Source organism: Myiozetetes cayanensis, unplaced genomic scaffold (assembly GCF_022539395.1).
Source record: "Myiozetetes cayanensis isolate MyiCay16 unplaced genomic scaffold, myiCay2020 scf9, whole genome shotgun sequence".
NCBI classification, from domain to species: domain Eukaryota; kingdom Metazoa; phylum Chordata; class Aves; order Passeriformes; family Tyrannidae; genus Myiozetetes; species Myiozetetes cayanensis.
Window position 1 is genome coordinate 18,205,363 of NW_026088185.1, and position 144,179 is coordinate 18,349,541.

General features: G+C 39.1%; 3 protein-coding genes across 4 annotated transcripts in view; 1 reads left to right on the top strand and 2 right to left on the bottom strand.

The window, feature by feature from the left end:
• Nucleotides 1-1,050: 1,050 nt before the first annotated feature.
• TLK1 (tousled like kinase 1) lies at nucleotides 1,051-70,065 on the top strand. 2 transcript variants are annotated; one of them, XM_050340321.1, is made up of 21 exons: nucleotides 1,051-1,208; nucleotides 27,150-27,268; nucleotides 30,838-30,909; nucleotides 36,465-36,540; nucleotides 39,043-39,089; nucleotides 39,436-39,522; nucleotides 40,615-40,704; nucleotides 41,545-41,637; nucleotides 42,836-42,946; nucleotides 44,643-44,779; nucleotides 46,022-46,210; nucleotides 52,963-53,029; nucleotides 56,633-56,730; nucleotides 59,828-59,909; nucleotides 60,178-60,269; nucleotides 60,356-60,445; nucleotides 60,960-61,129; nucleotides 62,261-62,396; nucleotides 64,883-64,994; nucleotides 65,272-65,379; nucleotides 68,309-70,065. In XM_050340321.1, the coding sequence occupies exons 2-21, from the start codon at nucleotides 27,155-27,157 to the stop codon at nucleotides 68,483-68,485; spliced, it is 2,148 nt and encodes a 715-aa protein (XP_050196278.1). In that variant the 5' UTR covers nucleotides 1,051-1,208; nucleotides 27,150-27,154; the 3' UTR covers nucleotides 68,486-70,065. The 2 variants fall into 2 exon arrangements, with proteins under 2 accessions (XP_050196278.1, XP_050196277.1); XM_050340320.1 differs by lacking the exon at nucleotides 1,051-1,208 and adding an exon at nucleotides 1,594-1,939.
• A 20,540-nt stretch (nucleotides 70,066-90,605) lies between these two features.
• GORASP2 (golgi reassembly stacking protein 2) lies at nucleotides 90,606-105,314 on the bottom strand. The gene is made up of 10 exons (XM_050340323.1): nucleotides 105,186-105,314; nucleotides 97,592-97,672; nucleotides 96,599-96,802; nucleotides 96,173-96,259; nucleotides 95,896-96,026; nucleotides 95,178-95,310; nucleotides 94,930-95,053; nucleotides 94,522-94,608; nucleotides 92,458-92,553; nucleotides 90,606-91,649 (listed from the first exon to the last, which is right to left on the bottom strand). Exons 1-10 carry the CDS (start codon nucleotides 105,246-105,248, stop codon nucleotides 91,330-91,332), a joined length of 1,326 nt encoding a protein of 441 aa, XP_050196280.1. The 5' UTR covers nucleotides 105,249-105,314; the 3' UTR covers nucleotides 90,606-91,329.
• A 14,691-nt stretch (nucleotides 105,315-120,005) lies between these two features.
• Nucleotides 120,006-144,179, bottom strand: part of GAD1 (glutamate decarboxylase 1) — a 34,211-nt gene continuing 10,037 nt past the window's right edge. The window contains exons 6-17 of the mRNA XM_050340322.1: nucleotides 141,568-141,658; nucleotides 136,890-137,002; nucleotides 135,375-135,490; nucleotides 135,193-135,272; nucleotides 134,934-134,988; nucleotides 133,723-133,839; nucleotides 133,499-133,563; nucleotides 129,790-129,868; nucleotides 128,004-128,153; nucleotides 127,653-127,760; nucleotides 126,859-126,948; nucleotides 120,006-125,249 (exon numbers count right to left, since the gene is read on the bottom strand). Of these exons, the coding sequence (XP_050196279.1) occupies nucleotides 125,076-125,249; nucleotides 126,859-126,948; nucleotides 127,653-127,760; nucleotides 128,004-128,153; nucleotides 129,790-129,868; nucleotides 133,499-133,563; nucleotides 133,723-133,839; nucleotides 134,934-134,988; nucleotides 135,193-135,272; nucleotides 135,375-135,490; nucleotides 136,890-137,002; nucleotides 141,568-141,658 (1,238 nt within the window). The 3' untranslated portion in view covers nucleotides 120,006-125,075. The remainder of the gene's footprint in view (nucleotides 125,250-126,858; nucleotides 126,949-127,652; nucleotides 127,761-128,003; nucleotides 128,154-129,789; nucleotides 129,869-133,498; nucleotides 133,564-133,722; nucleotides 133,840-134,933; nucleotides 134,989-135,192; nucleotides 135,273-135,374; nucleotides 135,491-136,889; nucleotides 137,003-141,567; nucleotides 141,659-144,179) is intronic.

A 144,179-nucleotide genomic window follows, 5' to 3' on the forward strand; every position in this document is an offset into this window, starting at 1 on the left:
AAAAAAAAAATGTATAGCTGTTACTAAATATATGTCCTGGAACAGACTTGTTTAACAAGAAAACAAAATAATTTTTACTTCAAGTTAATACCAAATTGCAAAGAAACTTGCAGTTATGCTGTATACTTGTGGGAGGTGAAGATCTTAGATAATTTGACAGATGTCACTTTAAAAAGAAGAGACAGAATTAGTAATATGTGTGTTGTGCACAGAACTGCAATCCAGCATTAGTAATCTATTCCTGTCATTCTCAAATAGAGGGGAAAGTAGGTTAGTAGATGGCCAGGATGTCTCCACACAGCAACCACAAAATGAGTGCCAAGGCCTTATTCATGAATATATTCTTCATCTATGCAAAATGCAATATATCTGCAAGCCGTTATTTTTTCTAAATAATCAAAAGTTATTGTTATACCTAAATTGCATTGGTAAATTATTAAAAATTACTTTCCATATATCTCATATTCTCAGTGATGACTATGTTAGTTTTAAGGAAGGAAAAACTGAAAAATTTGTTTACATTCAACTAAGTTTTCACTTTAAACTCAAGGCAGAGAGGAACGTTCTCAAAGATGCCGAGGTCTGGGTTGGTGCCCAGCTGGTGGGTGAGGCGGGTGAGTGGTTGTGGGCCTGGCACATGGCTCCTGCCCGACTTCCAGTTCATCTGATGGGAGCTCCTGCTCTAGAAGGCTGGCAAGCAAAGCCGTCTCCTTCGGGACATCAGCTTCTCCCGGGTCCCCCCGACTCTCCGCCGCCACACCATCCTGTCCGGGAAAAGAAAAGCACTGGGATGCGGCAGCCGCCTGACAGCCCGCGGAGGAGATGCTGCCGAATGACCGTTCACCTGGACCGCGGCGGGAAGCGCCGGTCGAGCGCCGGCGCTGCCGCCCGCGCTCCCCGCGGCCGCGGGCTGGGCTGGGCTGGCCCCGCACGGCCGCACGCCGGGGAGGTGCCGGGCGGCGCGGCCCCGGCCCCGGCAGCCGCGCGTACCGGCTCCGGCCCCGCCGCCGCTCCCGCCTCCGCCGCCCCGCCCCGCCACCACCATGGCCGTGGCGGCGGGGCGCGGGGGAAGGTGCGGCGGCCGGCGCGGGGGCTCGGGCGGGCCGTGCCGCCGAGGAAACCCGGACGGAGGGGAGCGCCGCGGCCTCGGGGGAGCCGCCTCCGGCTGGGCCGTGACGGCCGGCGGAGCGCTGCCCGCGGCGCGGAAGGTGCGCGCCGGGCCGGGGGGAGGTACCGCCGCGGGACGGGCGTGCGCTGGGAGCGGGGGTCAGCCGGGGGCCGGCTGAGGGCCGGCCGGGGCAGGAGCGGGTGCAGGGGCCGCGGGCGCGCTGGGGCCGCGCCGCTCGGCGGGGCCGGGGGCAGGTGCGTGCGCGGCGGGCGCCGCTCCTCCCGCCGCCCCTGGGCGGCTCCGGCTCGGCGGGGCTCGGCTGGGCGCCGGCGGAGCGCGGCGCTCGCTCGGCTCGCGATCGTGTTTGCGCATGACCCCTCCCCGCCTGCGCCCTCCCCTCCCCTCCCCGGCGGCAGCGGCGGCGGCGGGGAAGGTTGGCCTCAGACACAGGCGGCTGCTCGGCGGCGGCGGCGACGCAGTGCAGAGGTGCGGGCAGGTTGAGCTGGCCCCGCGCCCCGTCTCTCCCGCGCCCCGCCTGCCTCCGGAGCTCGCTCCCTGCCGGCGGCCTCCCCGCGCCGGTGTCGGGCCGGCCCCCCGGCCATGAGCGCGGCGCTGGGTGTCCCCCCGCCGCGCCGCCTCCCCCGCCGCCCCCGGCGGCTGCCGGGCTCCAGGAAAGTAGCTTGATGAGTGTCCAAAGTAGCAGTGGAAGTTTGGAGGGGCCGCCATCTTGGTCCCGGCTCTCCACGTCCCCACCGAGCCTGCAGGGCTGCTCCGCGGCAGCGGCGGCCTCCCAGCTGCACGGCGCGCCGCCCGGCAAGGCGCCCAAGGAAGGTAACGAGCGCGCCGCGGGGCCGCGCGGGGGGCCCGGCCCTCGGGGAGGGGCCCGGTGGCCGCCGCCGGAGGTCGGTCCCGGGCTGGCGGGGAGCGGCGGCGGGAGAGGTCGGTACCCCTGGTGGCGGTGCGGGGTCAGCGCTGGGCCCGGCGGCGGTGAGCGGAGCCTCGGGCGCTGGGCGAGGGGGCCCCGCCGTCCCCGCCCGCTCGTCAGCGCGGCGGCGCCTCGTTGTTCCCCCCCGCGCCGGGCCGCGCAGCGGGACCGGCCGCGCTTCCCTCCGTCCCCGGGCCGGCCGCCGCCGCTCCCGGCTCGGGCGGCCGCTCGCCGCGTCCTCCCCGAAATAGGCTCCCCTCCGCCAGCGGCCAAGTAGAAGTGCTGCGCCGGAGGATGCGGCTGTCGTTGCTGGAGGGAGTCGGGCACTTTTGGCATCATGGAGGTGGGAAGGAGAGAGGGGCCGACACCGGAGGTTCGTCCCCGTGGGGAAGTCGCCCTCGGGGGCGGCCGGTTTTGCGGCCAGAAGTGACAGGGCGCCTTGCGGCCGCCACGAAATGACTGCAACTTTCTCCTGTCCTCCATCACGCCTTCGATGATAATATTTTTCTCCTCCCTCCCCTGCTCCTCCCCTCTTGTGTTACACCGACAGCGACAGCAGGGTGTTGTGGGTGTTTGCAGGGAATATCTGTATGAAGGTTATGAGCAAACAAGTCCCTTCGCTGTTCCCTTTCGGGTATTGTCTGCTTTTCCTCCTTGTGTTGAAATGTGTTGCCACAAGATGTAGCAGTTATACAGCTAGTGAATTCCTCGGCGCTTTTAGCTAAAATAACTACTTGCTGAACGCCGGTTAGTGGCGGAGGAGAACTTTTATGCACAGATATTTGCATACCGAGCAGTTGTATAATTTTACTTGATTTGCCCCAGTTTAATGACTACCGTGTAGCGTTTCTTGCAGCATCTGCAAAACGTCATTGCCCAAGCAGGAAACTTACTAACTTAAAATAGAAATAATAGTGAAGACGGGGAGTCTTTGTTTTTCAGGTCTTCCTGTAGCTGCTTGCTTGCTTCCTTGCTTTTTGGGTTTTGTTGGGGGTTTTTTTGGTTGATAAGCGATGTAAGGACGTGGTAACAGGGATTCGATATCCTGAAAACATATAATGCAGTCCGGTTTCTCCCATTTTCCACGCCAGTAGTTGTCAGACTTGTATCACTCTGTGTCACTTTTGCACACGCTCCTGCAGGTAGATTGACATGAAATGCTCTAGAAAATACCTGGGAAGGAATTATGGTATATGTTAAAGATGCTGAGTAAAGTGGCAGGCATTTTGTGCTCGTCTTCTCTGGGAAACTGAAGCTCTTAGAAAAACGACAACCACCAGCCAAATTCGTAGTTTTAAGTTTATTGAGAGTAGGTTTCTTCGATGTTTTGCAACTCTTGTTATGAATATACATGCATATAATACGTATATGTAGGATATTTTTCGATGTGTTTCAAATACCTGCTGTACAAGCTTGAAATTACTATTGCAGGATAAATTACATATCTGTTTATTTCAACAAAAAATGGTGATCTGTGAGTACCTCTATTTAGACAAGGAAAAATATTTTTTGTGAAATTAATTTTTAACGTGATGATGATGATGCTTTTTATAGTTTTCTTTCTTATGACTCATGCTCTTGGACTTTTCTGGGTGCTGTAATTTACATCCTCTAATACAGATTCAGGGGTTACAGAGTAATTAAAACCTTGGTGTTTGCTTGGTACTATAATGTACTGTATTTGCATGGTATTCCTGGGTCGCATTACTTGTGTGTTCTCACTAGGTAGCTCTGTTTGAAAATCAGCATAAGCTGCCAGCCATGGTTGGGTTTATGTTTTGCGTTCGTGCTCGTGGGATGTTATCAGCACAGCTTACTTTCTGTATGTACATTTTACAATTAAGTTTCTTGCCTGAAAGCAGTAGGCCCTGCAATATAAACATGTCAGTACGTTCATAGACAGAGGCTGGTGTATGTGATTGAATGTTACTGGATCAAACTAATAAACATGCAAAATTTGCAGTGCAGTGTGTTTATAGGAGCCTGTGCCGTCATCAATTCTGAACTTGTGACACCTTGTGATGTTAGTGGAGGTGATGAGTTTTGGAGCAGTGCGCAGGGCTGCCAGCCCATACTGGATCAGCTGCATCACTGCTAATGCCTCAAAACCTGGGCCCGTTTTGAGTGGGTAATATTTACGGATACAGCACGCTTGGCGCTTGGGCAGAGCTTGTCATCCAGCCTGGCCTTCTCGTTTGTGAATTCAAATCCCTTTGGTTAGCTATTGTGAGAGTTATGTTCATATTGCCCTCAGATATGCAGGCCTTCACTGAGTGTATCACGTGTGCTGAGGTTAATTTGACCTCACCTGTGATCCACTATGAAGGTTTGGTATGAACTCACATGGGTCATATGGACATTTAAAGGATTTGGTTTATTAAGAACAGAAACCCCCAGCACCCTGATTTAGGACGTCCTAAAATATTCTCTGAATATGTCATAAGAAAAAAGCAAAAAGAAAAGCTCTCTCATATGTAATTATTGCACTAAGTTATTTGAGAAAAATAATTGCAGTGCTGTGTCAGTATCAAAAGAGACTACTTGGAAAACACAGGTGAAATTAGAGAAAATAACATTTTAAAAATATTTCAGTCCTTTAAAATGCGCTGCAACATTGCAGCAACGTTTTCTCTTGGATGTTACCTTCTGTATCTTGACTTAGAGTGGCATCATTGCTTAGCTATACTGATTTGAATATATGTTTTAAGGTTTTAAAATGAAAGGACTGCGGTGGACTTGAATACAATAGTATCTGCACACTTTTATTGTATAAGAACTGTCTCTTGTTTGCATTTTAGCATAGCTTCTAAATGCCTGTCATTCTGTCAATTGTTTTACATGCCTATGACTTATTTGTGGTATATGTGGTCACTTGTTCAAGAGTGTGCAATAGATGCTATCAGGAATTTAGGAGGACTGTTATGCAGTATTATTTTACATACTGTATGTGTGATCGTGTAGATAAATCTTGTGCCATAGCTCACGTAACTGCAGTCGCACAACTTCCTGTTTGAAGTTTCTTGACTTTTGTATGCTTTATGTGTGTAACTAAAACCACCAAAGCACATAGCTGGAAAATACTGTTTCGTAATGGGGAATGTTCAGGCCGTTGCTGACAAGGCAGAGTCACAAGAGATCTCATAGATTGGTTTGGGCTTCAAGGGACTGTAAAGGTCACCTAGTTCCAACCCCACTGCCATGGGCAGGGACACCTTCCACTAGACCAGGTTGCTCAAAGCCCCATCCAGCATGGCCTTGAACACTTCAGAGAGGGGGCAGCCGTAGTTGTTAGAAAGTCAACCCGTTCCAGAGTCTCACCACCCTCACAGTAAATAATTTCTTCCTAATATCTAATCTAAACCTACTCTCAGTTTAAAGCCATTGTCCCTTGTCCTGTCCCTCCATGCCCTTGTAAAATGTCTCTGTCCAGCTTTCTTGTTGGCCCCTTAAGCTCCTGGAGGGCTGATCGAAGGTGCCTGCAGAGCTTTTTCTTCTCCAGGTTGAACAACCCCAACTCTTTCAAGCCTGTCTTCATAGTAGGGGTGCTCCAGCCCTCTAATCATCTCTGTGGCCTTCCTTGGGACTCCTACAGCAGGTCCACATCCTTATGTTGAGGCCCCTGAGCTGAACATAGTTCTCCAGGTAGAATCTCAACAGAGTGGAGCAGAGTGGCAGAATCACTTCCTTCAATCTGTTGGCCATGCTGCTTTTGATGCAGCCCAGGACATGGTTGGCTCACTGGGCAGTGCTATAGTATCTGGCAATCAAGCATAGTGCTTTGTAAATCACTTTTTGTGTGTGCTGTTGGCTTTCAGCACTTCGCTAAAAGCAAAATAGAATGCCAAATAGAACTTTGAATTACCACAACAGGAATGCTTATTTCAGTTTTCAAATTTGAGCCCAAATTAATATATGATGGCAAAGTGGTAAATAAACTTATAACATGTAGTTGACAGTCTTAGAAGAACTAATGCTGTAGGTATAGCTGATTTTGTTGCTAACGTTTTTTTCTCTAAAGTTTGATAAATGTCTCATATTTGTATTTATTGTTACCTAAAATGGGATGGTGGTTGTCTATCTGAGCATAAAGGTACAGTTTATTTCCTCCTTACGTTTTCAGTCTAGAAAATGTTTCTAGGTGCCAGGTTGCCTATGCTATGTACAATGTATGTACATATGCCTATGCTATGTACAACCCATGAACATGAAAGCTACGTGAATCTTATTAAAACTTACAGGGTTGTTGTTTTCTGTTGTTTGCTTGTAGTAAAAAACCTCAGCTGCTTTATTTGCTTTACCAGTAAGTTCTTACTAAGTTTAATTGTTTTTTATCATTCAACTGTAGATTGAACATCTTATGAATTTGGCCAGTTTATATGGGAGCAGACAAGAATGGGAACGGTGGTATATTTTTACTCAGAATGAGCCAAGCAATCATAAAAGGTTATTTAGGCTGGCTGTAGCACGTAGCATGTTGTGTGAGACTTAATGTTGTGCTGCTAGTGATACAAAGAAATTCTAGCTTCTGGTTTTCTTGAAGATGAGTTTCTCATGGTAAGCTGATGCTTATGCCAGATTCTTAAAAGATCTTGTAGCATGTCCAAATGAGAAATGGGAAAAGATGACCTTTTTTAATATGGATCCTTATTTGAATCTGCTTTTCTATAATTCAGTGCTGTAGCGAATAGAGCAAATTAGTACTTGGCTGATTGTTTTGTTTTAATTCTGTTTTAAGCTGCCTAGAATGGAATTTCCCATTAACCTATTTCATTTTAAATGGAGAGAGAATTGATATCTTTAAGGACAGGCTGTATTTATTTATTATTATCTCCATTCAAATAAAAAGCATGTTATTTCTCTCATTCTTTTTTCCCTATATTTTTTCTTCTTGTTTGCTTTTTCTTTCAGCAAGTAATTTTTTTTCTTAATCAAGCTGAAGTAAACTTGTTTATTAGTAATAACTATGGTCTGCAATTAGTCTTTAGTCTTGACATTTCTTTGGATTATTTTAGAGCCTGGTGATCCTTTATGGTTGCAAAATACTACTAGGACTCCTGGGAAAGACTACTTTATATATATGCATCATATATGTATTCTAGAATATATATATAGAATATAGAATTTTGCTACCTTAAGAATTGAGATTATGGAAATATGACAAGCTTAAATAATCCTTTATGCTTTTTGTGTTCTTGGTATAAGGTTGTGTTTTGAAGTAGTACTTGCAGTTTACTCCCATACTAAATTTTGTGCTTCCATGCTGAGATTTTTACACAAGAAAAAACGTTGAAGTTGGTAAATTGTGTTTATGCAGTAGAGTATTTCCTGAACTGTAGCTAAAAAGCATAAAAGCACATAAGTGGGAGGAAGAAAAGCTTTGTATTTATGAACTTCCTTCTGTTTGGCTTGGTGTGTTTCAGCTGTAAAATAGGAAAAGGGAAATTTGGTTTGCCAGGTTGCTCTGAGGGGATGTTAAGGTGGGTAGAGGAAGAAGAGTGGTCAGGGTTTCTGTTGAGAATGCCAGTACTTCAGTTGTGATCGTTGGAGAGCAGTTAAACAGAAGCTGGCTGCCATAATAGAACCTGTTTTTTTCATGTGGACTTGCAAGTGGAAAACTCCTAATAGTAGCTGGAGATAACAAGGAGCGACTACTGCACCTTATCACTTTAAGTTCAGTACTTAATGATCAAGTTCTGTAGCAGTTGGGAAGTGTTAGTGAGTATCAGAAGGTATTTTGGATCCTACATTTCCTATTATCTTGACTCCATCCTTATTGAAATACTCCATTTGGGGTAGGAAGTAAGGGTCTGCTTCCTTCCCAGTCACCCTCTCTCTGGAGGTCTTACTCCTTTCTTTCATTCCTGAGCAGAATGCTGGATTATGCCAACAGAAAAATCCTGGGAACTGGCCTTTCCTTGGTGAGAATGTGGTAGGTGGCAGGAACATTAAAGCTTGTAAGCTTTAATCCACCTCAGTCCAACTTAGTCCCAGAAAATGGATCAGAAGGTCCTAAATGAGGTTGGACGTGCTGAAGATGCTGGGAAAGGCTGGGACTGTGCAAGTCTTTGGGGTCAGTCCATGCTGGAGGGATTGACTGAAATCAGAGTGACTATATTACTAATTTTAATCATGACTTAAATCAGTGAGCAGGAAACCCTGATTAAATAATTGTTTTTAATTTTATTTTACATTTGTGCTTAATTATTTTTCCTAAAGAAAAGTTGATTCTAATTGGTCTAATTTGATCATACCTCTTGCTAAGTGGGAGGATACACATCTATATGCATTTATTTAGGTAGTTATGCAGCTTAGATTCTTAATGTTTAAGAAACATAATTCCCCATGCTTTAGACAGCTTTTAGCATACTTTGTTAGCTAAATAAAATGAATCCTAATTGTGCTACATACATAGAAGAAACAAATATATCCAAATGTGTTTTGCATTTAAACCAGATTAAGTAGAATTGTCTGTTGTTTGTAAAATGAGTCATTTTTTTTCTGGTCACTGTGCCTTGCGAGATTTTGGAGTTAATAGATCAAATCCAGTCACCCTTCCTTCTTGTTCATCATTTGGAAAAGAAAGCCAACCTTTCCTCCTTTAGGAGTTGTCAGTTGCTCTTTAGCAGTTGTGAGTGAACCAATTGTTGAAATGGTTGAACAAATGAAAATGGCAGAAGTGGTTGTTGGTGAAAGCTGATGGAGCGCTTCAGAACTCTGATTCAGGCAGCTCACCAGCAGCTTCCCGTGATGCGATGGTTTGACTGCCAGCAGAGCATTAAAGTTTATAACATTTGGATGTGTTTTTCCCTTGTATGAATTTAATAGATCATAAACTTTAAACCTCACTGTAGATTCTTATCTCTCCAAGCTTAACTTAAACATTTAATGCTGGGGCGTATTTTTAAAATACTCAAATAAGAAACATTATCTGCCCTGTGCTCAGTAGCTTTAGCTGGAGAGGCTCTGAGGCTGACAGTGGCCTCCAAGGATTTAGAGGGAAAGCTGGGCGTTGCTGAGTGGCTACACAACTGTGATGGGAATCTGGTCGCTATAGAGTGGGAAAGTTAATTTACTGGAGGTTTTACGTGAAACCTCACAGAGGAGGCTGGTATTCCCTAGGACCACCTCTGCTCGCTGAGAGGTGGCAGCAGGAGCATTAGGCAGTGTATCTTGCCTGACCATATCTGCACAGTTTTAGGTAGGTGGAATCTTAAAGGCTGCAGTGCTTTCTTTATAACGTCCTTAAGAACAAAGCACTCTGTACTTCAGATTTTAAAGAGATGAGGGTGGTGGTAAGAAACTCCAGAGTGCCTTTTGCAGGAAATAAAGCCTGGCCATAATTACTTGGGGAATTGGCAAGTACTAGATTCCCTTTCTATGGACTTCTAATAGATCTATACTTGTAAGAGAAAAGTTAGAAAAAAATACTTTTTTGGGGGGAATAACAAGAAATCCTGATGCTTTTAGAAAAATCTGTTGTATGATGTCACGTACAACCAACCTTTTAGCTATTTAATTTTCAACTGTACCTTGAGCTGAAAGCATATAGATGCTTCAATCACTGTGTCTTGCAGCTGTAGCTTTTGGTGGATTGCAAATTTTTTTTTCTTTTTTTTAAGTAATAGAACTTCTAAACTATATGCTTAAGGGCAACAAATGGGAAAGTAATGCTACAAATAAATATATAAGTTACTTTTCATAAGTCCTGAAGGTATGAAAGAATATAATTTTAGATGCTGATCTCCACTCTCTTGAGTCTCTGATGCCCTTGGGATCGTGTAGATTTAACAGCAGAGGTATTTCCTATTTCTGTTCTCCACTATGGAACTCGTTGGCCTCTTGATGGAGACAGATTCAGATGATGCTACAAGTAGGATTTGTGATACTTCTTTTTTCACTCCTATAGCTTAAAAGAATCAGACCTGTACACTGCATAGCTGTATTTGGTAAATATTGGGTTTTGTAGTTAATGCTGTGTTCTCACATAGGTTCCACAGTTTTGTCCTAAATTTTGCAGCAGTACTTTAGCCAATTTTTTAATGTGTGTGCATTAATGCCCTCTTCCTAGCTAGTTTTGTCCTCGGGGACATTATAGCCTTTGTTATTTCTTAGGTTATTCCTAGTAAAAGTGATCAGAAAAGCAGTGTCCTTTAATAAGTTGATATTTTCATTATAAAGCAATTGAAAATAAAATCCACACATTATCAATAATATTCACTTCAACATCAGGAGAATATCCAAGAATGATGATATCTAGAGGTGTGATTATCTTCATAAAGTGATTTTTTAAACTATGATAGTGGTGATTATAAAGAGTAGTTTTGTCAGTATTACTAGATTTTTTTGTTTGGTGTTTTTTTGTTTTGTTTTGTTGGGGTTTTTTTGCAAATCAGTTATTCCTTGAACTGGTGGCTGTTTGGGAGTGGTTGTTCCCAAACATGTGTCTTTGATACATGTTTTAGAAACTTTTTGATTATTAACGTTGCATTTTAGTTTCAGTAGTTTTATTCACAGTACTGAACTATGGTAAGAGACTCTCTTGTAAGTTTTCTACAAGCTTTAACTTTGAATAATGTAGAGAATTGTTGTTATAGTACCTTTTTTCTTGGTATTATGAAGGGTTATTATGAGGAGTGGGATTTTAGGATTTCAGAGTTACCATAGGATTCAAATAGAAGTAGTTCCTGGAGATGAAGGTTTAAAATTTTTAAATGAGATTTTAAAAACACACTTGCTGTGCATGGTATTGCCTCTGTACGTGATTGCTTTTTTGAAGTTCATTACTTATTTGAATTACTTATCAGGTTACATATTGCCTCTTTATAATTAAGGTGTATTGTTAAGTGACTGTGATACAAATAATGCTTAAGAGGAGTTACACCAGTATTCAAACTAGGAAAGGCAAGTATCATGTTGGTCCTCCTTGTTAGATGGTATTTTGTATTCTGCATCTGTAGATGATATTTTTTTCAGTTTCTTGTTTGATACATGCTTACATGTCCAGAACATGCAAGTAGTTAGTATTAGGGAAGAGGCAATTTTACATGTCCTGCATGCAGACACTTTTATATATACAGAAAATGTTGTCTTGACGAGCTGTTTTTTATTAGGAATACTAATGTTGTGGTTAGGACCCTGCATTCCCCATAGCAGTCTCTTAAACAAGCTAAGCTTACACAAAGATTTCAACTGCTTGTTAGTAAAAATGTTCTAATTTTCTGTTGTTTCTTATTACATACTTCTAAAAAACTTGTTTCATTTTTTCAAATTTTTAATTTTGTTAAACCTAATGACTACTGCAGATGGTACAATATTTGGCAGCTGGATTAATCATGCCAGTTTTACCATATCATGAATTTTAGCTTTTTGTATTGCAGTTCGCTATTAAACAGATGAACAGAAACATATAGAGTTTACAACAGCCTAGATGTGTATTAGATTATGTATTAATACTGTATTTTACCTCTGTTATACTTACAACATATATCATAAATTTGGTATGAAATATTGAAGCAACGACAGTGAAATAATTTCCAGTAAATGACCTTAATAGCAATGGGTTTTGGTTTTTTCCCCCTCTATATTGTGTGATTGAAAGTTGACCTGATTTGTTCTCCTGGCTAAATCACAATGTGCTGTTCTTTCTGAGCCTTTCACTTGTTTTTTTCCTTCTAGAGAAGTGCAAACAACAGGCACCAGTCTCTACCAGTGTCTGACACTACCTTCCTGATGTTTTAAACCTTAAATCTTTTTCTTCAAGTTTGTTAAAAGGAAAGAACCCGCTATTTCTACTTTTTTGTTGTTGTTCTTGTGGTTTTGGAATTCCATCTTTCTAAGGGAAGCAAGTGATGAGGCAGCAGCACCAGTGACTATCAGAAGTTTCAGAGTTTGGCAGTGTGCCTCCATGCCTGCTGTCTCTGGGTGGGGTGTGTGCTCTCTCCTGGACCAGGTCACTCAGCCTGCCTCCTCCCACTGCCAGTTTCCCTTCCTGACTGATGCTGGGCCGCAGGGGTGACCTCCAGTCTCATCCTGCTCCTCTGCTTCCCCTTTGCTTCTCTAAACAGTGGTGCCCCTGCTCAGCTTTCATTTGTGCATGCTGCTGATATTGCTGCAGGGAGGGCAGTTTTAGATAAAGGGAATGGGTCGATGTGGTAGGAGCAGGAACCTGTCGGATGTTTGACCTCCCACACCAGCTGGAGGTGTGCTCAGTGACACACTTGTTCAAGGATTTGCCTGGGAGTCTCTCCAGGATCCCATGGCACATAACCATGCGGGAGCTCTCCCGCCATAGTGCTGACTGCAGGGGTGAGTGCTTCAAGCACTTAGGAGTTCACAACCACAGGTGCCTGTGTCTGGAAAGACTGGAGAGGGATGTTGGGTCATCTCAAGTGTCAAAATTCTGAAATCTAGTTTTAAGGTTGTTGTGGGTAATGGTCCAAGTTTGGGGGAAATAACAGATTTTGTTAGTATTTTACTCAGTCTTCAGTAATGGAAATTCCTCATGCTTTTTAGGTTTAAGTCAGGATGGGTTATTACAAATGCTTTGAGTCATTGAATCTATTGAGTTGTTGTGTCAGTGATCCAAGGTAGGGAGTGATAGAGTTTATTTCTGGAAAAATAAGGCATTTTTAATAGGAGTTTTTTCATTTGGTAAATAATCATGTTAGCATGTAGTACTTGCAGAACAATATTTTGTTATGTGAAAGCAGTGAATTAGTGTTTCAAGTAACTACTGGTGTGACTAGCTATTAGGGATATAAAGGGTTTCATTAGAGACTAAACTGATTTTATTTTAATAGTTACACCAAAACTTGCATGGTGTACTCAGTTGACATTTGCTACCTCGTATTTAGAAGTTTTCCTATGTGTAGACTTTACTGTGTGTCCCTATTTCCCTGTGGCAGTGCAATAGCCACAAGGATGTGGCTGCCACCTCTGCAGGTGCAAGGTGTGTGTCAGCCCTACCAGGCAGGATGAGGAGGGTAGCCTCCAACTCAGCCTGCATGTTCTTTTGGGGAACTGCTGTTAGTGAAACTTCCTCCTTACTGAGGTGTTTTTATTCAGTTGCTTTGATCAGTGCTTAAATTTCAGTTGTGTTTTTGTCACTAAAGCAGCAGGCTGAGGTGGGCATGTGGTGCGTGTGTCAGGTACCCCCATGCACCTGGAGACTCATCAGGGCCTTTGCCATGTCTGATTGTACAGGCCTTGGTCTCATTTGGACTATTTACCGTTTCTAACTTGATGGTGGTAAGCCTGGTTTGGTTCTGAGTCCTTTATTAAGTCCATCATAGGTTTGGTGATAGATGTATTCAGTTCTGTAACATTTTCCATGTGGTTAATAGTTACCCTAAAGTCAGGAGCGTGGATCAGTCGTGTTAAATGTGCATCCCGATGTGTCAGCTGTTACTAAGGTGTGCTGCTGCCTCCTGGTAACAGGGTCTGTTCTGTCTCAAATCAGCTGCAGGAAGTAGGCTCCATGAAACTCACTTTAACCATCCAAGGAATTTCATGGTCCTTCCCTGCCTCTGGTGTGAGCTGTTTTAAGGAGAAATCTTGTTTTATCATCCTGGGGAGGCGATGTTGAATCACACTTGTTTTTGCTTAAATTATGCCTGCAGTGGTGCACAGAAGGCAGTGTAACAGCCTTGTCCTTTAAGAAGGAAAGGACAGTAAGTACTAGGAGTGCTCAGGTGCTTCTACATGGTGCATGATGTTAATGACATAGAAATATTTTTACTGGTGTCTTGAAGTATGTTTTGAATATATACCTGAAAATATTATTTTGTTTTTCAATTTGCAATATCAAAGGCTTATAACTGCTCTTTCCTATTTCTGGTTGCCCTCAGGGCTTTAACTGCATTTATGTTACGAAATTTTATTCACGTGATTGCAGACTTTGTTCCATGAGGTTCTCTTAGCCAGCAAGGTGGGCACTTCTTAGGAAGGGACAGTGTTGAAAGGAGTGAGAATTCCTTCAGTTTTTTTCTAAAACTTGAATGAAAGTGATAGTATAGCAGAAAAGAAAGCTGGTTTAAAATTAGGCAATGAACGCTGGATAGGAGAAACGCCTGTAATGCAAATTTCTTTAATGATAATGCTGAGCAACACTAAAACTGAATTTCTGACGAAAGATTACATAGGATGTTTCTTTGTGTGTGAACTGGGCTGGTTCTGAGTTTTTAAAAATGTTCAGTACTCAAAGTGGCAACTAAATTCAATGTATGCTCCTAGTATCAACAGGCTTTGTAGCTGTGCTGTAGGAAGAATGAGTAAAAAGCTTGAAATATTTCCCCCCGTAGCCTTAAATTTGATTTTTTGCTGATTCATGTGTCTTTCGTACAAGTCTCAGTTTTTCTCTATCTGTAGAATGGAAGCAATGCTGCAAGGTCCCAGGAAAATGTAGGTGTAGTCATTAGCAAGTCAGCTTTGTGTGTGTGTAATTTGTCTAGTCATATTCTGAGAGGCTCCTCCCTGTAAGAGACTTGGAAGAAATGGAATTTCTTCCCCTATGCAGTGAAACTTGGATTGTCTTGTCAGTTCAGAGGCTACTGTTTGAGTTGTAAATAAAATAAATTAAAAAAAAAAAACCAAACCCAAAAACCAACAGCCCACAAAAACCTAAGGAACAGTATCTAGGTGCCTGGTTCTTTGAGCACCACCTAGGCAGGGTGCCTCCAAGAGGAAACCATCTCACAGACACATGGCCTGCTCAGCACAGGGGACAGGATCCCTGATGCATGAGCTGTCTGGTGGTGTGGTGGTTTCTGGTGGATCTTGTGATTCTGGAGTCTAAATCTCTTAGCTAAGTTATTTCTGTTCCAGTTTTTTGTAGTTTCTGTGCTATGCTATGTGTGAGCATATGCTATATGTGAGCCATACAGGTATTTGAAAGGAGGAAATTGATGGTGTTATTTGAGGTTAATATCTTTTCCTTAAAATAGTTAAAAAATAGTTCAAAAGCCAGAATATGTAATGAGTCTTATGATTACAATTAGTGGTGAATTTACTGTTCCAGTTTTTTAAAGGCGTAATGAGCTTTTTTGCATGTTTGATGTTAAAACTATATGGAGGTTGACATTTAAGTTGATCACAATGTAGTGAGTGAAATAGATTAATTTATTTGTAAAGACTGTGGATTTTTTTTTGTTTAATTTGTTATTTGTAACATGTTCCTTGCCATGTAATGGCAAGAACAATATAGGTTAAGATTTATCTACCTGGCCAGTACATTTCTGTCCTGTGTGCTTTGGGGAGCAGAGCACTTGCCTCGAGGGTCAGTGTGCTGGCTGTGCTTGGGAGATTTTGAAGATCATGGGGGTAGAAATGGCAGAAGTAAGGAGATTAGGAAGTTCAGGGAATTAACAACTGAAACACACTTCTATTGACACAAATACAGCTTTCAAATACTAAATGTCTGGTGTTGTAACTCAGAAAAATTAGATAAATTTATTCTATTAATTTTTTGAGTGGGTTTGGCCTACCTTTCTACTGTATGGATAACTTAAAAAAATTTACTTGGGGAAAAGTTGCACAACTTATATTTCTTCCTTCATAGTTTACTTTTTCTGAGGAGCAAGGGTGAGAACCAAAAGCCCCGTGGTAGGAGACATTGCTTGCTCTTTTCCTGCTCTATAGGTGACCTCTGCTTTTAACTTCCTTTCCACTCCTTCCTCAGATATCAGAAACTACTGTTTATTTTTGATACGTGCAAAAGGCCTGTGCCATTTTAAATTCTTGCAGAACAGCCATTTCGTGGACTCAGGCGTTGAGAGCTCTCAGTTTGTTTCCTTATAACTGAATGCAGCAAATGAAATTTGCTGTACTTTCTGGTATCTCTCTGTGTAGCTCTTCTTCAGGACTGCTCCTGGCTTTTAGTCCTTTTCATCATGGAAATGAATGGAGGGATGGAATGTAGCAAGCTTTTGTTCAGCGTGGGATGCACTTTTTGAGACTATCGCAAAACTGGTGTTATCTTGTGACCTGTTAGTCTGCATCGCCAACAAGTGACCCATGAGCTTACACTGCGCTTCTCCCTGCTTGCTGCCTCTTCCCCAAGGGGACAGGGAGCATCTGGTTTTGCAGCTGAAATGGGCAAATTCTGCTGTTCTCTTTCTGTTTGGATACCTTTTACAGAGCTGTCTGGAAGCAACAGTAATTGCTGCAGATTTCCCTATATAGATGAAGAGGAAGCTGGTAGAGATAGGCAGGCAGCACGTCACCTGCATATGTGCAGCCCAGGCTGTTAATTTTTATCTCTCTTGACATAATGTTGTGTTCAAGGCAGATGTTTGCTACCTAGACAGGCAGTCTTTTAGTGTTCTGCCACAGATGTCTTGTGTAACTTTGTCCAAGATGATAGGTACTTTCTGTAAAATATAAATAGGCTTTTCTTACCTTGTAAGCATAAAGTCGTCTGTGTATTGTGTATTTGTTTATTGATCAGAGTGGGAGTAGTACAGTGGTAATACATCAACACTGATACTGCTCTATGGGACACTAGCAAGGACTTTTTTATTTTTGAGTGACAAAGGCAAACCAAAGGGGTGCCCTCATATTTCTTTTAACCTTTCTTCTAACTTGGTAGTATATGGTCATAGAATAATGCATTTACTGTTTTTTTTTCTTAACCAGAACGTTATTTTTAACTCTGAAGAAAGAAAACTTACTGCTTTTGACCTTACAACTATGTAATAAATCTTTCCTTTCCAGAAGAAAGCTCCATGGGACCTAGATATGATTGTTTAAGGCTTTTTGGGAGACTTTAGAGAGATTAGTATGATATTCATGCATGCACGGACTATATTGGTCAGAGATGACAAGAAACATGAGGAGGATGTGTTAGTTGGCTGTCCAGTTGCTGCCAAAACTGACAGTTGTCTGGAACAAAACTTTATTAAAAGCACTTTAAAAGAGGGCTTTGTATCTCTGATTATTCCGTCACTGTAGCAGATGTTCAAATCAGATGCTGTCATTAAAAATGAGTTTTACTGAAGATGCATTTGTTCTGTAGTATGTGTTCTAAATAGACTAAATGCTTAGAACAGTACTTTAGACAGTGAGAGACAACTAGTCAATAAACCTGGTCTCCAGTATCAACTGTCTTCAGCCACGAAGAGTGCGATACTGTCAGTCAGAGCCATGTTAACAAACCTACTAGTTTCTTTGAAACACTGGCTCTGAGAGTTTGCTATTAAATGGTTGATGTTGATGGTGTTGAAAGGCTCCAGAATCCTTCTGCCAAATCAGAACCTGCTCTTGGCTTGCTCTTTGCGAGTTCAGAATAACCTAGAGAACAGTTGCAAGTGAGGAATCCAGGCCTTTAGAAAAAGAAGGTAAATGTGACACTTGGGATTACATAGCAATAAGTTTCAAAGGAAAGGATACCATTCCTTGTAATGATCATGTTCAGGATATCACCTGTGTGGTTTGTACATGTTTAGTGTTGACTTCTTTGTCAGGTTTGTTCTGCGTATGGTATTGTAGCCAGCAACTTGAGATACCTGGTTTTAGCAAAGTCTTTATTATTTAAGCTCCTAGCTGTGTGAGTTCAGAGTAAGTCTTTTGAATTAGGACATTTCTAAAAGGGGTATTATTCAGTGTTGCTGCTTTTCTGTAGTGTACTTCTTGTAGTGATTTTTCTGTTTTATTGATATAGGAGGGATCTCATGATGGGGAAAGATCTTGCAGTTTGTGATTTTGACATAGGCAGTACACTCTGATCTTACCTAATATTGTTTTTAAGAGATTAGAAGGGAGAGGGATTTTGGATGTGGGGAATTCTTCTAAGTGTTCTGTTCTGCAGTGGAGCACAGCAGAGGTTTCTGTTACAGTGCCCGTGAACTGATCTGTTAGTAGTTAAGGTCTGCAGAGGAGAGGAGAAAATACAGTGATAGCAGTCTTCAAAATGTAGCCTCTTCACTGCTCTTGAGGCAACTCCAAGATAAACGGCATTTGAGATATTAGTACTAGAGATTCATAGAATCATTAAGGTTGGAAGAGAACTGCAAGATCATCCAGTCCGACCATCAACCCGGCACTATCACTGTAACCCCTAAACCATATGACCCAGATTCAGACATCTCTTAAACACCTCAAGGGAGACTCTACCACCTCCCTGGCTGATGAGGTCCCCCCAGAATCCTCTTCTCCAGACTAAAGAAACCCAGTTGCCTCAGCTGTTCCTCATAAGACTTGTTTTCTAGACCTTTCTTGAGCCCTGTTGCCCGTTGCTGGACATGCTCCAGCCCTCAATGTCCTTTTTAGTGAGGGGCCCAGAGCTGAACACAGTATTCCAGGTGCAGCCTCACCACTGCTCAGTACAGGGGGAAATACACGGCATGTTCTTTCAGTTGTCCTTTTCCCCTTCATTCCCTTATTTTCCCTTCATTCATCACATTAAGCATTATTCAACAGACTCAGGAAGGACCTTGTCGTGGTTCTGTTGCTCATAGCAGTATTTGCTATGCTAACGCTTCCTGTACACAGTGCACATGGAGTTATGTTAAAAGTTTGGGAAATGGATAGGTAGATGCCATGTTGAATGTTCTGTGCTATATCTTCTCTTGATTAATTATTCCATACTTGCCAACTCCTATCACTAATATGAAAAAAAAAAAACCACTACAGAAATAAGGCCATAATAATTTCTGGGGCAAGATGAGGAAAATTTGACTGGTGAAGAATCCCTTCAGCAAAAGCTAGCATAAAGAAAAATTTGGCTAAAAACTGACCTGTTGTATGTTTTCACATACCAAATAAAACTATATGGTGACTAATTTTCTGAATAATGAACAAGATTGAAATGAGACACACCATCTCATTGTTGCAAAAGAACTTCAGTAGCTTTCAGACCCATCAGCACCATTAATTGTTAGACTTCAGTCTTGAAAGCTGTCATAGATGTGCATGTTATCATTTTTTAAGTTTGGAACATAATTTTTAGTGGGGCTCAATCAGTTTGTTGTTTGGTTTTTTTTTTCCTTTTCAAGTCTTTCTATTGCCTGTGTTAGTGGTTGCACGTTGTCTTTCTTGGGTACTGTGGTACACCTCAGATAGGTTGTATTTACACCTGTGCAGTTGTTGTCTGTGGTGTTGAAGGAAAGGGCAGTTCCTTGTATGCATTACGTAGGGGAAATGCTGTCAGTCAGAAATACCTGAGTTCTTCCCTGCTTCAGGAGGCCCATGCATTGCTCTTTAGCCATGTGTGGCTTTCAGCAATTGAGCCGTACTTCCAGCCAGTAGGATTGGTAGAGGGCCTAGTCAGAAATGAGACATCACTGGATATTGCCTTGGACATAGCTGCATGCCTGGTTTAGCCCCAGTTACAACAGAATAGACCCTGGGGAGCTGTTGTGTTCTCAGTTGTATGAATCGCTCCCTGAGCTCTCAATGGGCCACTCTGAGTGCCACACCATCCTTGTGACATATACCCACTCGCACGACAATATGTTGTTGGTTTGTGGCCACATCAGGGCATTGGTAGGCAACTTTTAAGTTCATCTCTGCCTCTGCTTCCTACAGCCATCTGATGAGACACATAATCCTCAAGAGATCCTTAGAATACAGTGCCCAGCTGAAAGGCAGGGAGAATTAAACATTCTTAAACTGTTACCCACAAATGTTCCCTAGCTGATCTGGAGATGGCCCAAGTGGCTTATTCATAAGTCTTTCTTAAAGGTGTTAGCAGAGGTTCACTCAGGAACATATTTCTCTGTAATTTCCTTTTCCAGGTTGTTGGCCAGAAAATTGAAATCCAAAAACTGGCAGCACAGACATGAGGTCTAAAGATCATTACAATCTTTTTTAGCGTTAAAGAATTGATTTCTGTTGTAGAATGATTTGCAGGAAATTATGTATCTATCCAGCAGCCAAAGTTTTCTTTGTTTTAGATCAAATTTCTGGACTGCTGAACTGTTGGGAAAAGTGAAATAAACAATGTTCAAACAGCATTTTAAAGAAGTAAACTACAGTAATTTTAAAAAGACTCGCATAACAAAACAGACTGCTGCATCTTGGGGAGAGAAGGGACACAGGAAATATTTCAACATCAGAAGAATTAATTTTGAATGATAGAGTCCAGGTAACCCAACAGCCTGTCCAAAATGCACTTCCTTGTCAACTCTTTACATCATGGGGATTAGGTCAGAAGTTTACTGTGTTTGGAGTTTTTTTTTCTCTCCCCATCAGAAAAATGTTATATTCTCTGCTTTGTATTTTAATAAGTTTACATCCAACAATTATCAAACTGTAATCAGCAGGTATTAATTTATAACATTTGTCCAAAACTACTGTCCTCTTATGTTCATAGAGATTGTTTTTTTCTTATACTTTGTTAAATTTACCATAGTTGTGCTTTTCAGGCCAAAATTTTCCAGTTAGATTTTTTTATCCCACAGATTTTATGTAGACTAAATCCTGATCTGTCTGCTAATTATCCTGCTTTTCCCCACTTTCTTTTACTCTACTGTCAGCAGTAGTCACCTTTCGCGTACCCGCTTTTCTCTGCCTGTTCTTGTGGACACAGTCTTTCTCATTTTAAAAGGATGAGTTAGTGGAATAAAAACTCTGTTTAGATTAGTAAGAAAAGCATGTTAAGTTCACCTAGGCACCTTAGCAGTGGTAGAAGGTGTCCTTGTTAGGAAACAGAAGTGTCTGCTGTGTTACTTGCTTCAGTGTTCTCAACTGTTGAGAAATGTTGTATTTTCACTGTTCTTTAAAATGACTCTTGATTAATTAAATGGATTCTGTTCTTTCTGACCCTGGGCTTAGATATGTCTCTCATTAGGATTTTCTGATCTCTTATGATTTTTTCAAACATTTAGTTTCACTTGAACATGAGGATATATTTTTACCCTTTTCTGTTTCATCAACTGCCACTGTTTGCTTCGGCTACAGTGAAGGTTTTCAACTTGATCGTAGTACCCTGAACTTTTTCATGTTACCTGTTGTTTGGAGGTTATAGTAGCTATATAGGCCTCTGTAAAAGAAGTTAATCCTGTTCATTGCAAAGTCAGTCATTTTAAGTGTTTCTGAATTTCCAAGTTTAGCTTTGGGGATCTGTAGCTGTTAGTTAAGTATTTTGGAAGAGCTGGACACTGGGGTGTTGGTAAGCAATGTCCTCTAGGCTTTGGTTATGTAGCTATTGTTAGGACGTAAATATAGTTTTGGGATTTTTTTTTTGTTTGTTTGTTTTACTTTAAATCTCAGAGATTGTCTCTTGCTGTCTGCCCTTCTGATTGCTGATATTGGTTGAGTGGGACCTTCTTGACTTCTGAGGCAGTGGTACTAAATGGCTTTGGGTGGTGATGTACTTCAAAACCTTCTGCGAAGGATGGACTGTGTTTTTGCTGTTACCTTGAAATGGAACTCTTATCAAATTAAAACTGCTTGGCTTTATGCCGTCATACTAACATCTCAACTTGTTTTCTTAGCAAATTAGTAGTTTTTAAGGCTGTTTCCAGTTCTGTTTTCTGTGACTCCCCAAAAAGCTGTGGAAGAGAGACTATTCAAGACATGGTTTAGCAACACAGGTCAACTTTTTGTGTTTTGGTTTTTTTTTATTATTATTATTTTCTCAGTCTCACAGCCCAAATGTTCTGCTTTAAATTGCACAGGTGTCATTTGTTCCAATATACAGGTCATGATTTGCATTCACTCCATACAGTTTGATGTTGTAATATATTTTGGTTTGTCATGCTTTTTCACTTGATTAGGTTTGTATTTTAGTGCTCCCTCTGTTCCTTCACTGACAACTTGTTCTGGGTTGCTTTATTCTCCATTTACACACTCCATTTACAAGGTACTGAAGCATATGTAAAAGTCTAATCTGGAAGAGACCTGGATAAACATGATAGTGACTTGCTAACATTTACGTAACTACATAATACCCAAATAGTTTGTTTTCTTGGAGGCAGAAATATTAGCTTCATTGTCTTACTTTCCTGGAAACGAAAAAGTCCTTCCTGGTTGGTTCTGCAATAAGGAAAGTCCAGAGTTTCAGAAAGATAACAAGGAAGAATGAAGTTGAGTGCACAGTTTGGTTTTGGTCTGGGTCGGGTTTTTTTTCCAAAATGAAACAAGAGAATAGCTGAATTAAAAGGAAATGCACGTGGATGCAGAGGCAACATGCATCTCCATGCTGATGAATGAAGAAAAGCAGTTGTGTGGCCTCTTTTATAAGGGACTGTTTAAGGTTTTAAAAATGTGTGTTTAGTAATTTTCTGTAGTCCGTTTTGTGTTTGATACTTTAAAGCTTTCCTTTTACCTGCTGATACACATGTATTCTAGAATGGCAAGAGCTGTCATACTCAATTGTTACGAAATTAAATTATTAGAGCATAAACATAATGAGATAATGCAATTTAGGATATTCCAAATTGAAATAAACAGTTACTTAAGGACTTTAAGGATTGCATTGCAGTGCTGTTAACCAGTGGTTTCTGTACTTGGAATGGTTACGAAGCTTTAAGTCTGGTTTGATACATTTAAGTGAATCTTGATTTTTTTTTTTAAAGGAGGGGGGGAGGCTGCTTTCCAGACTGCTTTTCCATCTATTTGAAATATGTACATCTCCATCCCTGACCCTTTCTTTTCTCACCCCTTGCCCTTTTAGCTGGATATTAATTAGAATTACTGATCTAAAGTATGCTACCGTCAGTGAAGAGATGACATGGTGGCAATATTATCAATGTTAATGTGAAGTGTTCCTAAAAATACATTGAGCATAACTTTTCATACTGTGTGTGTTACCATAAAATCTGAGTGCCTAATAGGAACAGGTCAGGAAATTCAATTTACATTTGGGCTATTGTTGAACTATTTCTATTAAACAGATAGGTCTCTGTGTTGAAGTATTTTGCTTTGGCATTAAAAGCTATGTGCATATAAATGCGTTAAAGAAACCAGACCAAACCAGTATGGCTTTCGCTTAAGTGAAAGGTGGTTTGTGCTGGCCTTGAATTCAGGAGAAGGGGGCCTCAATCTAATCTGGAGAGTTGTTCTAAGAAGAATCTGGCTTCTGCATAATGAACTTTATCTTCATTGTAGAAAGCTGACAATGTGTGAAGCTGTTGATCTTTCTTCAACTCAAAGCTGTAACTGATTGCCAGATAACAAGAGTCAGTTCAGGGTAATAAGAGAGTCAAAGATAAACACTGAGTCGTGGAGCTTGATTCCATATTTAGTGGAAAAGAAAAATATGTCTGATGTGTCAAGCCTTTGTGTTTGGATCTGCAGCACTGCTCCGTGTAGTCAAGCCGTGCTCAAGACAGAGCCCATAATACAAGAGTATTACAGAAGATGCAGATTTAGAAGGTGAAGATTTGCAGTTGCAACTCTCTGCTAAACTTTTTCTCCTAAAATGTCAGTTTTACTGAGATGTGAGCAAGTATTTGGTTAAATAAGTGGATTTCTTGCAAGTATTGTCTGTTTGGGAGTGGGGTGCCTTGGGGTACAGGTGTAGTTACCCTTCATTGTTTTCTGGTCACTGGTTCTGAAAAAATCAAACTACCATGGAGAATCCTCTGAATCCTGACATTTGTTTTGCTAAGGTAGAATTCAGTATAATTGATTATACCGAATGCCATGAAAAAGCTTGCAAGTTGCTTCTCTGATCTATAACTTTGGCTTTTGACATCCCTCATTGCTTAACAAATTCTCAGAGGAATTTGGAGTTCTTTTCAAAAGAGTTCTTGATAAAAGTGTACTTTTCAGGACAAGATATCTGAATATTTTATATTACTTTTTAGAGGAGAGGCTGTGCAAGGTTCTGATAAATTAATATGGAGGATACCACCAATCCCCAAAACCACAACAGCTAGAAAGTGTTGGTAATCTAAAAAAACCAAAAAAAACTATGAGACAAAGCATTCAAAAATCTGTAGTTTTTTTAGGGCTCTTCTATGAGTTTCAGTTAATCTTCCAAGTGCCTTTAGAAGATGGTACAAGTTTGAATGGCAGTGGGTGGGGTAGCAATAGCAGTGTTTTCTTGAGCATCATGGTGTGAATAATGCTAGAAGTACTTGTGTGATGCGATTGCACGTCCTTTGAGTTAGTGAGTTGGCTTTCAGGTGTAGGAATGAAATTAGTTCAAGTAAGAAGTCTGAGTATGTTTTCAAAACTGTAAGTTTGTTAGTCTTGCGGGCAGCAAGGCATTCTGGGAGCAAGAGAATTTATAAAATCTGGTATTGGAAAAAATTATATGTCACGTATAATATATAATTTCAATAATATAGGAAAATTTTTTTGTCCCTTACATGAAGTGCCTTAGAGCTGACAGTACCTTTAAAAGTAGGTAACTTGTGCTGAGAACTGAAGGATTGTACAGAACTGCATGGTTGTGGAAAAATAGCTGTGTCAGGGAGTAATTTTAAATTACAACATGAATAAGGAAGGCAGTTCCTGGGATTCTTCCTGGGAAGGTTGGAATCCAGCTTTTCTGTCTTGTCTTTCAAATCAAATCAAATCACAAAGATGGCAGAGTATATGTTGCTGTTTTCTTCTGGATATTTAACAATAGCAAAACCCAAACCAAAATAAACCCCCCAAACATAACAGCAAAAAAACACTCCAGCAGAAATAGTGAAGAGAATATAGTGCATTTGTTAGTGTACCTAGGTTCCAACATCTGGGCAGGAAAAAAATGGGGGATTGTATGTCATCTGTGCTGTGGATTGCCCCTCTACCTTTTACATCACCGTTCTGACCAGTGAGTTAACCCAGAGGTGCTGATCTGTTTAGTGCATTAATATCTACACACAATACATGAGACCTACAGGAGCCATTTTATTCTGCAGTACTTCAAATGAGCCTTAGCAATCCACAGTGATTTTTACTTTCCCATATTTCATAAAATAAACAATATAGAGTATGGTAGTATCTGTTTCTGTAATGTACACATGGTTTTGTAATTGCTGGAGTTACGTCAGTAATTTTAAGTAAGCTCTCAACTTCTTCAGGTGTTGATTATCAAACAGACTAATAAATCAAAATATTGCTAGATCTGTTTCATTAAATGGTTTACTTTGGTAAACAAAAATTGGCTTTTTTTCACAGTGGCATGCACTTAAACACTTACTGTTATGAAGCAAACTAATAATCATTTAAACTTGCCTGATAGATCTGGTGTGATTAGTTTCTTACAGTTTTTCAGAGCAATACTTTCCCTTTAAGGTGGAGATTACATACATATTAGAAAAGGTATGCTGTACACATCTGCTTTAAAAAAAAAATCCTTGCTGCACAGTCCATTTTTGTGTGTATGAGAAATGTACAATTTGTAATAGAAACCCTTGAAAGCACATTTTAGGAAGCAGGAGTTTAAAGAGAATTGCTGATTGTTCTGCACTCAGCATACACATAGTAAAACAGTTTTTAAGCCGGAGACTTTACAATCTAAAGTATGTAGAAATGGAGGAATTTTTACTAAGCAAGTTCAGAAGCAGCATTAAAACTGCAGATAAGCCAGCTGCAGTTTTAAACTGTGTAATTCCCCTGCATTGCTGGAAGAGTCCTCCTGCTCTGTATATGGCTGTGTTTGGGTGAACTCCCCATGTCTAGAAACAAAATGTGGTATCCTCAACCTGCCACTTGCGGTTTGATTTTTTTCAAAAGAAGGCTCTGTCACCAACACATTTCCTGAATGTCTCCCTACTGACTGTTTTTGTCTTGGTGTGGTTTTCTTCCATCAGAGGAGGTCTGTTGGCAGACCTCGTGATAAAGGAGCGCTGACACCACACTCACCATCATCTGCCTTCCCACAGGAACAAGGGCAACTTGAATTAGCCAAGTAGCAGAACCGCTGCTTTCCCTACTGGGGGAAGGCGGAGTCAGGGAGTGGGAACGGGAGAGGAGTGGTTTGCTAGTGGCCAGGAGGGGCCACAGTGTCTGGTACAGAAAGATCTGTCTAATTCTTGAAGGCTAAAGATTTTGAGATACCCAAGAGCCATATAAGAAAGTGTGGGAAAAGCTACATTGATGCCTTGGTTGTCAGAATGGTTAGCTGATGGGTAGACATTCATAGTAGCACTTAAACTCATGAAAACAGAATTCCAAAAGCTTTTTTCATAGCACCATTCCTTCCTGAACTGCTGTGTTGTCCTGTGGGATGAAAACCACCAACCTATTGTGTCTTAGTTAAAAAATTTGAGACTATATCATTAGGTGGTATTTGAGGCATATACTATTAAAATAGTGCATAAAGACTTTAACATTAAGTATCTTATTTAAAATAAAGCAACTGAAATGTTTCCAATTGAAGATAAACTGAATGTTCAAGTAGCTGAAGAGATAAAAACAAAGAATGCAGTTTGTGTAAATACGGAAGACTATTTGTCTGGATCATCTTTCAGACTCATTAAACAGCCGTAAGTGATTTAAATACAAATTAGAAAGCTGCACATCATGTTGCAGCTTACTCATGTAGGCTGAGCTCATCAGAAACTCCTTTTGTTCCTCCATTTCCTTCCACCTTACTCTCCCTGCTGATTCCAGCAGCACTGCTTTACCCCATTTAACAGGGCTCTGTCAAAGCCACCACTTGCACAAGGGTCTCTGTTACTCTTGGCTCCTTTTTTATTGCTGATCCTGCTCCATCCTGTTCTGCCCTTCAAACCTCCATATAACACTACGTTCCCTTGCATGTGTTCAGGACTGTGATCTGCCTTCTGACTTTCTTTTTATCCTATGATTCCTACTTGTCGATTTTGAACATTGATAGTCTTACCAATTTAAATATATGGAAAACAAGAGCATTGCAGAATGCATTGCAGAATTGGGAGGTTTTGTGCTGGAAAATATTTTGCTCCTGTCAGCTAGTTTTTAATCTATAAATAATTGCCTGGTTGGCGTGTTGCATGCTGCAGACTCTATGTCTCTTACACGCCTCTAACAGGTTCTGGTTTTCACCAGAATTGACAGGGCTATTCTGATGCATAGAACTTTCCACAAATTTTCTGTAATTAATTGAGTGCATTGGTTATTAGGTAACAGATAGTGAGTCATTGTCAAGTTGAGGATATAAATCCTTTCTTTGCATAGGCCTGTGGTATGTTTGACTTGTTTGTAAAATACTCCACTTCAAATATTAGGAAATATGATGCATTTATGTATCTTTTTTAGGAGCAATGGATGAGCTTCATAGCCTGGACCCAAGAAGACAAGAATTGTTAGAGGCAAGATTTACAGGAGTAGTAAGTGGCAGCACTGGGAGTACTGGAAGTTGCAGTGTTGGAGCTAAAGTAAGTCCTGAGAACAGTCATTCAGATCTGCCATCTTTGAAATACTTACTTGTCTCACACAGTCTCACTTGCATATTGTCCATGTGATTTACTTGAAAAGCACTGGATTGGAAGAGGCTCTCAGAAAAATCCTTTTTAGTCTGTTATTTTGCTTTGAGATAGGATTGTTTAATCTGAACCTTTCTATGACATGGCTGTGGAATTGTTCTTAATAACACCAAAGAAAGAGCTTATCCAGGCTCTTTTGTGGTTTCACTTTAGTGCAAATGGGATCAGAGATGGAAGATTTTCCCAGTATTTAAGGGGAGCTGTCCCTTCTATAGTGGGCCATCTACTTATTGGTCAGCTTGAAACAGACACAGGGAATCTGGTGTGACCTCTGGTTTTAAGATTAAATGTTTTTAATAATTAATACTTCTAGATTAACAAATTATTTCAGCATTTCCAGACATTTGTATACTTTCATTGTAGACTTTCTGCAGTCTGTCCATTAGTATCTAAGCCAGGATACACCACCTGAGGAAGAACCTTATGAACATTGAATAGCAATTACTTTCCATATGTTGTATATTTACCCTTCAGTTGATACATCTACAAAATAAGTTTGCCTTTATTGCAAATTCTGTTCAAGTTACTAGCTTCAGCTTCCAAGACTGATTTCTGCAATACTGTTGCCTAACCAGAGGTACTCCATTTTGTATTTGTGCATTTGAATGTTCTTCATCAAGTGTAATACTTAATAAACTGATAATAAAAAGATGTAATTCTTATTTTTAGGCACATCTTCCTCATGACCAAAGTACTTCTGAATTGTGTTTCCAAAGTGTTTGCAGTGTCCTCATATTTGAAGTATTTTACACAAACTTGAAGTATTTTTCACATCCTATGCTGTATTGTAGTTACCAACACAGATTACAGAACAAAATAGTTCCTGATAGCAGACAGTGATGAAATTTCTGGAGACATTAATGACTGTTAACAAGCTATAAAGAATTAAAATTATTGTATAGTGGTCTTGCATTATATCTTCTTAATTTGTTTTTGAGAGTGACATGAAGGTAACTATCACAAAACTGTAAAAAAGTAGCATATCACTTGTTAGTGCCATCTTAACCAAGAAATGAGTTCAATAGTTAGGGAAAGGAAAGAGGTTGGATTGACACAGTGAGCTTGATGCACTGTTTAATTGCCTTCTCATTATGACTGCAAAAGTGTATACTTACCATATCTTATGATTAAAATTAGATAGAGACAAACACAGTAATTCTGGCCCATCTTTGCTTACTTATTGCTTCGGTTCTCTAGTACTGCTTACTCCTTTAATTAATTAGCTCATTATAATAGCTCAGGTAGTTGCTCATAATTCAAATTATTATTTATCCTTTTTCATTGCTAGATCTGTACCTTTTTTTAGCTTCATTTAACTTGTAGTTTTTGATACAGCTGCTTTGGTCCCTGGCCTTGTTGCCAGTTTCCCCTCCTCATAATCTGTCTACTGCTCTGTGTGTAATAAATTTTCTTTAAAAGACATTATCAAGTTTCTTGGTGTTCCTCTTCTTTAAACGTTGATCCCTGTGAGTCACTGCTTACATTTCCATAAATCTGTTCAAGTCTTTTTTTGTTGTCTTTTGTTCAGCTGATTTCGCTGTTAGCCAAATTGCATTCCAGTTTCACATTATCAGTTTGTTCATCCAAATTAGCCAGGAAAAAAAAAATAACTAATTTCCTTTTTCACTCTGCCATATAAAACATAATTTTCTTGTCCCCGATGCATTCCAAGATCTGTATGTCATTCAGTTGGTTTCCAAATTGATATCTAGATAAAATGGTTTTAATACTATCAAGTGCTTTGATAAATATTTGCTGAAGATACTACTACTGGTATTTTCTGATAGATGCAGATCCTCATCTAAGACACTGTTGTTCTTACCTCCTAGTCCTGTGATTTATTACACCATCAGTAAAATGACAATTATATCAGTTTTGTTTTTATTTCTTTTATTTGTGACCATTCAGTGTATCCATGCAGATAAAATGAAGTGTAATAGCTCATCTGGGCTGTGTTTGGAAAATGCTTTTTCTTTTAAACAGTCTTTAGTCTTGGTGGGGGATGTTCAGAGGGTTATCTGATTTTTATTGAAAAACCTGATAAAACCTTTTTGAACTGATGTGCAGAGGTAACTGGGGAAATGTGATGTATAAATACGATATCCCTTGGTCTGCTTTCGCTTTGAAGGCCAAAATGAGAAAACAACTTGTTTGTATACAAACCCAAATCCACACGTACCAAATTCTCGTTTTCCTAACCTAGCAAGGCAATACAGAGCTTGCAACTGCACTTACTTGTTATTTTTTGAAATATTCTAGGTCATTATATTCTTCTAGTAATTAAATTGAGATGGACTCTTATTTATGAACACTACTGTTTTGAAAGCCTACCCTTATCTGTGTTTTGCTGAGGAGCTTTGGAGTTGTTGGGGGGAAAAAGCCCATCACCTTCACGCTTTTTCAGTGAGCAAGGCTGGAAATATGAGTATAGGTTTGATTGTTGTCTTAGCTGACTCCAGTGGCCAGATGCTGAGAGACTGCAAGGCAGAACTACATACAGGCATTTCTGTACTAGAGAACTCCCCATGGGGGGAACCATACATGGAAGTTTTGTGGGTTTAGTTAACATTTCTCCAGTAATTTTAATTCAGAGATGATCTCGTTGTTCAGAAGATGGCTGTGCTCTCCTGCAAACTGATGCAGTGCTGGAATTTAATGCTTTGACGCAAACGGTTTGCCTTGGAACTGGTTGTTTCACTTCTAAGTATTTGTTCTGCCTTACTCTATGGAGGAAAACAATCCAGCAGTGTAAGAGAGGGCTTTTTCTTGTAATAAAAGACACTCAACTGATGATGACTCTTTCATTAAAATGCCCTTGTTGCCATGCTGTGTTCAAAAGGTCTCTGAATAAATCAACCTTAGTAAATTTCTAAACAAACATTGTAATTTGGGACTATTTCACTATTGGGGGCTGCTTTTTTTTTTTTTCCTTCCCTCACTAGTGTGAATTTATTACTTTGGGGGAAATAATTTGTTTTAAGAATGTAGAGTGATATTGTCAATATGTTTTAATTTTCTGTCACTGAATGGATTAAAAAAATAATCTCTGCAATAGCCTACTATCTGTCTTAGAGAAAATTAAACCCTTTTTTTTTGAAAGTGAAAAAATTTTAGTAGTCTCCAACACTTTCAGCAATATTGGCTTTTTAAACCCATTCTGTGCAATCATTTGCTGTGGTTTTTCATTGGATATTTTGCTATTCTCAAGTAAAACTGAAATGGTTTTGAATATTCTGGGGTTTTATTTGGCTTAAAAGAAGTCAAAATTCAGAATTTATTGTACCCTCCCAAAATATCCACCTGTCAAACTTCTTATTCCTCTTGCAAGTCACAAGTGCTCTGTAGTTAACCAATTTTTCTATGCAAGTGTGAAATGGCTGTTACTTGTTGTAAGTGAGAATGGTGGATTAGCTGTTCTATTAATCTGTATATAATGTTGACTATCTTATTTGTTTTGGTAGGCCTCAACAAATAACGAGAGTTCAAATCACAGCTTTGGAAGTTTGGGATCTTTAAGTGATAAAGAATCAGAGGTAAGTATGTGGTGTAAATACATTATTACCTCAGAATTTTAATGCTAACAAGCCATAATTTTGTATTCTGTTTCGCCTTATTTTGTATAGAAGTTTTTAAAATAAAATGCAAACTACTCAACTAGATAGAAAAAAAGCAAAAATTGCTAAAAGACACTTATCTTTTGGAGGAGGAAGCGTGACTGGAAAAAGCCAGTTTCGTTGGGTTTTTGGTCATGAAACAAGCTGCTTGTGCTTCTTTATTGTCTGTCCTCATGCTGTGAGGATACATGCAGCTCTTAGAGCTGAAAATGCTTAAACAGTTTACTGTCTTTCATTTCATAAGTAATAAGTGTTTCATCCGCACAGATATAAACTTTGATTAGTCTTTGGGCTGAATCTTAGAAAATACTCTGAAAACTAGTCTATGTTTTCTTTTAAAATATGGATTTATTCCAAGGACAGACAGTAGCCATCACCTGCATTTGTAAAAGCCACAGTTGTCACTGCGTATTTTCTTACCTAAGACCATTTTGTAATGCAAAAAAGAATTCATACTTTTATTAAGTTTTAATGTGCAGAGCCCAGACTTCCCTTGTGTAGAAGATCTTCCTCAGTGGTGAGCATCGATATCATTGCAGTACTGCAGCTCTTGGGATTCACCTGTTTTGGGGTCGGTGCGCCCCCCTGACAGTTTGGGGGGACATCACACATTGCACAGACGAGGTTCTGCCCACTCTAACCAAGAGCATATTTCTAGCCTAGGCCAGACCTGTGTTTGAGTGTGTGTCGTGCTGGAGGGAGAGTTGTTTGGAATGTGCTGTTGATGTTGTTTTCACATGGCAAAGCTTTACTTTGGGGCTTAATTGTTCATTTGCTCAGTTGCTGCGAGACAGTGTCTGATGTTTGCTTTGATACTGGTCTGCCCAGTAGTGAATTTAGTTTGTTCCCAAAACTGATACCTTATTTATAGAAGTTTTGTGTGTGTGATTTGTTTTCCTCATTGGAAAAGTCTCTGCTGTGTTTTTTTTTCCCCTCACCTTTCCCAGCTGGATTATGCATTCAGCTGCATAGACTATTTTCTTAACCAGAAGATTCTGTCTGCCTGTTGTTTTTATTCATGGATCTTCCTAGAAATACTTTGGGCAGTGATGCAGTTCTGATGTAGGTGTGGGAATGGAAATGGGCTGCAGTAGCCTGAAGGCTATGATGCATTATTGCAATTCCTTGATAGAAAAACTTGTCCATGAGTATTTCGGGGACCTCAGAACACTGACTATAAGTGTAATAACTTTTTGGTGTAGGAAAATGTTATTTTACAGTTGTATACATGAGATGCAAAGGCAAGGTTTTTCTGAGGCATGTAAATTTGAAAGTCTCTGCACAGCATTTTAACCTCAGGAGAGGTTTGTGCTTCTGGGTAGGGATAAGATTTTGGTTTTTTAAATATTCTAAAACTTGTGTTCTAAAATAGAAATAGACCTCTTTTTCTAAAATGTCCCTGCATAGAAGTCCAGTGCTCCATTGCACAGTGAAAGATGAATCTTAACGACATTGAGTAGTGAAATATGATTTCTTGATTTTTTTCAGAAATTGTTAGTCGTAGACACTTAAATTTTAATTGTAATAGCAAATATGTTTGTAAGTTTTTATGGTTTTGCTCTTAAAATTACATCTGGCTACTGAAATGCTGTAATACTGTAAAAAGTAAACTGTAGTTCTTCATTGTGGGATTTTTTTTTTTGTTTGTTTTAATGGTGTGACCTTGATGCTTTCACAATAACGGTGGTAGTGTGAAAATACAAAGACCTGCTCATTCGGGAAGCAGTGCCATCATTTGATGTTGAGAGAGCACTGTTGTATTACAGTAAGTTTGGGGAGAAAAGAAAAAAGGTAGAAATGCAAATCTCAGAGTCATTGAAATTAATTTCTAGCAAGAATGTCAGTATCTGATCAAATTGTGATGGTACATTCTTGTCATTATTCTGTGCTTTCATCATGAAGTGGCACGTTAAGAGAGTGACTGAGTCTTTCACACTTAGTTTTTAAAACAAGGAAGGCTTCCCACACAACTTTTTGTTTCTCTGGTGTGATTTTTTTTTTTCTGTCTGATGGGTGTATGAAGATGAACAGATTCCTTGAATAATAGTTTTAATAGAGGTAAATTTTGATCTGCAAAATAACTTGAAACCAGGCTTTATTCTGGATTCAGGTCAGCATTTTGAGCAGTAAACATTAGCAGAATTTTTGATTTTTATATCCAGACCAGTACTCCAGTTTCTTTTTAAAGGTATACATTATTTTTATTTTATTAAATGCTTTGTTGCTGTGATGCATAGGTCTTAATCTGAGTGTTTATTATCTACTTGTAGTTAAGATACTAATCCTAAATTGGCTACCTCAAGTTGTGAACAAGTGCCCTCTGGTAGTCTTCCAGTATTTTGGACTTGCCCAACCATTCCTCATGAAAATAGACTGCTCCTCCTTGTTTTGATTGCAAATACATTCTTTTATTTATAACTAGTATTTTCTGTTCTCTGTAGGTAATGAATTATTTAAGAGAGGATATCTTTGTCTGTGGCTTGATTTGTCCAGTTTGATTAGTTATTTAAATGTTTTGCTCAGCTTGCTTGTCACTGTTTAGTTGCTACAGATTCCAATAGTACTGAACCCTCATTATAAATGTAATTTCAGAAGTAAAGTTTTGATCTAATTAGAATTTAAAATGTGTTGCAGAGGAAAACAGCACTCCTGTATTTGTTTGCTGTAGTTGTAAAGCTTTGGGGGAGGGTAGGATTTAGGAAAAAATGGTAGTGGAAAACTAGGGACTCATTCATTATGCATATGAAAAAATCTTAACAACTAAAACATCATAGCTATTAAGCATACTAAAGATTTAAGTGTTGAGATACAAAAAAAAATTAAAAGTTTGATTTTATTCCACATTATTTTAATTTTTCCCTTCTACAAAAATAACCTCCTGAATTATGTTGTTAACACTGCTACAATAATGGTAAAGAATATTTAACTATATATAAAATACATAAAAATACTTATTTGAGTGTTTCTTAAAAGAAGATCAACTAGTTCATAATTGGTTCTTAGAAATGTTTATTTTTTAAAAGAGGATGTGGGAACCCAAGATTTAAAGTTATAAATGTGAAAAGAAGACTCAGGGAAGCACAGTGAAATTGAGGGGAAAACCAGGATCAAGACTGCTGTGTGTGAAGCTCTGCTGAAATGCCCAGCTGTGTGACTGGAACAGAACTTTACAGTCTAGCACTGGATAACCTCAAAACTGTTTTGTCTTGCTTATGAAATAGTAGGGGGTTAATCTAAGTCTTAGTTATATATAAACACTTCTGAAGTGACAGAAAGCAGCTTCATTTATTAGGAGAATACTCTCTGGCTTCATTAGTCTTCAATTTCTTGTAATTCATATGATTCCACTCATTAGGAAGGATTTTGGAGAATATTTTCTAGTGATTGATGTATGCTGTACATTACCATGTGAATTTTGTGCTTAGAAAAGGTGAACGTGACCTTGTTGGGTAACCTCATTAATAACCTCATTAGTGTGCTAATACTTTCTAGTTTGGAAGGTTAAATTAAACACTGAAAGAAATCAGAAGAGCTTAAGGAAATAGACAGTTATGAATTATTTGAGTTTTAAAACTATAAACCTCTTTAAATATCTGCTTTTTCAGTACGAGTCACAGCAGTTGGGAACTAATTTTGGTGGGGGAAATCTTAAATGTTTTGTCATTAATTAGCTTTTAAACAGTTGTTTGGGGTTTTTTTTTGCTTGCTATGGTAGGTAAAACTGACTACATTAGAATGTAACTGCAAAATTAAAAGATGGAAGATAAGAATAACATCAAAATTCTTGGTCAGGTAGTTTCAGTTTTGTTAGTGGAAAAATTGCTTAATATTACCTGTTTACCTGGCAGTAATTGCAAATTATTAAAGTAATATTTCTAAGCTATGCATTCTGCTTTTAGAATCATAGAGTCTTGAGATAACTTAATTTCCAGGAATCTGTGTTGTATAGTTTGCTAATGTATGATAGCACTGCAAAAGATACAGATGCCAGTTGGACAAGCTTATTTAAAATAAAATATATTTAATTTGAACTTAATTCGTAGCCTGATAACACAATTATAATATAACGCAATTATAATTGTAAAACTTCCAAAGGTGTTTTTATGAAGCTATCCACATAACTCTCATAACTTAAATACAGAGTATAGGTAAGAAGATCTTTCTTGTTCTGCTGGTTCTTTTATAGACTCGTAATTTTCTATAGATCACTGATAGCTTTTAGTGGTTCTTGCCAAAATAAATACTTCAGGTTTTTTGTAGTAAATTTTATATTTGGAGATATCCATGTGAAGATTTTGGAAATGAAATGTCCTTGAAATGCTTTTAGTGCTGGTTGAAATTTGAATTGTGATATAATTTGCTGTGTTGAGAAAGCATACTTGCAGCACGAAGTGACAGATACAATAAAATGGTAAAATGATCATATAGTGAAAAAATGAAGTATCTTATTACTAATCTCAAATTTAGTCTAAAATATTAGGGACCTTTGATTTATTGATGTTAAAATAGTTCATGTAATGGCTCCTATGCTTTCTCCAGTTACACATGAAGCACCATGAAGACTGAATACACACACACAGAGCTGCAGTACGTTCTCCTTGAACCAAAGCAGCTTTTATCATTTAACTTAAATTGGGGAGACTAACTGGTTTGGATCCTTAGATGAAAGAAGAGCAAATATAATTTAGAGATGCTTCTGATCACAGCCCTTTCATGTTATCTGTGTTGTACATTCTGATTGTAATTTGTAGGCAACTGTATATAAAAATTTAGAATTATTAACAGATTTGTATTTTTTCACTTATCATTGATGGTTTTCTTTCACTTTCTTGAGATAAAAGTATAATGGGGAGGGGAGGATGACACTTAAAAGTGCATAGATATTAAATTTTTGAGGCATTGCTCTCTATTTTTTCCTCTTTTTCTTCCTTTTCAATCCTGAGCAGATTCTAGAAATCTATACAGTTTTTATTAGTTTGGAGATGTTCTCTACACTTCTGAAAATGTGTGACATTATTGGCTTCCTGTTGAAGCACTAGAACTTCGTGTTTATGCTACAGCAATGTGTATAAAACAGCGTCAAGAATCAGATTATTTCACTTAAGTATTAGGGTTTAAAACACCCACAATAAAATATGGAGATCTTGATAAAATGTAGCCATAAATGAAACAAAATTGGGTGTTCATAAACCCTGGAATGGATGAAAAGGTATAATTGCTTAAAAGTTAATATGTGGAATTACCTTTTGGGAAATAATTTAAGAATTATTTCGCTCTTTCTTAAATATCTCTTCTAGCTTGTAATTACCTGATTGACCAAAGATGAGATTATCTGCTTTAACTATGATCTGAAATTACATGCCTGCTGAATTGTGAAATCATGTTTTATGAATGAGGATTTATTTTGCAATAATATAGCAATAATATAAATAAATAGAAATGCTGTTGCATCATTTTCTTTTTGTTGTTTGTAGACTCCAGAGAAGAAACAGTCAGAACCTTCCAGAGGAAGAAAAAGAAAAGCAGACACTCAAAGTGAAAGCAGCCAAGGTAAACTAAATTGTAAATTAATTAGATAGTGATTGCATGTAACAAAGTTTTGACTGTTAGCCTTAAAAATTCTGTATTTTTGCTTGCATAAGACAGGTGTTAGGTTTTGGATGATAAATTACTTACTCTCCTCCCCCTCCCGTTTGTCACTGGAAGGAGTGGGCAAGTAAAATGTGAATTGAACTGGTAATAACCCAAAAGAATCATGAGCTACTGCGTGTATAACTTGCAGCTGTGATACAACTCTGTGTTCTTTTTAAGAATTATAGCAGCTTTTCTCATGCAAAATACCTTTGTGGTTTGTATTTCTTTTGAGTAGGTAAGGGAAAAAAGGGATTACAGGTTACAATACCTGATTGGTTTTTTACAGGTATATAAAAAAACTGAGATTTATTCTTCCTTTTCTGTGGAACACTGGTTGTCTGGAGGGATGGGGAAATAGGGATGAGACTGATTTCTAATTTAATATTTACAAAGTTTATTTTTTGTCGTTCCTCTCTGTAGTGTGAATTTTGGGGGAGGAATGGTGGAAATTTAACCTCAAGACAAAAATTAATCGGAGGGGAGAGGAAATAGTTCTGATAACATCAGTATTAGCTTTTTGTTTTATTCTAACTGAGCTAGAAAATGTCACTTCAGATAGATATCAATGGACTCCATATCTGAAAGTCTTCATGATGAAACATGATATTATCAGAAGAATTGTATAGTTTGACAAAAATTGATTACTTTGTGTTACTTTGTAGACACCTGCTTTGTTCAAAGAACCTCAATGAAATTTCTTATTTCCATTGTTATAATAACCTATCCTTCCTGTTACTAATGAGGATTGAAATTAAAGATGATGGAAATTTCAGGAACTTTTTAACTTAGAAAATGTGATGATAATGTCTTATAATTACTATTTTACTGTCAACAGCAGTGAAACTAAATAGTCTGCACTGCCATGTTCTCAAGGAACTGGCCTAAGAAACTGCAGCCTGTTGGAGTTGTACAGTACAGTTGAGGCACAGCAATACTGCTATTGTGTTGAAAAAAAGAGACAAGAGATCAGTCTCTTTTGTATTGATAGCCAGGACATTGACTTTGTAATATGTAAAATAATCCATAAATGTTGAAGAAAAATATTGTTTGGAAGATGGAGGTAATTGGTATGTGGGATAAAATCAGTGTAAATCTATTCATAATTGGCTGTGCCAAAATAATTTGATGTATTTCTTCAGTACAGAGTTCTGTTACATTACGTCACATAGATTTTTCTGTACTGGAAAGGATTGCAGTCTGTCTCATTTATCTGCGTGAAAGCAAATTTTAATTTGATAAAGTGATATATGAGAATTAAGCACAAAGACAGGAATCACCAGCAGAATTACAGGGCAGGTAAAGAACTGGCTGGAGGGAAGTAGCAGTGGTACATACACCAGCTGAGTAACTACTGAAGAGGTTAGCTGTGTGCTGTTTAGGTCTTGGAATTAGTTTATCTAATTTTTTCTGTTAAAAGTCTTTACACAAACAGGACTAACAAATGCTTCTGTTTCATCATGTTATTTCTTAGTGACACAGCTTTATGCACAGTGCCAATATAGAGTCACACTGGAGTAGAATTCATCAGGGCTGGAACAGTAGAAAAGCTTGGAAATCTTTGCTAAAAGGTTCAGAATTACATTTTTGGATCTGTGGGCAATGATCTCCTAATTTATCACAAAAATTTATTTCTATAAAGCAAAAAGTTTGAACAATAGTCCATTTCCATGATGTCTCCTAACAGGTAGTCTGGCCTGTACAAGAGACAAATACAGTCTTGAGATTTATCGGTCATCGTAGGGTCAGATAATAGAAAGCCTTTGTGCATCAGGTAAGGTGTAGGAATGCCACATATGGGTCAGGTCCTCAAGTTGAAGAGAGATAATTCAAATTACTGCTCCTGAAGTCTCAAAACATTTAAGATAAAATAAATTCTGATCTCATTCTCTGGTGTTTATTTCCCTAGTTAACCCTGTGAGTTACCTGGTTCTTAATCAGGTTAAGAGGACTGGAAATACTTGTCATCGTCCATGCCCACACTGTTATTGGCACTTAGGGGAATCCTTGGGCAGAACATTTGGGCATAATAACTCACGTGGTTAATTCAGTAATTTGGAAGTGGGTGAACTTTGAGATAGTGCTTGAAAAGGGGAGGGAGTTAGAGCTAAAGGTTTGATCTGTAGGATAAGAAAGGAGTTTCCTGTTATCTGGAAGAGGTCTAGAGTTACTGCTAAGTCTACACTAAGGTGGTGTAGGAATTGAAGTGTGACTTAATATCTGATTTCTCAATGAATGGAATATGCAAATCCCTTTATTGTGGCCAATCCTTTAATTACCTACATAGGAACATCACATATTATCACATCAAAGAAAACCAATTAACAAGTGGTAAGATTTTACTATAATTACTTTATATGTAAAAATGTAAGACACCTCTATAAGTAATTTATTTAATCCATTCTAATGTATTTGTTGCAGGAAAGAATATTGGGGGACGTGGTCACAAGATTAGTGACTATTTTGAGGTAAGGATTTTATGTATTCGTAAAATTTACTTTGGTTTTAAAATTTACTTTTAGCTGGTTCTGGATGCTACTGAATTTTGTTTGTACTGAACAGGTCACTTGAGAGATTACGCTTTTTATGTAAGCTTCTTGAGTATTAAACCTTGAAGTAGAGAGGGAGTCATCTCGGTGCAGCCTGAACTAAAAAAACATTTTCTTTCACACTTTTCTTTAAATGAAGGCTACACTAATAAAAGTGATACAGTCTGATTTACAGATTCTGTGTACAGATGAGCTGTATCATTTAGTAGATGTATAATGTATTTTGATAAGATTGACTAATTGGAGGGCCATATCTGCTCTACAGTACCAAGGTGGAAACGGCTCTAGTCCAGTGCGAGGTGTTCCTCCTGCAATCCGATCTCCTCAGAATTCACATTCCGCTCCTTCTTCTGTAAGTTCGTGAACTTCATAACTGCTGGACATAATTTTATAGTCTAAAAATAGGATAATTGAAAATAGTATGTATTCGTAGGAAGAGTTTTCAAAGGAAGGAGTCCTTGGAAAAAGTTCATTCTGTAAACAGTAAAAAAAAAAAAGGATCAAATTACGTATTAAAACTAAATTTTTGTGTTAACACGGAGACTTTGTTTTTATAAAACATCTTTTTTAAATACAAAGTAATTATGTAAAATGTTGAATAAATGGTAGATATTGTAATGGCATCTATTCGTAAGTCTCAAACAAAAAAGGGGAGGTTTTGTCTTACTTGTGAGGAAACTGAACCCCTAACTTGGGACTTCAAAATTTCAGGTTTTGATAAATCATAATTTTTTAAAAATTGTTGAATGCCTAATTTACCTTTCAAATTCTCTTTGTTGATCATGCTAACTCATTTTTTTCCCTTCTCATAAGCATGATTTCAGTGCTCAGCACACCCACGTGCGGCCACCTAAATGGCCGTACAAATTTTGCCAGTTGCAGAAAAGATTTGTTTTCTCTGATGGTAGACATCAGCTTTTATTCCATGTATTCCTCTTGTTCTTGCCAACAGTATAGAGTGTAATATAGATTGTGGAATTTGGCTTGTAAAAAGTCTTGTTCACACAAACTATGTTCATTAACAGGATTTGTGTTCTGATCTGCACTAGCTTCCCCTTTCTGGTTCTCCCACGGGAAATAACCACTCCAAAAATAACTCACATTTATTCTTGAGTTGTGAAAGCTCAAAATCAGGAAAATAAGTCTGTGTAAGACTGACATCACCTTATGTCAGTCTTGTATTGTCTTAAATCTTTCACTCTGTTTCCCAAAAGTGACAATCCTAATTTTCTCAGTGAATATATTGCTTCCTTTCTGAACTGCAAGTGATACATATCAGCATAGCAGTAGCTCTCAATGCAGTGCTGCAAGTAGTAGCTTGTGTAATGCAGATAGCCTTGTTACAACTCATGGCAGAAAAAACCTGGAAGAATAGAGAAACAAGGTATGTTCATAATTAAATATTACAGTTGTATCTAAAATACTTTGCTTTCATGCCTTTCAGGTTCGACAGAATAGTCCTTCTCCTACTTCATTAGCTTTTGGGGACCACCCTATCACACAACCAAAGCAGTTATCTATTAAAATTACTCAGGTAACTTTTTGAGTAGAGCTATCTTGTATCACTTCAGACCACAGAAAAGGTAGTTATGTTTATTTCATTATCTTTCAACTTCTATACTCTTAAAAGCTTTCAAAAGCTTTGCTTTTTACAATCGCTGAAGCATTTTTCTAATAAGTTCAGCAGCTCATAATTTAAATCTCTCTGATTTGTTTTGTATTCTGTATTCTGCACTTGCTTGGCTTCCAGCATTGCACTTCATGTGTACTGAAATGACCATGTCATTTGGTAGATTTTAGCTGTTGTGTGATCTTAGAAGTAGAGGCTGCTCTTTCAGGCACTGTTTGAATTGACAGCTGCCATTGTCATATTGCATTTACATTTTGACACTGAAGAAGAAAAATGAGGTGGTAATCAAAATGATCAAGACAGAGTTCTGACGTGACTTTCAAAAGCTGAAAGCAACTGTTTCATCCTCTCTGCCATTTCTGACATGATCTGTTCTATCTTTCACATGTTAGTCAGAACAAGGTTACTTTACCTGTTGACCCAGTATAGAGAATTTAAAGTAATTAGTTGACGTTTACGTTCTTGCCCCGTTTTATATGCTTTTTTAATGAACATTAACTTCTCAGTGATGAAATCTGTTGATACTGTTAGTGGTTTGTCCCAGCTGTTCACAGTGGCCCTCACGAAGAGGGAAAGCAGTTTTGAATAAGAACCTTCCATGACGCTTCCAAAACGCATAAAAATAAGATGTGCTGGTCTTGTTGAATGTTTTAAACTAGTTTATTTTTCTGCCTAACAAACATGAGAAAAATAATGCTGTAGTTGTTAAAGGAAAGGATAAATATTTGAAAATGTTCTTTTTAGACTGATCTCACAATGCTGAAATTAGCTGCACTAGAAAGTAATAAAAATCAAGACTTGGAAAAGAAAGAAGGTCGTATAGATGACTTACTCAGGGTAAGTGTTAGACATGGGGTAAAGGTTATTTATGCAGAACAACAGACAGTGAATATGAGGCAAATATTTTAAATTTTTTAAAAGTTACCTAAATTAAAAGGTGTTACAAGTTTTAATTTCTGTACATTTTTTTTCTTAAATCTAAGAAGTCTATATAATGAAATGTATAAGGTGTTTTTTCTGCTTCTGTGCTATGACTTGTTAATGAGTAAATATGTTTATAGACTTCCTGAAGGTACAAAGAAAGCTGATGCAGTTAGCAAGCAGTTGATTAATTCCTTGAGTTCATACTATAATTTCACCTAACAGTTGTTTTTTGGTTGTTCTAATTATGAATAGCAGTTACGGTGGAACAACTGTTGGCAGTTTCAGAATGGAAATGATTGTGATGCAAATTCTTACAGGCAATAAATAACTACTTTTTATAAGAAAACCATGCTATAATGTGCTCTAATATTTTAGGGGAAAAATCTTAACACTCTTGAAAGAAGTGTTGAAGAGGTGATTTATAGAAATATGAAATATGAAATGAACCTGTGTTTACAAGTTGTAGTCTGCATAGGGTTTATATGTGTACATATGTATGTTCAATGCATAAAAATATTAATGCATGCAATCAGATATGAAATGGTACATGCAGACTGTTTGAACACATATTCAACAGTATGGGATATACAACCCTTAACTCTTTTCGAAACTTTCTTTTAATCAAAATAATACTGTTGTGGGATTTTTAAGGCAATAAGTTAAATATAATTGGAACAAGGGAACTTGTTAAACTTCCTGCTCAGATGATTGAAACTTTTATCATTGTAAAGTTTTTGTTTCCTTTTAAATTAAAAATGTTAGGATTTTGTATGACTTCAGCAATCAGATATAAAGGATCTGGAGCTAAAATTAAACTTACAGTTTAACACTGGAGAGCTGGAAAAGAGATAGCTTCAGAGCTTTTATATATTATTTATATGCTGAATGCTTCGTAATACAGAATGCAAGACAGTGTACAGGAAATAAAAAAGGAAGCAAAGCATCCTTCTACAGATTGGAATAGACCTGTGAAATGAAATTTTTGTAGATAGGTGTTTATGCATGTTCCTTACTTTAGTCACATGAAGGTGGATACCTTTATTTTCTATGAGAGCTGATTTAAAAAATAGCATTTCAATATATCTTTTCATATTTTATTTACATCTATTAGGCTAACTGTGATCTTAGAAGACAAATAGATGAACAACAAAAGCTACTTGAAAAATATAAAGAAAGGTTGAACAAATGTATTTCAATGAGCAAGAAGCTTCTAATTGAAAAGGTAAGCTTACTGCTTTTAAAATCTACGTGATAAAAACTGGGAGATTGCTCTAGGACTTCATTATGATTCCTTCATTTTCACTTCAGCCTTTTCACATTAGTCTCTTGAGAATGAAACTATCCATGGGTCTCTATCTGGCAGTGATTTTATAAACCTGGAGAGGCAAAATAAAATGCTCAGCTTTTTTCAGATCATGGAAAATGTGCCTTTTTTAATTTAAGGATTTTCCCACCGTAAGTAATTCAGCTATTGCAAAGCACGACAGATAAGAATTTAGCATGTGTCGTATTTTCATGAACAAACTGTAAGATCACAGATGAAGGAATTTCTGAACATAATCTGTTACGGAGAGGAGACGAGACACTTAAGTGGCTGAGATAATTTATAATTTAAAATGCCATGTTAGCTCAGAATTAACAGAAACAAGGAAATGAAGGTGACTGTTCACCTTTATACTACTATGAAAGAAATATGTACTTGAAATTTAATGCTAATTCTATTTAAACTAGCAGCAATTTCTTAAAAGACAAGCATACCTTGTTTCTCTCCCTCTTCTTTAAAATAGCCTTATTTAAAAAAAAAAAATAAAAAGAAACATTAAGAAGAAGTGAATAGAAAATCAGCTTATTACAAATTAGGATACAAAAATGTTTTAAGATAAACAGTCAGGTCTCTTCCCTAATGCTGGATGCTGCAGTCAGGTACAAGGACACAAACTGAGCCATTGGAGGATTAGGAAGAGTTTCCTCACTAGTGTGTCACAAATAAATTACTGCAGTTCTTTTAAGTTCCAGCGTGAGGGGAATGCAAGGAAAAGATGCGTCAGATCTGTTTGGTGTGATGGTAGGTGGGTACCTTCAGACTGAGAATATCACAAGGGCTGTTTCTTGTGAAAGGCTGTGCAGGCCTTTCCTCATTCTAGGAGTCTGCACAAAGATCCTTCTTTCTGTCAACTCACTTTTTTTGTGGGTGTGTGTGATTTTATCCCATAGAAATTTCTTTTGAAGCAAGTGTTTGTAATAATTAGTTTCCTTCCATCCAGTGCTTCTGCTGAAGGAGACTAGGCAGATTCAGTTGTTTGTCACATCCCAAGGATTCTTGTGGTAGCTGTGACTGGTTCTGAGAAGGGCATCTGCTTCTCTTCCTGCAAGTGAATATCTAATGGCAGTTAAGCCTACCCACAGTGCATTCCCACATAGAGGTCCCTGGCCCAAGTCAGTTTGGTACAAGCAGTAACATAGATGCTCTGTCAAGGAAGTTTCCAGGCTCAGTGTAGTAGGTGCACTCCTTCTGATAGATATCTAAGTTGGCTCGGTTTTTATAATAGACACGTGCAGACGGAATCTTAATTATATGCCTCTGTGATGGTGATGCTCTATCAGTTTTGCTGTATTTACAAATAAACTGTTTTGTTAATTATGAAGAGCAGTGAACTTTATAGGAAAAGTGAGCCAAGCTCAGATTTATTTATTTTTTGTGCATAAATCGTCCTTAGTACTGATTCTGACAACTGCAGAGTTTGAGTTCTGTAGAAATTAAAGTAAATGGAGTAAAGTACTACAAGATATTTTCATTTACTCTCCTTTTATCCCTGCCTTAGAAGGCTGTTGGAGGAAAAAAACCTGAGTGTTTTATTGACTTTGTGAACACTGTACTGTTACTAAATATGAATTTGTTGTTGTTGTTGTTTTCTTAGAGCACACAGGAGAAGCTGGCAAGCAGAGAGAAGAGCATGCAGGACAGATTACGCCTGGGGCATTTTACAACAGTTCGTCATGGTGCTTCATTTACTGAACAGTGGACAGATGGCTTCGCATTTCAAAATCTTGTGAAGTTAGTCAATGCTATGTTCTTAAAATTCTCGCTAATTGTTAGTTCCCTCTAGTGGATTTTTTTATTACCAGTGTTCTAGGATTGGAGCAGCTTTTCCTATGTTGTGTTTTGCTTTGCCTTATGAAGACTGAGAATACAGTACAGAACTCCATTAATCAGCTGAGGGAATACTAAGGCTGAGTGTCTTTGAAAGACAGTTTGTTTTCATTTAGTTTTAACTATCCTTAGAAAAGTGTGAATGTAGTAAATAAGCAGGATGTAATTATTCAACTCCTGTGATAGAAAGAGCTATAAAACTAAATCAGTGATTTTTCAAGAAGCTAACCATGTATCGCTGGTGGTCATCGGGCAGAGGAGGTCTGTGAAGTCCTCATTGGTCACTTACATGTGCTACATCATCACAGTAGCAGCTTTTTTAGGCATCCTGCTCCTCAGTGCCATGAAGGAGGAGTGACAAATCTGGCAGCCTCAGATAGGGTTTAGTGCAAGTGGATGGGGGAGAGCAACCACCTGGAAAAGAGCTGCTGTAGCAGGTATTTCAGCAGAGATAGGGCCAGGGGAAAGGACAGTTGGAGATGGTGGTAAAATAGTTACACGGTACTTCAGAAGGTGTTATTTGGTAATGAGTTTGATTCAATCTTTGGAGGTATAGATAAATATAGAGAGAAGTATTTTAAAAGGTAATTCACCAAGATTTTAGTTTTTGAAGGGCAGTATGTAGTCTTAGCACTACATGATTGCTTAGGGTATTGTTTTTCTAAAACAGTCTTTAAAACAGAGACTGTAGGTGCATTTTGCATAAAAGGTGTAATTGCCATACAACATAAGCGATAACTTCTATGGCAACAGTCAGATCAAATTCAGCATTTGGCCTATAAAAATCAGATGTAGTCTCTGTTGATTCTGTTATGGGGTTTTTTGATGGTATAAAAGAAGGTATCCACTAGCTCAGATAGATTTTCTTTTTTCTATTACTAGTGCAGAACTGATGCGTAACACTTTCAAAAGCACAACAAAACAACCCCAAAACAAACCACCACATATTTAAAAAGTAAATTTTGCCATAACTTTGGCAAAATGTTTCTACTTCATGAAGAACACCGGTGTTCTTTTTCCTAGGAAACATTTTCACACATACAGTAAGTTTTCTAAAATTTCTAAATGCCTTATCAGTAAAAAAGATAGTTCTTTAAAAAATGCAAATGGATCAAACTTTAATAAAGCTTTTTTTGGGATTTACAGGCAGCAAGAATGGGTGAATCAACAAAGGGAAGACATTGAAAGGCAAAGAAAGCTCCTGGCCAAGCGAAAGCCTCCAACTACAAATAATTCTCAGGCACCATCTGCCAATTCTGAACCCAAGCAGAGGAAAAATAAAGCTGTGAATGGGGCAGAAAACGATCCCTTTGTTAGACCCAATTTACCACAGCTGTAAGTTTAACATTTCAATCAGTCTTTTACATAAATTCTCAGATATTGTCTGTGTGTGTTCTATTCAAAAAACAGCATAAAAAGACACTCAGTATATTCAGCAGCTATATTCTCACTGAGGACTTGCTGATGTTAGGGAAATTTGCACCACTGTCTATGAAGTTGTACAATTGCACAATTTATTTTTGGTAAAGTCACCAGAGAAAGGACCATTCTGTGTTTATGCAACATACCTTGTGTTTTCCAGATCTAGAAGTGTCCTTATCCTGGCTTCCTTCTGTTGTAATGTCACTGATACCTATTGAACTTTTCCTCTTCACGTTGATTTAAGAGCTTCTCCTTTAGTTAGAGATCATTTTTTCCCATGTAATGGTATTTAGTTGACAAGAAAAGCTTTTTTTGGCCTTCAGTATTTGAAGATGTGTCTAAAAACATATGGAAAACCCACTTTTTTCCCCCTTCAGAATGCTAGATCCTGAGACCAACTATCAGAAGTTACTGATCCCATTTCACATATTGACAGAGTTAACATTTTTTTGTCATTGAAACATAAAAATTGAGAGTTATTAGAGAACTCTCTTTTTTCAAGGGATGTTTTTTCCTGCAGGCAGAAATAGTATAATTCAAGGCACAGAGAGATGTGTTCTTGACATTTAATTTGAATATTTTATGAAGTTGCTGCTTGAAGATACTTGTTATTGCCCTGATGCTAAGAGGCTGCAGCTGATAAGTGTATCTTTTCCTAGTTTATTTTAAAATAAAAACTTAAGTAGAGTTAAAAAGACTAAAAAATTAATCTGTGTTACTTTGCAGAAGTAAGCTATGTGTTGTACGTGGTCACCTGTCACCTTTACTTGTGGAGGCAGCAGTTTATATCTCCAGGGGTGGAGGGTCTGTAAATTACTCTGGTTAGATCTGCAAAATAGATATGTTTGGACTTATCAAATCGGGTTGAAGGCAGCTGCATGTGTTTTGCATAATGCATCATGCTTAAAGTTCATTTTGTGAAGTTGTTTTGCTGTGACAAAAATATGAAAATACAGTGGTAAGCTGGCAGTGTAAGCAAGTCTTGGTTAGCGTTAGTCCTGTGTTTTGGCAGAGAGCTGAAGGGCCATTGCTCAGTGTGATTCTTTAGTAGTGCTTAATGCCTGTGTTTCTTCTTAGACCATAATTGATACTTCTGAATAGTACAGTAAATATTACTGTCATGTTAAAAATACCTCTTAGTTTGAATGTAATCCTTCCTGTTATTAAAAGTAACACTGAAGTAACGAAAAAGACATGAAAAATTACAGAAGTCTTTAATTTGTCAGCTTTTGGCCAGTTAAATTCCCATAATCCTATTGCTGCTTTGAGAGGTGATAAAATATAAATTTGGGAAAAAATACAGGGAATATGTTTAGGACAAGATGAGTTCCTGGTAATAAACTTCAGAATATTTTGTGGTGTTGCACGGTGCTAAATCATTTCCAATTTACAAAAGACTCTTTAAATTTTCATTTCATTTGGCTAAACCGATTGCATGTTAAGTGGCACATGAAAATGCTTACTGGTTATGGAATTGCCAAGAGAACAATCAAAATTGCCCTTCTGTATAGAATACTAGCATAATTTTAAGCAGTTATTGAATCAAAACTGTTGCACCTTTTAAGTATCCTAATTTGATCATGATATAATCTGAGTATCAGATTACTTGCCTGTATGATAAGTTTATAAATTTTGTTACAGACCTTTGAGAAGATCTGTAATACATCCTGGGATCACAGAATCATTTAGCCATATTATGCCCTTACGCCTTTCCTTGAAAGGGTTTTTTTATGTTTGAATTTGGGATTCGTTATAACTTTGTGGAATAGTATTATGTGTTGAGTCCTCTCTGCTTCTCATTACAAAATTAAATGTTTTGAGTATCTTGCCAAAACATTAATTGTGCAGTTCCATTTTAGAGTAAATTTGTCATCTGCTGTACATGATTCTCTCCTGTTACGTTGTGCTTATCACATTGTGCTTATCATTACTTTGTAATGATCTTAATTGGTATAGCCAAATGGAAAAGGTTCTGTTTATATTAAGCGTGAGGAAATGCAGAGCTGCTTGAGATTAATGAACTAAACCAGTATTAAATCAGTACAGCATACATGCAAGTGATCAGGCAGGTCTATTTTAAGCATGCAAACAACTTGCTAGAGGTTGTTACCAACAGGTGTCATTACCACTGCATTGTTTGCTTTGGAAAATGTCTCCAGCTTCTGGTATTGACAAGACAAAATGATTTGTGGCTTTGTAACAATCAGTAGTATTGAAGCTTTCTCTGAAAACAGTGTCAACTGTTTTGAAACAGACTGGAGGTGTTGCCTGAGGCATTCTTAATAAGGGAATCAGTTTAGCTGAATATACTGTAGTATATACTGATGCACATGTAAAAGCAAAATTTTTACATTGAAGTTACTGGTATAAAAGTGGCCATCTTGCCAGCATCTTGTGAGTGTGGGTTGGTGTTTTAACTAACATGCAACAGATGAGTGTAAACACTGTCCTGGTTTTCCATAATTTTCCCCCTTTTGTGGCCTAAGCCAAAACTAAAAAGTAGTTTGAATTTTGAGAGTTTTCTACTGAGCAAAGTAATTTTATTAGTCTTAAATGAGAGAAATAAATTGAAATTTATTTAAAGAAAAAAGAGGTTGCCTCCTTAGCCCTGGAAAAAAATCTTGTTTGAAAACTATTCCAAATTCTTTGGAGACATGAGAGATGAATCTGTGAGATTATAATGCTAGTCCCCACTTTTTGGAAGCAGCTGTTGTTTCACTAGACAATTACTTCTAGGAGTAATGTTTTGTTTGGGTGAGGTGGTGTAGTCCTTCTTCTGCAGCTTCAGCCGATTCAGTTGTATTCACTTCCCAGCCTCCTCTTGCAGTGCTTCCCAGTTCCTCAGTGTAGCCTGCCTGCATCCTTGTCCCTGCATGCAATTGGGAATAGGAGAACAGAGAGAGCTGGCAGAGTTTGTTACTGTAGCTGAACAAACGCGTCATTTAGAGGGAGCATTCTGTTCTGTGTAGAACAAATAAAAATATTTTCAGAAACTTTTTCAGGCTGAAGTGCCAACAATGCGTCTGGGCTTTACTGGACAAGTAAAGACAGCTCTTTTCCTGGGGCAGTGTCTTTCTAAGGCAAACATGGAAACAATGGGTGAAAAGACATTGTGAAAGGTTTTGTCTTGGTCAGTATTTGTTCATCCTTGTAGAAACTTGAGGAACTAGAGCGAGAATAACGTTGGACCAGAAAAAAAGAGCTTCAGAAATTGAGGCCAAAAACTTGTATTGGATGTGTATATGACTGTTTGGGAGCATGGCTGCATTCTGCTGTGCCCATGTATCCATGATGATTTTCCAACTGGGAGAAGAGATGCTTGTAAATGTACCAGGGTTCATTATTGTGAAAACCAAGGAACGTTTAGCCAGTCTGGCTTTGCTTTGTCTGTGCCCACTAGTAAGAATGTTTTGGTCATAGAAGAAGGTTTTGTCTCAACTTGTGCGGAAAAAGCGAAAAGAAGACTACTTATGTCTACCCATGCATATTGTGTCAAAACCTTTGGAATTTGCCCCTGAAAACATAAGTGATTGAAAGGCCTATTTTTGCTGATTTATAAAAAAAAAGTTTGAATTGGTGATAATCAAGCCTTTCAAGGCCAGGAAAGCTGTTCACTCTCTTCCAGCAACAAGGAAAAGTGGCACATCATGGCCCTACACATCACAGGAAAATTATACTACGTACACAGAATACGCCAATGCGTTTTTGGGAATTTCAGGAATTCATTGCGTATGTTTTAGAGTTCATTTGGCTGCAGACAGTTAAAATACAGCATTTATTGCACAGTAATTTCAAGCAGAAAAGACACATGGTCAGGGCCAGACTGTTGCCACATTAATTCACGCAACCTGTTCCCAGCTGCCCTTCTTCCCCAGTGCTCCTCAGATTATCCTCAGGCCTGACTGTCCACGTTAAGATTGCAGCAGCAGCAGCAACTGTTTCTGGTTGATGTCCCTCCCCTGTGCTCCTCAACCTTTCTCCCTCCTCATCTGATGACACCTGTGTGTCTCAGGTGATGGGGGAGCAACACCTTCTGAGGGCAGTGATGGTCTTTCGTAGGTGACTTGGATGGGGCCCTGAGCAACCTGATCTAGTAGGTGGCATCACTGCCCACGACATGGCGGTTGGAACTAGAGAATCCCTTCCAACCCAGACCATTCCAAGTTTCTTTGATTCTGTTTTGAGAATGTGTCCCCAGCATGCCACCGTCTTGCAAAAGGTGTGGTGGGTGGATGCAGGTAGAAAGTGGTAGACTGATGGGAGGCAGTCTCTTGGTTGCTAGGATGTTTTCAGACTGTGCAGTGGGCTGGTAGCCTATAGCCAAAAACACAGCATAAACACTTTCACTGCTTTACTGCTGTTTGTTGTGTGCTATTTTAATATAAACTACAGTATATTTATAGATAAAAATAATAAACCTAAAAAAATAGTAAATGTTTCTGAATATGAGGGAATAAAGTCTTGTTTTTCATAACTAAATGAACAAAATCCAAAGTGACTGTATCTGTGTGCAGTTTGCTGGTTTTGTATGCCTTCCTCCAAAATGTGGTGGTCAGTAACGACAGTTGCAGATTGCTGTGAATCATGCTGTGCCTCTAATAGAGTTAGATTTGTAAGGAAACAGAAAAATGGAAAACAGTCATTTATTGGGCTGTAGCACAGAAATATGGAAAGGGTGACTTTGAATTTTAATGTTTTCAGTATGACGTCTAACTTGGTTTTGTGCTCAAGAGGGCTATTTCAGAACTTTTGGAAAAGCAATACTTGCTAGAGCTGTCTAGACGCTCAGCTTTGCTAAGCCACCTAAATTCATACACTTTTTCCTGAGAAAGACAAACTATCTGTGTTTCTGGAAAGCACAAGCCTGGAACTTACACTGCAGACAATAATCTGGAAGGAACAGTATTCAACCTTGTACACATTGGCATTGATCCTTTGCCTTTTTTAACTGAGAACTTAATCTGTGTTAGAGTAGTTTGCTGTTTTAACAGAAGTATTGAAAAGGTGTCAGGGATGTTGCTGTTGTCTAGCATGGCCTTGTTTCTCCCTTGGATAGTTCGAGCAGGTGTATTAAAGCAGGAATTAGAGCATTTCCTTCTTAGGTTTCTTGCTCTTGCTTGGACTGTACAGAAGGTGCATTGCCAGCTTTCCTAGCTGTTGAGATAGCCCATTTCACATTTCCTTTAATTTGCTAGGAAAAGAACATAAATGTTAGGTCCCAAAATCTGGTACTAAGAGACCTTTTGGCTTTCTTGGAGAGGCACATTTCCTCACTCTATTACCTTCAGAGTGTTTGGGAATCTCTGTTAACTGGAATACAAGATTGCTTTGATTTCCAGTTTGGGGAAAAAAAAGCAGGGTAACTTTGTATGATGCTTCATAAAAGAAAGTATGGCTTCCTTCTTGGATTCTGTTAGGAAGTGATGGTGAGTACTTTTGTCACTTGATCTGAGTGTTTTCTATATGTTACAGACCAGAAGATTGATGAAATAACTATAGTTTTGTGAAGACGTTTCTAGTTTCTTAAAAATGTAGATGCTGTGGTCAGAAAACAAACCAGTAATTTTACTGATATTTGGTTGAATCAGTCTTCTATCCTGGTCAAATCAGAAAATGGGCAGCAAAATTCAGTATTTATAATATTAAGAATGGGAAGGGCTCTGTGAAAGCTTCAAGACCAGCAGTTTTTATCCTGAAAAAGATGCACTCCTTTATTAACAACTTTTGAGACCCAGTAAATACAGGAGTTAGAATTCTGAGAACTATGGTGAACTTCAAGTTTAAAAGGGAGGAAGAAGTCTTATAGTCTATTAGATTTCTGCAAATTTTATTGAAGTTATCATTTGCTGTAAGAGAAATCTTCCCTCTACCTCTAGGGAAACTACTGGTGATTCTTAAGACATTCTAGTCCTTAGACTTGCAATATGAACAGCTTCTATTGCCTTCTAGACACCTTGGGTAACTATCTTTCCAGTCGATAATTGAACTCACAGAAATATAGACTTTGTGAGAATATATGAAACTACTACTTTTAGCTTTGTATCATGCAAAAAATATTATGTAGGCAAAACAATAAAAAGTTTAATTTTAATTTGTTCGTAGGGATTTGTGTGAACCCTTTCAAGGAGGCCATACTTTTCTCCTTCTCCGTCCCCTGTTTCTCTTCCTCATGTGTGGATAGTTTCTAATCTGGAGCTTAAGTCTCTTTGGTTTCTTTTCTTTGGTCGTTTGTCTTCTGTGTCTTTCTCGTTCATTCCATGGATCCTGCCTGCAGGCAGTTCTCAGGTTTGTTGGTTACTCATCTGTATGAACAGTTTAGATCCTCTGCACGATAACTGACTTCGTGTCCTAGCGAGTCTGGACAGTGAGGGACCACTGATATTACTCAGGATGCACCTAGGTAATCTTACAGGCTACCTGAGAGAACAGATCCAGTGGGAGAGGCAACTAATATTCTAGAATATCAGACAGAGAGGCATTCTGTAAGTATGTTTTGGCTCTGAAACTACAAACCAAGATGTTCAGAAGGTTCAAAAATGTACTTCTAGTGTTGTGGTACGAAATAACATAAAATACTGTATATACCGTAGTATTAATGTAAGAATGCTATTGTTTTGTTTGCCACCATATAAAAGCTTTAATTATATAATTGTTTTGTTTTTCAGTTTGACTCTAGCAGAGTATCATGAACAGGAAGAAATTTTCAAACTTCGATTAGGACATCTCAAAAAGGTATGGGTTTTTTTGATCATGACCAGAACCATAAAAACCAGTACTGCCAAAATAAGGAGAGGGCTTTTTGAGAGCTGTCTGATCAGAAACTCTAACACTAAAATTGCTGTACAGCTTTATGCCTAATATGGTTTTCGTTTTCTTTCTGTTTGTGCAGCTTGCCATAAAAACTGAGAAGGGAGTAGTAGTGAGTCCACCCAGTGTAACACTGTACTGATTCCTTAAATCCTTAGAGCAGTGGTAACAGTGATGACACCACCAGTACTGCTCTTCCCTTTCTGCTTCCTGAGCTCTTGTTTGAGAGTGAAGGAAGAGAAGTCAGCAAAGTTTGATATATGGAGGTTTGATGTTAATTTTTTGACCTTTAAAAAGGTTCAGTTTACAAAGCCTTGTATTTCTGAATGAATGTAATGTTTTCATCATTTGCAGTATCCACTTCAGTTGTTGTCAGTTAGCATAGTACCTATCACAAGAGAATATAATTTTCCTGCTTTTACAGAAAATCCTTTCTCTGTATCTGGAAATATTTTTGCAGTCAGATATTTTACTCCAGTCTTTGAATCTTGAAAAAAACTCTTCTTGAAGCCCATCATTTCAATAAATCTGTGTAGTGAGATAATTATGATATTAACAAACTATTGCTCATTCAAGCAAAGCTTTTGAGGAGTAATTTGTAAAAAGGAATGCCAGTTGAAGCAGACAGAAATACCTCAACAAGAGTGAAAGAAAAGCACCTGTATCTGCTGTGTAGTAGTTCTTGAGTTGCTCAGTCAAAACAGGCCATAGTGTTTTTCCCCTTGAAATATTGCAAGAGTCTGTTTCATCAAATGTACAAGACACCTCCTATAAATCCTACTCTAATAAACTGAACCAGGCCCTGTGAGAATGCTGTTGCTGTTTTCAAAGAATATGACAAGAAAATACCTGAGTCTGCAGTAGGGAATCTGCGTGTAACTTGTTGGCACTAGTGAAGTAGCCTACCCTCATAGTTTGTCATTGTTAATGCTTTAGGAATAGCACCAACTTCACATGAAATTGTTAGGAAATTCTGTAGGTTTTTTTCCACTGTTTTGAAGTTTAATGGAAATTTGAAGTGATAGGTGAAGGAAGCTGTTACACAGTTGTTTAATTCTGGAGTTTCAGTTTCACCTTGAGCATCAGTTCTGGAGTACTTTACACAAGAAGAAAATTCCTTAACTAAATGCCAGAGGGCAAACAAATTCTACTTCTTAGCAAGTTATGTTTGAGTATATCTGAAAATAATAATAAAATACAGTCTTGCATTTTAATTCTTATGTGTGATACAGATTTTGTCATTAACTAAGGAAAACAATTTTATTACTTTCTTTTTAAATGGCTGCATGTCTTTCCTGGTTCTTCTTTGCTAGTTACGTTTTTTTCTTCCTTCCCTCAGCATATGCTGTTTTGCTCTCTGCTCCTCTTCCTTTTCATTCTCCAGATGCTTTCCTGGTGCTCTTATTTTTGGTGCCCTGTACATACTGCCACCACCAGTTTTCTTTTCCTTCTGCTACCCAGGAAATTCTTTTCCAGCTAGTGGCTTTGGTCCTGGAGAGAGGCTCTTGTTTTCTCACTTCCTTTTATGTAGCAGTGACCTGAGGCAGCTAAGCTGGTTCATTCTTGCTTAAAGGTATTCACAGCCTGAGTGTCCTAAATAACAGCTGGAAACAATGCAACCAGCCAGTTCTCTTTGGACTAACACTGGCCTATGAACCACATTTTGAGAACCACTGAATTGCATAATATATGAACAAAAAAGTCCAAAAGAGGCATAACTGATGGGTTATTTTTTTTTTTTGTCAGCCGTTGAGAAGAACATAGACAATTGTGTGTGTATAAGTGTGTGGCCATTGTTGGGGAGAGAAGGACTAGAATTCTTTATGAAAGACTACTGGGTTATGAGGAACTGCCTGTCATTGAAGGGTATTTAACACAGAACTACAGGGAAGCATCTAAATATTAAAAAAAGAGTTTAACATTGTATAAACAGGAACAAACCCTAATTCTTGACATCATATTTTAGGAAGAACAAATAGTCCACCCAGATCTACTAGCAGATTAGAACTACTTAGTCCAGCTTTTAAATTATTAGGAATTTAATTTCATTTTCTGAATGAAGGTTCATCTCATGTCTTGTTTTTGGATGAGAGTTTTTTCCGTGGCTTATGGGGAGGGTTTCAGGATATCCACTGAAATCATCTAGTTTGGACTCCTCAACTCATAGGATATGTGGTCATTTAATGTGTGGTTTAGATTAGCAAATGCAGTTGTTGTTTCAGAGTATGAGTCTATGATATACAATATTTGAAAATAGTAGCTTTAGGCCATTTTCTCTCTACCCTGCTGACTTCTGCCTTCATCCCCTAGCGCTATGACTTGTTGCCCTATTGCTTTTACCAGCACCACTAAGCTGTACAGTCATAGAATAAATCGTGTTGGAGAACTGATCTAGCTTCTTTCAAAGATAAAATATTTATTTTTTGTGAATGTTTGCATCTTTTTTCTTTTTTTTTTCCTTCTGTTTTGTTTTTTTTCTTTTCTTTTAAAGAAAAGGTTGATCAGTATTCTGGTTTGATTTTCCATGTGGCTGTGCAAGAGGCTGTGCCAAAATCACAAGTGACGATGAGGGGCACTGCTACCAAAAAAAAATGTATCAGATGCCAGGCCTTTTTTTTTTTTTTTTTTTCAGATAGAATAATTCCATAATTATGAGCTTTCTGATACGGATGAATTTTGTCTCCCTTTTCTTCAGACTTTCAAATTCTAGAGGCACCGACTGTAATAACTACGGTGTCTTTCAATGAAGTATATGTTTTTCAGCTTGAATATAGATACAGAGATTTCCACAAATTAGGCATTGGGAATTCTTTTCTTTATTAGAGAATCTGAATAAAAGATTATTTTGTTGTTCTCTAATACATAGCATAAAGATGAGATAAAATTAAGTGCTGAAATTAGTTAGGGAATGTGCTCATACCTGACATGCTTCTTTTGAAATAGCACTTAAATCTTAGGCAATACACATTCTGCATTGTAATTTTAATAACAGATGGGAAAATCTTTCTAAATTAGATTGGTTTTCCTGTCTTGTATCAGCACCTTAAGAAGATTTCTGCTGTAATGATGTACTGTTTTCTTCTTTTTCTTGATTTGAACTTCAGCCTCAAAATATTTTAAATGTCTTTTCGTAATATGTCAGTTTGTACAATATCTGTAACTGCACATATCTCAATTTTTTCTTTTTTGGACATCAATTTCAGACCGCTTCCCAGATAATTTATCTCCTTGGCTGAGGTACAAAACTCAACTGCCTCTTATTTCAGATAGCATCCCTACAGTGCAGAACAAAAGTGTGAACATCCCATTACCTGTGGGTTCATGAACAGAAAGGTTCCTTGAAACAGGCTTTTGCCTTATCTTTCTGAATTTTTTTAGCTTTAAGAGAAAAGCAGTGTTTTCTTCTAGTTCAGCAGGGTTTTGTAATGTAATGTTCCTTCATCACCACTAGTATTGATGAAGGAGTAAAAATACCCTTTTCAAATGGGGAGTAAATGAGCTTTTATATTTCCTTCTTTTCATTTGCAGGAGGAAGCTGAAATACAAGCAGAACTTGAACGTTTGGAAAGAGTTAGGAATCTTCACATAAGAGAACTGAAAAGAATAAATAATGAAGATAATTCACAGTAAGATACTGTCTGAATTTTGCATATCTGTTTTTAAAATACTGCTCTAAAATAGCACTTTACAGAGGACACTTGTTCATAATTTCTTTTGGTTCTCTGTGTTTATGTACATATTTTAAACAGCAACTCAATTTAAACTTAAAAAATTAGAATTACTTATAATTTGGTAAAGTTATTAATGGTTTTGTTGAATATGCAAGAAATAACATATATATACAGTTTACAGTGGAGAGCTAAAACTTGCTACAACATATTACTGGGCTAAACAAAATACTTGTAAGAGAACCTAGTGCAATTCACTTAGCTGACAATAATGCAAGAGAATGGCAGGGAAGTTTGCTGCATTTTTGTGCTGCAGTTAAAATTAGTTTTGGTTTTATGGCACTGTAATTTCATTCCTACTAGATCTGAGTACCTAGCAGGAAAAAACCATATTTAAATGTTACTCTACATCACCTTGAATAGCAGTGTATCATGTTAAATTGTTATTTACTATTAACTATTACTGTGTAGATTTGAAAGTAATAATTACGTAACTTAAAAAATTAAGTCTGTTTTCCCTGATGATGAATGCAGACACACTTCATATTCACCAACACTTTCAGCGGGCGCTGTTGCTTAAAAGGAACAGGTTCTGCCTCTCCCTGCCTGCTTAGCCCTGTTTCTGTGCTTGCAGTGGCATTTCTTTACTGAACAGATACTGGAAATTGATCCAAGTTAAAACCAGCTCCTGTGGTCAATATTTTTCTGGATTAATTTTAACCCTGGATCAATTGCCTGGTCTGATTCTCTGCCCCAGTTGCAAAAATGTTTATGCTGCCATGGGAAGAGAGGGCAGTGCAAGGGTGGAATGAGCCAGGGGGAAGGACATGATGGGACTGGACTTCTTGCTTTCTACACTAGGGAATGTAAATGAAACAGTAGCCTTAAGCCTTGTGGATTTTATTTTATTTTTTACTTTTTATACACAATAGAATGATGTATACACTAAAACATTAAAAGAACTAGATGTGAAATTTTGCTTAACTGTTCTAATGGTCCCTGTACCTACCCTGCAGAAATACAGAAATTTTTTGTTACCGTGTGGCTTTAGTGCTAATTTGTATCTAAACTAGTGTTGGGTTTTGGATATGAAAAATCATGGGTCTTGATGCTTACACAGTGATGGCAGAATATTTTCTTTTTAAAATAAATGTCCTACAACAAGTAAACAAGCATAAATATATGCTTGTTTAAAAATAACTTTATTTTTTAATCTTCAGTGTTTGCATTAGAAGAAGGGATTTTTTTTTTCTTAAAGGATCTTTCAACAATTGGTAATAAATGGCACAGAAAAATGACAGACTTTGACTGTGTAAATATTGCCTGTGTGGGGGAAAGAATGTCCAAATTACAGTTGCAGTTGAAAACAGTTACAGGACATGGACAAACAGGATACTGCAGCTTCACTGCTCACTGTCTGTAGTTAATGTTGACACATTTTATGGTCCAGAACAAAAAGCTTTAAACTCTGTTTTCATGGTTTTGTGGGAGTTTAGACAAGAATTTAGAAAGTGGCCAAGCCACAGTTTCCAGTCATCCTATAGAAGAGAGAAGCAACGGAGCAGTAATTTAGGTCTGTTGCCCCCACTATCTTTCCTGCCATGTCTTGGCAGTCTGGCTGTTTGGTAAGGAAGAGGGTTCTGAGGCAAAGCAGCTGTTGGGTTCTGGCTCAAATCCTGCTGAGTTTTCAGCTTCCAGCTGTGGTGTGAAGCTAAGCCTATTTTCTTGTTCCAGCAACAAATCCATCTACGTATGGGTAAACCTGTGTGTCTGCCTCTGTGCTGGGATAACAGGGCAAGTTGAGAGTGCAGGTTAGGGCTTCCCTGTGTGGGTTTGGAGCCCATGTGACGTTGGGGTGCAGGTTCTTAGCCATGGAGAGCCACACAGAGTAACAAAAGCAGCAGTGGAGAGGGAAAGTGGTAAGGTTCACAAGATTGGCCCTCCTAGAGGCACATGTGTAATAGAAGGACCAAGAAATGAACCTAAGTTTGTTGAGTGTGCTTTTAAAGAATTGGATTACTGGTCACATGACATCAATTGCCTAATGATGCTACCTCAAAATTTGTTATCTCTTCTACGTTGAATGCACCATAATCCGTTTCTGGGTTTTTGCAAAAAAATTTAGCGTTGAAATATGTATCTTCATAGTGAATGAAAAGGAAAGCTTTATGTCTAAAAGAGGAATAATAAGCAAGAATATGCATCATATCTTGACTACCTGTGACCATACCTCCAAAACTGTAGGGAATATGGAAGGATGGGGATGACCTATTGGTGGACTAACCCTAAACTCTCTCTTAAAGTTTTCTATGGAATAGAACTAGCAGCTTGCCCTAGATTCATGAGTATAGGTGTCTCATTTTTGTACTAAAAATGTGACGAGTATTCACCTCTTTTCTCCCTGATTGGATGGGAGCATGTATTTTGTCTTCTGCATATTTCAGGAAAGAGTATGGTCCTTTTTCTTTGTCCTGCAGCATCATTTTGTGTTTGGAAGGAGTATTTTCTTTTTGCTTTTGCTTACAGTGTGTACAGATATTCAGTCCTTCGGTGTGTTTTCCCCATATTGCTGTTTCTGATTTGTTTTAACTTCTTAGTGTTATATAAAATCTATTTTGTGAAAAAGAGAGAGGAACAGGTCTGGTCATGTTTTGTGTGAAATTGGAAGAATATCCTTCCTGTCTGTTCTAGAAGGGTGATGTGTGAGACTTTTCTAAAAATTGACACAACAAAAAGCGACCCCTTATATCACATGTTTAAATTTAAGCACGCTTTTCTTGTCCTCAGAAAATTAGAGAAAAAAAAAAAGATTGCCAGAATTGACTGTTCAGTGACAGCTGTGATACCCTTTGTACACTAAATAGTCAAAAGGTACTGAAATTGGTCATGTTGTATAGTTGTGCCATAGAGTTTCACATGGTGTAATGTTGTTCAGCATATTATATGTAGCTTGTAAAAAGAAAACTCCATTTGATAAGTAATACTGAAAGATTTACATCGTGGATTCTCTTTGTGTACCTGAAATAGAATTAAACAATCTTTTTTTTCTTTCAAGATTTAAAGATCACCCCACATTGAATGAACGGTATTTGTTACTCCATTTACTTGGCCGAGGTGGCTTCAGTGAAGTATACAAGGTAGAGTTTGTTGAGCCTGATAAATCTGGTGTTTGAACCGTGTACATTTAATTTTGGGGGGATGGAAAGGGATTTAAGTAGGACTGTAATGTGGTGTACTCTTTAAACACTGGTTGAGCAAACTTTGATTAACCTCTGGAGTGGTAGGTGGCATTACTTGTCAATAGACTCGTGAATTACATACCAGTTTTTTCCCCCCTCTTTATTTGGTGTTGTTTTTATCACCTTTGGTTATAACTTTCTCCTAATTGTGTGTTTCTTTTTTCAGGCGTTTGATCTTTATGAACAAAGATATGCTGCTGTGAAGATTCACCAGCTTAACAAAAGCTGGAGGGATGAAAAGAAAGAAAACTACCACAAGTAAATATTAATGACTTATGCTTCATATGTTAAGCTTAATAGCATTTTATTGATTATGGAAGGTTAATGTATCCATCTTCTTTTAGACATGCCTGCAGAGAGTATAGAATACACAAAGAACTGGATCACCCCCGAATAGTTAAACTATATGACTACTTCTCCCTGGATACAGATACGTAAGTAAAACATAGCCAGAATTTCAGGGTGCAAGGAACATGCACTGCTGTAATGGTTTTGGGCAGAGCAAGAGCTGCTGCAGGGCAGCCTCAAAAGGCTGCCATATCTTAGATTAAGTTTCCAGGACTAAATGACATCAGGAGCATTAATGGCCTAAGTGTAGCCCCTGGTGACTGGCCTGCACCTCTTTGCGTGAAATGTGTCACCTCTTCATGGATAGTTACGGTGTTTTTCTTCTGAGAAATGTGTCTGCTAAAAATAAAGGGTATTTTTTAACTTAAACTCTCACCAATATGGATGCATTTGCTCTTCTAGTGAGTATGAATGTTCTGATTTATGTCAGTTTTCATAAACTAATAGTTACACCATGTTCTATGAACAGTTTAATTCATATAGTTTAATATTCAGGCAGCCATTCTTATACTTGTCAGTATGAAACTAGGTTGTCATGTCTGTTTCTGATTATGCAGTGTGACACATTATTTAATTTTGTCTCTCTGACTTCTGCTCTAGGTTTTGCACGGTGTTAGAATACTGTGAAGGCAATGACTTGGATTTCTATCTCAAGCAACATAAGTTGATGTCAGAGAAAGAAGCTAGGTCCATTGTAATGCAAATAGTAAATGCACTACGATATCTCAATGAGATCAAGCCCCCTATTATACACTATGATCTTAAACCAGGTAAGTGAGAAATGTTACAATTGAAAATGTAATTTATTTTTTTATCCTTTATTTTCTTTGTAATTCCTGCTTCAAAAAAAACCAAAATCGTCTTCTGCGTGTTAATGTAAACAACTGAAAAAAGCGTGTCCTTTACTTTCTAGTTTCATTGTCAGAGTGATCTGCCTTTTCTGTGGAAAGTGATTGTTAAAACTTTTCTACTTTGCATTATTTTGATTGGAATTTTTAGGAAAAAATCATGTAGCTAATAGATTCATGCATTGGTAGTCAGCAGTATAAACAGAGAAGATCATTAGTTGGCTCAGCTCTGTCTGGTAATTGTGGAATGCTGGTATGTAAATAATTTTTCCCATATGTTTTTCTTAACTTGTGAAGGATTGAAATAGGTAATCAATGACTTTTGGCATCCCAGCATAAGCACTCCAAAAGAGGACTTTACAGAAGGTTTTCTTTACAATGAATAGTAAACATTGTTAGAAATTATGTATTCTGCCTTGATTCCTTGGCCTGTGTTTTACCACCTTGCATGAATGATGCTTGTATTCTGCATGCACTTTAGTCTGCTGTACTTCCAAGTGTGGGGTTTGTAAAGTAACTCTTTGTGCCAGGCTGTTTGATTAGTGCTGGGTGATAAATTGTTCATACAGGTTTCTCTTGTCTTCTGGAATTGTACAGAATGTATTCTTAGTCTGATCGAATAACTTTTATATCAAGAAGTTGTTGTACAGCTTTAAAATGTGGAGTAAGATTTGTAGTATCACAGCGATTTCTGTGCTAGAATTTTGTGGCATATGCAAGCCCTGAAACCTGTAGTGTAGGATTTTCTGGCAGAAAAGAACAAAACTTCATGGTAACGGGTATAATGCTGCATTTTGGTGTCTCCTCACTACATTTTGGTGTTTCTTTGCTGACCAGCCAGCTCCCAGCTGAGAGTGCCATTTCAGATCATGATAACCTAGAGAGTTCCTGAAACTGCATTGAAACATTATATAGTCAAGTTATGATGTAGAGTTCTCACCCCTCATGAAGTTAGGTGTTCTTAAAAATTGAACCTGGTTTTGAAAATCAAGCATTCTTCAGCTGTTCTGAGGTAATTTTTCTTTTTTTTTTTTTTTATTTTTCCCTGAATAGGTAATATCCTTCTTGTAGATGGAACAGCATGTGGAGAAATAAAAATTACTGATTTTGGCCTGTCCAAAATAATGGATGATGATAGCTACGGGGTGGATGGAATGGATTTAACTTCACAGGGAGCAGGAACTTACTGGTGAGGCCTGGTTTGATTTTGCTCTTGAGACTTTGGGTCATGGTTCAGATTTTGTAAATGCTCTCTTATAAATCGAATTTGATGAGAGAACTAGGACTAAAAATATTATCATGGATGACAATGAAAGGGTTTTGTGCAGTACTGTTCATGTTGATATTCCCAAATGTTAGAAGAGTAACATAATAAGTAAGATAAGAGAGTGTGAGTGTGTGTTGTTAATTTTTTATATATATGTGTGTGTATGTGATGTGTTGGTGTGTATATATATGTGTGGAGATGATCACTATGATTTAGAAACATAGTGTTTAATCTTTGGCTGCTGGTGGTTGAAGACATTTTGACAGAGCTATGATGATTAAGTGTGGGTGCTTAGTACTTGGAAATCGTAGACCAGGGATTACCAACAGGTAATAGCCTTAGGACAAAAGACTATTCACTCTTCCATCCTAAAGGTTAATGACAGTTCAGCAGCTGTGGTTTGTTTTCTGTGTGCATTTGCCTGCTTGTCCAAAACACTGAAGTTCTAGAGCTGCCCAAGAACAGGAATGACCATAGGCATTTCATTGCTTACAGACAATCTGTTGTTAGAATTTGGTCCCTGAAGATGCAGTTTCTTCATGGCACAGTAGCCCTTTGAGCCTAGGTGTGTGGTAACTGTGTCAGGGTGGGTGGATTAGAAAGCCTACATTGGCCAGGTTGCTACTTGTCAATTCATTTGCTTTTTCTCTCATCATTGTGACTGTAGTAAAATCAGGAGCTGAGACCTAACTAAACAGAGAAGCCATGGTCATTCCCATTTGCTTTGCAACTTTTCCCATATTCAGAAGTTGCACGTAATAAAGTTTTTACCTTTTTCTCCAGATTTCTTGAGAAAACACATATTCTTCCACAAATGCCACTGTGCACATGCTGGGAAAAGGTGATTATTCAAGTTAAAGCACTTTAGAAGTGTTAGGCTTCTGCTACTCTTTTTCATGTTTTACCTATGTAAGCACCACTTTAAATATTTTATTATAGGAAAGTATGTAAAAAAATACTGGCCTTTGGATTTGAATCTAGGATGCCACAGACACCAGTGGTGCTGTAAACTAAGAGTGAAAAAAGATCTGTAACCATTTTAAGTTCATGAGGAATCTCTGCATTTCTAATTCATGCTTTCTCTGAGCCCAGAATCATCACTGAGGAGGCAAATACTTGGAGTGAGTTTGAGATGGGGAACGAGTCTGTTCAGAGTATGTTGTGCAAACTATCAGCAGCATAGACCTGGAAGGGATTTCTTCACTCACTGGGTCTAGTTACCTGCCTTTCCAGGCAGTTAGGTCACATAATCTCTTTTGTAAACTTACAGACGTTTGTATTAAATTTAGTTAGTGTTTTGTCCCCAGTAATCTGATTTGAAGTGTCTTCTGTAACATCAGTTCTCTGATCATTAGAAACCTAATCCTCTAATTTACAGACTGTGTTTATTTGTGGCCAGTTTATACTTGTTTGTTCCTGTGCCAACACTGTCCTCCCTCAAGTAGGTTGTTTCCCTTCCCAGTACTTGTTCCATGGTGTTTTTATAGCCTTCACTTTTTCTCCCCCCTGAACTGTAGGCTCTCTGTTCTTTAGATTATTTTAGTAACCTTCTTTTGCACTTGTATCACTTTAAGCTCACTTTTCTTGATTTTTGTAATCAGAATTGTAGACAAGTATTCATTCCAAAAGAGTGTTTGATGCTGTTCAAAATTTTTGCACTCTCAACTCTTTTGCTGCTTATTTCCATTTCTACAAATATTTCTTCAGAATTTCTGTGTAAGTCTTTCATGTTGTTGATGAAAGAATGCCTAGTCTGACTTGCTCTAATAGTTTTTATGCCTTTTTAAATTTTAGATCTTACAGTCAATAATACTTCACTTAAATTGATACATTTGGAAGGTTTTGTTTGCTTTTTAAAAGAAGTTCCACTTCATCGGTTCTTCTAATTCAGGATTGGTACAGGAACTTCTTCAACTTTCAGTTCTCTAAGTATTCCTACAGGTCATAGGGCTGGAAATAGCAATCACCTTTGTCCGTCATATACCCCTCTGGGTAACTTCATCATTTTTAGTGAAAACTTAGGTAAAGACTCTTTAAGCCATATCTGCATTATCTTTGATTCCTAACCAGGCCTTGCTGTAAAATGCCCTGTTTGGCTCTCATCTTTCCTTGCTTTGATAGGTTGAGAAAGTTCATATTTAAACTGGAGTCCCAATTAAAAACAAAGTGATAGTTGGCGATTTAGGTAAAAAATGCTTGTATTTGTGCTTGTATGGAAGAGACCCTCTGACCGACCGTAATGTCAGTTTTGATGGGTGTGCCAGGTGTTGGAATGCAGATCATAAGGCAACTGTAGAGCTGTCAGAAGATCAGAGATGTACAGCTGAGGTGTTTGTACAGTTTGATAATGGAACATGTTCTAGTGGTGCCATACTTAAAGACACTGAGGTGCATGTTTTGTTTTCCAGGTACTTGCCTCCAGAGTGTTTTGTAGTTGGCAAAGAGCCACCAAAGATTTCTAATAAGGTTGATGTATGGTCAGTTGGAGTAATCTTTTTCCAATGCCTTTATGGTAGAAAGGTAAGGAAAATGTTTGAAAAATCTAAAGAATTTTAGTGTAAATGCCTGTTTTTGGTAGACTGAATTACAGTCACAAAGACGTGAATTTCCATGGAAAATTACTGGTGTTACTTTTGGCTGTGTGCAAGAAACTAGAAACTGTTGTGTGCAACTTTTTTATTTGCAGAATGGTTAGCAGTTTGTATTAACACTGCAACAACTTACTATAGCATTAACACTTCTGAAATCAAAGTAGTTGGATAATTCTCATGAAGAAAATCATGTGCTTATTTTTCAGCCATTTGGCCACAATCAATCACAGCAAGATATTTTACAAGAAAATACAATATTAAAAGCCACAGAAGTTCAGTTCCCTGTCAAGCCTGTTGTAAGCAATGAAGCCAAGGTAACTTTTTATATCATCTCTGAGTAAAACATTCATCTTAAAGGATTCAGCTGTAAAATTGCTGTTTAACCCAAGAATTTTGTGGGACATAGTAACTAAACACGTAACAAAACATAACAGAGAACTAGTAGTTTGGTATTTTTATTTAAGCAAGCTTATTCTGGGAGTTCTCAAAGTCATGTACTTCAAAGCAAGACTATATATATATTCCAAAAATATGCAAGTGGTTTTAAAGTAGGCCACCTCAAAAATTGTCTGCTTTGCTTTTTCCCAGAGGACCTTATGTGTCTCATTCAGGCTGTCTCACTAGAAGTTCTTGTGAAATACTTCTGCTGATAGTAACCAGCTCTTTCTGAAAACAGTGAATGTTATCTCTGCAGCCTTATTGGCTTGAAGAACTATTTGACCACCAAGTAGCTGGAGCGTAGGACTGCTAACACTCTTCCCATTGAAAGGTCCTAGTATGTGTGTATGAACTCAAAGCCGAGTTGGGAAACATGAATTCTTAATCTGAAGAATCTGGAAGGTATTGTGATACTGATTCAGGAAATAAAACTGCCATACTAGTTGATCAGCCACAAGGGTGTAGATGGCAATGTGGCCATTATTTAAAAATCTGAGTAGTATCAAACTTCTCTACACAGACTAGCTATTCAGAAACAGACTAAAGTGGTTTCCGAAACGAGTACTGCTGTGAGCATCCGTAGCACAAATCAAATTCTGTGAGTGTGGAAGAATATGTTATCTATGCATTACTTGTATGTGAAAACTCTCCCTATTTTTGAAAGATATATTCATGGCCAGATGCAGTAGATGTGCTCTTTGGGGAAAAAAAAAATGCCAAGATAGTCAAATGCCTATTCAGGTTTCAGCAACTAATTAAATATACTTAGATTTGGGACACAAGCTGCAGAAAAAAGTAGGAATGTTAAGATTCAGCTTTGAAAGATAAAAAGGAAAGAAAACCTATTACTAGAGGCTGTAACTTCCCAAGAAAATAAGTCTTTTGGGTGCATAAACCTGCTGTTACAAGTTGTGGTATATTTCTGTTGGTTATGTTTTCTAAAAGTAGTGTTAGTGAGAGAGTTGCAGTTAAGGTTATGAAAAATTGGTTGAAGAATTGCAGTTAGTACTAGGTTTTTATTTTTGGTTGAAGTTTGTGTTTGCTGGTTTTGTTTTTTCACCCCCATTTGGAAAACCTATTTCCTCTCAAGTGCAGTTGACAGATACGCATCATGTAATTGATAACATTACATGTTAACAGTTTATATCCTTGTCTTTTAACTTTGCATTTCTTTGTCAGTTAGTTTTTATATAGAGGATGTCAGGAAAGAGTAGGCAGTTCAACATGGAGAACTGGCAACTTTTTGCATTCTCTGTGTATTTCACGCTCTGTTTGTTGGAAAGACTAAAATAAACTTCTGGTCTTGTCTCATATTAACATTGTCATAATAGCTTTAAGAGAGAGGGAGAAATTACTCTTTGGAAATGCTATAAAACAATTTCAGACTAACTTGTAAATGCAGGCCATTTATGATGACTGTGTAGAATCCAAATTGTTTTTAGATTTATAGGCCTGGCAGTTGGAAAAGAACAGCTTGTAAACTGAAATTCTGATTTGGAAAACATGGAGATGAAATAAATATGGAACCTGAAAGGACTCAGTTAGTTTTCAGACTGTAATTGTCCTTTGATCCTCCTCACTTTTTCCTGTTTTGTGCAGTGGTCTCCTTTGCTTAGCATTAGTGGGTCTACAATGCCACAAAATCATGAAGTATTTTAAAAACATTTTAGACGCAAACTGTTACTCTTGAGTATCTTGCAAATAAGTCTTAACAGTTCAGTTGTTATGAAGGATTTATTTTGAAGAATTTGCTTAAGATCTGTAATGTTCAAGAACATGTGAATATATAATAACAGATGTGCACATATATTAACAGATTTTTATTTTGTACCTTTTTCATGTTGGATATGTAAATGAAATTCTAGGATGATTCTTTGGAACTTGTATCACTTCTTTTTCCTTTAATCTCCAGTTTTTAATTGGAGCAAAGAACAAACAGCTGAACAGATTTATCAAAGAAGAGATATGTAATTCTTTTAAATTAAGTTCTAAATTAAGTAATAATGTGCTAATCAGTTCTGTAGCAATAATAAGGATTTTCTATCATTAAATGTTGAAGCCCAAGCTCTCAGGAGACCAAATGTTCTGTGTATGCTCGACATAAGACTTGACAAACTTTCAGCACAGGATGATTGGCCTGTACTGTATGGAGCTAAACGTAGGATAACAGAGTGACTCAGGAACAGTCCTGAAGTTAGCTACAGCTTTTCAATTAATTAGGTAACTCTGAGCAGGTGGGATTGAGTTTTTCCTGGGAAGAGAGTTTCAGCAAGATAGCGGTTGCTTAAATATTCTTCATTTTTGCTATACTCCGTTATGGCATATGTAGAAATGCCTGTGTTTTCAGAAGTCAACTAAAGCGTTGAAATTCTGTCCCTGCATAATCTGGCTACTTTTCACCACTCGGCTCAATGCCTTTAGAAGCTCATTAGAGAAAGTATAAAGGTCTACTTCTTCATTTCTCTGAAACTTGCTCCTTTTTTTTTTTTACTAGGCTGTTCAGGCATAACACGTGCAGAATTCTAATTGGGGGAGGTGCACATTTACTTGTAAATGTAGTTCCTAAACATGAAAATTGATATTTGAAATGTGATTATTTTAAGCCAGTTAATTTATTGATGTTTTCTTTTTGCTGTGATGTTCCGTTTTTTTCATTGGGCTTAGCAGTAAAATTCATTTGAACTGAATAACTTAATAACAAGAATTTGTTTAAAAACTAGTTTATCCAGAAGGACCTGCATATTTGCCTGAAAGCAGAGGTAAGTATTTGGAATGGTGGTGTAACTTCTTACATGTCTTTTCTAGGCCTTTATCAGACGCTGTTTAGCATACCGAAAAGAGGATAGATTTGATGTCCACCAGCTGGCTAATGATCCTTATCTTCTCCCTCATATGAGGAGATCGAATTCTTCAGGAAACTTGCACATGACTGGGCTAGCAGCATCCCCTACACCACCTACTTCAAGCATTATTTCATACTGAAGTTTCTCCAGCCGAGGAATGGGATGATCCCTTTGTGTAGTTTCCTGATGCAGACTTGAGCTTGAAAGCATTTGAGTGTTTTTACACAGGACAAGTTTGATAACTGTGTTTTCAGACTGAAGTCCTCCTACGTAGTGTCATTTGTATGATTGGAATGGATCATGGACTGTGAATAAATGTACCCTTCTGAGAAACACCGTTAAACATTGAAGGATGACACTTCCTGTTACAAACTAACAGGTGTACCGTGTTTCAGACTGAAGAAAAGGTTTTTAGTTTTTTTCTGGGGAACATTGTAAATAATCTTTTTAATACTTAAAATACATTTGGTGGATACTGGAAAGTTCTAACATGAAGGGTAGTTTTTCATTATTTAAATCAAAAAGGGTAGTGAGCAAATTTGAAAACACAGGAAAAATTTCGTGCCTGGTTATAAACTAAATGAACTGCCATCTTTCCAAGACATTGATCTTTTGAAACCAAAGTAAGGAGTGTGAGACGGTGAAAGATGTTCTGTATCAGATTTCTCAGATAAAAGTGGAGTACTTTATTTGGCAACTCAGGCTTGTACCTCCAAAAATGTGGTGGTGTTTCACTGAATTTAGATTGGAAGGGTGATATGAAATTCCTGGTACTTACTTCTCAAATAGATTGCTAATTTTGAAATCCGTTCAGTTTTCTAAAAATACTACACTTGCTGTGGTATCAAAACTTGTGAAACCTTCCAGGCTTCTAATAAAAGCAAGCAACAGTATGAAACCAAATGCAAACAGGTCATGTATAATGTTCTATGCAGGAATAATGATAAATTCCCTTCTAGCTCTATTGTAAATTGTTGTACAGATGTCACATTTTCGGTTAAATTTCAGCAACTTATTCCTGTACAAATGTTTAAAGTATGGCTTTTTCTAATTGGATATTGTATTTTTTTTAAGTCTCCCTCAAGGCGCTTTTAATTGCTGCTAAATGATGTTGCTTTTACTTTTACAAAAGAATCAAATGACCTCCTTAAGGTGCAAGTCAACTGTACGTGTCAGAGAGATTGAGAGTAGGCAATCTGTTAACAATCAAGGCATGTCAAACAGATCTGTGTTGGCAAAATACAGTACAGTTCTTTAACTCAGTTTATTGCGTTCTCAACCTGCAGAGCGCATTGATACTAGATGTAGAAGTTGCTCATGGTTATTCTCTATTTCTGGAAGTTCCTATCAACAAGGAAATGTTTCTTGTGGCTTGTACAGACATTTTAAAATGTGAAACGTTTTCTAACTGCCTTGTATGGTAGAAACTTATTTTTCAGAACAGTGTATCTCTCTCCTGTTCACTATTCTTTTTACTATCCCGTTCTTGATGCTGAATACCTATATGTAATTTTGTCCATGTTGCAGGAAGAGGAGGCTGTATTACCACAGGTTTTCATTTAGTATTGTACAGTTAAACTGTTGCTCTTGTTTCTGATGTTGCAAGCCATTTTGTTTTCATTGTATATAAAGAAACGTTAACTGTCTCTTTAAGATGCTGCTGAAATTGTAGAGAATGTAGCCAAAACAGTAATAAACAATGGCAGTTGAAATTTCAAAGTTTTCATGGTGTGTTTTTACATTTCAACAGAGGGCAAATCACATAACTGTATCACTGAGCTACACTTATTTATTTAAAGCACACTCTTTGTAATTAGAAAGAAAAGGCTAATAATACAATAATTAATTTAAGTAACACTGGAGGTGAAAGGGGAGGGTTCCATGAAACTTAAAACGTCTCTTGTAATGAAACTGCATTTCACTGAATAGATCTCACAGAAACAACTCTTAAGTACGTCAGTGATCCTTCTTTAATTCTTGAGCTGTGGAATAAAATAAGTTTATAGAATGACTAGAAAATTAGACTCAAATAGAGAACTTTCACTCTCTACAGCACGAGACAGTGCAGAGCATGAGGAGAATATGCTATAACTGTAAGCTCAATTAGATTTCACTCCATCTTATTCTGCACGTGTCAGTAACAGAAGTTAAATCAACTGCTTTGCCTAAGGAAAATATGTACCATTATGTAACTATTTTTATTTCTCTGGAATGTGGTATGGTTACCCTTAGTAAAGGTAAGTTAGGCAATGTGTCAGAGAACTACTTAAGTAGCCGAGAATTTTACAGCCACCTAAAACTAGGAAGGTTTATATACAGACTTGCTTTTCCTGTGGTTAGCATCTGGCTGTTGTGGCTAAGTACATGGCATTGGCTTCAGCTTTACAAAGACATGTTTCTGAAACCTAAACTCTCACTTTAAAAAAAGCTTCATACAGGTAAAAAGAGAGTCACCATCTCCTCTTTTGAATCCAAGTTGTGAGGTTATACCTGCCAATACACACAGCTGTGTTTGTTTTAACATCTTGCAGTACCGTTAATGAAAATTCTGTATCCCCACATGGAGTCATTCTGTGGTCACAGGAAGATGTCTGAGTTGGAGTATTTGGTGACTGCCATTCAGCAATTTGTGCTTGGGATAGAAGTACCCTTGAGGCTGAGTCTAGGAGCCTGAGTTACTGGAGGAGTTCTGGTTCACTTCTAGGTAATTCATGTATCAGCTGATCAGTCTGTATTTTACTAACATCACTATGTATCATCCATCATTAGGTTTCCTAAGCTTTCTCCTGATTTAACACCAGGTAGACAAAAGAAACTAAGTTAAACTTCATCACGCAGTTTTTAATGAACCTTGGAAATAAAAAGCTTCCTTTAAATTAATGAACACTTTAAATTTACTGGAAGATTGTAAAATATTACATTGCTGTATAATTAAGAAAAACCCTTTTACATATGAAACAGGTGACTGTAAGAGAAGTTCTGCACTTTTAACTGATTGTAGCGCTACAGGTCCTTGCAGCCAGATTTAAGTCAGTTGGCTTGTTCTTGGAAAGCAGCCATGTTTTGGCACTATTTTATTTTATTTATATAAGCAGTGAATTTGTTCAGATTTCACTGTGGAGCACTATTCACCTTGAACTTGGTCTATGCCAGTTGATAGATACCGGTTCTGTGGAGGGTGGTTAATATTTTAATTTTCTGAAAAGTGCTTTTAGCGCTCACAACTAGTCGGGAAGAGCATCATGGCAGCCCAAGCAGGTGACTGCGTGTTTTAAAATCAGCAACCCTGGAAAGGAAAGCATGTCCTGGAATTTGAAGCAACCTGAGTTCTCCTGCTCCAGCTCTGGTGTCTTCCCAAACAGAAAACCAGGTGGGAAAACCAAACATTTTTCTCTGAAGGCAAAAAGGGGGGCCACCAGCCTGGCTGGGTCTCTTCCCCATCCCACAGCTCTCGCGGCCAAGCGGGCCATGACACATCCAGCCTGGGGAGGGGATGTAGATCCCCAGCAGTGCTGCTGCTTCAGCCTTGCTCTGGATTTCAGCTTTCCCGGGGCTGGAGCTGCCGCTGTTGGGGCAGAAGAGCTCCAGCACCGCTGGGCCCAAGCTGGGCAGATGCAGCAGCACCGCCCCTGCTGCTGTGCTGTGTAGCAGAGTGGGACAGTGAGGGAAGGAGCCTCCCAGGACCTGAGAAGTGTCTTTGGGTCATTTATTTCTCTTCAAAAAGCCCTGAGGACTTGCTGCTCTTCTCCAAAGTGGGAAATTGCATTGGGAAGGTCGACTGGAGAGCCTGGCCTGGGGGAGGGGGAGAAGGCCTGGGCAGTGTCAGGACAGGGACGGCCTCAAAATTTGGAGGCACTGTGGTTAGAGAGTGTCCTTATAGTGGATACACTCTAAGAGTGTCCTTATACACTTCAACCTTGCAATTGATGTTTAAAAATACTTTTTTCTACATGCCAGCTACAGTCAGAGGGAGGACCCTGGTTTCATTGGCAAGGGGTGCCAGGCAGCATGGACTGACTGTGTTTCCTGTGCACAGTCCCACACTCTGTGCCAGCCAGCCCAGCGTGTCTCTCTGCCGCCACATCACAGACACCAGGCCACTGTCACATCCCAGCGTGATCCTGCTGTGGGCGTCGGGATGTGAATACCCTTCCTGAGGCCTGGAGCATTCCCAGCTCCAGGCAGCCATGGACTGTGGAGTTGTGGACTGTGTTGTGTTTGTAGGAAAGGTAAGACTGCAAATGTTTTCAGAGAAATTACGAATAATCCAACAGTTTCACGTCTTCATGACCACAGATTGGTGAAAGAAGTCTAATGAGATACATAGTTTCCCCTGAGTCATGAACTGGGGGTTTGGCATTATATACCTGGCCATCTGGGGCCAGTGTGTTTCCAAGTGCCCTTTCCACAACCAAAACACATTTTACTCAGTCCTCAGTGTCCTTACTAGGCAAGGATCCCTGAAAAACTCTCTAGCCTCTTCCAGTACCCAAGTTTGCCTCAAGTTCACTTACATCCTGAGAAATTTCTTCACCTTATTCTTAAAGATGCAGAGATGCTTATTCTTAGATCAGCAGAGGCTGCATTACTTATCCAAGCAATCTAGTCCAGTTTTTCCTTGTGTCCTTTCTTACTGCTCTTTAAGCCTAATATTTCCATTCCTGTGCACTGTGGCATGAAGAACAGTTTCCTGTAATGTGTAGTGTATGAGCCTTGCTTTCTCTACAGCCACTATGTATTTAATTTTGAACTTTGTGAGTGTCCTTTGGAGTTGATTGCTATGCTCTGAACAAGTGAGGTTCTTGCATTGTTTATATCAGATATTCAACTTCTAACAGAATGATAGGGAAACTTGCTGTTGGAGAAATTAGTTTTTTCTAAGTAATCAAGTCACCTTGCTATCTTTCCCTTGTGCTATGTTTCCCAAGCCAGTAAAATTCTGTGCATAAATCAAGAAAAAAATGCTTTCCCTAGAAATCTGATTTTGTATCTGGTGTCTCGAGAGCTAATCAGGTATCATTAAGAAATTATGGGATGTTTGAATTTCAGAATTGTGTGGATCTGTGAATATCTTCTGCTCTGCAGAAGCACACACAGGGACTTTCTCTTTGAAAAGTGAAGGAGATCAAAACCACATTTCCCATATCCTCAGAGGATGTGCTGCCATCAGACCAGCAGGTCAGCTAGCAAAGTGAAGTCTTTTCTTGCTCTTGTGTGGAAGCTATGCCATGGTATTTAGCAGAACAGAACTCTCCAGGCCAATGAAAAAGTGTTTCCCGGGAAGGGAATGCCATAGCTTCATCTCCAAGCCCCTGCTCCGTTATTGTTTCTGTTGTTTGGCAGTTGTGCTCTCAGTGCTGAAAACAAGAAGTCCCTGGACATCACCCTTGTGTTTGCTGTTACTCTTGGGAAACCTGTTTACCCATGTGCAGGGTTTGGATCAGCTTTGCAGCTGGCCTGGGGTTCTGGGTTCCTGTTGTTTTTAGTATTGATGTATGGGGGAGTTGTGCAATTGTCTTTTCCAAGACTGGAAGGACAGTCCTTAGCAGAGTCTTTGAGCTGTAGCTGCTGCTCCCAGACCTTACTGAAGACAAAGAGACATAAGCAGTATCCAGTGCTTCAGCACTTAGAAGTGCGTGTCACTACCTTGCTGAATCAATATCCTAGTTTATTTTTGATGTTGAAATGCTGAAATATTTACAGTTTGGGAAAGAATGAGGCTTTGCACACTCTCAAACCAACTTCTTCTAAATATTGTTCACTAATAGAGAACTATGATAGCTTAAATATGCAACTTTATGAAAGGTCATGTATTATGTTAAATACATTGCCTGTATGTACAAGCATAGGGTTGGGTTTTTTATGATTCTGTTGGAAGTGATAAAAGTGCCACACACATCTACAAGTCAATGGCCTTTATATAATATATGCAAAGATTGTATTTCACATTGTGTCACTCCTAGGTAGAATTTGGCAATATGTGCCTTCTGTTGCCCAAATGACTTTTAATCTAAATTTGTACAGTTTCTGCACACCTTTCATGGCAATGGAATAACTGGAACTGGGGCTTGTAGAGAAAGAGACCCTATGATACTGAAAAATGTTTTTTTAGCTCTCAGACACTGGCCCTGCAGCTTCTAGGACAGTTATGCTGGTACTGTGCCTAGGAGTGCTTCAGGATGTCACCATCAGGTGCAGCCACAGCACGTGATGCATGGACAATGCATTCCTAAAACGTGCAGCACTTAGCAATTGGATAGATAGCAAAGATTCCTGTAAGAATCAGTGTAATAGTGGGGTGATGTGTGCAGTGCCTTGAGAAACACTATTTGAATACATAGGAATGTTTTTACAGCATGAGCTCTATCCCATTAATGCTTACAGCTCTATCCTATTAATGCTTTTTGGTTTCCACCAAAACCAATGGAACTAGCAAGGATTTAAAGGTCTCAACGTAAAGCATAGCCCATGCTCCCAGAATTCTGCTATCTACCTTCTCTGCCCTTGGGCTGAGCACAGCAGAGGAACAGGACCTGCCAAATGGCTGCATAGGTGGGGCTGACTGAGTGAGATGATGCAGCTTCTTTCATTCTTCTGGGTTTGTCCCTCTAAACAGCCACATGAAGAGTTATTGCACAGCTTTGCACATTTGCATAATGTAAAACTTTCTTCATGACAGAAATAATCACCCTAACCACTGCACAAATGGTTTGTTTCAGGCTTGCAGCTGTGGCTCATTGGCAGCTGGCAGAGCTCTCTCTCATCAGTGATTTGAGCACTGGAATACCTTCCCTGCATGTCCTCCTACTGCAAAGCCAGGTAAGGAACATATTAGTTGGCAAACTACACAGGAGCTCTTGCCCATAGTGAATTTGGAGCATCTTGTTGCATTGGTAAATGTCAATTCACATACATTTATATGAGACCACAGAATCCTCATGTTGCTTGTAGAGTTACATAAGGATGTATCAGGTGCTGAGCTGATCTCATAAATTGTCTTCTTAGAGGTGTCAGATATCAGGACAGTTTTATGATTGAGCCCAAACCTGTTCCAGTCTAACAAATGAGCATATCATGAAGGTTATTGTTCTATCACCCAGTTAACAAAACCTGTACAGATAAAATAGAATTACTCCTCTGTCATCCTTTATCATCTGTCAGAGTTCCTGTGTTTTTAATGACCCTCATCCTTTGCCACTTATATTAATATTTTAATATATTGGTAAAATGAAGATCTTAATAGGTAGGTAGTACATTAAACAAAACATGGTCCTAATAGCAAAAAGATTGTGGGTTTTTTCCTTATTTTGGAGACCACTGAGAAGAATTCAGCTGAATTACATTGAGATAGCTTTCTATTTTGAAGCGTGCTTTAATGTGCTCTGTTAACATCAGGCAGAAATGTGAAGGCCGTTTTCTTTGTGTTTTTTTGTTTGTTTTTTTTTTTGAGTGAGTGAGGCAGGTCATGTTTTTCTCCTTTCTGGTTTTGCAAAGCATTACTTAGGTTGCAAAGGCCTTTGTTAGTTTAGTGCTAAGAAGCAACACAGCCAATATGAGCCATTCCTATTTGAAAATGGGGAAAAGCAAGCAGGAGTCAGGTGGGCAAGGCTCCAGACAGATGGTGTGACTGAAATGACGCTTCAGCTGTGTTCATTTAGGTTACTTGCTCTATGTCCAGAACACTTTTAGACTCAGCCACTCTGCACTGGGGGGATAGAAGGTGAGTTGCCATAACAGCCAGTGGCAAAGCTTTACATTGTATTCCATATTTGGGCATACAGAAACCAAACCCAGGGCACAAGGGCAAAGTAGTGGTGCCTGAATCATCACAAGTTTGGTGCTTATAAATTGACTAAAATCAGGGAGGTATATCAAAACTCAGCTTGCCACTGGAGATCTGCATCAGACATACTGCCAGCAGCCCAGGGCAGGAGACACCCAGTTTCCCAGTTCATCTGCTTTACCTGTCTGCACCTCACACTGGCATGGCACAGAGCCTGGCCATGGCAATAGCAGAGCAGCAGATGCTGTAACTGAGCCGTCAAGACTTGCTCATCCCTTTGGAATATTGGATGAAGGCTCCTCTGTCTACAGCAGGCAGAGGATTTAAATACTAATGACACTAATTTTCCTAGAAATTGGCATGTGGAATTGGAATTTGGTAGCATTGGGCTGTACTTGGTTATTGACTCAACAAATACTAAGAGAAACAAGTTTCTGGTATAGCTTATGTAAAACAGGGAGAAATAGCATGTAACGAAGTGTCTTGGTTTGAGACAACTTGGGGGAGCAGGGACCTCAGACAGAAGTCTCACTCGGATTCAAAACCCCTGGTTTCTCCAATACAGAGAGACCAAATACTCTCAGATGTAAATAAAGAAAATAACTCTTTACCAAGAAGAATACTAATAACAATATTGATAAAACTGGTTAAACCAATCAATGAGGAGAAACTTTCCAGGGCCCTCCACTGGACCCAATTGAGATGGCAGCTGGCCTCCCACACCTGGAAAAACATGGGTGTCTGCAGGAGAGACAAGATGCACGGCCCTTCCACGTGGTTCACCTCCCCCATGCCTGGAAAGCCTGGCAGGAACGGTTGAGGAGTTAGTGCTGGCAGGAAATAGCAGGTAGCTGGGATTGGATACCAGCAGATGTGTAGCACTGGAGTGAGACTGTGGTGCTGGTACAGGCAGTCAGAGCAGGGCTTTGGACCCTGCAGGCGACTGGAAGGACCTGCAAGACACCCCTTGGATCCATCGACAGGGCACGGTGGTTGCAGTTTCAATGTTCATTGGTCAAAGTAACCCAGGATACAAAGAGTGGAGGAAAACTTCTTGGTTTATACCAAGACTTGGAGCAAGATTCCTGAAATAAGAATCAAAGCTTCTAGAGTGAAGCTTGACTTCTCTTTGGAGTTCTCAGCAGTATTGAGTTGTAGTGTCTGGGAGAGGGATCTGTATAAGAACTTAACTTCAACAACACTGAAATTTGTCTGTTTGACTTTTTTGTTAAGCCCTAGTGTCTTGTGAAGAAACTTAGGAGTTTTAGGTGCTCAAATGATGAACCTGTAAAATGAGTTGATTGATATCGAATAATTTATCTAATTATTAGATAAATTCCATTATCTAACAATTGGAAGCATGACTGACAGAATATATTTATAATTGACAATGGCTGGAAATACTGCAATTCAACTCCTCTTCTCTCTGCTTTTGGACTTTATTCTTATTACTGCCATTCTTGTAATTTGCAATGACACAATCAGAATTCAGAAGCCTTTTAAAGAATCATTTTAAAATTTTCAAGTCACACATTTCCTTGTGATGGGTCACTGCTTATGATTTCTAACATCTTATTGATAGGACATCATGCTGATAAAGGTGAATTAAGGATGGGAAGTAGATCCAACCTAATTTCTAATTTGGTGAAAGTAATAATGATAGCTACTACAATATCTAATATGCAAGGGAGGTTTTTCACCTAAAAAATTATAATGTAGTAGTTACTAATCCAAATAGCATGGCTGTTCTGTTTTAGGGAAATTAAATGTCCTTTTACCATTAAAGGCTTTGTTGTATTGTTGGCCCAAGACAAATATTTAGTGTGAAAATTATCTGAGTGCTTCACAGAAGTTGGTTCCATTAGGAGGTACATTAGAAGTTTCTATCTTAATAAGTTAAAATATTGTTTTGCACTCGTTTGTGTGTCTGGAGGGAAAAGCGCTATTTTATGCTACTGGACTAAAGTCACAGATGTTGGGAGAATTATGGTGCTCTTGATCTTGGTTTAACACCACTCAGTTTAGCATTCCTGGCTGGAGATAGAGGTTTTTCAGTCAGTGTAAGCAAACCCAGGGCTCACCCCTGAGCTCTTTGCACCCACAGCCTCCCTTGCCAGCCTTCCCTCCAGACCAGGAACCACTAGCTGTGTGCTAGGTCTCATCAGCTGGTGGGCCTGGGTGAAAATGCAGTCCTGTTTTTGGTTGGGTTACCTCTCATCCAGCACCAGAAGCTGAGCCGAGGCCCCAGGCAGCCACAGGGGTGCAGGGGCCAGTGCTGGGAAGCGCTGGTGTGAGCGCCGGTGGGCGTAGGGAGCAAGGGGAGAGACCCTTCTGGAAATGGCAGCAACTTAGCCTGGTGCAGGTCAGGTCTTCTCTTTCAGCTCAGGTTGCTCTGCTCTCCCTGCCCTTCCCCAGAGGCAGGCTAACCCTCACAGCTGGGCTCTGGCTCACTGGCTTTCCCTCAGGAGGAGCATCTCTCCTACTGGGGACAGTTGGCTGGCTACCCTACCAGTATTCTCAAATTTTCATTGTGTGGACATCTTGCCAGAGATTCACAAAAAACTTCCTTCTCCAGGCATGATCCAACAGTGTGCTGTGTCCAACTGAAACGACAGGGGAAATTCAGACACAATGCAATAAAGCAACTGGAATTTGTTTGTCATAAACCCCAAGGGTACGTTCTCATTAAAGCAATTAGTTGTATCCAGCAGTTATGTTCTTTCATGTTTGCATTACACCCCTCTAAACTGCCAGAGATTAGGGGCTGCTTTCAGGGTTGTCTCTGGGTCTCTGCTCAGACTGACAGAGAAAAAACTTTTCAGGCAGGGCTTGGAACAAAGAGCATTCCTTCACACAACAGCTATTAATCTTACCCCTGCGGGTGGTATGCTAACTTCATTCATGGACCAAAATCAGTCATGTTAAGAGAAGGGCAAAGGGGTGAGGAGAAATTATCTCTCACCTGACAGACAACAAACAGCATAGATGTGCAGCAGCAGGCAAAGCCACTAGTAGGAGACATAGGAAACATCACTCTGCAGATCAGCAGCTTTCCATAGGGCCCTCAGGTAGCTGGTTAGTTTAGTGTTGCTTCTGTGCCATCACACAAGTGCTTGACCAAGCAAATGCCTTTTTAGCATATGAGAGATCTAGCACACAGGCCATGCTGGGCTACGCTGTCAGATGAGGGATTGCACAGAACCAAAAATTCCAAGAAACAATAAAAATCCCAGCAGCAACCGGAGATCTGGGTGCTACCAGGGTATAAACCCTCAGTGCCATTTCTGCACAATTATCACCAGGGAGTAGGAGTTACAAAAACCCACCATCTTTTTTAAGCCTTCCCTGACTAAACTAATGAAGGAAGAACCTGGTGTTCTAATTATCCCATATCCCATGGTTACTAAAGTGTAGTTCCTCTACATCCCACATGAATTCAAGCATCTGAAGCTCATATCTGATACTGCATCTCTGTTCATTATCCTTTGGACACCCAAAGCCTTTGCACACTGTGACTAAGCAATTATGTCTGTTCTTGGCAGATAGGTACCAACCCAGGATGCAAGTGTAAAATGCTTTCATAGTTTTGAGGGCAGTAAAATTCTCACTCAATCAATAGTCCTTATATGTGGTTAGATTAATTAATAGTATTTCTGAGTCAAAACCACTGTTAAAGGATTAGCAAAGATGGGCCATTCTAGGTAGCATGTAGGCACTCACTGTGCTTTAGAAGTGCTGATGATGTTTTCAAATCTTTGCCTTTTCAGATGGGGATTCTTAACACTGAATTTTTAATCAGACTTAGAAGGGAAAGAGGTGTTTGGTTCTTTCCTGCCCCATTCCTTCCTTTTAGAATTGTCTGGTGCAGAAATGCTTGTTTAAACCCCACCTTTCTCAAACTGAAGAGACATCCTCATTGCTGTTTTGGACAGGTGCACTGTACACGGTCTAAGAGGAGAGAACTGGCTCTGGAGGTATTTTCTCCAGGAGAAAGGAGTGGGTCTCCTCTCGTTCTCAGCTTCACCCCTCAGTAGAAAACACAGATTTAGAGTGGCTTTCTAGAATCCTGCTGAAATCTACTAGTAAATGGACTGAGTTGGAAATAATATTTGTTACCAGGTTTGTAGTAGTAAACTGGTAAAAACATTAAAGTTAATCCCAAAGAGGAGTGGATTGGGTCAAGTGCTTGACCAAGCCTGGGGACATAAGACTCAAATTCCTGCTGGCTTTGATGGTTTGCATTAGAAGGGGTAGATAGATAGATAGATAGACAGATAGATAGTCAGACAGACATCAATGCATCCACACAAGTGTAGAGGACCAACCTAAGCATGTTTTGTCTCAAACGTTCTGAGCATTGCTACAGGAAAGGTGATCAGAGGAGAGGGTCCCGTGGAGGGGGAGCTGAGCTGTTCTGAGACAACTTCCTGCTCCACTTTGAGACCCGTGCTCAGTGTTCCCCATGCTTCCTTCCTGGAGAGGGGATGGCTGGGCGTGTGTGAACAAAACAGCACAGAAAATCTAGTTTACATAAGAGGCGTGAACAAGGTCGGTATAAAAGGACCCCTTCCCTCTCTCTTTTTCCTCTCTTTCACTCTCATTGTTTGTCTGAGCTCTGCACCATCTATGCGGCAGGACCAACATGGGACCTAAGGACTGAGGATATTCTTTGTTTTCTTCCATTGTGTTGCTCGGGCAAAGCTCAGCTATCATATTCTACTCTATACACCCTACTGGAATTTATTGTGGGAGTGGGCACCTTGTAGAGGTGTGTTGTGGCTTGTTAGCCAGCACCTTCAAGAAAAGGTATGTTGTGTGTGTGTCAGCACTTGGATGGTGTGTTGCGACTTGTGAGCCAGCACCTTTGAGGAGTTTGTTGTGTGAGTTGAGAACTTACTGAAGTGTAGTGTACAAAATTGAGGGCTTGTTAGCCAATATCTTTTGTGGAAGTGAATTGTAAGAATTTAAGTTCTTGTTAGCCAACATCTTTTTAGTCTAAGCAGGGGGCTGGTTGCTGGAGTTATGGCAACTGTACAATGAAAGCATAAGAGTTCCTGACACATGGTCTGGTGCCTTTGTTGACCTGGTGAGAATTTATAATGAACATCACGCCCAGTACCAATGGGTTGTGACAACAATCATATTGAAAATATAGTGCCTCTGCCTTGTTAAGAGTGTAGGAATCAGTACCAGGGACTCCCTCCACACGTTGACACAGATCCAGCACAGGAAGCTGAGAAGTCAGCTGGGACCCTGGACTCTTACAGCAATGCAAATATCAAACATTTTCCACTTACAAGGGTTGAAGTGTCAGCATCTGAAACTCAAGCAGACAGGTCCTTAAAACTGTTGATCTTATAGGAGAGAGAAGTATTAGATGCAGAGAGGATTACAACAGTGGAAGCAAACACTTGCCCTTGTGAATTCGTATGAACTATATTTAGAATTTAAATCCAAGCATAATTAAACAGTGCTAATGAGACAGAGGGACTTATCTTCATTTGGTGTATAATTGGTATCACTGATTTCCTCATTCATTTTTTCCTAGTTTTAAAGCCTTCTTGTTCCAGTGAGATTAGATGGTAAAAGATACCCTGCAGAGAGAAAGTATGTGGCCTGGAGCTAAAATTCAGTTGGAAGCCTTTTAAAGGATGCTGCTGTCTTGATAGCATCAATAACTGACACCAAAGACACCTGTGAGCATGTAGCCAACAGTCAAGCAACGCACTCTTTTCGCAGTGCACCCTTGAAAGAACGCACACAATATTACAAAGACCATAATGGGGAAGAAAAGTCCACTCTTTCCAGTGAGGGAAACAAAACACTGTAAGTTTTAATAGTTGTAGGTATATAATCCACCGCTATCAACTGAAGTTTGAATTCCTTCTCAAGAATATGCTCCAACTCATCCAGGAATGGGAAGCTTCCATAGGAACTCAAGGTGACATCTTGTGGTGGGCAGGTCTGGGTGGAAGATGGTAATGATCTTGTCCAACTTTAGCAGCTCTGAGCCCATACCCAGAGTAGCAGCCTCTGTTACAGCTCTGTGCCAATAGCTGATTATATTGCTGAGCAGAGGACTACAGCTACCTGGAGCTGCAGGGACTGGACACTTTTTGACCTAGTCAAAGCCAGTAAAGAAGTGCAATAGGCAAAGTCAAGTCACCAAAGTCCCGTTTTTGCTTTTCAGTTGTGTCTTTGGTTGGACTCAGGCTCTTTTTTATTATGCCTTAAATAGATACAATTTGTTGGAGGTTTTATTCCACATCTGTTGCAGCAAACAGCAGCAAAATCAGCTGTTTCCTACGAGGTGGCACAGTAATGACTATGACTGTGCATTTCAGTGCTGCCATGCGTGCCAGGGTGCTTGTGCTTATTGGCTCACAGGAGTGCTCAGAAGCATCATTCACTCAAGACTTTGCTGTGCATCACATCCTAGTGGAAGTGCTTGCAGCCAGCTGGAATCTGTTCTCAATGACTGCCTGTAAAGATTCTCCAAACCCTCCTCCCTCCAAAGTGACCACCACTAACCAAATGCCTGTCCACCCACTGAGCCAAGCCAGTTTAAAGAGGAGCACTACAGTGTCTGTGAGCAAGCTCTGCTGGATATGAAGAGGATAGAGTGAGATGAATCCCACAGAACAGCAAATATTTTTCATCTTACTCCAGTAATTCAGCACAGGCTTATTCTTTGGGTTGCTAAACCCAATACTTTGTTTTGTTCTTTTCTGGAAGGGGATTTGAACACTACCCTGCTAAGACTGCTATGCAGATTAATCTGAGACATAGGAATTATTACAAGTATTTGGTCTCAAATTCCCTTTGCACAATTTCACTGGACCACTGACTATATCACCCTCTGTAAATACCCTTCACTCTTTTGGAGGCTGCCTCTCTTGACCACTTAGAGCCCCACTGCTGTTCCATAAGGTGAGATTTGCAGCCAGTTTTCCCATTCACCACTGCCTAGCTGAGCTGTTCAGTCAGCCCTCTGGCTACTCATTCATAGTCAATAATACTGGGTTTAACTTTCCAGAGGAACAGACTGTTTTAGAAGTTTTTCTGCACCCCAAAAAACATCTTCATCTGTTTACATATTTCACAGAATGTCATGTCTGCTCTTGTTACTTTTTCACAGTAATAGTCCAAGTGTTCAAGCTCTTAACTTTGCCTTGTGGTTGAACAGCAATGAGAAACACCATTGGTTAACCAGAGCTGAGAGCAGCAGCAAGTACAGCTGCTCCACTTGTGAACAGTCTGGAGCCATAACCACTTGTCCCTTGAGCCCAGCTAAAAAGATGCCCTTTTTCAAAAGGATTTCTTTCTGACTGAGCTGTGAAAAAGAGGTCCTGACTGGCTACAGCCATTAAAAAAATCCCATGGCTCTCAACGTATCAGAGACTGAAGTCTTAACAAATTTGAGAAGTCTTATCACTGCTTTCTGCTGCCTTAAATATAATTTTCGATTATATCCATTTTAACCATCTTAGCTTAACTGCTGAGGAGTCCCACTGTCAGGATTAAACAGATGTTTTATTTCCTGTCAGAGGTGGGTAAAATAATAATCACCAGCTCTGCCTCATTGGCTGCCATGTGGTCTGGAAAGGAGCCATATGCCCAGCACTCAGAGACTGCTGCAGGCAGGAGGCTGGAGGCATTATTTATTATTTGTCTAATCAATTTAAATACTGTCTTTCTTTCAGAAAGCACATTTCTAGTCTTTATAAGGAGTTATGTACAGGACTCACCAAGCACCCTCCTCTAGTGAAGTGCACCTTCTGTTTAAACAGCCAGTATTCTGCTTGCAAAGCACATGGAGCTCAAAGCAAGGACCTTGCACTTGAAACTGCCCTGTGCTCTTGAGGTGCTCTCAGCATCGCAATCAGTTGTAGAGGTTGTTCAGACTCAGCCCTGCATGCAATAACAACAGTTTTCTATTACTATTTTTGCAGAATGTCCTTGAGGAGAGTGTGGTGCCTCTCCTCCAGCATGCAAACGGTGTGAGCACAAGCAAGCTGCTCGCTGCTAACCTGCCTCTTGAGAACTGCTGCTGCACCTTCAGTGACAGGATGTGGGATCTCAGGTGTCAGGCGTGGGGCAGCGTCTCCCACCGGCTGACTCGTGATCCTCTCTGCAGCCAGCCCGCACGTTCCACAGCAGCTGCAGGGCTCTGAGGTGAGCACGGGCTGAAGGGCAGGGTGACCGGGGTGTGCAGAGCATTCCAGGCAGTGCATGTGGTGGTGACTTGCTCTCCTTTCTTGGAAGGTCAGAGAAGTGGTTCAAAAAGCATGGGCACTCCTGATGTGAGGATGGCAAATGAGGAATCCTAGGCAAGAGGTGACAGTAGGACCCCTCTGCTCTGTGGAAGAGCCAAGCCGAGTGCCAAATGCAGTGATTAGTAAGGAGAAAGCCATCTGGCTTCTGTCCTTTAAACAGCTCTCTTTCAGCATCTCCCTTCCTATACACCATAAGAAATCTCCCAGTGTTTTTAGCAAGCCTTTCTAGCCTTTCTGAATCATACTACAAGGCCCCATCCACAAATGAAAGGGAGAGTAAGGGGAAGAGAGAAAAAGGGGAGGAAGATGATATAGTGGGTAAGAATCTGAGATGCCTTCAGGCCTTATCTTGAAATATTACCTCTGTAGCACCAGTTATGGCACCAACCACCAAGGCAGCAAGGCCTTTATAGCTGGAGCTGGTAATGTACTTACTGAGGGATGGCGCTGAGTTGTCAGAGGCAGAAGTCTGTAGGATGACAGGTAGGCATTGCGGGGACAGGAGCAAAGGCTGATGCAAGCACTTCTGAAAATTGATGAGAGGCTGGGGAGCAGACTACAGTGAACTCCAGCAGTGTGTATCTGCAGGTAAAGATGCACGAGCTTGCTTCCGTGTGAGTGACGTACGGCAATTTCCAAGGAGCATTTGAAAAATATTTGGTTCAGTTCCTCAAAGTTTTTAATATTTCACCCTGAATTTGTCAGTCTTCCTATCCCTTTATGATGTGTACTTTTAGGCTAAAAATATTCAGAAGCACAATGCAATCCATAAGTACATTATTTCTGTTACTTTTTTTGTAGTTAGGAATGAAAATGGCCAAGAACTGGGTTAGGAACAGTAAGTTCCTTTTCATTATTAAACAGTTAGTGCCCAGGGAGCAAGTGTGGTTTTGGGTTGTGAGGGGTTTTTTTGTCTTCTTTCTGAATAGGTGTTACTGGTAAAATGAATAAGAAATCTGTTTCAAATAAAAATGCAACCTTGGAAAAAAGGCAACTTGTTCACAAAGTCATTCATTTCCAGTGCCCAGCATGTTATTTGGCAATACACAGATTTCCAGTTGGTTTTTATTTTCTTAGAAGTTGTGGTTGCTCTCTTAAAGGATTTTACCCAAGTACTGTTATATGTAACAAAAACATTCCCTATTGTCAGACTTCTGAGCCTTAGGAAGGCAGTGTCACTGCCTGGGACCAATCTTGTTGTTTCATGTGAACACATATTTACCTGAAGGAATAAACAGTATTGTGAAATAGCTTCTCATATCTTACAGTTCTACCTTTTAGTATCATAGCTGATAAAACCTGACTGATACCTAGTAACTCTTAATACTGAGCTTCTGTTTGTAAAAATTGCAACTTCTGTTTACAAGTTCTAATGTTTCTCGAAGAAGTTGCACTATTTCTCTGATCTAGCTTCAGCTCCCAGATTCTTTCCTTAAGTTGTGTAACCACTAGCATGCACACAGCTCCAAACCCATAAAAGGGGTACTTGGAACACCAGGATGGGAGGTTTAAAATCTTCAGTTTCTTCTTAAGTATTATTTTGAAGACAAAATTTCAGGGGAAGTCAGCTTGAAGGATAAGGGTGAGATTTGTAGCAAGATGGTCACTGCTAAGTCTTAGCTACTGCATTGTCTGTATTCTCTCTCTGTACAGTACCAACAACTGGAAACTCCTTCTCTTATGCCAGGTGAAAATGTAGTGGTGTTTGCTGACAATTTGTGTCTATCATTCATTTAGGAGCAAGAACACTGAGATGAACTGTTTGTTGATGCAAGCTGCCAGCAGAGGATGTGGCTGATGAACTGTGAGGGCTGGGAAGAGATGTCTCCAGGGAGCAGGTCCCTGGGCAGTGCTATGTCTGCACATGAGAAGGTCCAGACCAGTCAACCCTCAGTGAGACCCATTACATCCAGTGCCCCTGATCAAACACAAAGCTCATAGCTCTGCATTGCTTTTGCTAATACTACAATCACCCATTGCAGGCTTTTCTTACATAACTAGCAAGTCTATGTTGACTACAGGCTTTGCAGTTTGAGTTCACTCATGCTTCCTATTTTTTTTTAGCTTCTGTTGGAGTTTCACAGCTCACCTAACCTGCAAGGGCCATGAACAAAGTACGTGAATATGCACCACTTGCTGGCAGAGCAAACAATCCTCTCAAGACAACAGGATTGTTATTAAAACGGGTTGTTTTGTTGGCAGAATAGGCTGTTGCCAGGGGTTGCCCAAGGTGAGCCTGACCTCTGTGGTCTCTGAAGCTCTCTCTTGTGGGTGAGCTGAGCAATGCTGGAATGCAGCATTTAAAATGGATTAAGTGTGAACCTAACACAGGAAACAGTTCAGAGAGAGTAAAAGTATTACATTGCACAACTAAGGATGAAACATAGCTTTTGATCCCATAGGACACAAGTTCCAAGGCTGAGAACAGGATTATTTGATAAGAGTCACAGTCATCTTGTCAGTGCAGAGTAATGTTTGCAGCCTCCTCTTAGGGCAGAATTCTGCCTTTCCAGGTGCAAGGAAGAGCAGTGGAGAGGCAGGCATGGTCAGTGGACAGAGATGGGTCTGCATTCTCCCGCTGTGAGTAGAGTAACAAAACCATGCACCCCACCTCACCCCTTCCACCCTGAACAGGTCCCCACCTGCCAGGTCTGTCGACTTTGAACTCTTAAAATCTTGATGCAGTTTCACGTGTATCATAGCACAAACCCTGCACTTTGGCACTAACTTCAGCTGAAATAATTTGCACAGACTGGTCCTAAGGAACACCAGTCATCCACCCAAGTGAAATTCTGAATTGCTAGCTGCACCCTTGCAACATAATGTATTCATACGGCCTAGGGATCAACATGAATTGGGGTTTCTGGAAAAGGGTGTATCTGTTCCTTGCTCAGCTCACTAGCTCTCTAGCCACCATCTGCAAATCCCTTCAATACTCTGTAAAAGGGCAGATAACTACCCTTTAACTCTTTCACCAGGGCTGCAGGGCAGAACTGCTGGAGACTCACCTGAGCTAAATGGAATTTTCTGTTTGACTGAGGCCAGTGGTTTGTTTGGTTTCAGGGCTTTTTGAGGTTAGTTCTTGCACTTTAAGTATTCCACTTTAAAACTGTGCTATGGTAGGTGTTGGCTCTCTGTTACACTGCAGTTAAAAAACCAGTTTCTACCACAGATTTTACAGGCAAATCAGTTTGAAGATTCTTGTTTTCTGAGCTAAACTACAATTTCTTAGCTAGTTATTACTAGAAGGCACAGCACCGTGCATGACACTGTGCTGGGCTGCACAAATATGTGTTAAATCTTGGACTACCATGAAGAATGTACAGAGTAGGATTACAAGCATGACTTACTTAGTTATGAAGTTATGACCTGAAAATGAAGAAACACTTTTGCAGTCTGATTCTTTCCTACCATCACAGGATTCAAATCTAAAATGCAACAGATTCTAGGTGTCTATGTCCAAGTGAAGAACCAAAACCTCTGAGCTTGGTGCCAATGAGGCCTCCATGTTACAGAGTGATTGTGAATACATTTATTTGACTAGTACAGACTAGTACAGACAAAGCCTGTATATAATTGAGGAAAACAGAACTCCACACTCAAACATCCCTGATCCTTATCCTGCCCCCTTCAACTTAATTCCATAATCAGCACTTACATCACAGAGGGTTTGGAAATATTATCCAAGCCTCTCCTTCAGCATTACACTATCTCAAACGAGTCCCTGCCTGTAAAGATCCGCTTTCTTCAAAACTTTCACCCAGCCCCATGGTTAGCTTGGCTTAAGTCAGCAAACACTCAGCAAAACTGGAACTTGGAAATAGCTTAAGCTCAGCCCCTTTCTGCCTTCATTCAGATCAGTTGGTTTTACAGTTCTCAAGCATCATCATTCAGCATCCAGCTGGCATCCATTTGACTACAGTTGCTGCTGGAGGAGTGGGAACCAACCATCATCGTTGCTGAGTTTTCTCCTGTAAATTCAGCCAAAAGAAACTGGTGCACGCCATCTCGTGGCCCTGCACAGCTATTTCCCAGGAACGAACTGAGCTCCAACTGTGACAGGGAGGTTTAATGTGGACAGGATTTAAAACATGGCTGTCAGGGGCTCAGAAACAGCCCACTACATGACCACACCGTAGCTATGAAACTTCCACCATTAGCACGTTGTCCACACTCCTGCCATGACCTTGGAGCCTGAGCAGCTGGTTCCTGGAGCAGCAGCAGAGCATCAAGCCGCAAAAAGCACCTCTTCAGCATGTGCTCACACACTGTTGAGACAGCCCTGCCCTCACAACAAATACAGGTACAGTGAATGCCACAGCCCCCAGAACAGTCTTTGGAGGAGCAGGAAATTACCTTATGCATTTTAGAGTAGGTCATACACATTAATCATTCTTGATTACATGCAAGGTTGGGAATGTTTATGGTACATCTGTCTTCATCTGCTCTCAGTACCTGTTAAAGAACTCCATGTGTCAATGCTTTAAATAAAGCTAATGTGTCTCTTTGCAACTGTTCATTAACAGCTGAATACACAAACCCATGAAAACAAGGTTACAGCAGCTGTCAGTCCCTCGGTGTATCCTAAGTTCCTATTCCTCCTTACTCTTTTTTTTTTTTTTTTGAGAAAAACAAGTCATTAAGAGACCCTTTGCCAGAAGTGATTAAGGTATGACTTCATTAACTCTAATTGAATTAAAAAAACAGGGACAGAGTGCAATTCTGTGAATTTAAAGTCTTTGCTTCTATTTTAAGTAGTAAGTTTTTGACTTCTCAATGTTTAGGACTTTTTAGCTGGGAGATTACATCTTAAATCTGCACCACTCAATCATCTCCAAATTTGAAGTCACATTATCTTTAGCAGAATTGCTGATGGCAACACTTAAACACTGTCTTACTTCCACTGCTCTCACAGCTATCAAAAGGCTGGATATATAGTCAGCAACAAGGGATTTAAAATAGCTACAGAAGGGCAAAACTTCAGACTAAGCATCTTATTTTGCCTGCTACTAGAGACAACTGCACAAGACCTATGAAAGTTTGCAGCTTGCTGTTGGAAAGCACAGAATCATACCAGATAACTTCAGATGTTACTTCAGAGGAGACTGTGCCATACTGTAAGAACAAAAACAACTACCCAAGGATTATAGTTCAATGCATCTGATTACAATCAGCAATTGTTCTGAATTTGTTGTGTGATGAAAATTCTACTTTTACTGTTCTTGGGTTGGAAGTGTCTAATGATGTTGCAGAGAAGACTGTTAGACCTGTGAGACTCAATGAAGGCTGAGAGTTGCTCTGTATAAAGGAAAGAAAAGGGAGCATCCTTCTTCTCATGTCAAGGTTTAATTCTCAGGTAAGTGACACTGGATTTACAAAGGTAAATAAAAATACAGTCTGAGAAATAACGAGTGCCCTATTTAGCAAGGCAGAGGGATTTCACACTCCAAGCAGCTGAGAAAAGAAACTGCTCACAGTATGAAAAAAGTATTAAGGGTCTGTCTTTGATACAGGATTTTGCCACAACAGGTGATGAGGAATGTGCAGTAGTGAGGCAGATGAAAGACAAATACTTAAGTGATAAAGATGAGACAGGACAACAGGTATTAGATAAGGCTTCCACTTGAATTAATTGAGACAATATTATTATTATCATATGGAACTACTATTCCAAACACTGATCAGGCAAACTACATTGCCAAAATGAAATACACAGCTGTTGAGACAGACCTTAACTCCAGCCTGATAATGATATGGCTAAGGTTGTATGTGCTTGTAGCAAACACATATAAATGAAATCCCAGTTTTTATATAGAAGCACTGGAGTGGTACAGAAGAGTTTTCCACATCAACTGTACCTGGTATCAGGAGCAAAGGCTACCACCTGGAGTACAGTGCACACAACAGTTTATACAAGTGTATCATCTACAGTTAATGTACAACTTTCATCCTAAATATCAATTTAAAAAGGCCAAGTATGAATCACATGCAGGCAGATTTCATGACTCATTGCTGCAATGGATTTAACCACAAGGGCTGATCCTGCCTACCATTAAGATGCCTGGCATTCCATCTTGGACTCATTCCTCTGGAGGGGAGCCCTTTCACAGATCCGTGCTAGAGAGAAATGAGCCAAAAACAGTTAAATGAGACTTTAGAAATTAAAAAAAAAAAAAAGTGATATTTTGTCACACAAAGAATAAAATTCCAGGAATTTATTGCTGTATGTATGCTTAAACCATTAATTCATCTTACAGTAGTCATGAAGTGCCAAATTGTGTGCTACATTTAACATTCCATGTATTCCCTTCCAAAGGCCATTTTACAGTGGGCATACGAAACAACGCAGCAGCAGTCACAAAACATGGCTGGAGCATCTCTCAGGAGCTTAAAGACAAAGATTTGTGTACAAGCTGAATAACGAGATGTCAGTTAACAGGTCACTCAGCAATTTTAATAGAAATATCTTTAGCTGGAAGTTTTGCAGCGTTAAAATTTACAACTCAGACGAAACATTCTCATCCCACTGTAGTAACAAGATACTTGCAAAGAACAAGAACTATGGTACGTAAATGTCACACGCAAGACCCGCTTCATTTCTATCAGAAGCAAAATTGCTAATTATAAGGAAGGACAAGCCTAGCAGGGTAAGGCTGTCAGCCTATAGTAAAAACATACACCTCAGAGTTTGGCAGTGGAATTCTATTTACCACCTTGACTTTTTTTTTTTTGGTAACATACAAGTACTCTTCCTCCCCTCCCACACTTTATAAATCCCCTTTTATTTTTATTATACCTCCATATTATTTACAGGACTCCTAAAGATTAAGTACAAACTAGTATGAAATTAATGATAGCTTGCTTTTCAAATATGTATCCCATGGCTAAATAAATACCAAGCCAATCCAACAGAGTGATCTGGAGTTAGGACTCAGAAGCTTGTGTATCTGTGACTCCAGTAGTTTTCTCATTAGCTGTGGAGGATTCATTTGATCTGTCAACAACAGTTGCCACAGAAGTTGGAGCAGCGCTATCCAAGGTGAGCGTGGAGGTCTGTTCTACATTTACAGTAGTGCCAGGGTTGATGGAAAAGCTTCCAGCTTGACTGATAGAGGGAAGCAAATCTGTAGGCACTGCAGATGCCTCTGTGACCAAAGGAAGCACAGGGACACACTTGGGTGGCATGGATAGAGGCGTCATTCCCATTAGGTTCAGAGGTGGCAAGGAGGGAAGGGGTGGCAAACCTGAAAAGAAAAACGGGGGAGAAAAAGGCAGTGAGCTGGTGCATATCACAGACAGATTGGACAGACGCTCTGTTTGCTTAAAAATTTTACTTTCTCTAGGCTTCTATTTACCTGTGAAGAGGAAAAAGCTTTTTGAACTTAGCATGAGCATGATATGTGTACAACACTGACTCAGCAGGCTCGTTTCAAGCCTGATACTTTTCAGATTTCAGAACTAATGAATCAGAGTAAATTCAACATTGCTTGAGTAAATTCAGCATCGCTTGTACCTCCTCAGAGGACCAGGTATTTAATGCATAAGTAATGATGATTAGATTTTTCTGGCCTTCACTGAAACTGTGAGAAACAAGAAGTTAACAAGAACCATATTCCATAAAAGCTTCCAATTTCTTTTTGCTTGCTCCATGTGCACCTTCAGCAGTTCTGTTTTACTCAAAAGCATAAATCTAGTATTAGTTCATACTTCTGGCATTGATTCAGTCAGGGAGCTCTGATCTCCACATCTAGCATATAAAGAAACACTTCATATTTTCTTCTACCCATAAAATGACATACTTTCATCTTGGTACAGTCTCTTCTGAGATCATAACTCAGGTAACAGAAAATGAAACTTCTAAATACAGACGCAAGTTTAGAATTAGTTTATCTAAAGACATATTCCTTGTCTACCTAATCTGGGCACTAACATCCACTCCCATCTCAGGAAAACATTTAATTTATCCCCTTCAGGACTCTCCCAGACGGCTCTAAATTAGAGTCTCAGGGATAAAGGACACTAATTAGTGTTTCAGTTTGCAGAAGCACATACCTGGTTGTATGATTTCTGGAACAATCTGTGGTGCAGGTAAATTAAGTTTGGACAGATCAGCCAGGTTAGGAAGCCCTGCTGGTAATGGCATCAGACCTAAGAAGAGTAGAAAAGTTACAGCTGAAAACTTAAAACTGTTTCTGAGATCTTACGGATAATTTTAAACTTATTATATATTGCTTTACATCTTGATTATCATTTTTACACATTAGGATGCAAATTCACCTGAATTTCAGCTTTTAAGCTGCACAGTGAAAACAGATACCTATTGCAGAAAGTCTGTACAAGAAAATACATAATCCAAAACCTTTCATATTTTTTTTTCTGAGGAAAGTAGATTCTTATTTCAAGAAATTAGAAGGTTTGCATTCCAGGATCAGCTTCCAGTAAAGGTAATTGTTTCCCCACAGCACTGAACCAGAAGCCCTCCATTCCAAATTTGAATGGCAGACAAAAATAATAGCATTAAATACACAGTATTCCCTGATCCCTAATATTAATTACTGTAATTTTAGTCTTTTCTACTTATTTCATAACTAGATATAAAACACAAAAATATATGTAAAAAGGTAAGACAAAGTAACTTTCAAAGTCAGGAAGCACTGAAAGTAGAAGACAAACACACGATGAATGCAACACATGCCCTTCTATCATTGTATTTGCTATGGAACATTTCTGCTCCTGAATTTCCCATCTTAGAAGAGCTGCATTTCTGGGACAAGGACTCTATTCTTACTTTGTGTTTAGTTGAAAGAAGGCTAATTCAGAAATAAACTGTTGGTACTACGGTATTAAGACAGAGAGGAGAAAAGTCTTAAAGCAAGGGGATTTTGACTAAAACCCAGTCCCTTTACCTACCCATGAATTCATTAGCCATGAAGGCCGACAATCTGACTCAGAGCCTTCAGCTCAGCCACAGGCAACTTTGGTTTGAACTTTTTTTAAAATCTGAAAAAAGCTGAACTTCATACGAATTCACTCAAATTATAAACCTCTTGTACATTTATATGCCCATGCAAATTACAAGACATATTCTACTTTGCTTTCAAAAAAGCAGAGATACTGTTCAGAGAAAAAGTTGAAAGGAAACCTTGTATTTGCAGATTTTAGGGAAGGGTGGATAGGTGGCCAGAGAAGAAAAGGACATTAATCTTTATCCGCTTAGAGATAATAGCAAACTACTACGAAGTTCAGCTTCTGGTAAAGTGTTCTGCCCTTGTTTGGATGCACTGAGCTGTACTACCTGTCTTTTCTATGTTAGATAACATACCCCCAGGCATTTCTTAAAACTTTTGGGGACATCTTTATCTACTTGTCTCATAGCATGCAAAACATAAAATGCAATTCCTTCAGTGTTCTGGAATGCACAGGTGATCCTACACCAGCACGCCAGTGACACAGCAAAATCCTATACAATCCTTATTTTACCCATTGTAAATAATTGTGGAATACTAGTGCTTGAAATGTTCGTGATTATCAGGAAACAACCAATTTGCAGACAGGCTCTTACTTTCATTACACCAGTTTAAAGTACTATATAATTCAGAAACAGTAACAGCAACGTACATTTTATACTGTTGGTCCTTTATTTTTATTAGGAAGAGCAACCAAGCTGAGTATTAAAAGGCAGTTTCCTAACATGGAGATTTTATAGGTGAAGGGAAAGCAGAAATAGGCAAGACAAACCTTCTCAGACCTCTGATGTCTGAGTGCAAAGGACACACCCCAAAGCTGCATTTACAGAAAGTAACAATGTATCAACTCAAATGTTGCAAATAGTAAAGCAAAACCTTTCTGGGAAATCGGGAATGCTGCATCAACTGCGCAGGGGTCCTAAAAGGTAAACATTGTAAACTTTGTTGCCACGTCAGTCCTCTGTGCTACAGACATGCTGGGAACATACTGTAACAAAAATAATTCTTCACACTGCACAGCTTGTATAGAGATCTTTAACATGAACTATGTAAGTTGCATGAAGTTATACCTTCCCCAAACAGCAGTGGAAAAGACAACTGTCTTAAAATTTTTGTTTCAGAAATGTTTTAAGAAATGTTGCCTACTCACCTGGTAGTGTAGTTGCTGTGTTAACTGGTGGCACAGAGGTAAGGGACTGACTGACTTGTGGTGGTAATAATGGAACTGTTGGAACACCTGGTGGAGCACACAGGGAAACAACATTAATTTTAAGCATACAACACTTCAGCTCCCGTCCTCAAGAAATACAAATAAATAATCATTTACTATTTACCTTAACTATAAAGTGCTGATGAAGAAACAGTACTCTAAACAATACACATGGCATTTCTGCTAGAAGTCATTTGCAACCATTCTGTGAGCAAGTAACGCATAATTCCAGTACTCTAGCCTTTGTTGTTCAGAAAAGTTTAAGAGAAAATATTTTCCCCTCTTCTGCCTTTTATTAAATTAACCAGAAACATCTATGCATTTCAGGTCAGTTATGTCAACACCAACCTGTGCTGAGAACATTACTGACAGTAGTTGAGGGTGAACTAATAGAAAGTCCTGAAAGGCTCTGCTCAAGGCCTGCTGACCCAGGAGGGAGGTTGGCTGAGGGATTAACTGATGACAGCTGAACCTTATTGAAACAGAAAAAAAAGTTACATCATTAGGGTTTGTTTCCACAAGAACCAACAGAAGCAGAAATGCAATATAACATCATAATCTATTTTTATCAAGCCAAAGGAGGGACAAGAACTTACCTCTGTGAAGCCATCTTTGAGGGGACTGAGAGATGCACTGGACAACTGTCCAGGGAGGGAAATTTTCTTTCCCTCTTCAAATGGGCGTGTAGGTATCCTATGCAAATATCCATAGCCAATGCCACATCCTAGGCTTTTAAAATATGAACATTTAGAAGTCAGTGAAGTGACTTTATAACTACAGACTACAGTAACCGACACATGAATGACTCAAGACACCAACAACTTTCAAGTTCTGTACAGCCTTGCCCTCCAGCCCCAGTGTTGCCTCATTTTCTATGGAGAAGTAATCAGTACAAGACAACTGAAAGGAAACTCTGTAGCTTTTGGTAATGAACATTCAGCACAAAATAAAATTCATTATTATTTAGACCAAGCAGCTACACCAGGCATACAGCTTGGAATTTGACTCACTGTTGTTACTTGCCGTGCTCTGTTCTGGCAAGAACATACTACAGGCTAATGACTATTTGGAGACTAATGCAGAAATCAACCACGCCACTTTGAGTATTTCTGCACTAGCTAATTTACTGATTTATAACCCTCTTATCAGTAACTGCATCTGAATTCCAAGTAAATATATAATTTATTATAGCAGAAACATCTTTGGTATAACAACACTCTTTTCCTGTATTTGTAGAAAACTTAAGCCAAGCAGTTTTTAGGCTGGTGCTATAAAATAGTTGCCCCATCCCTTTGTAACATATTGTCTCCTTACCTGCCTTCTCCACCCCAGGCAGAATTTGGAGTAATCACCACTTCCCGACAATTATCTGTGTCTGTGTTGTACACATAAAGTTTTAATGGCTTTGCTTCATGTGTTTCAATAAGAGAAAAGAGATCTTCAGACTGCAAAAAGAGAAAAATTAATAAGGACTTTTTTCTCCTTATTTTATTATTTGACATTAGATCGATCATTCTAGTCCCAACTTTCTGTAATAAACCTTGTAACAGAACCTTACTTAAAAATAAAAAACTTATTTTTATATACTTACCTCATTCATGACGGTATCTGCTCCAATGATATAGTCACTATGAGGTCTAAGTCCAGCTAATGCAGCAGGAGAATTTGGCTCCACTTCCTAGTTTTAAGATGGAAAATTACAAAACACTATGTAACTGTCAGGGTGTAGCAGAACAGTTAGATGTGCACATCACACAAGTTTTGAGTCAAACTGGTCAAGTTTTCAACACAATTAGAAGGCTACTGAACTAATGAAAGAGGGGCGGTCCCTCTCGATGCCGGTCTGGTTATTGTACAATTGTACATACAGATCTAGTCCAAAAGTTTACCCGAAACCCATGAAAACAGACCAGTTTGCTCTCATGACTTGTTAGCTACTTCTCTTGCAAGTTTTTTTCAATAGTAAGATAAAAACTGTAAGCAACAGGAAGAAAAGTACTTTCAAATCCATACGTACCAAGACATGCCAGACATTTTCATTGGCCCCATCAAAGCTGCAGAAACGAATGCTCACTCCCAGCAGGCCCTGCCCACCCCACATGTTGCTGGGGGTCACTGATGTTTCTCTCAGTTCCAGTGTTTTGCTACTGTAGACGAGCATTTTTACAGGTTTTTCAACATTTGCTTTCAACAGGTCTTTGAGAGTGTCATTGTCTTTATTCTGCGAATGTTCAAAGAGCTTGGGTTAGTGTCCAACAGAACAAGCATCCAGTTCTACAGCAACATTTTTGTATTTCAAAGGTGCTAAAAACACTGTGCAGTATCACAGCAAGTACTTACAGCTACTCTGTAATAAGTTTCCAGTCCCCTCACAATTCTAGAACACAACTCTGGCAAAATCCTGGGATTTCCCAGTAACAGGTCATGCCTTCCAAACATGAAAGCACTTTAACTGAATCTGTGATAGGATGCACCTTGCAGCTTTTCAGAGGCTTGCCTGAATCGAGGCATACTGGTGAAAGACCTTTCCCACAGATGGTTTCTTCCACTGCTATGATGGGTCTTTTATTTCACTACAGCTCTGCTTGAAAGCTTTCCCCCATGGCCTCCTGCCCAGCCAACAGCCTTGACAGCAGCTTTTTCAATCAACCTGTTTCGACTGACTGGAGTTTGAGAGTTCTCACAGGAGCAGTTTTACAGACAGAACTAGGGGGGCACCAGCACAGTCCCCCAGTGGTGGATCAGTAGGCAGTACTATCTTGTTGCACATGTCTGCAGAGAGCATGTCTGTTTATCTTACTTTGTCCTTACTCTCCAGTTAAACTGTTGGTACAACTGTAACTAAAGGGTGAAGGAAATTAATTTCTGATGCAGTTCGTCTTTCTAATTTTAAATTAAGGAGAAATACTTTATACGCATTTAAATAAAACAAATGCGTTGGTTTACCTACAAAAAATGGATTCTTGACACATTGCTCATGTTAAAAGTTATAAAATGGCAACACACTCACCAATCTTGAACCATTAATGGACACGATAAAATCAAAGAATGGCTCCAATCCAGCTCTATGCCCCGGGGAGTTTTCTTGTACCTAACAAAGTTAAACAGGAATTTAGTAAAAGCAGACCAATGTTGATTCATGGATTAGAATTATATTTCTACTTGTGCCACCTGTAGTTCTAGAAGCTACTCACGTTTGTATGGATGATTTAAAAATATTCAAATATAATCTTTAGGACCAAAAAATCCCTCCCTTTAAAAAAAAAAAAAAAAGAAGGAAGACTTCAAAAGAATTAATGATTTACAAATTAAGGAATGACACAACAGTAGCCACTCCCTGGGAAAAGCACTGCTTAATAACTGCAGCAGATAAATTGTAGATTCTTGTTTCAAGAAAGGAGATTATGGTCAAAGAACAAGCCTAATGAATTCTGAAAAAGTTGGTTAAAAAACACTGTCTTTCCACAGAAGTACAAACGTTGGACCTTGCTTTTTATCTTATGCTTACTGAAGGAAAAGGAGAGTCACATCTGTGTTATCTCGTGATTAAACAGGACCTACTGACATTCTTGAGACACAGAGGGCATCTGTACAACCGGTGACTCATTAACATACCATACCATCAAGTTTGCAAGACAGGAGAGGAGCAATTCTGCAGCCATGGCAGCTCAAATAATTCAACCACTTGACTAAGACAAGCTGAAGTCTTGGATACACACTGCTCCCCCAGGCTAAAAGTATAATTTTAATTCCAGATGGAGTAACTGAGAGACATTTTGCCCATGTTTTTTCCTTATTACGTGCATTGCTGACAAGGAAAAGTAACTCCAATATGGCTGTCAGACTTTTCCTACAGACTTTTTGTAAAGACTATCTTTCTTTACTTGTAAGCTGATTCATTTTACCCATTGGCTTTTTCTTTTATGTACTACAATCACCTTCCAAAAAGATCTAAAACCTGTTTCCCTTTACAGTGTATTTTCTTACATTACACGCTATTCCAGCTGACAGAATTGGTACAAATCTTCTTGTTTGTTCAATACCGGTCTGATTCTGAAGGAACTGAGTTTTCTGGAGGAATTGAGTTTTCTTAATATGAGTTATCTAGAACAAAATACTAAGTACTTGAGACCTTCCTGCTAAACAAAAGTTAAACAGTTTCATGAAAGGAGAATTAAAAACCTCTGGATTCCTATGGGCATGCTCCATAATTGTAATCTCAGGCCTGCAGTTTCTGTTGTAATTAAGTCATTCAAAACATCCTCTCCTCTGATGTAGCTTTTTGAGTAGCAAATATAGGATGAGCTTATGCTGTTTGTTGCTCTTCCCTCAGTTTAGAGGGGTGACATGAAAATACTCTAATAGCCTCTTGACTTACAGGAACTTACATTTTATGTTTTTAATGAGCCTGACATAAAGGCTTTATATCAAAATTAAATCAGCAGGTGGTTTCAGAACTTACTGGGAAAACAATTTTAAAGACACAACATGTCTTATTAAACCTCAGCATTAAAAATCAGTGAATCCAGCAAAGTGAGACAATTATTCTGATAACACATCAGGTTTTTAGGACTGGATACATGTCATGGCCTTGAAATTATGAAAGGCCAGACTTCATCTCATTTAGAGACTTTCTTCCATTTCCAAATGAACTTCTTAAAAAACCCAAACAAAACCAAAAAAAAACCCAAAACAAAACAAACAAAAAACCAAACCCACAACAAACCCCCTGTGCTCTGACACAACATCCCTCCCCTTGATCTCCAAGAGTTTGTACCCTGAACACTGCGGACCAACAGTGGCCAGTATTCAATACAGTAACCTTCTGAAACGAGACTGGGAATGTACAATAAATGAGAATTAGGTATGTTCAGCATCCATCAATGTAAAGCTCACTGACACCTGGGATGTATAATTCACTTAGAATACAAAATCTATAGTCTGCCCCAAACTGACAAAGGGACTGAGAAAGTTTCCAAGTTACAAATGACTGGTTGCAGAAAGTATGTTCAGATGCCGAGCACCCTCCCCCAAATCTATCACAATCCTGAACACCTCTGCATGGTCTGTTTCTAAGTGGGCATGTAAAAACCACTAGGAAGTTGTATCTAAAAGAAATCAAGCCCTTATAGTTGTGTCAATCATACAATGCACCTCAGAAAGCAGGTAGCTGCATCCCTTTTGCCATCATATTTCCTCATGCTGCCATGCGTAGGGTCGGTCACAAAAAGTTTCCTATTTCCCTGGCTCGTTGGGCCTAACTTCACTGACAGAGAAGCATGTTTACACCTGGCAGTCCAGAGATGCAAACCAGAAATTCCAAGTCTACTCCACATGGAAAGCCTTCTCCCTAAGGAAGTGACATACTCAGCCCTGCACAACAACCACACCAACTCCACACAGTTTTTATGTCACACCACCTTACTTTCAGTCAGCTACCTGCACAATTCATCACCACCACACAGCGCCATATGCACAACACAGCCTCTGCTCCAAGCTCTGTGGCCGTGGTTCTCTTCTAGGACCTACAGCAACAAAGGATAACCAGGGACCTTAGAAAACACAAGGGCACAAACCCCTTATTATTACTGAAAATAATAAAATTCCATGTACACATCCATAAACTCTGTGCCTCCTGAGCAATCTGGCTTTATGCAGCTTTTCTACGTGCCCAAGTAGGTATTTAGTAACTTGCCTTTGTAATTGAGTAATTGCTGAGAAATAATCAAGTAATAAATACCATTTACAGCAGATACCAGATATCTGGAGGCAAGATACCATCCATAGCAGTTTGGGATGCCTAATTCTCTCAAAGCCAGCTGTTATTTCAGACAGACAAGTTACAGACCCCTGTGGGTAAATGCCATAACTGTCTAGCAGTAGAGACAAAGAATGGCACAGACAACGTAGAGACACTGTGATGCCACACCACCACAGCTTTTTAAGAGCAAATGAAGAAAATCTCTATCAAAGTGCCAAATATCAGAAGCCAGAAAAGGGTCTCACATAGTGCTGCAGGAATTCAGCTTCTAGCCAAGTGGACAGCTAGGCTTCTGAGTACATAAATTACTCACTGATTTCACTTTTAATTCACTGTCAAAAATTAAACAGGAAAAAGCTTTCAAGGTCAATACACTAATTTTACTCTGCATTACTTTTTTTTGTAAATACACAAAGTTTCTCTTTGCTGAACACTGTTCCCAACACTATCACTCCATGCCTACACAGTATATAGTGTACATTACACATTATAGGAAGTCCGCTCAGCAGCACAGTGGTCACAAATTCAAGCCCCAAACAAACAGGGCAACCATAAATGGAATTAGGAACTGAAACCCTGATTTTCAGAGATAGATAAAGGCTCTCACCACTTCTGAAAGTCAGATAACTTATACTAGTTTCCATTTAAACTTTCAGAAGCTTAGCTTCAAGCACAAAATACACAAATTCCAAGGAGCAGAAGCTCTGGATTTTTCTTTTTTCCCCACATAAGAAACACTTCCTAGTATTTACTTTATTAGCAAAGAAATACTGAAAGGATTTTTTGTAGTTCTTCCACCCACTATAAGTAGCAGTAAAATTTCATTACATCTCATGTACAAGCAATTCCTGTTAGATCTGACAGAATCCATTTTATTTCCATCAGCTATTTTAACACATTACACATTGTAACTGTACTGAATTTCTTGATGGAACACCCAGTTTCCAAGAGAAAAGCTTCATAAGTTTTTTGGTAAGAAAACAGATTCCTTATACGTAGCCTAACTTTTTATTTATCACAGAATTTAACTCAAGCCTTTAAAATGGGAATCTCCCTTTTTAAAAAAAAAAGTCATCACTTCATGCACTATGTGTGTATCACTATTACAACAACTGAAGCACCAAAGTAAGAGTTAGAAATCTAAACTTTGGGCACTGCTGTTTGGTAATTTTTAGGGGGACCACCACAATACACAGCAGCATACAGATCTCCCACAGATAAGAATTCTTATACAGAATAATTTAAGCTGGAAAAGACCTTTAAGGTCATCAAGTCCATCCATTAATCCAGCACTGCCAAGTTCACCATTAAACCATAACCCCAAGTGCCACATCTACATGTTTTTTAAACACTTTCAGGGATGGTGATTAAACCATTTCCCTGTGCAGACTATTCCGATGCCTGATCACCCTTTTGATGAAGAAGTTTTACTAAAATCCTCTTGTTCTGTCACTTGTTATTGAGAGAAAAGGCCAATCCCCACCTGGCTACAACCTCTTTTCAGGCAGTTGTAAAGAAAGGTAAGATCTCCTCTGAACCTCCTTTTTTCCGGACTAAACACCCCCAGCTCCCTCAGCCGCTCCTCACAGGACTTGTGCTCCAGAGCTTCTCTGGATATGCTCCAGCACCTCCATGTCCTTCCTGAACTGAGGGGTCCAGAACTGCTCACAGCACTCAAAGTGCTGAGTACGGGGTGACAATCACTGCCCTGGTCCTGCTGGCCACACTGCTGCCGATCCAGGCCAGGATGCCCTTGGCCCTCTTGGCCACCTGGGCACAGGCTGGCTCACGTTCACCCAGCTCTTGACCAGCACCCCCAGGTCCTTTTCTGCTGGGCAGCTTTCCAGTCACTCTGCCCCCAGCCATGGGGTTGTTGTGACACCATCTATTAGCTGAAGAAACTGTCAGGTCGTTACAATAGCCTGGGCAAACTACAGCAGTTTTACACTGTTGAACAAGAAAATTATTCAAAGTTTTCCTTCACTGTGTCTTGAAGAGCAGAAACAAATGCATACTGAGCAATATGCAGAGTCAGGCAGTTGCTCTAATGAGCCACACACCTTATGTTAAAGGAAGCATATGGAGGAGAGGAAACAACGGAGAAAATTCCTACAGGTCAATAGCAGTGCATGCTACCAGCCTAGCAGGCACCAATTAAAAGGAAGACTTATAAGCACATTACATGAGTCAATAAATGGAAGTATAACAGCAAAAGCACACAAGATGAATTAAAAATTGCAAAAATTCCAAAGAATTGTTTCAAACAAATGACTGATTGCTAGGTCTACCTATGAAGAGACTTGGGTAAGGAAATAGTTGGTAACTTTCTCTCCCTCTTACAAAAAAAAAAAAAGAAAGAAGCTACATTTCAACATTTCAATGTCTAGAATGCCAAAAGTGCAGCCCAGAGCAGCTTCTGCTACCAAGTGTGCACATGATGAAATCACTTTCCCTTGACAGTGCTTCAGTCCTGGAATGCTCCTATTTCCTGTTTCAACTGCAACTGGTGATAAAGCTCACGACGAAAGCAATATTGCCCTGAATATCGGCAGAAGCAGCCAAAAAGAATTAAGTAATCTGCAAATATTACATCAGAAGTTAACGACAGTATTGTTCACTTGCTGTATATATTTCTGCTCCTGTTTAAAGTGAGCAGAGGATGAGACTTTCTACCAATTTTGTAGGGAGGCAGCATGAGCAGTCCAAAAGTCTCACTGTAAAAAACCTGTAGCTTGCAACAGTCTCAGTTTGCTCATCTCTCTGGTAACTTGTACTTGGCTCCTACAGCTACCGAGCAATGTTAACTCTTTCCTTCATGGCCATTCCACACTTCTCATTTATCTGCCTTCCCAAACCAAGTTCTTCCAATAATTGAAAAGATTTCCTGACATTTCTCTAATTTCCCAACAAGTAATGAAATCTTTAAAACAACCACTACATATTATTTACAGAAGTTTGGCATTATCAAAGAAATCTGATTTTATTCAAATTAGACCTGGAGTACTGAAAGGCTACTGCTGTTTTCCTTTTACCATTGTCATTTCTCTCATTAAAGTACTGAGCTCAGAAAGAAAAATACTTGAGAATAAAGCAGAACACACCAGCAGCATTGCTCGACCCCAAGTTGTACCAAAAGTCAGTCCCTGCAGACAGAGCACTTGTGCCGAGCTCCTCTGACAGCGTGAGCTGGACCCTGCCTGTAACAAACTCACTAACAAAACATCAACTGGAAAATCAGACTTGGGAAAACTAGAGGAAAATTCTAGTCACATTCACATATGCCACATACATTGTAAGACAAACATTCCAAATTATAACTGTTAGGCTGGCATCATGATGCAATTTATGGTGCCTGTCCACAGAAAAAGAATAATCACTCGTTATTGTGCCATCTGAAGATATTAGTAAGGAGACAAGGCAGCGAAAGACAGAGACATCAGTCTGTTTGAGAGAGTAGGCATTTAATGTAAATATGGATGTCCTGTTGGAAATCAACTTCTTTACTGTGCACCTATCAATTACATTTACAAAGACTGGCAATCAAACACTGCCACTTTGGGTCACAGTAAAAACATTACAATAAAAAGGTGCTTAAATGAAAACAAAAGGCTTCAGCTCCAAGCAAGACTGTAAGAAAAAAAAACAAGTAGATTCTACTTCATAAAAGGGTTATATCTCAATTTATTAAGAGGCTTTAATCAAACAGTATGAACTGATAAAGTCTGATGTAACTAATATTCTAACTGCAGAGTACTTACTAGTTTTACAAGTGTCAAAAGTTAACAGTTAATGAAATTTATGCTGTAATACGCTAAGAAAGAAAACAAGTCTGCCAGTTTTACCAGCCCGCAGAACGATTTTTGTGGGGGAAAAAGAGAAGACAAAGTGGACTGTCATATATTAGTAACACTGGATTGTTACGCATCAGTAATACTAAAAGGGAGAAACAAAGACCACCATGACTTTAGTCTATACAAATTTTAACAGAATGTTTGGATTTGATCAGAACATCAGTATTTGCTGCTCAAAAGCAGAGAGCTGAGCCGAAAGGGTTCGATGCCAACAAACACACAAGCCCACGCAGTGCAGTGAGCACACATCTCCAGCGACAGAGGCAGAAGCGCTGTGCTGTGGGCAAGGCTGTGAGTGACCCTGGCAAAGTTCCTGTACCCCAGTGCCTCAGATTCCACCACAGGACCTGGGTACCATCCCCCTCACTGAACGTGAAATAAATCCTAAAGAAAGGGTTTCCAAAAGGCTGTTCTCAAAACCTTAAACGCAGCCTAATAAAATAGCTTTTTTGCACACAAAACCAAAGCTTTGTGGCCGCAGCGTGAACAAAACCAACGTAATTATGAAAAGTCACGCCTCCACCAGGGATGCAGCCCTTAGGGGTCCGGTCTGTCATGCGAACACCTTGGCCCGACAGCCCGGAACTCCTGCGGGGGGGCAGCACTACAGTCCAATCCAGCCCTTGGCGCAGCGACAAAGACAATCCTGACGTGTTGCTCCGGACAGGCCCCGGGCGCAGCCGGGCTCGGGCGGGCCGGGCAGCGAGAGGCGTTTGTCGGAGCAGAGGCCGCCTCGGCCCCCAGGGATGCCCAGACCCAGCATCACCTCCCGCGCTCCGGCCTGGGCACACACCGAGGCGCAGCCCGGCGGCACCGCCCGGCCCGAGGAATTACTTATCCTGGACCTATTCCTCCTCCAGACTTCCTACACCCGGGAGCGACAGCGCGGGCCCGGCTCCCCCCACCGCCGCCGCCGCCGCGAGCCGCGGGGCCGAGCGGGGAGCGCCTCCCGGGGCGGCGCCCCGGTGGGACAGGCGCCGCGCCGCCCTTACCCGCAGGACGTGGTAGCCCTCGGTGCCGCCGCCGGGGATGTCGATGCTCTGCGAGGCGCCCATGGCCGGGCCGCGCCGCCGCTCCGCGCCCGTCGGGACGTGGCACCGCGGCCGCTCCGCCCCGCGCGGGCGGGGACCGACGGCGGCCGCGAGCGGACACGGCCCGCGCCACCTTCCCGGCGCGCGTCGCCCCCTGGCGGGCCGGGGTGGCCGTGCCGCGGGCGGGCCGGGGCGCCCTGAGGGAGCGGGGCTGTTCGGGGGAGCCGAGGGTGTCAGCGGGACACGGAGCGGAGGGAGGCAGCTCCTGAGGGAGCGGGGCTGTTCGGGGGAGCCGAGGGTGTCAGCGGGACACGGAGCGTGAGGGAGGCAGCTCCGGAGGGAGCGGGGCTGTTCGGGGGAGCCGAGGGTGTCAGCGGGACACGGAGCGTGAGGGAGGCAGCTCCTGAGGGAGCGAGGCTGTTCGGGGGAGCTGAGGGTGTCAGCGGGACACGGAGCGTGAGGGAGGCAGCTCCTGCCGCCTTCCCTACTCCCACAGCTTCCCCCGAGCTCCGAGCGATGCTGGGCCGCGCCGGGAGCGCCCGACACCGAGCGGCGGTGGGGCTGAAGCGAAAGGATCAGTGCCCTGGAACAGAGCGGGTCGGGGGAATGATGCCCGGCGGAGGAATTTTGGACTACCCCGTTCCAGGGCACGCATCGCCCCGCAAACTGCAGCAAGATAACGGGGCAGGTTCTGGCTGCCGGTGGTGGGGTGTGCGTGGTGACACTCAGCGGGCACAGACCGTGTCGGGACAGCCGCGGGAATGCGCCCCATGTCCAGCAGCAAAATCCAGCACGGAGCCAACACGGTGGTGCGGCTGGAGGAGGCGGACGGTGGGTTGTCCGGCAGCGCTATGCATCTAAGGTTCAGACAATCTCTTTCCCTCCGAGAGTGTCCTTGTGACCGGAAGGCTTTTTTTACACAGCCTGCCCTTGCACACCAGTGCGTCCGAGTTCCTATCACACATACCTCCGGAGGGGTGACCTCTTTAAGCAATGCTGCTGTCACTGGTCTTCAGAAATGCAGAAACAGCATTTATTAGTGAACTGGAACACAATGTTAAAGATCCTCAATTGAGCACGGAAAGGATATTCAAATTAACATAATTCACTTCTTTTTGACTCATTTCCCTCTCTATTATCAAAGTGCTTTACTGCTTAGTAATAAAAGACTCTATGCACTGTGCTTGGGATTTACCCCAGTACTGTCTGCAGAGATGACCAACCACCTTTCCACCCTTGGCCACCTCACTGTGCTCAGGTGTTTCCATCAGAGCAGACAGACAGTGTTTCTCCAGGCACTCTCGTCAGGCATGGCCAGTTCAGGACTCTGCACACCAGTTCAGGCGTGTTTACCTCCCTACACAGTGTCTCTCCTCACCACTGCAAGAAGAAATCAACTCTAAGATACCCAGAGGCTGCAATGCAAAGGAAGAAGACAAAGTGAATAATACATAAATAGATTACATCTTTCAAGGATTTTTGTGTTCTTAATACAATATGAGAAATTTGTTACAGTGACACGATAAGCAAGTTAAAAACTATACCAGCTTAAGCAAATCTCATACTTCCATGCACATGCCATTTAGATTCAGGAGGAAAATTCCATCCATATTCCTTTCTTTCTTGCCAACAGAGGTTTATATAGACAACTGTGTTTCCTAAAGGTGCTAGTGGGGAAACAGGATGACAGAGATTTTGCAGCTCCATGAGTCTGCTCAGACATTAGGCCCTCTGAGACCCAGTCAAGTATCACTGCACCAGTAGTCAGTTTGTCTTATTCTCACAGGACCAAAGAAAGTTCTTTTCCCCCTTCCTCAGGAGATCTGTAGAAGTTTCATGCCTGCATGTGATGAACTCAGAAATGGGCAGCCATGTTTTGTTGTTCCAAACAGCCACCAAGAAAAAAATTAACTCTATCACAGCCAAACCCAGGAAAACCACCAAAGTCAACCCTTCAGGGAAATCTGAACCTGACCTCTCACTGGAGACAAAAACTCCATACATCACTTCAAGACCTGAAATTATTTTTCTTAGGAACTTCTGCTTTACCACAGCATCTCAGCTTTTCATCAAAATGCTGTCACCCTTTTTGGGCTAGTTCCACCTCAGCAAAGAAAGATGTTCTCTGCAGATGTCCATCAATTCCCATTAAGGGCTGAACTAAACCACCATATTTATTTGAAGAAATATCTTTGAACTTAGCCCAATGTTCTATGGCAGAAGACTAGTCTGTAAAACAACAAAAAAAAGGAACCCTCTTAGGTGAAAAAGAAAAAACTTACCTGGGAAATAGGGAACAAGATTGCCTGAAAGTATCACTTAAGACCTAATGACAAGAAACCCCATTGGCAGAAATTAACTAACAAATATTACCTACCTGTTCTTTTCTCTGTGTATCTCAGCAGCTGCATTTCAAAAGTAATTAAAGTTAATGAGCTGTGCTTTGTGGTAGAATCGTGAAAACTTAATTGGCATAATTAGTTGCAAAGATAGCAAGTGCATCTTCCTGGCTAACAACATGTCATCATTTGATAAAGAATAATAATGAATTTAATAAATAAATCAGGGGCTTCTAATATGTTAATAAAATAATGAAGTGGAAGGCACACATGTGCGGATGATGAATTATTAGTTTGGAGACCGCACACAATTGTCTGAGTAAGATGGATGGCGAAGTGGCCTTCTTGAAACTGTCAGCTATGGCTGCTGGCTAAAATCCAGTTTGCCATAGATGAAGCAGCCACTCTGCCCTTTGCAGAGAATGTGGTGCAAACGCTTCCAGCGGGAGCCAGCGTCCCTTCTGCAGAGCAGGATATGCAGTGGATGAAGAAAAGCAGTTGCACTTGCTTTTCCCCTCCCTAAACCCTTCTGGATTATTGGCGCTGGGCAAACAGGAACGAAAATGGACAGAGAAACCCAGGCATGCATAGCAGGAAGGGAGCTGCTGAAATACAGTGTACAAATCAGCCTATTTGACCCAAATCATTTAGAGGCTAAGACAGGCAGAAAATCATGATTTATTGCAGAGACGGTCTTCAGCTCAAACATAGACACACACACCAGAACAAAAGCTTCTGAGACATTATTAAGAATCAGTAAATAGAATAATTTTAATTAATGGGTGCCTTTAAAATTAAATTAAGTGAATACTGCCAGAGTTATGGGAAGGTCCGCAGTAATAAAAGTGACTGTTCCAGTAAGCAAACACTGAGGGAAGGATATAGTTTTAGGCAGAAATAGAACACCAGTGTCCAGTGACTGAGAAGAAGATGGGTCATAAGATAGCTCTTAGTTGTAACATCTTTTATCCCCTAATCAATATATGACCTCATTCATTCCTGCTATTAATGTATTGCCCAAGATGAGGAATTGCAAGTCAGAATACCTGCTTGTTGACTTTGGTCCCAGCAAAGCAGGACTGGGATGGAAGGAGCCATAAAGAGCCTGATGTATGTCTAAGTTCAACTCATATGTTAACAGTGCCCAGGAGATTTTTATCTGCTTTGCAAGCACACAGGGAACAAACTACAGCTACTTGGAAGGAATCCACTTGGCTGTATACCCACAATACTTAGAACTTCATATCAGTAGAAGGCATAAAGCACAGACCTCTCAGCTCCACAAAAAAAAAAAAAAAAAAAAAAAAAAAAAAAAAAAAAAAAGAAGATAGCTCTAGCTCGCACAAATGGCTGGTAAAAGCCTGCTGACACAGAAGCCATACAGCCATCCGTTGCGCTGCAGGAGAACTCATACACACTTCCCGCAGTCCTAGTTTAGGAGCAGTTTAGGAACTTTGGAACTGAGGGTATCTATGAAAAAATAAGTAAGATGGCAACGGTCAGCGTGTGTGCAAATGTGAGAGACTGAACCTGTTCTTGACCTGCTGCTGGGAACAGCTGGGAAAAGATCAGACCCTATCTGACTGTAAAGAGAAATTAACAGTGAAGCATTTTGAATGGAAGCCAAGCATTAGTGAGCCTCAGACCAAACAAGCGCCTGAAACTCGGCAGGCTGTGATTAAATACTACGGTCTGATGCCCTAAAAGTTAATTAAATACAGGAGTAATGTGGGGCTTTTGTAAAGCTGATTTTATGGCCATTAGTTGTTATGAAGCTAAACAGGGAATGAAGTGCAAGGGAGGAAGGCACTCGCTGGACAAGCTGCTCTCAGGCATAGTTTTCCCAGTGCATGCTGCGGGGCTGGTCCCCCCCTGGGGCTCCACAAGGCACAAAAAGACCATGCCAAACTCAGAAAGCCTAGTCATGACTGCTTGACATTTTTTTACCACTGTAGGTATTCATCAATTTTCATTGCATTATTGCTGATTTACAATAATGCTCAAGGAAAGGGCAGCAGTTTCAGTGAGTCAATTAGGAGTGACTTGTATTCAGCCGGGAAAGAGCAGGAGACTTCAGCTGAAAACTCTAACTGGTACTGTTGCAACACACAGCAATTTCCTTCTGAGGTGGGAGGGAAGGGCCCCAATGTCAGCAGGATCAGACCTAGCACACTGCATCTCTGTAAGGGGAATGCTCAGGTGGCAGATAGCTGGCAGAATTACTTTCTGCTTTTCCCCCAGAGCTCCCAGCATGGGCATGTAATAGAGCTGTAGTCACTGTGGTCATGCTCTGGTTATTATCAGGAACAGTTCCTCTGGCTGCTGTAATTTGCACCAAGGACTGCAGATGCCATCAACAGATCAGAGAATTGTAAAGGTAATCTACAGCCTTCTTCCCCAAGTGGATTGAGACCAGAACCAAGGCTGTTGTTTCAGAAACCAGAAACTCAGTAAAACTAATTTGTGGAGGTTCTATTAATAGGACACAGGAAATTAACTAAAGCCTTCATTACTTTAATTCGTAAAAGTGATTGACTTGGCTGTAATACAGTTAAACTGTGCCTGTCTCCCAAAGCTACTGAAGACCCAGTAGCTCTGAATTAGATCCTGGTAAGTAGTTTTCACACAAATCTGGAAGGGGCATAGCTTTGACAATTAAAGATATTATAGCCATAGGTTTCTGACAGAATGCCTTTTTTATACCATTTTTACTTGCTACAGGGGTTTCTTCTGAGACTCTAAAACTAAATGAAAACTCTAAGACTGATTAAACTCCAAAATAGACACCTTCTGCTTCTATAAAGCTTTGAAAATGTGTGCCTGAATACTGAAATGGGCTCAGTAAAATTAATGTCCTCACTTCTCTGCCTCCAGAATTTGCTACTTTAAACTTGCAGTCCTTACTCTAGCTTGTCCCATATCATATAGCCCTCAGACCCCAAACTCTGGCCTAAAGCACAGTGTTCAAAATTTTTACAGAGTGTATGACTAAGAACAGGCATAACAGAGGAGAATAAGCTTAAAATACATGTATTCACAGTAAAAGATGCATTGGTGAATGCTTGAGAGAGGACACGGAGTTTACAACAAACGTCAGAATGTTTCCAAGATTCACTTGATTACTAACTAGCAAATAATACAACCTATGTGAAATAACAGAGAATAGGTTTCCTTCACCACTAAAAAAGAAAAGAAGCCTCTTTAAACTATATTGAGCTAAAACAGGGTTCATTATAGAAGCACAGATAGAATCGTGATTATGGAAGCAATTGCACAGACCAAGGTTCTGGCCACGCAATTTAGGAATTAGAATGCAAGTATTTAAGAGGCTTAATAGGCCTGCTACTTTTCAGCTGTAGATAGCAGCTGGCTTTGGGAGTTCTGCAGCTAGGGATGCTGCAGAAGAAGGGTTCATAATGGAAGATTAATTAAGTAATTTCCAACCAATTCATTACATGATACTTACATGCATTGTCAGCCATTTTTGACCCAAGTGGTTAGCCTAAAATCTGGAGTTTTAGAAACTGCTTATACTAAGAGACTTTGTTGATAGTCAAGGATTTGCTGCTGCACTCCTTTTTATTTACTAAGGATGTGTTAAATCCTGTTTTCTTAAACAAAATAAATCAAAGGAGAAAACTTATTGCTCACCGAATCCATTCTGCAGTGTCTTGGGTGTTCAGCACTTTGTACATGATATGTACTATTTCATTTATAGTTCTATAAAGTGCCTTAAGTTCTTTTATCTTAAATTATAGAAATTAGCTCTACATTTTACTTCCTCTAGAGCTTTTCTAGAGTCCTTTATCTAAAATCCAGACTGAAACATAAATGACAGATGTCAGTATACATAAACAAAACAAAAAAACCTACTTCTGAGTTTCCCAACTCAGATGTTATAGTTTAAGATAAAGGAGGGATAAGACAGAGAAGCAAATGTACACCTTGACTGTATTATCAGTCAGATTCTCATGAAAGATGTTTAGAGCAGCTGTTGATGAAGACTCTCCTGGAAGAAAGCAGTACAGGAGAAAGGCTTACACTAAAAAACCTGTATTTAAAAATGGGTCATATATTAAATCCTTTAGTGTCCCATCCTGAACAGTGCTCCATTTATTGAACTTGTCACAAAGGTCCTTCTTGGCAGAAAGTCCAGAATTTTCTATAGGCCTTACAGATTTATTGCAAACATGCTGAACATTAAGAAAAGAAATTACACTTGTGTTTGAAGACTCGACCAGGCAGAAATGCCAAATATAATTCTTGAGTATCGGGGATAAAATAAGTCATTATGATAGTGTCATCCCCAATATTTGATTTTATAACTTTGGCCTTCACAGATTTGGCTGTCAGAGTACAGGAGCAGTTCTAAAAGCCATAAGAAGCAGAAACCACCTGTGTGCCAAGGCAGTTACCAGAGAGTTGCCTTTCCCAGAAACCCTGTCATCCTCTTCTGTACCCCTAAACACAGAACAGTGACCTTCTGAAACCACACAGTCTCTAAATGCTGCTGAATGCTACACGTGTGCTATCACTGGGATGCTACTACTTTGTCTCACCTGTGACAGGTGAATAGGGTGAGAGAAAAAGAAATACTAAGCTCCTAGAGAAAGAACAAATAAACCAAATATTATCATGGAGAATTTGAGGTAAACAGGACAAATATTGCACTCAGACTCTGAAACAGGGATGATCTGACCCCACAGGCTACACACATTGTTCACAATATTCCTCTTCCCTACCCACAGAGGTCCAATGCTCTGACAGCCCTCCTAAGTGCATCCATTAGTCACAGAAGGGCACATTCCTCCATCTTCTGGACAGCTACAACTAAGCACTATTAGCCTCTTTCCAGCTATGCTTGAAACACTACATTGCTAGCTCAGAGAAAGCAATCTGCTTTAGCCTCAGGAAAGGATCTTTTTAGTCTTTGTTATATTTTTGAATTGTTTTCATCCTGACATTCTATGAAAGCTTCCACAGTTATGCATTTCTTAAGCTATTTTTAATCCTCCTTTCAGAAAAAAAGCCAAAAAAACCCCCACAAAACCAACATTCAACTCCTTCTCCTTTATCTTTTCTTGCCCTGAGAAGTCTTTCATGATTTATTTTCTTCTGCCTCAGTAGCTGATAACTTCTTTTCCTTCAAGCCTCAAGGAGAAGGATTCTGTCTTCCACAACAAGGAAACGTATTTTTTGAGGTTTTTCCTTATTTATCACATCCCTACGACAGCAGGATGCCTCTGCTGGGACCTTGTGAACATTATTTATTTTGAGATTAGATTTGGAAGTTTGAACACAATAAAACAAACTGGCAACATAATATATGCCCTGGGAGTGGCAATCCTCAAATAATCACTTTAAAATCCTAGTAAGAATTCTACTGGATAGCATCATTCTGTAGGTGGAGTTCTTTAAAGCCAGATGACCTTTCTCTTAATGAGCTGTTGCTGGAAGGAGCAAATAAAATTGATTAAGAGAGAGAAAGCCTGGGATATAATCAGATCCTGTGAGCCTAGCCATATAGCAGTGTCAACCCAAAGCAGCACCCTACCTTTCTCTCAAAAAATTGGAATTTCTGTCCTCTCACTTGTATTAAGGAGAGCAGGTTGAAGCTGGAGCCTAGGTTAATCCTTCCTTTGCTGGCTATATCTGAGTGCTCTTGGCACCATTTCCAAGGAGGAAATGCTATAGGACTTCCTGGGTCAATTAGCAAAACCAGTGTGTTTTAGAAAAAGTGCCAGAAGTCACTTCCACAGCACCTAGATATGTTAAACTAAGTTAAGGAATAGATTATGATAAGATTCAACCGTGCCTGGACAGACATCTATTTGATGTGGTTTCTGTTTCACTGCAGGCAGATGGAGCTCTCCCTGCTTTCTACAGCAGCTGAGGATGTCACCCATGTGTTGAGCTTAAGAATCAAACAAGCAGTTTGTCATCTGAAATCACAGCACTGAAAGCCAAACGACACTGAACAACTGTGCTGTTCTGCGCTGCTGACAAGAATGATTCAATGGCCCTGGCTAATGCCACCTGATTGGGTGCATTTCTCAGCAAGCACAAAGTTTGGGAAACAGGAGCTGGTGAGCCCCACTGGGATGTGCTGGAATATGCTGTATTTATTTTGAGATGAGATTTGCAGGTGTCAATGCAATTGACACAACTGGTCATATAGTACCAGCTGGAAAGACCCTGCCAGTTTCTGAAGCTGACCCTTTATTCCTGCTGGCACTGACTCCGCCTCTTGCTGTTCTGGGTACATCACTATTAGAGCCAAGGGGTTTGAGTCCTGCAAGGACCAGAGTACCTCTTGGAATGCATGGACCAGCTCTATGCCATAACACACTGTGAAGAGTGTGCTGTTATTCACAACAATGATTGAGCCTTCACCATTAGAGGGCTGCCTTTCTCCTGACCCAAAGGGGTAGTGTTTTGCCCCGTATCAGAGAGAACTGATGTACAAAACATTAAGTAGGACTTTCAAAGATGTTTCTGGAAGATGCTGTATTTGTTTTCGGGGACAGACATTACCTACCAATTGTATTTCTTTTGAGTGTCTTCTTTTGATATGCTGTCAGACTCAGTCAGCTATGGAAAGTTCCATGTGGCTTTTAACTCCCAATATAAACTTGGATGTTGTCCTAAGCCCAGGCACTGCTGGAACAGGGATTTGGGCTGAGAAGCTGCTAAGAAAGATGCAGCAAAGCAACATCAAGGACAGAAAGAGTTAAATGGCTGAAGAAAACTGAGAACAGATGATCATTTGAGATTTTTACTATTTAAGTCAGCATGAAGGGGAAAAATTGCAGCCACTATAAAGAGTCTAACAAACAGAAGCACAGAGGAAATTGCTGCAGCCAAGAAATGTACAGGGGAAAGGCAGTTTACCCACTGGTTTTGATGGAAGCCACAAAACTGCTTAGAAAAGGAACATAAGAGTGCTGCAAGAGCCAGAAATTGCAGGCTAAGTCCCAGATCCAGCAGGAACCGAACAAAGCGCAGGCTCACGGTCACAGGCCTTGGAGCAATTCTCAGCTCCAAGTCTCGAAGTGAGCTCTGTCCTCACCCAGACACCTGTGTGCACAGTTTTCCTCCATTGGCCTTCCCTCTGACTGCCTTCTCTTCAACTACCGCTTCTCTTCAATGACTATCGAAAGCTCACTGGGAAACACAAAATCTGCTGACTGGGGGCTGTATGCAAGATTTAGAGTTGTATTTTTTCAAACTAAAATATCAGAGGCAGTGGGTCTATTTCAATTATAAGGCTTCATTTTATGCAAGCCCATTTTGTCTGTTAGAATATAAAATGTAAGATTTGTAGAGGTTTTCTAGCTCGCTTCAGTTTAATCTTGGTTTTCCTCATTGCACTCTCCTTGGTAAAACTGGCTACTACCTCAGCCTATTCACAGAGACTTAGCTGGGAAAATGTGATCTGGAAAGCAGTGATTTCAAAGTCTGACCAGTGCAAAAGGCAGCCAGAATGCAAAGTTACACAGACATCTTTGAACAGTGATTCTTACTTGTTACAGTTGTTTCTTTTTATTCTTTTAATACACCACTCATCAACCTAACTCTGTCATAATGAGAAAGGGATATCAGAGAGCTTTTAAAATAATTACTGCAATATGGGTAACAGTTTAGAAAATCACATTCGGTTAAAAAAAAAAGCCCCCCAAAACCCCAAACCAAAACAGAGTTTAGTTTCTAGTTCCCTTAAAAGTTATGATTGCAAATTGTTTAGTGCAAAATGTTAGCAAAGCTGCTGAAACAGATGCAAATCCAACAACTTTTAAAACAGCAACACAATTTTAAAAGACTGCCTTGGTCAATACCAGTCATTCATGAAGAAGTCCAAGTACATCAGCCACAGAGGACCACATCTCCCTACCTCTTTAGTATTTTCTGTTCTTAGAGAACCCCCTGAATCAGTTTAAGAATTTTCTAATGGTTAACACCCACCAAAAATATTAAGATCGTTGCAGGGAATGATTTTATTTCTCCATTGTAAATACACAATAAAATTCTTTGTTACCTGTGAGATATTTCTGGCATGTTTAGAGATATCCCAAGGTGATCTGGACATGGTCCTGGGCATCCTGCTCTGGGTGGTCCCATTTGAGTAGGCGGCTTGGACAAGATAACCAGTGGATTCGCAGAGGAAGTGCCCACCACTCTTATATCATTAGTGCAGCTGTAACACAGCAGCAAGGTTTGGCATGTTGAAGTTTTTGGGGTGTTCAGCTGTGAAATATGAACCTGAAATTATAGCTGGAAATCCAGGTGCAGAGCATCTCCTGTGGTCACCCTGACCTTATTGTTCCCCAGAGCGCTCTATTTCTTCTAATATAGTCACATTGCTTTTAGAACCAGGGCAGTACACCTGGTTCTACTTCATTAAGTTTTGCCTTAATTTTCTTTGTGTAAGTGCACTGAAATTCAGTAGCATTACACTAGGGTGAAGTCACTTTTTTCTTTTTTTATGTCAGGTTCTAAACTAACTCCTTATTTATGCTGTCAGGTCTTTCCTGATCTGTTAGAGAGTCATCAACAGATTACAACCTAAATGCATAAATTAGGAATGTAATTTGTCAGTGGTTCCCTGTTTTGTTGTTGTTGCTTTTAAATAGCAATCCCACTACACCTCAGGAACTACAGTCAACTGCAAAACAATTGCAACCATTACTGACCCAGCTAAAAGTAGCTCAACAGCTACCTCTTGTAAAATGTTGCCATGTCCAGAGACCTACAGATAATACAGGCTCACAATACGCGCTACCATTACAACGTGACTTGTAGAGCATAGATAAATATAAAATAAATTATAAAGATCTTCAATTTAAGGCAGTTTAAAAACTATTTGTAGGGTGTAGTGTTTAACAAAAGCAAAACCAAATGACAGCTAAAATATTTATAACATTTTATGTATTTTTATATGCATGTTTTAGATCTATTATTTTATATATTTTTCTTTGTTTCTTACAGATCAAGATATTTGGTCTGATGCAGAGATATATACCTAGTTCTCCATAAGAGGATTCTGCTTTTCAAACAGTTACTAATTTGTTAAAAAAATAGGGAAAATGTGAGTATGCCTTGGTTTTAGTGGACAAGAACCTACCAGATCACATCTCTCATTCCCAACTAGGCATAAAAACCTGATTTTTATAGTGTAATAGGGAAACAGGACTCCATTTTTCTAAATCCTGGGTATTCTTTGTTGTAACTGCTGAACAGCTGCTCAGATTGCTGAATTTGCATTTCAGGGAGCATATCAGACTCACAGGAGGTAGAGAGGGAATAATCTGTTAGCTCACATTACTTCTACGAGTCTATTTCTATACAGTCTATTTTTCACTGTTTAACTTTGCCCTTTGCCATTCCACATTATTTTAGTAATGAAACTTATGTTATTTAGCCTAGGAAACCAATACTTAATCCAACAGACAGCAACACCATTAGAAAATTGGCCTGATTTAAGATACCTAAACATAAGTAAACCAAGCAGGTAGAAGAAAGCTTTACCTCTCTAGCACCCTTTGCTGAATGATGTAGAGTATAAAAAAGGCTTTTAGTGCCTACGGATGCAATGAAAAAATATTGCCAGAAAAATCTTGTGCATTTAAAATTATATAAATAGGCAGTTGGGGAGAGGTAAATATTCATATACATTTCTATGTATTCTTACAACATGACACATTCTGGTGTTTATTTCAGACTACATGCAATGAGTGTTACTTACATGGTGTCAAATTATTTCTTTGCTTCTTCTGATGTTTTATTACTTGTAAATTATTCAGCAAGATGTGTGCTGTACATTTGCTTTTTGCCTGCTGGAGAATTTTGCTATTTTGAAATTAGCCCTGTGTGACTCTTCTTTGGTGTTCCACCACCAACCATTTCATCTCTCTTTCCCTTTTCATTTGTACCGCAGAAACCCACCAAAGTCAAGGTGTTAGAACAACCTTACAACCCACTCTTCCATTCAAATATAGATGTAGAAGACTGGTTTGGTAGCCTAGCAGAGGACTTTCCTTGTACACTCTCCCCTATACACACACGTTTGAAAGGATCTATTGATCTATTCATTGGAAGGATGGGAAATATGCAACGCTGGGAAGATGGATATACAAAACATTATTTACTTCTAAAATTTTGTAGATGTCCTGTAATTGAAAAATAATTTGTTCTTACAAGCTAGATATGTACATTTGTATATGAATTATGCTCATTTAGAAATTATCTAGGTAGGTAGACAGATGAATTAGTAGTTCACTACATAAACTGAGGACACGGTCCCAAGTAAGGGCCCTTTATCAAAGCTCTTTTAAATAAATGTATTTGCTAAAAGATGAGGGAAAGAGATGTTTCCATTGTAAATTCAAGCCATGTTCATTTTTCTGAGAATCCAACCAAGTCTCTGTAGTATAATGCAGTGATTTCAGATCCTTCTTTTGACCACTTTGCCAGCTTAATGGAAAGAGCTCTGGTCTGAGCTACAGAGTAAATGAGAGTGAGAGTCTTCAAACTCCCCCAAGAACCTCTATTCCACCTCTGGCCTGCTTCCAGTATAGCATTAATTGTACAATTATAGCAGCATTATATATAGAAAATTAACATGAGTTCTTAAGCCATTCAACAATAGCTAAGCATAATTATTTACATTGCAGCCACAGAATTTCTGGGAGAAAAAAAACCACACAAAACCCTAGGCTTTTGGGAAAGGAAAATTGTAGCAATTACTGGCCTAGTAGCTTTCTTTAGAGTAATATTGATGTATTCAAAAGGAACAAATTTTGTTAGGTTTCCTTTGAACTGCAATACGAGCTCTAATGCTGCAATCAGTCTGCACGCACTCGCTTCAGAAAGCAGAAGGAACTGTCTGATGGCAATTACAGTTCTCACTGCCAGGGAGCCAGGTCACAATTAGCAATCTGGGACTTCACATCATATCTGGCAAAAAGACAGGCCTTATATGCTTGGGAAGACAAGCAAATATGCACTGCATTATATTGTAAGATAAAACTGGTACTTAATTAATGCCTACAGAATAATTGCATTCGCTATGACTGAGTAAAAACAGCAACAACTACTCACTGATATGGAGTGTTTACAGCAGGGAAACTAAACTCGATTCTTCCATAGTATGAAAAAAAGCCCCACACCTCTTCTTGAAAAATATGTAGAATAATTGAAGAGCCATGATGATGCAAAACAGTATAAAGAAATATAACACCCCTGAAACATAACATAGTCAGGTAAAAGTGAAATACATTTGAAGTGCAACTGAGAGAAGTGAACACACCAAGTTATTGCAGCAACATACCCACTGGCAGCAGTTACAACAAATTAATTACAGTCATTTTTTCCCAGAAATGGGAAATCCTGCTGTAATCAAAAACAACTATGGTTCTTTGGTTCAGCATTGTTAAACCCAGCACATGGAGGTCTCACCCCACTGCCCAGTGAAGCTGCACTCCTTTAGATAATCGAGAGCTGTGTTAGTGTTTAGTGATTGTCAGAGCTGTGCACATGGCAGGAGAGTGAATTACCTGAAAGAGACAGTCAGTAAGGGCCTGGTCTTCAGAGGATGCTCATGGCTGGACTGCGCAGCAAGGAACCGTAGAAAACTTCAAAGCAATGGAAATAAAGACTTTATCACTTACAGTCCAGTGGTAAGACTGGCCCTCTGCCCACAAGAACAAATGGAAGTGTTACCCTGCAGGAAACCTTCCCATAAGTAAAGGAAGAAGCTTAATTGAGATTAATGGCCTTTTTTGCTGAGGCCCACGGCAAGTCCTAGTAAGGCAATATGTTAAATAGTGAACGTAATTTATAATATGTGCAATCTTTAGGTGATATAAAGAGCACCAACCGAAATGACACAATGAGAAATGTCTTCTGTCTTTTCTCACTTTGCTTTTTAGAGACAGTTTCACCTGTCCAGTTTAAAGCTAGCATTTGAGTTTCTATTTTTTGGAAGGCCAGTACTCTTGCTTTATACACCAGCACAATCAAAACTCTTGACAATGTCAGACCAAGCAGACACTGCTTCAAACCAGCTTGCATTGTGGTCACAGATGTTAGGTTTCTGTACATCTAAATTAAAGTAATTGTATTTACATTTGTTGATTTTACTTGTAGTGACATTTTTTCTGGGCTTTATGATGTTAAACTTAGTTTTTCTCCATTTCCCACCACCTGCATTGATCTTACGTATTTTTTGCTCACACTGTCACGACGCAACACCTTTCCACATCAAACAAAGCCAACATTTTTCATAGAGTAGTTCCTGCCTCAAACCAACTGCTCTTAGATAAACCAGACTGCTGTCCTGCTAAAAGGTATATAATTTAAGGATTTCATATGATAGAGATTTAATCATTCATATAAATACACAATACACACACATACTTTCAAAGGTAAGGGAAAATAATTACTATTTCCTTCATGGTATAGTTTTTTAATGTTATATTTCAAGAATCTTTGCAGATGTCCTGAAAAGAGCTACACAAAACAGTCAATATCGTGCAAAACTTAGTTTTTTCTGATACACACTGAGTATGTAAATGCATGTACATGTTCTTCTCGTTTATATCAAGGAATATAAATACATTCACAAATACACATACAAAGTACACTTATCTGAAATAATTACATTCAGATGCTGAACAGATTATCTTATAAATAGCAGAAACAAATCAAAGTCTGTAATACTTTATCTTAGGATTTTTCTGTTATCATCATTACTGAACAATGCACCTTTTTTTCTCAGTAGATAGATCTATTAAAACAGAGAACCAGACCTTTTTTCTTTCTTTACCTGGTCTACTTAAAAACTTTTGCTTGCATCTTGTCTTCTAAACAAAATTTTTTATTTTGCTTTGTCCAGAAGTCTGATTCTTTCAAATGCCCTAATGAAACATAAATCCTTCCATGTTATGCAGTCATCCTTCCTTTTAACCTTTGCTTTCATGGAATGCTTGTGTCTTCTCATCTCTTCACTAGTTTAGTGGCTGTTCTTGAGCAAGCAGTACTCCCAGTTCATGTATCATCACCCTAAGCATAATTGTCACAGTATGCAAGTTATAAAACCCTGCTGAAGAAATACAGACAGGTGTAATTCTGTTGACCACAGTGAGCTGTATCTAACTACAAAACTTTTGTTTGGTCCTACCATTGTATTGAACAGTCTGTGCGTAACCTGAACATTCCTTAATACTCACACGATACAATCATCCATGAGTTTTAGTGCTTTACATTACGCCATTTGCATGCTACACTAAGCAACTTAATAAGTTTCTTTGCAGTATGTATTTTCTTCATGAATAGTTTGCTACATAAAATTTTTAACTTGGAAAGAAAAATGTTCTTAAGAAAACTCATGCTACATGAAGGATGCTCATCCTACTCTAAAGCAATCAAAATCAAATTCGTTACATACTGTAAAAATCAATGACAGTTCTATGGATAATGCATAAAGCACCAATTAATCAGAACTTGTCTATATAATGAAAAAAATTATACTTTTATGAATTCAAAATGTACTCTTATTTTTCAATATATTTGGTATACCAAAAAAAAATTTAAATATATTTTATCTCCCATAAGAGAATGACAGGTTACCCAAAATATGGTCTAGAATCCAAGATTTTTGATCACCTTTTTCATGTTATACACAGTACTAATATCTCAACAGTGCTGTTCAAACTGACCAAGGTTCTGTGCTTGTGGCTCTTCCTCAGTCTGTGTTGATATAAGCTCACATTCAATTCACAATTAAAATTAAATAGTAGCCTATTAAATAAAATAATAATAAAATTAAATAGTAGCCTATTAAAATTAAATAGCATTTGCCTTACCATTTTTAATGTGAGGGATAATGTTGTATGGCTTTTGTCTCATATTCTTAAGGAAACAAAAGGGCTCACAAAAATTATATGAGACAAATTAGTCAGTTTTAAGATCAACTTTTATTGAAAAATTAAAAGTGCATTGCATAACTTCTTTATAACTGTAACATTTCTTAAACCACAAAACAGAGATTCTGTTTAAAAAATCTCTTCATATTTGTCACCATTCAAAAAACAGAGTATGAGCTAAGTCAACAATGATTTTAAAATCCTGGGTTATTCCCAAGGCCCCTGGTTCCATTAGTCTGCTCTGAATGACGTAATTTAACTATCTTCTCTAAAACATACCTTTAATTACACAATCAGAATTTTTGTCATTCAAAATCAACAGCTGCTGTTGATTTTTATCCAATGGTCAGTCTCCAAATAAATTATGTGAGTTAATAAGCACCGCAGCTACATGTTCAGCTGAGATCTTTCCTATTGTTTATTTGATCTGAATTCACCCACACAAGGTTATGGTGATGTCCATGTGCTTTTAAAGGCAAAATTGCTACCTTAGAGTATATACTAAACCCTAGAAAAACAAAGTTACTCACCGGGATTGCAATGCTTTGAATTAGTCAATACTTCTGTATATCCATACATCCTGATCTCTCACAGTCAATACTGTATGGATTAAAAAGCAGGAAAATTCCAGGTAAACCTTAAACTGAGAAGCTGTAGCATATTACTCAGATGGAAATTACCTACTAAGAAGGAAACAGATGAGTTTTCTTACTGACTCTAACTGCTCTGTTCAAATCAGCTAACCAAGTCAGAAATTAATATGAGCCCAGTGCCTGCGGAACATGGTACATGTAACAGGAAAACTCCAGAATCTGATATTAGAATTAAAAGCTTTGCAAAAAATCTAATGGTGGTCATCTGTGTCAGGACACAACACTGCAGAAAGGCAAAATAAAATGCAGAGGGTAGGAAGATAAATTTAAGCCCCCTATCTTTGGAGAAAACACCTCTTCATTAACTATCTCACTTCCAAATAAGGCAGGAGGAGCTCCATTATTCCCAACTAGCTGCAAACCATCAACAGCAACAGGTAGAACCTCTGATTGTTGACCTTCAGAACACAAGATACTCCATTAAATGAAGAAGCAGAAATTTTAGTGAGTAAAACATTATATATGTAGTGAAGAGCTCTAGATCTGTTTCTGACTACGTCACAGAACTGTCCAAGGCCTTCTGTAGCTGCCTTTTGAATAAAGTAAAACTGTGACAGAGATCAGATTTCAGGCAGAAGTCTGTAAATCAAAATGTGACCTACTTCTTCTGTACTCTAAAAACAGCTATAATGAGAGATCATCTAGTGTTGCTGAATATCTGGTAGCTATAAAGAATGGCATTTACCATTATGGAAGATAGCACTGCTGAAGTCAATGTTCATGCTGACTACTTCTGTACTGCAGGCCTCAGGTCATACAGCATGGATGTTTACATCAAGAAATGTTAAGTACTGAATACAAAGGTCAGATAATAGGGTTATAATTGAGGAATATTGAGGTTAACGATCAAGAAGGTAAGAGACCAACTACACTGTCTTGAGGAAAATAATCTAATGAAAGAAATACTGTACCAGTAAGGTTACTAGGGTTTAATGACATAAAAGGAACAATGCAGATACTATTCTGAAAGTCATACTCATAAATCTAAAAGACAGTGACAAACTTATAGTAATTTTTAGATTCAACTGAATTTCAAGAAAAGATTTTGCAGAAGGTTACGGAAGAGGAATAAGCAATAGTCCTAAGAAAAGCTGGAAAGGCTGTGCTATACGACACAGCATTTACCGTAACAGCTTCTTCTCCCTGTGCTAACACTGCCAAAAACGCGAGACAGGATCCTCAGAGGACAACCAGTGGGACCTGCAGGATGGAAACCTCTCCTGGCTGTAGCTGTCCTTCCACAGGCCTGATGGGGCCAGAGAGGCTGTGAAAACTGCATAGCATGACTGCATTTCATTGAACATTTCTAAAATAATTCAATTTTGTTACTGAGGTGGAGGGGTGGGGAGAAAAAGCAATTAATTACTGACTTGCATAGATAATAGCCACAGAATCATGTATGAAAACACTTGAAATTAGCATATTCCATTTATCACCATGACAGTAACTCAGTAGACAGAGAATTATTGAATCTCCATTTTGTTCCACTACTCTGCTTCAAGTATAGACTTTTCCACTCGGTAGTATTGATTATCTAGTGATTAAAATTGAACAAGCTGCAGATGAATCTGGTGTCTATAATTTCAAAAGCCTAGCCAATTGGAATTGTTGGGACAAGCCAGCTGTATTCAAAGATACTGACATTATTTTGGGGGGGTTGTAAGTTCCAAACAGATAGTGAATTCCATTTCAATAAAAGAATGGTGCTGGCTAAAAGTCCCACAGAATTTGGTTAAAATGGTCATAGAGATCAGGCCTGAAATAAAAACAGGGGTCTTGGTTAGCAACCAATATTCACTAGAAAAGCATTCAGAACACTGACACTACAATACATAAAACTGAAAATTCTAATAATTCTAATAGATTTAAGGGATTTCATAATTTGACAGTCTATACACAATGTTAGAATTCCTTATCTTCAGTAAAATTATCTGTAAGTTATTTTAAGGGCACTAAGATTTAAACGAGTGTCAACTAATATTTTTGTATTTTTTCTTTGGCTCACAAAGACACTAAAATACCATAAACATTATTTAGAACTTCAATAATATATAAATAGGTTACATTACAAATGGAAGAAAATACAAGACAACTCTTCAGCATGGTAAATCTCTGCATATAAATAAGCAAATATTTCAGATACCTACAATTCAACAGTTATCTTGCTGTAAAACTATTACATTTAAATCCTTTTACACAAATTCATTTAACAATAATGTACACAATCTACACAAATTAACCTCTAAAAATACAGCAATAATATACCTGTTACAATGACTCTGCTACTGTTATCCCCTGATTTGACACTAAAGGGCAAATACAACTATCTTACTCAAAGGTGCTGTCAAGATTGCTCTTTTGTATGTGAGAAAAGCACCAACAATAAGATTTAATACTGTCATACATTTTCTTTAGCTCCTAAGAATCTACATTTTAGAAAGGTTTCTATATGTCTATTTCTGTCTGGCAGAAAAACCTGTAGCACATTATCCACATCAATAGTTGTTGAAGGAAAAGTTAATTCTCTTAAAGTGGAAAACATGCTGTGGCTTAGATCTAAGTTTATAACCACTTTTTATATATATATGTATGTATATATATAATTATATATATTTATTTATACTGTACATATATACTGTGCAGAGTTCTTAATTTACTATTTTAGTACTTGTTAATTTCCTGCTGTCTACAATAAATAAGACCAATGTAAGAGTCAATAGTACTTCAACTTCAAGATAATACATTTTCCCTCAATAATGTGATCTACCAATACACGTATATTTCAGTAGCCTACAGTTGTTTTGTTTAAGGATGTCTTAGGAGACTGGAATTCACAGAAAGAGGATTTCCTTAAAATGTGTTCTGCAGAACTGGGTTAAAAAAATAGCCAGTGCTGGAAAACAGTGAATTAGACAAATAAATAATGAAACCACTGTACTACAGCTCCTGCCCCAGTCTCTCTATTTCCTCAATGAGGAAGTCAATGTCAGACTTAGTTGCTGCTGGGTTGGAGATGACCATTCGGAAGAAGTTGACTTTATCGCCCTGAGGCTGATATCCAACCATGGTAGTACCTGACTCCATCATCAGTGCCTTGATTTTTGGTGCCACCTTTACCAATGAAAAAAAAAAAAAAAAAAAAGAGAGAGAAAGAGAGAAGAAAAATTTATTTTTTCTTTGTATGTCACGGCATTTCTTAACTTAGAAAAAATAAATTGACTGCCAAAAAAAGATACTAATTTTTATAAAAAATATCTGTAACAGAAGAAGCTTGATAAAGTAAACATGTAGGGTTGGATATTTAAAGGAAAATTGACAACAATAATATCCATCTTTTTGATAAGAGACTAATAACATCCTAGAGTATTCACTATTTTATCTATTAAATGTACACATCATTTCTTTATGCTAAAGATTTTGTCATGAAGAAATGCTTTCTGCCTCTGTATGAAAACCTACTCCAGACCTTTTTGAAGGTAATGGATATTATGAGTATTCTCAAAGGAATTTGTGTGGAGGGGACAACAATAGAAATTTTTAAATAGAAAAAAACCCAACAAGATCTATGTCATAAAGAATATTTTCTACTAACATAAGCCATGGAAATCCAGTTTTGCAGTACTGTGCATTTACCACAATCTCACTTCCTTGCTTTAAATTACAAGGAGTAATGTTCTGATAGTCTTAATACTTGGTATTTTCTAAGCTCAGTTTTTCCATCCAGGCCTTCTTTCTCCTGCTCTACTCTCTGCCAGCCAAGGTCAGATGTCTGGCTCTTTTACCGTTTTGTAGGAAACTTTATGATGTCCTTTAACATTTAACAGGGTCAAGTCAAACATTTTATCCCTCTTGCCACTTCATACCTTTTACCTCAATCTTCCTGTATTCTCTCTTTATTTTTGGAAACTTTTTTATTTAACATGCCATTGGGTTGACCCAGGAATTTCTGTTCTCTTCTGTTCTCTTTCCCCAGTGTGATACAGACATAAAATCCTCTACAAAACCTCCCAAGTTTGCCCATTCTTCTCCATTCCCTAACACACACTGCAATTACTTCTGATACCTATAAAATCACTCTTTTGTCTCCTGAATGTATTTCATTCCACTTCTGTCTGTCTAAAATACTACTACAAAATCAATGGGCTTTGCTTCCCTCAAGTCCTAAGTGATAGGATACTTTTCCTGGTGATGCTTCTATGATGCCTTTGCTTCCCTCTCTCACTTCTTTTAATACATTTATCCCGAAGTCCTCCAAAGGGTATTAATTTTCACTGAAACGCATTAATACATTGTCATTTAAAATCCAAATAAAGACCTGAGGAAGACTTAAAGGTTTCCATGTTCTTTACTTGTCCAAGCATTTTTAAATATCTACTCTTCTGTTTCTCTTGCTGGCATGCTGTCCTGTCCAAACAAGACTGCAGTATCTTTAGGCCTAGCTGCTTTTTGAAGATTTGTGACACTTGGGAGCACAGAAGTGATACAAACCAAAGAATACCTGAGCATGTTCTGTGTCTGGTTCTATAGAGAAAACATGACTTCAGCCTCAGTGTAAATAGGAGACAGAAGTGAACAATATCAAGGTTATAATGAGCAATGGAGAACTGACATATCAGCATTTGTAATATGTGCCCACAAACAGCTACATTATTTTTAATAAATAGAGTACTTTGGGTTGAAAGAGTAGGTTATATTTTTACATTTAACAAAAGACACATACCCTGTGTAACTTTTCTCTTCTCTCATCAGAGTCTGGCATGCCCCTGAGACTCGGGGGAATATACCAAAAACATACATTTGTGTGCTCCGGCTGCAAAAAGAACCAAACACATACCTCAATTAAAAAAGACAACAATACAGATCAATCCCACACTAAAGGCTTGTCAGCAGTGTATTTTAGCACAGACATGAAAGACAAAATACAGTATTGACTTTCCCAGTTCTGCATGTTAAACTGAAAGAAAAGGATTGCAGTTCTGCTGCTTGCATCTGCTGTCTTATATTCCCTATACATTGTCCTACTTACAATATTTAGGGTGTTAATGAAGTGTAAATGCTTTTCACATTCATGCAGTTTTATGAGGAACTATTTTCCAGGATCATAACAAAAGCAACTCAATTTTCCTTTTCTTAGCAATTGTAGAAATGAAGTCTATTCTATCAGCCAAGGGTTTATGTAGTGGCACTAGCAACAGAACATACAGCAAAAAGCAGATTCTCAGTTACGTATGTAATAATCTGGAACCTCGGCATGAGAAGACTGTATTAAGGTACTCTTCATACCCTAAACTGAGAAGTCCTTTGCAGAAGAGAAGAAAAGGATATAAAACTAGCATTTACGGTACAAAACCACATGCATGTAGCCAAAAAAATGCCCAGATGCCAATAGTCATGTAGTTCTTTAGGAAATAAGAGCAGTTTTGCATAGCTGGCTTGAAGAACAGCGAGAAGTGTGAAGACTGTTTTCTAAATTCCTCCCAGATTTGGCTCCTACATACATAAAAGAAAACTCACCTCCCCTTCAAAAACCATCTCAAATTCTTCTCTGTTTTTGATTTTAGTGTAGAGATATTCTGCCAGCTCCAGGCATTTGTTTATCTGATTTTCAAATCCTACTGTACCCTGTCCAAAAAAGAAAGGAGGTATTAATTATATGGTTGTTTTTTCTTCTCCAAAGCAATCACCTTTTCAGCCAGGCTTCACTTTTAAATATTTTCAGTCAGAAAACATTTAGCAGTATTATTTCTTGTAATTTAAAAATACAGTTAATCAACACCTCAAAAGTGGCTAAATGCGGCCTCCACGTGAGACTTATAAATTAAATAAATACATTTCTGGGTTTTGAGATAAACTTTTTTTATTTACCTTTGCTTTCCACATCAACCAGAATTTGAAAATGTCCACATGTCGCCCACACTGTATTGCCTTATCTCCAGTGTCATAGGAGACATCATACTGTTTGTCTGGCTGGAAGAGATAGCCTGCACACATTTGATTGCAGCCTTGAAGTATACCCTGTAATGAAAAACATGTACTTATATGACTTACATAGCACATGTACATAAGAAACTGTATACCTCAAAAATGTATTAAAAAGTATATATGCAGAGGAATTGTTAATTAATGGGCCATATTATAACATACTGACTTTGTTTTGTAAACTTGAGCCATAAAAATGATTTCATAACCCTAGGTGGTTCCCTTATATGTCCCTGAGTAGTCATATGCTTTTACACATCCACACACTCACACCTGCAAAAACATTATCAGATTTATTTGGATACTTCATTTGTGATATTAGCTTTGTGCACTTCAATTTGTAAGGCTGTATTCTTAACATTTAAATTTCTAATTTGTTAAATTACACACTAGAATACAGCTGTGGTCTCTCAGTGCAACAGATAGCTACACAAAATGAAATTAAAAAAAAATTAATTGAAGGTTTCAACTTTGTATATTGTCTAGCTTTATGACACTTAACACAAGTGATAAATATAAGTACAAATTATCTAAACCAGACATTTTTTTGCTTACAAATCAATATGGCTCACAGACCAATAGAAATCTGTGGATTACTGGTAAAAATCTCTGAAGGAAACACAGAGGAGCAAATTCCTGTGTTACACAGAAATCTTACACATATGACATTTCTGAAATGCTTTGCATCTCCTTTAGAGTTTATTGGTGTTTTTTGAAAGAAGCTCGAAGAACACCAGTTTGTCTGATAAATACAAAAGCACCTATCAAAGTTCTCATATAAGAACAAGAACTCTTGCCAAAATCCTGCAACAGCTAGCACGATAAGCATGCATGTCCCTAAACAAAGCCTACTGCTTCCCTCCTTCCCTTCCTCTATTGTGTATAGAACACAATAGATGTGTTTCATAGAGGGACGTAAGTGCTGCAGTCTTCACTTTGGAGATGGATCAACTGGAAGAGCAATGGCAGACGTAGGGCTGGAACTCACAACTCTTCCATGCCAGTTCTATACACAGGGACTACTTCTTCAGCTAAACTCTAGTAGTAGCAATTGCCAGAAATTAGTAAACCGTATAATTAGTCCTATCCACAGATAATATAAATTTCTTTTTAATCATCTAAGGAAAATACTTATTGCTTAAGAGAAAAAGGACACTGGTTTTGCTTTCATTGATGACAACAAAGAATCTAGATGAAACCCCCAAAAATATAGAGTCTTAATAAAAGCAGCATGCTTTCTTTTCAACAGAACTGAGAAACTTTTAAACCACTGTGTAAGGTAAAGAAGTTGCTTTTTATTTAAGAAGTTTAGACTGTTACCAAGTACTGAGACCAAAGGTGTATGTTCAGGATATCGTAGAAACAACGGGGTAGGTGTTCAGATGAAGTATATAAGCATGGTTCTATTGTTGCTATTAGAATATATAAAGACCCAACAGCTAAAATATGATTCATATTGCTTACAGTTTTAACCAAAAAAAGTCCCCAAAACCCAGGAAAGATAAAACAACTTACTAAACACAATGTAAATCCACACAATTATTCCTTCCAAATAAAATTTTGAAATTAAATGGATTTTGCAATACCCTCTTAAAAAGTAGGGCTTGGTATTTACTTTTTCTTCTTTTATTTATTTTTTTTTTAATGTTTAATTATTAAATATAAGGCAGACCTTCTCCCGGACAAGAATGGCAGAACATTGTAACAACACTCCCATCATCTTGTGTGGATTCCAAGTGACTGAGTTGGCTCTGCAAAAAAATTACACATTCAGATAGGTCTGGAATTCAGAAACTTAACCTGAAGCAGTCACCTTTGTTTTCTGCTTTCAGCTGGAAATATATGGAGTTTTGACCATGATGATATCAGTATGGAGGTTATTACTGTCTCAAGTGTCTTCTTTCCCAGCTATGCTGTCCAGGAAAGGAATTTTTTTTGCGTTAACATTGCAGTGTCAGACTTGTGACTAGTTTATATTATTACTAATATCAGCTAATTAGTATCAGATTAATTAGCTGATACAGTAACATCATCCCCAGAAGACTCAACTTCTAGAAATAGCACTAACAAAAATAACAAAACCAGTTTGATGTGTTCTATCAATTCAAGGTACTGATGGGGAAAGCGGTGGTGTCAGAGAATTATGACACTAGTATGGATTCTGGGAGAATACAGTTCTTCACTGAACAGCTGCTGGAAAAGTAGAAAGCAAATGAAAGACACTGCATGCCTACCTGCTTTCCCAGTTAGAGCCACAGCTCTAGTTTTTGAGCTCATGGACAGATGAAAGGCTTTAAAACTTTCCATCAGAATCCTACCATTCTGTATGTAAATCTTAAAACTTTTTACATGTAAACACAAATGAATGCACAAGATCCCCTAATTTACTAGTCAAACAGATGTTCTGTGTTTTTAACATACTGTCCTAGACAGTTTAATGATGATGCTAAAATAAATGTACCAACATTGCACATTCATTGACCTCTTCACCCTAAGTAATTAATTGCCAAATGTCCCCTTCATTCACTGCATTTGCCAGAGAAGCAAAGTGCATAATTGTATTTCACAGACTATTCATGTATTCTTGCAATGTGATTGAAAGAAAATGAAAAGGTATTTCCTCCTCTTCTACACCTTGCTCTCAGAGGACACAGATACAGCCACAGTTCCTCTGTTTTGAGCAACACAATGATATCTTCACCCCAGTATGAGGACTGCTAATTTCTAGATATGATTCCAACCTCTGTCTGTGCTAGGTTAAACTGCAGTACCCCTCAGTCAAAAGAACAGTGCGTGTTTTGCTGTGCTGTACCTGGGCAGCTCACCATCCCTCTAAAACCTAAAGTACCTGCAGTCCCGCCCTGTAAATCTGTGCTGCCGGCAGCTCACCACCCCTCTAAAATCTGTGCTGTACCTGGCAGCTCACCACCCCTCTAAAACCTGTGCTGTACCTGGCAGCTCACCACCCCTCTAAAACCTGTGCTGTACCTGGCAGCTCACCACCCCTCTAAAATCTGTGCTGTACCTGGGCAGCTCACCATCCCTCTAAAATCTGTGCTGTACCTGGGTAGCTCACCATCCCTCTAAAATCTGTGCTGTACCTGGGCAGCTCACCACCCCTCTAAAATCTCCTGCTTATGGGCTGCAAACCAGCAGATATACAGCTCAGACTTAGGAGGCACCTATCTTTTAAAACACTTCACTAATAGTTCAGATAGAGTAATCAAGGAACATGAATTTATCTAACAGCTGATTTCCTTTTTAAAAACACCATGTCTTCAGTTTAGCTCATTTATTTAACTTTCAGGGTTCCAAACAAAGACAATTTTAAGTCATTTTTCACAAGGAGCATTAGATTTATTTTAACATGAAGATGCCACTCTCTCCTCAGTGCAGCCAGCCAGCCAGCCAGAGGCCACCCTAGCACAGGCAATCCCAGCTCTGCACCGTGGCAATGTGCCAGTCCTTCATGCCAGTGTCTCCAAGCAGGCCAAGTATGATCTGAGTGTCAGCAACAGACCCCAGCTGGGGCCCGTGACAGGCAATTACGCGGTGCACGTGGGGCCTGTCCCGTGTTTGAAGATCTGTGTAGCTGACTAGGAAAGAAATAATTTCACACTTCGTGGCCTGCTGCCTTCTCTATTTGCTTAAAATTAAAGCCTTAATTAGCACCTCTGGGTTGACCTCAGGTCAAAAGGGGTGTGCCAAGCTCCTATGACCAAACCTCTGTAGCTTAAGAAGATTATTTTACAGTGCTGACCTCGTACTAGACATGTTGCCATGAGTGACTAGTAAAATGGACTGGGTTGATAGGATTTTGCTACTTCAGAGTACTCCTGCCACACCACACACTGCCGTCCCTGCCACAGAAGGGTTCACATGGTTTTGCTGCCAGTCCTTCTGTACACTATTCTTTACACTGTATTTGTTCTTCACTTACTGTCTGAGATGCCCAACACCAGGAAAGGTTGTTTTCCCTAAGGAAGAGCATTACCCACTGTACTCCTTTTACACCTTTACATGGTGCTCACATTCAGCACTGTTGACTCAAGGAAGCAATTTGGTGGTAATTTAAGAGTACATGGGGAGAGCTTGCTTCAAATATTTTTTTATTCCCTGGAGTCTGATATCTGCAATGAAGGAAAACAAGTTTCTGGTTCTTCATTGCTTTTCTGATTTTTTTTTTTCAGATGAGCAGCATTTTATGATAGAGCAGTTTCAGAGGAAATCTAGAGAAAAACACCCATGGGGTTATAAACATATTATCTTCAGAGTTGTCACCACTGGATATGAGAACAGCTGTGCCAAAGGCTACACCTGGAATGACTCCTGAGTCTGAATTGTAAGGGCCAGTGGGAGAGTCATACTTCCACTCTGCCATCACTACCAACACAAACGCTTTGCCTCTTTAAATTGGGTTCAATCAATTATCTATTAAAGGCTGGCTTCTGGTCTCAGTGGGCATCCTGAGAATCTGGGTTATGTACCTGGGGGACCCCCTGTGCTCTCTTCTGCAGACTTCACTCTGGCCTCTACAGGAGCTTCCTGCTTGTTCCATGTAACTCACAGGCCCCTGTGCCCTGAGATGTGCTGAGTATCAGTGACCCTTTCTGGCCTCCCTCTGAATGACCTCAGTCTTCTCCCTGGCACAGCAGAAGAGTATCAGCTCTGTGCCATCATAGTCTTTTCCAGCCTTATAGGTACTGAAACGTGCCCTTAAATACTGCTACTAGTTCAGTCTCCCTGTGTTCCTCTCATTGTTGTACTAAGGAAAAAAAAGTACTCTTGTTTGTATATATATATAAGAAATATAAAAGCAAGTATATATATATATATATATAAACTTTCATTTACAGAACACTCATTTTCAGGTAGAAAATACTCTTTACTTTCTGAAAAAACTGCAAACATCTTTCAGGAGAGAAACCTTAGAAATTCCCACCCTGTCATGGATTCCCATCATGAGTATCCATGCTCAAACACCTTCCCTGGATTCCTCATTTATCACTGCTACTCTCAGAGCCCTACATTTCAGAGACTGTCTAGCTCTTCCTGCTTCATTTTTCCTCAAATCCTTCTTCATCCTTTACCAGACCTATGATCCCTTCAAAGATAAGCATAGAACAATTTTCCTTCCTTTTTGCCAAGTAATGTCCTTATCCCCCTTCAGATCAGCTGAAAACTTACCTTTCACTCAGTGGTACATCACTGTTTTCTCCTGTAGTATTGTTTCAGTCTTCACAGTCTAAACCTTTCCTGTCTGTCTCACTTTTGTTTAATTTAGTGTTTAAATTTCTTAGCAAATTAATATTTTCATGAATTTTCGTGTACCTTGTGAAGGTACTTTCATAACAGTATTACAAACAAGCACCATGTAGTACCTTTCTATTCCATTCAGTTTATGACGATGCTTTCGGGACATTAAGAGTCCACCTCCCCAGGCAGCCTGGAAGGGACAGAAAAAAGAGAAGACTCATTTTTTTGAAAAAGCTCAACATATTTTAAAATTAATCAGGGTCTAGTAATAAATATTTAATTAAAGACAAAACACGTGTAAAAAAAGATCCTTTTTTGCCTGAACAGCGGCACTTTTTTAGTTACTTACATCTACATGGAGCCAGAGGTTGTATTTTTCACATATGTCTGCAATCTCCTGTATTGGATCAAAGGCTCCATATACTGTTGTGCCTGCAGTTGCATTTACGAAAAGAGGAACGTATCCCTACAATGAAAATAAAGATATTTAAATACAAATTCCAACCTCTTTCAGAAAAAAAAAAAAAAAAAGGGAAAATAATGACAGAAACTTTGTTATCTCATTTTCCAGCCTTAAAAGTGTTTTTCTTCCCATGTGAAAGGTACACATAAGCAACAGCAGAAACTAACTAATCATATATATGGTAAGAACAAACTCTGGTTTTATTGCATTGTAACTTCACAAAATGAACTAATCAGAAGATGAAGAATATTATTTTGTCTAATCTTTTCAGTGAGGAGATTTAAACGATGGTAAAAGACTAACAATAGTCAAGTAAAGTTGTGACTTTTGCAGCAGTATAAAGGAAAATAAATTAAATGTGATCTGTAAGTTGTGATTTGAAGGCCTGAAATTATTCCTTTAGTCTTTATCTACTAATAAACACAACAAAGCAGAACAAAGGAATCCAAAACAAAAGCAATAAATGTGGAACTATCAGATCAAAGAAATACATTTTTGACTTAAATGAAATAAATGTGAACTGCAATTTCATAGAGTGCTCAAATGTAAGGAAGTTAAGAAATAAAAAATTAATAATCTTGATTGCTCTAACTTTGCTTGCTTTGTACAAAATTCATGGATTTTTCACTGCCATGAGCCTAGAAATAAAAATTAATGCATCAAAAACTTAGGCTTACTGGCTATATTTACCAACCCTGCAGCCTCACACGTGAAATCTACATGATTTTTGGGGGAGTTCTATAGAATTTTTTATGATTTTGGCTAAACTTTAAATATGGGACAAAAGTAGTTTTAGTTTAATGTTCTCATGCTTTTTTCCATACATTTCCAAACAGAAAGTTATTTTTTAAAGTCATGAAATATGAATGTGGTTCAAGAGTTTAAAATACTTCATTTTTAAACAGAAAATTGAAACCTTAGCAAGACATATAGATAATTCCCTAAACAATACATGAATGTGTAATTAAGTATCTGAAAATATTATTATGACACTTACATAATTATAATGTGTTCTTTAATGTCAGCCCTCAAGCTTTAAAAAAAGAAGTAATTTTACTAGGCCAAGCATTTCGGGACTAATTTTTAAGAATACAAACCTTTTGTTTTGCTTCCAGAATTTTCGCCTCCAAATCAGCTGGTATTATTTTGCCTCTGTAATTATCATAGAAACAGAAAGACAAATAAAAATAAAGAATGCTTATGGAAATACTACCTACAATTGAAATACTTTAACAGGATTTTCTCAACAGGCCATTAGTAACTTGACACACTGTACTGAATCAGTCCTTAAACACAATACAACAAATTTAACAGATTAACACTTTTAATCTATCAAACCCTTAGCATTCATCCTACCTTTCATTGCATTTTATCAAAATAACATTGTCTGTTCCAAATCCAAGTGCAGCTCCAGCTTTCTTTATTGAGTAGTGACTCTGCAGCAAACACATGAACATTAAATAGGATGGTGGTTTAATGACGAAGTATTTTCACAACAGACATCCGTAAATTAAGAATTAGCAGTGTATTAAGCTCACATGCTCTGAGGTAAAGAGAACCAGCTTAGGGACTGCAGCCATGCCTTTGGTTTTGACTTCAGGGAAATACTTGTAACGTGCAGCCATTATGCTGTACATGTTGGAGATGGCTCCTCCTGTGAATCAATAAATGAATGAATAATAAAATCATGATAATGAAAAAAAAAGCATATTATACCAAAGACATACAAGTCTCATTTGCATAATGCAGTGAAAGTGGCAGTGAACTGTGAAAAAGTATATTTCTGAAATGTACAGGCATCTGTCTAAATAGCATAGGACAGACCTTCTGGAAAATCACAGTGATAGTCAGAATTTCCTATCTGTCATCTCTTTCAATTGCTAACATTTTGTAACATGTTCCTAAAAAGTTCAGCTTTCACTGCGTGGCTTTTGCATGTCAACTTCTTGTTAGCAACAACAGGAACTTAACAACTTGTGTGAAATTGGAGAAGTGTCACATATTGGATGGATTTATCCCATCTTACTGTAAATATAGAAGTAGATGGCTTAAAGGTACATTTCTACAGCTAAGTTAGTTATTGTAAACTTCCTTACAGTCAGTTATGGGAAAGGCACTTCACAGGCTAACTCAGCTAATCTATTTTGACACTTATTTTTGAAGAATTCAGATTGAGGGAAAACACCTATTTCTCTTGGTTTGCTGCTAAAAAGCCCTGGACAATTAGGTCAGTTCTTTGATGCAGACGTCAAGCTTTAGGAAGATCAATCTCATCCATAAGTCTTGGACAACACCTTCTTCTAATATTTTTTCATTGATGAGAACATTGAGAAAGATCTGTATTTTTCTAGCAGATAGGACTGGAAATCAAGTGTGTATTCCTAGAGTTTATGTGGGCTGTTCCAAAAGGTGGTGGGGTTGTCCTTTTTCCTCTGCAACAGGATGGTGTCCCCTCATGCCAAACCCAGAAAATGTAGTTCTGCTGGGTGCCCATGTTGTCCACACATTGGTTCAGGACTACCACATGGCTTATCATCAGTCATTTCTGTCACTGCTCACTGCCTTTATATCACCTTCATGGGAAGACACTTTATCTTGGTCTTTATACTGGAATCATACTTGTGAATCCAGTCAGTTTATATCCCAGATAATGTGTCCCAGAAAGTGACACCCCAGCCTATTCCTGACTGTGACCCCAAATCCTCATTGTCCATCAAAGAAGTCAGTACATGATTTTCCAGAACTCTTGGTCAGCAGGGATTGCTCAGCACCCCCAGAAATGAAGCATGCAAAAGGACTGTTTAAATGCCCAACTCTACACCAGCACTCATAACCAAGTCTTAAAATGTTGACCAGCCATAATACATAGCCATACTCTGAGATAATTTTTCCCCCCAGCTTTTCTGTGGGATGCTTAAACAAAACATTTCTGCTTCTACATATCTGACTCATTGCTTTGTGTGGCAGATAGCCTGGATATTCAGACACAGCCTATGTTTATTTTAACTTTTGAAGTTTTAGTCAAATCATAAAAACAGAGAAGAAAAACTCACCAGGTGAGAATATTCCATCACCGTCTTCACTTGACCATCCAATAATCTCCCGCATCTTTCGAAGTGTTATTTGTTCCATGAGGACAAAAACAGGGGCAATTTCATAGGTAAACCTGCATTGATAAAGCAAAACGAACAAATGAACAAAATCAAATACAAATTCTAAAAGCACACAATAAACTCTCAGTCTACGATTCTTTGTAAAAATGCTCTAGGTTTCTAAAGGTTTTCCTATAAATTGGGGTTCTGATACTGCAACCTTTACCCAAGAAAATATCCTCAGGAAAACAACACTGGTGAATAAAAACTGCAGTATTAGTTAGTTGCAGATTTCAGTATAGTGAAGGTAAGACCTAGTGTTCACCCTCATAGCCTGCTGACTGCTGTACAAGACTGTGTAAAACATTTGTTTCCCAAAGTGCCAGTTTCACACTTGTGGAATAACTGCCAAATCTTTATGAAAACAGTGAACTTCACTGAGCTAAACACAACCATAATTAGAAGTATTGAGCTAGGGTTTCAAAGTCTAAGTACAATTAATTAGTTATGTGGATTTATTTTGTTGATGATCTCCAAGGACAACTTATTTCTACAATACAGTGTGATCAATAACTGTCAAGAGTAATTATAAATGATGATTTTCTAATTACCAATTACGAAAACCAAGTCAGCAGTCAACTATTGTATCCACTTAATGAGGGAAAAGAAACATTACATAGCCTGGTATGCCCTGATGTCACAGTCAGATACATGGATGGAAAGTGACAGCCATACAACCATTTTTGGTGATCAAGGTACATGAATAAATTGCTACTGCTGTAAACAAACTCTGCTTGCTCTGTATGGGGAAAAAAAAAAGGGGGAAAAAAGAAAGCAGAGAGAAACAAAACCATCAACCTGTGATTTCCAAAGGAGTCAATAAGAGTATGACATCCGGACACTTTAGATTTGACTGATGTCTTCCACTTGAATAATTTCATCAGAATGTATGTGCTGTTTCTTTAATACCAAAATGATATTTTAAGAATAAGTATGGCAGACTTGAAGGAGGTAGGTCATATTAAGAAGAAAACAAGTGTCTAAAAAAATCTTGGTTTTTATTTACAGTACACTGGTTACTTAAACTGTTAATTTTTTCTTCAATCCTTGTGTATCCTTAGTCCATTAGAGAAACACCACCACCATTTTTAAAACATTCCTTTAAGATTAAACACTTGTAATTTGTTTAATTGTTATAATTGCTATTTCCAGAAGCCAAAAGACTACTTATTTCTGCTTTTATTATCATTAGAACTGCCAGAGACAGTTGAACACTGATCTGAAGTTTGGGTGCTGCCTTTATTTACAAATAAACAAAATTAATGAACCAGTGTCTGCTAATAGCAGGGATTTTTGGTTTGGTTTGGGTTTAAGCACTGCAAGTCTAGAATATACTCCAATCTTTATTTAGGCAGAATGATCAACTGAAGTCAACAGGAACTCAGCAGAGTATAGATCACTGTAACTCAATACAAGATGTGTTTAAGTCAATGTGAATTTTTTCCCCCACAAGTTTAAATAGTTTAAATACTTTAAATTTTGAGTTTTGTCTTGAGACCTTGCACACTGATCCCTACATAATTCCCAGAAGACTTATAGGCTTGTAGAAAAAATGTATAATGTTAAGCAAGTTTTTTTATATAAAATATCATAAAAACTGACAAGAAATAAAAGACTGCAGATGATTATAAATTACAAGGCCAATGTAGCTATATTAGATGATGGCTGTGATTTTACAAATCGCATCTTGCTAAAGTTCACTCAAATTTATTTCTTTTAAATTTAAATTATTTTGAAAAAATCAGTTAAACCCAAAAGTGTGTTTGGCTTAGAAGGGAGGATCCAACTTCAGAATCAATCTCTTGACAAAAACCACTCATTTCATACAGTTACAACCTTTACAGGCATTTCTATGACTTGACTAGGACAGTTGCGAGTCTCAGATCTTGACTAACAGAACAAATTAATTACTTTTTTTGGTAGAAGCCAATGCTGGCTTAATTCTGCTCTCACCTAAAAGGCAAATCACTTTATCAGACCAAATCATTCTAGGTACTTGTTCTCCTGTTTGCAAGTATGTAAAAAGCATTCTGAGAATAAGCACAGAGCATTGCACATCGATTTTCTGTGTTACATTTTCATAGGCATGGGTGTATAATACTGAAATCACCAATACAATTCTCATGTTTCAGCTGACAGTGGGCACGTAGAGAACTTCCAGATAATATTATTGCTTTCTAACCCAGTTTGCTGCTGCATGGTGATAGAATGCCCTGGACTACAGATCCCTAGAACTGGATGAATAATGGCAGCTTCTGAAATTTCCACCCTGAAGGTCTCATGATTAGTGATTGAGCCATGAACAGCACATTGACACATTATGTCCAAGTCAACGTGGGAAGCTTATTATGTTTAATTTTATATATTATCTTCACAATCACATTTAAGTAACATTTTCTAATGATAATTTAAATTTTTAAGTGAGTACAGATGTTTTGATTACTCAAAACTCATCTGCAAAAGAAAACATATTTTTAATTGTTCTTAAACATTTTAAGTATTGTTTATCCACAGAAAAGAAAAAATAGCAAATGGAAAACATTCCCTGCCATATTTCCCTGTAACTGTCACTTGTGTGTTACGTGCTTATGTAGCTGTAATAGGTTAGAACAGTTCCTAGGTAAAGGTCAAAACCTGCTCTTGTGTGCTGGAACACTGTTCAAAACAAATAATATGTTTCCCAGAGCTCACAGAGATGATTTTGGCTATTTTTAATAACCTTCTCTGTCAGTTCTTTGAATCATATTTTACAAGTATCTTCCTTTAGCCTTACTTGCAATTACTGTTATTTTAAAGCACCCCATGTTGACCTTGGTTTGCTGAAAAAAGAGAGCAATGTATTATTTTGCATTTACTAGACCTTATACAAGCAAGTAGGTAGTAAACTATCATTCTCACAGAGAAGTATTTTCAAGATATGTTCTTGTTTAAAGCATAAATTAATCAGAAACTAGCTTTACAGAACTAGCTAAATTTAAAACTAAATTTTTAAAACAAACAAAGGAAAAAGCAACATCAGTTAAAAGAAGAGTTACTCTTTGAGAAGTGAATGAATGGGTGGAATGTTCTTAATACCAATGGCAATATTTTCTAACCCTGTTACAATCTGCTGCAGAGCTGAATTCTGTTGTGTCCTATCAGATTTGGGTAATTTCAAATTTGTAATTTGGTAATCACAAAATGATTAATAAACTGGGATAACTAAGTCAAAGGGAAAGGGGCTTGCAAAAACTACACTCAGAAGCATGTTTTTGTCACAGAGAAACAACCATTAAGCAAAGTTTTCTTTTAGAAATGTGATCAGAACTGTTTTCACTTTTAATTGTGCTATTAAAAAAGGCATTTAAAAACCCTGTCAAGCATTTCACAATACTCGTTTAACAATCAAAATATATGTTGCTGGGTTTTCTTTCCACTCAGCTCTTAAATCTGAATCATACTTATTTTTACTAAACAGAGGACTAAATGAGATGATTATTACAAAGAGCAGGCTGGTTTTGGCTGGAGCACCTTAGGTATTCTTCTGATGCCTCAAAACAGGCACAGCTCATAATCTACATAGAACTGCTAGTAATCAACTTTATTTAAGGAATCATGTACTCATGGATAGGCCAATGAAAATATTGTTCACTTTCCAATCTGCAGATACATTTCCTGTGTTCCAACAAGTAGTAACAAATTACTCAAAAAAGAGGCAGCTTTAGAGTTAAAACACATCCCATACAGGACTAAAACAGAGCAGTCTGTTACCTGCCTTTGGGCTCCCATCATATTTTTTATCATATAGAAATCAAAATTTAAACAAAAACTGACTAGAAGGCTTTTTTGTTTTGTGGTTTGTTTTTTTCTTTTCATTAATTGCACTCTTTGTTGCAAAAATGTACCTTACATTGACCTTCAGTTTTCATTAATTTTGAGGTCAAGAAAAATTAGGAAAAGTTTATTATTTGTTACATTCAAATGTTAATTTTTACCTTTTTATACTTCCATTTATTCCCTTACACACAACTTTATTATTCTCAGACTAATTCTTTCATTGTCATCAAATTATTTTCAATGTTACATTTTTAAGCATTTTGAAGCCACCCAGAAGCCACTTCTTTACCAGCACATAAACGGGAGAAGGTGTTGCCTCAAGCCTGGTATCTCTGAAGTCAACAGGAGAAAAAACAATAAACCTTTACACAGTTTGTATTCTAGTGTTAATACATGGATAGTTGTAGAATTACTCAGTCTAGAGACAAAGCTTTAAAGAAAAAAAAAAAACAGAAAAAGATAAAGAAGATTGGTCCAAAAGAAGAAAAACAATTTCATGTTATTATATTAGAATAATCAGTACTTACCATGTACTCTGGGATATTTGCATTTCTATTTATCAAAAATGCAAAACTGTTCAGCTTTGTATAACTCTTTTCACTGTATTACTGCCACATTAAGAAAAACATGAGATAGTTTTATTGAAGATGCAACAATCATCATTTAAATATGAAAATTATTCATGTCTGTGACATATCAACCGTGATACACGGCAGCCCCTGTAAGCACCAGTCACAGACGCTGTCGACAAGGCACTGCTTACATGTTTGTATTAGCAGTTGATGTCAGCCACTCCCCAGCCAAGCCAATAATGTCCAGTCCTGTGGACAACTGATTGAAAAAGCGAGGATGACCTGGAAAGAGAATTGAGAGCAATTTAGAACAGGTTCCACTGGTGTTTCTTAGGTTTCAATTTTAAACCGTTCAACTATTCTGACAGAAACGACAGGTTTTGCAGTCATAACACTTGAAGCAAAGTTTTCAAAGCAAGTCTTGCTTATGGGGAGATCTTAGCCAACATTCACGGATGTCTTGTTACAAACTTGAAAAACCGCTTTGGAAGGAGCTCCTGGATGGAATCATTAGCGTTTAAATTTAAGATAAAACCTCAGAGCAGACTGAGCCTGTAAAACACCTCCGGGAACTGCACAGGGTTAGTTCAACTCCAGAACCCCCTCCCGACCTCGGTCGTGCTGTGAATTCGGGCGAGAGTAGCAAGCGTGGGTGGAGCCCTTCTCAAATCTTGGTTAGCGAAGCCTAGCCATGATGATGACACGGTGAGGGGACCCTTGGCAGTGACAATCTGCAGGTGCTGGGTTCATTTGCATTCGAATGGAGTAAGAGAGGAAGGCTCAGCCGCTTGAGTGGGGACTGCAGGAGTGAGAGAAGGGTGCGGAGGAGCCAGTCGCTTCCTGAGCTGCAGGGCCACGGGAGAGGTGTTTCGCCGCATCTCGGTGGGAATGTCCCAGAGTGGCACGACGTGCTGCAACGGTGTGAGAGGGTCCTCCAAGAGCTCTTCAGCTCAGGCCCTTCCCCACTTGGTTAAAAAGCTAGGATTCACTTCCTTAAACAAAGGATTTGCTAAAGAGCCGAAGTAAATAATATTCCCGTATTTCAGACAGAGTTGTTTTAACAACTTTTACAAGCAATAAGGTTGAGTGCCTACTTTTCTAGCATGAAAAGGAGAAATTCCTAACAACTGATAAGGGCCTTTGAGGGGAGGTAGGAGATGTCATGATTTAAACCTTCTCTGTTCTCTGGGAAAGGACACGCAGATAGCACACGAGGGACAGCCCCCGAGAGGGGGGGTCAGCGCTCGACGCCTGGAGGGACCTGTCATGTCGCATTCGGTTCAGCACTGTGAAAATCAGCATCTTTTGACATGAAGAAGTAAATGCGATTGTGCTCCGAGCGATGTCAGCAGGAACCTTTCGGAGGCGTGAGCCTGCCGGCGCTGCCACATCACGACGCTTCCCGAGCAGGGTGCGCCGCGCCCGGGCTGCTCCCGCCCCGGGGAGCACAGCGGCTCAGGGCTAGAGCCAGAAATAGCACCACGGCTTAGCTGTTTGCTTTACAAATCAGCCCTTCTCTCCCTGGCCATGACACACGGACTGAGAAATTATCCCAAGCGACATTTCGCTGACCTCCCAAAGCTGTTGGCGAGCCCGCGGTCTCCTAAGGCTGGGCTGCAAATTCGGCCCCGGTGGCTTTAAAGGGAGCTTCGCCTGGAGAGAGAATGTGAGCCCCAGGAGCCTGGGAAGCCAGGGCGTGTGTTCTGGGTGTCATATGGTCCGAGCGGCTCTTCTTTAAAGCTGCACCAGCTACTGCTTTGTGTCTGGTCGGATACCTGCCTCTCAGCTCCCGGGCACACGTCCTGCCGGTCCCACAAGAGCTCCGGGGAAAGTCGGGGTGAGGGGACGAGGTAGCTCGATATGCCGGGGCTATTGATAGCAGAGTAAAGGTGCAAGTACACAGGGCACAGCCACACAAGGCTTAGCTGCTGGTCACCTCTTCAACAACCCACGCGTTCGGAAGAGAAACGCGCTCCCCTTTGATTAAGAGTACAAAATCAAAGTATGCTCCTGACTCCCCTGAGTAAATCAAACCACCATGTAAATAGGGAAAAAAAAAAAAAAAAAAAAAAAAAGACAAGACGCTAAGCTTCACATCTGTTTCAAGATTTTGTTCCTTGAATGCACTGCTTTGGGTTTTCACAGCTGCCTAACTAACCACTGCAGAAAGCTGCGCCTCGCCCTTCAGGAGCCATGGCTCGCAGCGGCCAAGCCAGAGATCGCCAGGCAACAGACTCTCTGTACGAGCTCCCGCCGCCTGCCACTCCAGCTCCCGAGGGAAACTGCCCCCTTCTCCGGGTGCTGAACTGACCTGTGCTCAAGAGGGCAGCTGGCCCGAAATGCTGGAGCAAGACTGGGGAGGGGAGACACAGCACCCGCTCCGTTATCGCTCCTATTCCTGACCTGCTTGGGTATCTACAGCAGTCAGGGCTTGTTGCCAGTCGAAATTTCGGTGGATAGAGATGCAAAACACTTCAGGCCAGATAGCCTGAAAGAGCATTAACTTTGCTCTGGAGTCTGGCTACAGTTCACCCAGTAAAAGAAGTGGTTATAAACCGGCATTTCTGTCTGATTCAGAAGGACCTGGACAGGCAGGGGCCCTGGGTAATGGGCTGAAATCCACAGGGTTCCTTTATTGATGATTCCTAAGATTTCAGTCTCTTTTTCATTAAACGTCTGATGAACATAAAGAAGAAAAACTGCAAATTCAGTGTCATTTACGCTCTCATTTACCTAATGATATTGCTCCCCGGAGACACAGACAGCTCGCATTTCATCAAGTGAAAGAGATTACGTCTAAAAA

Excerpts from the sequence above, each read along its gene's own strand:
- TLK1 (XM_050340320.1), top strand. The coding sequence starts at position 1,792 with ATGAGTGTCCAAAGTAGCAGTGGAAGTTTGGAGGGGCCGCCATCTTGG. Across the intron at positions 1,940-27,149 it reads CGGCAAGGCGCCCAAGGAAG|GAGCAATGGATGAGCTTCAT; the intron begins GTAACGAGCGCG and ends TATCTTTTTTAG. Across the intron at positions 36,541-39,042 it reads TCAAAGTGAAAGCAGCCAAG|GAAAGAATATTGGGGGACGT; the intron begins GTAAACTAAATT and ends TATTTGTTGCAG.
- GORASP2 (XM_050340323.1), bottom strand. The coding sequence starts at position 105,248 with ATGGGCGCCTCGCAGAGCATCGACATCCCCGGCGGCGGCACCGAGGGC. Across the intron at positions 95,311-95,895 it reads GCCTGGGGTGGAGAAGGCAG|CCTAGGATGTGGCATTGGCT; the intron begins GTAAGGAGACAA and ends ATATTTTAAAAG. Across the intron at positions 92,554-94,521 it reads CACAGCAACTACACTACCAG|GTCTGATGCCATTACCAGCA; the intron begins GTGAGTAGGCAA and ends TACTCTTCTTAG.